The following is a 121,350-nucleotide window of genomic DNA, read 5'->3' as shown; positions in this document are numbered from 1 at the left end:
TCAGTTTCATGCAAAGAGCTTTTCTCCCAGACTAGAGAACACTCATCTTTGGTTTCATGATTATCGCAAAAAGAGCTTTTCCCCAGTTTTCTGGTGGAGAGGAGAAAAATCTCTTTGGATTATCGCAATCAAAAATTTTGCGCCCTCTGTTGGCAAAATATCGCACAGAGGGAAAAGGGACGCGTATTATGCATTGCATGCATGTGTACAGCACAGCTACACTGTTCGTGCATGCATATGTGCATAGATTGTGTGCAGTGGCAGCTGTTCGAGTCTTGATCATTTCGAATGCACGGACGCGATCACAGCCTTTAAAAGTAAATATTTCACCTTGTTATCGGGCGATTTCTCAAACATCTTGAGCGACTATACCTGCTTACTACGACACTATGACTCCAGCTCCAATTCTAGACGGTTTGAGGTCCATGGAGGTCCTATCGCAGCAGGAATTGAAGAGGTTGAAAGAGCACAAGTACAGCTCCGAGGGCAAGTCTATCATCGAGCCGGTGATGCAGGTTTTCTGGTGCTGGTTAGTGGAGCAAATTCCCCGAACTCTCGCCCCGAATACGATCACCATTATCGGTTTGGTAGCAAATATAGTATCTACACTTATTCTTGTCTACTACTGTCCATCGGCGACTGAGGAGGTAAATATAAAATGAAAATTTGACCTTGTGAAGGGTTGACCCTGAAAATAGCCATCTCGATCAGCTGCAGCAGCAGCGCAGCGGAGGCTGATGGCGTCGCGTGGGGCACGCCCCCGGCTCATCATCAGGCCTCTCTAGGCTATTAAGCCCTGACATTTGGGCTGGTCCCAGTGCTGTTTGCGTGGAGGAGCATGCGAGCGAGCAGCTCAGCGCTCTCAATGTAAGTTAGGAATCTGAAATGATTGACCAGGAATTCATTTTCTGGACAAGAATATAGAAACAAAATGCCCTTGATACTATTTAGTAGGGTTGGACCTACTACTCATCGACTGCCTAACGTGTTAATGTTTATTTGCTTGATAAGAATATTTAACACTGAAATTCATGTTAAAAACTCGACCTACGTGATTGAGAAAATCCAGCTCTATCAATTGCTGTTGTTCCCTTTTCGATTCGAAGTTTCAGTGCAAAAATATCGCCGACGAACTTGCGTGGCCTCGTTTCAGCTCCCCGCGGTAAATCGCGTTATTAGGATCGACCGCTGTTTTTGCATTGACAATGCACGCAAACCGAGTTGTATTGAACACCGTGTTGTACGAAGCTTTTTAGAAGCCTTTTAGAAACTTCCATAGACATTACATTGTGCTGTCATTACGATTCGGTGAAAATATTCATTCGAAATTTTGTCCTTGATTAAAACCATTAATGAACAGTGAATTATCGCGTTTTCCCACACCATCCTCATCTAGCATTCAAAGCCAATCCATTTTTATGTGCTTTGCACGCAGAGAAGTGCGTACTAAGTGTTCAGTGCGCGAATTATACGTGGTCAGTTTAAAAGAAGGTGGTCGATATGTAGTAGGGCTACCATATTACTAGAATCTACAATGTAATACTAGTGATACATGATCTGCAAATGAATTGGTTCCTCAAGTAACGTTAGTCCCTTGGGCCTTGGCTTTCTGTCCAAAATTATGTTTATTGCTAATTTGGTGAAGCTTGAAGCAGAATCTGTGAGAAAGACAAAGTTCTGTTCTTTTTTGATTGATTAGAAACCTGTGCGCATGCGCTGTTGTTGTTTTGTGTTTAGTGGCATTTTCCATTCTCTTCAGAATATTTACACCAAATTTACACTAGCTGTTAGCAGTGTAGCCTTTTGACAAGGCACTTGTTGCAAGACATTGTGTTGCGCCCGGTTGCTCTCTCTCTGCTGGGTGCATTTCACACGAAACCCATTTGCTCACCACAACACAGCGAAAGGGCCTTGTCCAAAGACTAAAAACATTGCGACTGCTCATGCATATATTCATATCGCCAATGCAATGTGCAGTGTGCCACGAAGAGGTTGTTTTGAAAAATGAAGGAAAGAATGGAAAAATGTCAATGCATGCAAAAGCGCTGCACTACTCATTAGGTTTCTGTGTACACGTAGCCTGCAGTCAAATTTTTACGACATTATGCGATGGTCAAATTATGGGCGACTTGCTTTAAATCTCAAATTCTACCAAACGAAATTGCATCAAAATCACGTACAGGATATGCTAGATAGCTTATTTCCAGTTTACTCATGTGAATTTGCTTTAAATCGGCTGTCGAAAAGCGTCAATATGAACGCTGACCTTCAAGTCATTGCTCAAAACAAGCTCACTCTTCACGGGAGATACTTGTTGTAGTGGCATACCCTGCCTGCCCAATCTAGAGCAGAAGTTAGCCATCTAATACCAGGTATTATGCCACTGGGACTTTAAAAAAGGGAGTGAAAAATCAAGATGCAATGATCATGGCAAGTTGAGAGAAATTGGTTATTGCGATGTGTGTATGTCTGTCTGTCTGTGGTCTTGTGCGATCTACAGTGTAGCTTCAGGACTGTATTTCTCATTTGACTTCCTTCAACTTGCCATTTGAAATCATTGTGTGCATTGATTTTCTGCTTATGGTTACCTGAGAAAGATTTGTTGCATATCATTAGACGGCTGTGTAAACTGTTTCAGATTGTGCAGGCAGCATTCGCAGCAATGGCTCGTGAAGAGCGGTGACATGAAAGTCAACAGCAATAACGACACTTTCCAATAACCAATTTGGTTCAAACTATACAGTTTCAAGTGAGTGAATGAAAATAGGCTATTTAGCATGTTCTGTGATTCTGGTGCAGTTGAGTCTTGTAGAATTGAAGATCTGGATATGAAAGTACATTAGTGTCCAGCATTTTACACCGAGAACTGGCATAGTGGAAAGTGTCCCAAGCAAGAGTTACACTGTTGCACAGTGGATGATACACAGTGTAATTACACCAAGCCACAGTGTCACATGAAAATGTCTGGTTTTACAGTATGTACCTCTTCCCAGTAAATTTTGATGACTCATGTACAATACACATAAAGAAAGATACATGTACCACAAATAGTACAAGTTAGTAATTTACTTGCCATTTTACTTGTCCAGTGAATGGCAATGGTGAATTTTACTTGCCCTGGACAGGCTGCCATACATTGTCTACTTTGGGTTACAGGGATTACAGCATCCCATCTGCACACAGTGAATGAAAAAAAGTTATGCATTTTGAATCTCTTCCACTTTCTAATCCCCCTTCAACCAATTTTTCGCTCCGATACCAGGCGCCAGCATGGAGCTTGATCTTCGCAGCACTGTGTCTCTTCATCTACCAGTCCCTGGATGCCATCGACGGCAAGCAGGCCAGGCGCACCAACTCCAGCACGCAGCTTGGCGAGCTCTTCGACCACGGCTGCGATGCAGTGTCAATAGGTAAAATTCAGCACGTCAGGAATTATATCAGACAAGAGCTCTGTTGCTGTGCTCATATTGGAGGGAAAAGATATTTCTAAAGCAAAACCCTTTTACAGTATAACCAGGTGAATTTGCAGGTCCCAGCTACATGTATTTATATTTCTGTGTTTTTTGAAACCTTGAAACCTGATTCTTAATCTTGGCTAGCTGCTGTACAACAATGATATGCACGCATAATCAGAGATTCTAACTCCACTTCTAAAGAAGTATATTTTTTTTAAAAAGTTAATGAGGCAACTCAAAAAGATACCAACAAGAACATGAAGCAAAAATTTTTGATATTTTCATCGGCATTTTGAAAGATAAACAATTTTAGCAAAAAAATTTAGGCGATACACTGTTGCTGTACCAAACTAAGATGTGCACGTGAATGAGAAAATACTTATTCTTTTTTTTTTCCTTGTTTTTTTACTTTGCCATCTTTTCTGATCACAGCTTACTTTTCTACATACTGCTTTGATCTGTAGAGATCAATTGCAATCAATATCAAATCTGGCGTATCACCTAACTTGTCTTCGTGACAAGTTTCATGTCTCATTGATATTTGTGTAGGGATTACTTGATAAGGAGGCGTGTTTTACTACATGTAAATGTAAAAACCTTGCTATGTTTTGAAATGACTAACTGCATGTGAATGAAACAATGAAAATATTTTGTTTTCCCCGTGTCTTTCGCTCCTTGCCCCGATGGATTAGTCTTTGTCACAGTCTCAGCATCGGTGGCCCTGCAGCTAGGCTTCAACCCCAGGCTTAACTTTGTGCTGGCGGCAATCTCAATGTTTCTCTACTACACAGCACATTGGCAGACCTATGTTTCTGGCACGCTCAAATTTGGAAGGTGAGTAAACATGAATACAGATTAATACACAAGACTTCTTGAAAACTTCCATATAAATCTGGCATGTCTAGATACAATTTTAAGATAATATAAAAATCATCCCTATTCGAAGAGTGATTAGCCCATTGAGAATCGGGTACTGTAGGCTATTTAGCAAGTATACATTTCCCTCATCCTCTTTAAAAATAAAGATGTAAAACTTTTGTTTTCAGAGACGATTTGATGGAAAGCGCCGTGAAACAACTATGTGACAAGAGCACTTTACAAATGTAGTTACTGTTTTGTTCTTTGGAATAAAAGTCTCTGATTTTGAGGGAAGAATTTTAGCTGCCCTGGTTAACAAAAAAATGTACATGTAGTACTGAACTTGAGATCATACACGTACTGTATAAGGTGTTATCTTTGTGAGGATTCAATTTTTTTGAATTTTGTGAAATTCAGTTTGGATCGCAAAATTATCTCCCTACACGAAAACATTGCCATGCGCTAGGGTAATAGTGCATAAAGATATTACAATGGCGTCAGTGTCATCGCAAAAATAACATCTTTGCAAATATATCTTTGAGCTCCTCATTTGAGTAAATATCTGTACGCAAAAATAACAGCTTATAAAATACAGTAACACATGTCAGACATTTAGTGGGCATAGTAACCCAAAAAATGCAGTACATACCTGTACATGCATTATTTAACTCATTGAGGATGAGTCCCGAGTATACTCGGGCAGGTGTTTATGGGAAATTTGTGTCATAGCAAAATCAAACCATCCTCAACGGGTTAAGATACTTTTGTATACAGTGTGTTTTATAACCATTTCCTTGTCTTACAGTCTGTTATATCAAAGCTGTGGAAAAGTTTCTTTGTGCACCTGACTGGGCATTGTATGTGTTAATATGATGCTTCCTGTTTACAAAGACTTGTAACACGCTTGTTGTTGGAAGAGTCGTGCAAGCCACATGATTGTCAAGTGTTCTGAGATGAAAGTTTTCAAACTGTGTGATGTTTTAGCTTGAGAGGCAACAGTTGATAGAAAGTAAAAAGTTCAAAAGAGAATGACCTTTAATATCGTATTTGATGAGATGTATGCGGATCAGTGATAAGTTGAGTGAATGTTAAAGGAATTGTACAGTGTTGGTTGAGACCTAATTTCAAGTTTCTATTATTTTTTGGTGAAATAATGAGAAACCTTTTATGAAATATGAAAGAGCATGTAATTCTATGAGGAATTTAATGTTTATTTGATGGAAATTGGTCTTGAAATGGCTGAGATATCCAAAAAATAGCGATTCTAATAAAGTGTGGAACCCACAATTTATTACGATCGCTTTGTTTTACTTTGTTGTTTGATGTTTCTGTCATTCCACACCCGATTTTTATCAAATAAACATTGAATTCCTCTTAAAATGGTATGCTCTGTACTATGTAAGTGTTTTTTGGTATCTCACAAAAAGTTAAAAGCCCAATGCTCATCTCCACCAATACTGCACCATCCCTTTAAGGTGGGAGGTGTGATGTGTGAGACTAAAATAGGCAAGAAGGATAGAAAACTTACTTCAAAAGAGGACTAGTGAATAGTAAGGATGAGAAAGATGCAGAAGAATGATCTAGATCCAATTGTGTACAGCTTTATCAGTGATCAATGTACACACACAGCCACAGAATCTCAATGAACGTACACTTCTGTGCACATAATAGGGAGCTTTAGATTTTAGACGCGCGGACGTTCAAAGGAAAAAAAAACATTCTAAGGAAAAAAAAACAGTTCGTAGCGCGCGTAAAGTCAATCTATTTTTAGCTTGCTTCGCCTGAGTTTTTCACTACGCGTACTGGGCTATTTTCATGTCCGCACAGTTTGCAACGTACAGAGCCTCCTCATGCACTGATCATATGGGGGCGTGATTTTATTTTTCATACGTTGCGTCCCAGCGTAATCTAAAGCTACAATGTACTTTTCCACACGACGCAGGGAGAGGAGAACGTCCAGCGCAAGCGTCGGCTCAAACGTCCGCGCGTCAAAATCTAAAGCTCCCTATTATTCATTGACCAGACAGTACACAACAGGGTTTTCTAATGTACAGTGCAGAGGGCAGTAAATGAATCAGGCCATCCCTGAAACCCTATGCTATTGCATCATCTATGCCAAATCTGAGTATGTATATATAGTGCACAATAAAACAGTACTTATTCTCTAGTAGTATACACAGAAATACTGCTACCAAGTTTGCTGGGCAAGTTCAGGTGGCATGAGAGGTTATGCTGTGGACAGGTGGCCGCTACTATATGTGCAAAGTCTTCAACATAATATCTTCTCGTTTGAAATGTATAATAGATAGAGGAGTTGGCAATGGGTGTATGAAACACAGGTTGCCCCTTCTACGGTAACAGGCAGTTCCAAAGACCAGCTTAATTACATCCCCCCCCCCCCCCCCCCCCCCCCGAAGACTCAAGGCAATGATTTAGGCTAGTTCAGAGTTACTTTGTGTGTGTGAGGAAATACATGTAGAGGCCACCTGGAGAAAAAAAAAACACACAGAGTTGCCATGAGCAATGTCATGGATATCATGTCAGTGATATATTGCAGTGAAAGAATATTTCTAATTGATATCAAGGGAGCTTGCTATAATATAGATTAAAGCAAGTTGGATTTATAAGTGGATGATATCTTGCTTTACAACTACAGTATTTCATATCAATTTTAACCGCAAACCGTCAAAGCCAGCAACATACCAACAACATGTTACAGTTCAAAGCATAGACAGTCATATGTACATTTGTAAGAAAGGACAATGGCACGGAACTGAGAACATGATATAACAAAGTGAAAACAAACCAACAAAATGTCTACTACTTCCAGTGCTGACTAATAACCATCTATCAATCTGACCACAGTCCATGACATTTCAGTTGTTTTATCTTTTCTTTTCTTGTCTGAGTTCCACCAAATGTGGGATCATGATTGTGCGTCACTGTGACATTTTGATATCTTAACTTTAAAGACACATATCTCAAATAGTAAAATGAAATGTTTCACTTATTGTCCAGGTAATGGCTTGAGAAACTTGACAAAAATAGTGATGAATTTATAGTTATTTTGTAATTCTCAAAGCTGTAAGATACAAGTATAGTGAAGAAGTTTTATACATCCTTTCTTCAATTGCTTCCTACCTGCAAAACTTGCCTGAAGTAAACAAATTATTTTTAGGATAGTAACAAAAATTAAACAGAATTTAAAAGTTTTAAAGAATTGTTGACAACAATACATTTATTTGATGAAAATCAGTTTTGAAATTGACAAGATATCTGTAAACAAATGAAACCAAAGAGACCGTAATAAAAAGTGGGTCTCATCTTTTATTAGAGTTGCTTTGTTATGGCTGTCTCAAACCAATTTTCATCAAATGAACTTTGAATTCCTCCAGGAGAGAATTATTGTCAACTCTTTCATATTTCATTTGAGGTTTCTTATCATCTTCAAAAAAACAAACAAAAAAAGTTGGAAACTTGAAGCCCAATCTCGACCAAAACTATACCTTCCCTTTAATATAGATCTGTTTGTTCTGCAAAATCAGTGATTCAGATTTGTGTTTTTTAATCCACTTATTCTGAATATCTACACTGTCTTCATACAAGTACCCTCACCCCAACACAAACACCAAAATATGGCAACTGTGGGTTAGATTTTATTCTTCAACAAATGACCATAAAGCAAAGTGGAATCCTTGTTCAAGGTTGCATCCCTTCAGTTGAGGTTTGGAAACAAAGAAAGCAGTCTCACCCACAGTAAAATGTCTTTGTGATCAAAATCAATGATATTTTGTATAGCCACGCAAGCTGTGATAAAGGGCAGATACTGTTGTAATAGGCTATAAATGTATTTTTGCCACTTGTCAGAAGACAAAACAAACACAAAGGAATTCTCACATCACAGGGTTGCTGAAATATGGAATGGATATTAGGCAGATTTTGGACAGATACAATGTACATACTATGTACGTTATCAATGAAGAGCAAGAAAGACATATGTGCAGTATGTATAGCAGAGATGCCAAGTTCAAAAAACTTTTGTGAGTGAGATTTTTATGACTCGGCGTCTCGGCGCTCGCGCGCATGCGCACACGAACGAGGAGGGTGTCCCCCTCCCATGGTAGGGAGCTTTTTCAAATTATTAGCTCTTAATGATGCGATCTGGTGCATACTTAAGTGACTATTTTTTACTAATTTTGAAAGGCAAAAGGGAAATATACCTTCAATTGCAACTATCACTTTAATCCTTTGAGCAATGCTCCTTATTTTTGGCCCAAATTGCAGACTTCACCAGATGCGTGAGATCGTGAGACAGACCCTAAATGCTTGAGTCTCACGCAGAATGCGTGAGACTTGGTAGCTCTGTAATGAGTCAGGACAAATATCCTTGGCTTGCAGAACAGAGCACTTTTATGAACACTGTTAAACTAACATTGAATTGTTCTAAAGTATCATTTTGGTATGATGCAGGAGTTACTGTATACGCCATATATATATATTTCACGAGTCTAAATATTCACGAATCGGGAATTCCCAACGATTTTTCACGAGTGATTAAATTCGCAGTTGTGGAGTCCTGTACTGAACGAAGAAGTGTACATGCGTAAGTCACATTCACATCGGGATCAGAGTCAATATTTTCGCGTGTCTTTAATTTCGCAAATAGCACCTGACTGGCGAAATTCGTGAAAAAAAAAAAAAAACACCTCGCGAAATATTTGACGTATGTACAGTACTCAGAAACAGATTGGAATTCTGCTTCTCTTGCTCACGATGATTGATAAATTGTGCATTGTAGACAGCTGACAGTTGGTGGATTAGTTAACCCTTTCTATGCCAGTAGGTCAAATGTGCACAAATCCCACACACAAATCCATGGACAGAAAATAAATGTAGCACTCAAGAATTAACATTTAAAAAAGACAAAAACATGCATGATACACCTGCACATATGAATGCATATTTTTGTTGGGAGCTGTATCATTTTAACAAGATTTTTTCCACTTGTATTTCATAAGCATGACACCAGAATAAAGGCTATCATTGTACTTTTTTTTTGCTATACCCTACACAAACACCTGTACACTCAGACACAGACACACAGAGTGTGTACAGGTCTATGAATTGTTAATACAAGTGTTGACATATGTAATATCACTTGGTCAAAAATTGCTATTTGTGTTGATATTAATAAATAGGTTTATTTTAATGTGGTTCAAATTGATGTCAGTATAAAGGGGTCATATTTTCAGACAGTGGTGCATACGGTGGCGTGAGTAAAATTGACAAAAGGCTGACCTTCCTGGGACATATCCATTTCTGCTTGTCTTTCAAGGAAGTGGAGCGGTTTGCCGCATAATTTTCTCTATGCCATACCTCCATACAATGGATCACTATTTTGTTTGTGTAGATGCCAACTTTGTGCAGGCCTGTCATTCAACACCATCATGCTTGTAGTAAGAGCATAAACTGGTCAAGGATAAACAATAAAGGGCTGCAAGTTGTGTGAGTTTCAAAGGTCCAGAGTGCTGTGATACTTCTCAAGTGTCAAGCAAAGACAAACAAAACACACCAAAACTATCAAAGATATTTCTATCACTTGGCTAAATGAACTGATCTCTGTACAAGGAACATCATAGTTGTTTTGAAAATAAAGAATCTTGAGGAAGAAATTAAAAAGAAGAAGAAAAAGAAGCTAGCAACATCTTTTATTATGATGGAGATGAAATGAAGTTTTGTAAATTGAAACATTAATTAAAAATTGGTGTACATTGTAAGTTTTGTGTGGTACTCGTAGGCCAATATCATGGTCCAGTAGTCATACAATATGAAAATTATTCTGCTGCTTAACTGTATGGACATTCAGACAAGAGAATATACAGTACATTTTAAGAAGCAAATGCTCATACATAGTAGTACTTGCCGAAAAGTGAGTTTTAGTTGCCCGGGGCTAGTGAATTTATAATAACTAGTCTTGTTGAAAATCTCACCCTCAAGTTTCGTTTGTTTTGGTGTTTATTTCTTTCATTCTCATAACACCTTGTCAGCGAGTACAATGTACAAAATGTACCTTCATGTTCATGCAATTATGCATTCATTTTGTTTGTTTGTTTGTTTTTGTTATCTATATTCAAGGGCAGAACTCTGGAAAAAAGTGTTACGTATGACTTCTAACAAGGCCACCCAGAGTAAAATATGATATCAATTGACAGAAAGAATTGATGTCACTTGACCAAAATGACTGAAGCCTTCATAAGAGGCAATGTTAGATTTTAAAAATACAATATCATAAGGATCTGCTGACACTCACACTACTCAGAAGCTCTCTTTTCCTTAAAAATAGTAACTGTAAAACGAGAAATGTTCACACACATTTTAACCCTTTGAGGATGGTCTGATTTTGCTACAACATGCATTTCCCATAGACACCTGCCTGAGTATACTCGGGACTCGTCCTGATTGGGTTAATTTTGTAAATTTTTTGAGAGCCAAGATTCGAGAAATTAAAATGCACAAAAAAGTTCTTGTAATATGCATTGAATGCCAATGACAATTCACAAAAAATAATGTCACGCTGCGAAAAAGGCCATTCGCACCAATTTGCAAAAATTTGTGGTTTTACAGTATTTTGCTTAAAATTCTTTTATCTACTGCCTTGATCTCACATTTGCACCAATGCCTCTATATCATAAGTTATATTTTCATTTTTTAGCCCGACATAAATTTATCTTTCAACAAAATTTTTCTGACTTTCCCTGATACAGAGTGGACGTCACTGAAGGTCAACTTGTATTCTGTACAGTCTACATCATTACTGCAATCCAAGGAGGAGATTTCTGGAAAATGCAGGTAAAATACTGTGTTCCCGTTTTGTGGCTGACCCCTTTTTATTGATAAAATGATATGTAGTTGTCAGGTGTTAAGATATAGAGCTTTTGTTTAAATCCATTTACTGAATATGAAATAATCTACTCACCTCCTAATTTGTACACATCTATTCATTTGTGTATTAATGTATTTTTATAGAGTAGTACCTGTGTAAAGTGTATTTATACTTTCATTTTTATGTATTACATTTGTTGCTAATTCATGTATTTATTCACTTGTTTATTCTTTATTCTTTGTTCTTATTTCAGGCATGAGATTTCTCCGCGGATCCGCGGATTTCCGCGGATTTTGAAATTCTGGTTAGAAAATACACAGTCGGGAAAATTTCCGTGATTTTCCTCTTTTTCTTTTTTTTTTTCTTTTTGCAGCCACCATATCTCGCCGTGTGTGAATGGTGATGAGTGCATTTTGTCAGTGGGCAGCTGTGCGATGTTGCATGTTTCATGCGTGAAATGGATGTGAAACGTGCGTGTCGATCAACTTGTAGCTACTATACTAGTGTAGCTTGCAGTGTGGTGTGATATGATGCACACGTGAGGCTGTAACTGCGTATTACGTGTATCATTACTATCAAGGAGCTTCGGCATGCATGCTGCCGCAGCATTCAGCGCGATGCGTTGACCGAAAGATCGGTCTGTATCTGTCCGTCGGGCGGGGAATGTTCCGCGGAGACTGCGTCTGGCTTCACGGATCTCCTCCGTATACGGAGGACAGCGTTATGGCAAAATATAAAAGAGTCCTCCGGACAGACGGATCTTTCTGTCTACGCGATGCGTAGACCTCCGTAGGGATCCGTGAAGCCAGACGCAGTCTCCGCGGAACATTCCCCGACGGACAGATACAGACCGATCTTTCGGTCAACACGATGCGCTGCTTTTGTATCCCGCTGATTACGTTGGCGTGACCTAACGTTACATTTGTCATCGTGATTTTGTGGACCGGTGAGAATATTTCTTTCTTCAACGAGAAAATGTTTATGGACTTAACCGGGTCTACAAATTTTTGTACCTCCTGTAAGGTATTATAGGCAGTCTAAGTTAGCTGTTGCATGGACGTAGAGACGGTCAACAGTGCTGAGCTGTATGTATGATTTATTTTCAGCTCTCTTACATACCATGGTACATGATTCTCTACTAGACTACATGGACCAAGTACAAGATCAGCAATACTTTGCCTGGTCTGCGCACTGTAAACTGTTAATGGACTGAGGTAAAGACAGCCAACAATGGCAATGCTAAGCTGTGATTTTTTTTTTGTACCCGTATGAACTGAATCCAGCAAGACGTCACCTGGGTGTACATTACTGTGATTTATTATGGCCTCACATTTGAGTAGGTCCTAGGTATTCAACAGTTAAGCATACTATTCCTTCCTTTAGATTTTGCAAGTGTCATTTATGAGTTCAATTATCACATTGTTTCTCTGTAAAATGTACCTCATAACAATAGTAAATTTCAGTTGTAAAATGCATTAAAATGAGTTTTTTCGTACCTTGAATTTCAAAAAGTCCTCACCGTGGCAGGGGGGACACCCCCCTCCCACACCCTCCCCCCGCTTGGTCGCTACGCTCCATCGCAGCTTGCTCGCTTCGCTCCCTCGCAAACTCTTCTCCTCTTTTTTCAACTTTTCTCTGTCTCATGCCTGTTATTTATCCATTTATTTTGCAATCATTCATGTATGTAATAACTAATTGATTAATTTACAGAGCTGTATTTGACTGACGAGTACACAGAGATATTAGGGTTCTGGGCACACACACTGTGACAGCGTTGAAGTACCTTCACAGCTAGACAGCTGGTGTTGATTGATGAGTGGTGTTCTTATCCCAAAAGCTGCTTGATGTGCTCGTGACTACAGTGTACCTGCATTTTAAAGTGATTTAGTGATTGTTTGCAGCAATGATATGAATGACTCGGGCGGTATCTAATTGGATGGGATGACTAACATGTGTATGGTGACTTGTGGTCTACTGTAAAAGTGGAAATTTTCACGGTGTTGAAATTTTCACGCATTTCGCGCAATGAGAAACTAGCGTGAAAATTGAAGCACGCAAATATTTTTGCTTGCCATATGTTCCCCTACTTACTAGGGTCTTGATTCCGCGAAATTAAAAACACGCGAAACTTTTCTTACCGGGCCAAGCGTGAAAAATTAATCGCGCGAAAATATCCACTTTTACAGTATGCGTGGTGGGAATTCAAAGGCATAATCTACCATTTGCAGATAAAACAAAACTCCAGCATTAGTGCTTCAAAATACTTCTAAAATGTGAGTTAGCGATAGAAACAGTGAATGTAAAAATTTGAACCAGTATAATTGATGTTAAGTATGGTTAAATATACGAAATGTGAACAATAGTTATAATAAGAATGTTTCCCAACTACTAAAGCAGTCTACAGTTACGATTTATTGAGAAAAACACTGATATCTCATTTTAGGCTTTATTGCAAAAATTTTATATCGTAGGATGTTCTGTGACACAACAGACCTACATGTACACTGCACACATGTTAATATGCATTAAGTGTGATATCTTGAAAATTTTTGAAATCACTGCTCCCAAAGGTAAACAGGACCTTTAATGTCTGAAACAAGATTGCATTGTGCTATCTTATTTTAGAATATCAATAAAAATGAAGAACCCAAATTTGTGTAAATTTGGGGACTGTTGGCCTGTGTGGATTCACATTTGAATTTATGAGTCATGATAGATGCTGGTCAAAACAAAATATAAATTTCTGGTCATGTTATTCTATATTGAAAATTATTGCCTTTTTGGGGTTTGATGTACACGTATGCATTGTGAATTTTCTTGACACAAGAGAATGAGATTGAGACGAGAAAGGCATTCATCCCAATAAATTTTGTAAGTGATTATGATGATAGTGAAGGTATAATGATTTTCTTTTTAATAATATATACTTGTAATTTATGATTTTATTAACAACAAGAGAAATGCAATGATAATGATGACAATTTTAACTAAAATGGCTGTTGTGTTACTTACAAACAAATTCCACATGCCTTATTTCAGGTACTTGAGAAATTTGTATTTGAAGTGCATGCAACTACCATTATAAACAAAGGTTTTAGTAGTACTAACTGGCAGTGATTTCACTAGATAGGACACACAATATTACTGCATAACATACATTTTCACTGTATAAAAGATAATTTGTCTTTGCACAGTGCAAGTTACAGGTAGCTGTTCATTCAACTAGGATGATATATGTGACCCGCTACAACAAAATGATCCTAAAGTCGGGAGAGGTCGATTATTTGAAAATTGCATGGTATAATCCCCTAATCTTTCTGCTTTAGATTGATATATAACATATTCTATAAAAATAATCGGCTGCGGAGATATCGATGTTTAAAAGAGAGCATGTCGAGACGTCTGGAAAATCACTGTTTCGAGAAAAGCGCCCTAAAAGTCTTCCTTTCGACGCAATCGCGATCAACACACGCAAGTCAGTTTTCACCTCTGGACAATAGAAGGTAAGCCCTAGCAACCCCCGAAGAGTTCATTCAAGCACATCAGCGTCGGCGGCCTCCTCACCAACCAATCAGTGACCAGGATGTGAGAAGCGGCTGAGCATAGCGCACCCCGCCCGCACGCACCAGTCGACTGGGCAGTGTGCGAGCTTCACGCTTCGGTTAGCAGCAAGCAGCAAACTGACCAATGAGATCACTCCGGTCGTTGTTAGGGGCGGAACCTATCTGTTGCGCTCAATCCAAATTTTCGAACCAGTTTCTGCTTCGTTGAAACGCCAAAAAACATGGCTCAGAAAAACGCTATTTTTTGGTCTTTCCTTTCACCATTTTGCTTCAAAATTTCGACAGATGATAGAAGACATGTAAGACTCCAATAATATATCAAAATCAGAAAATCGTAAGTTTTGACCAATTTTAATGCTCTGACTTCAAACTCGATTTTCACGGCTTCGACCGTGCGCGATTTTAGGACCTTTTTGTTGTAGCGGGTCACATATGGTCCCCTTGTCTGGAAGTGTGCATGGGATTGTGTGTGTGAGTGTATGGGTGTGCATGCATGCATACACTATGTGTCCAAACACAGATGGGAGTAGACTCAAGAGTTTCACAAGGCTCCAGTTACGATCTACAAGAAGAAAAAAAAAAAGTGATCTCTTTAATTCATAAATTTTGGGAAAATGAAATGCCTTCAAAGTCTCATTTGCCATTGAAGGTAACTCATGACTTCACCCTTTAATCTGGTTACCCAACCAGAATATAAATTTTCAAAGCTTTGTATGTCAACCCCTCCAAAAAACAAAACAAAACAAAACACACACACACACACACACACACACACACACACACACACACAAAACACAAGCAAAATTACACTCAAAACCTTCAAGTGACTTTCATATCTCATGAGAAAATATCTTCATAAATGCAAACAGAGACAAACAGACACATACAAAAACCAATAGATACAAATGAAGATAATTTCTTCATAGCATTCATACATATGATTATCCTTCCCTGTCCTTTTTTTCCACAAGTTTGTTAAAAGTTTCTTCATTGTTGTTTTTGCCTCTTTATTGCTCCTGAAGGCTTCTTTATTGTTTATTTTTTCACTTTTAAAGTAGTACGTTTTTGTAAAGTCGCTACATTTTGATTTGTAAATTTCTTCCTGGTCTTCTAAGTTTGTTTTGCTTAAACTTTGTCATCGTTTTGTTGGTTTTGTCCCTTTACAGGTGCCGGTGCTTGATATGGAGCTGAAAGTGGTGACATGCCTTTTTGGGTTATCAATCAGTCTCATGAGTATCTACAACTACGGCCGCATCATATTTGGCGGCGGCAAAGGTCGCAATGGCTCAACAGTTGCAGTAAGCCCCCTCCCTTTCCTAGATGAGAGAATTCCATCTAGGATAATGAATGAAGTTATAAATGAGTATCCTTCTATGAAAAAGAAAATGAATACAAAAACCCAAACAAACGTTTAATGCATTCTTAACCCATATCCGCCGATCTACGGGATTTCCCGTAGAAGCCGCGAACGCTGCAATCACCGAAGTATGGAAAATTCCGTAGTCGAGCTTGCCGCTGAAATGACGTCATTTTTAACGTCATTATTAACGTCATTTTGACGTCATTTTTGCATTTATAATTATGACATTTGTTTACATCTATTTGTGTGATATTTTGGTCACAAATTGATATTATTTCTTCTGAAGTGATATGCATTGATTGGGATGAATGTGGTATCTCATTTCAGAGAAGGTTGTAAAGAACAGTCTCTTTACATCAGTCAATGATATTTTTACATGGAAAATACCCATTTGTCATAAACAGAGCGATTGCATTATATTTTTACTTCTCCAGTTATTCCTATTTAAAAGATCACAATATGCATGTATCATATATCACTGTAAAGCTCTTGCTTTGAATATTTTGAAAATGATATTCAAATCTACATGCAAAGGAAGAAAATATTTACGATTTATGAATAAATATCAAATATATTTATTATTCATATTTTCATAAATCATGTCTGACTTCTGTCAACTGGTTATTTCTTCTGAGTGGTCAAAATGCATGGAACTTTATATCATAATAAAGGCAATTTTATGCTCTTTCTTTTGATACATAATTTGTCAACTTTCCTTTATTTTTTAGTGCCTTTGAAAGAGATGTGAAGTTGAAAATGCTATGAGAGCAAATATTTGTCTGTAGTGGCTCGGTACAAATGGCGTTTACAAAGTATAACGCAGTAGGCGGATATGGGTTAAGAATTTTCTATAAAGCATAAATTTCATCAAAGAGCAAGGTAAAAATAAAGCATCATAGAACAAAGTAGGAGGTGTGGTCTAAATTTTTTTTCGTTAAAAACCAAAATTTGTGGCCTCACAAACAAGAGCATGTGGTGCACATGACTCATGTGATTGCAAACTTGTATACACTGTGTTGTAGTGTAAACATATGGTGTAATCTCTTGTCATCAAGATATCAATACACAGTATAGCTCTCTTCTTTTTCTCCACTTTTATTGTCACTGTTACCACAGCGACTGTTCAAGAAAGCTTTCTCAAAATAGGCATAGTCATGTTCCTGAAATATGTGCTCCTAGGTGAAGTTGACATAAAAAAAGAGTGAAAAATAATGAATACAAGATGAGTAAGACCATTAGGAGCTTGATAGGTAGAAGTGATTTAGCATTGGGTTAGAGTTATGCAACATGATGTCACTTTGACCCCACTGTCATTTAAGGGTCAAAGGTCATCCAAAAATTGCAGTAACTTCTGGACACATGTCTGTATTATGGAATGGACATCTTGTGAAATTTATGGGGGGGAAAAAAATAATCCATTTCCTACGTATGATCCAGTTGGACTGAGGCACATTGCTACAGGTGGGTTCGCTGACTTTGCGCGTAGGTCAAGGTTGGACATGCAAATTGCTGAATGCTTATGAAATTCCTGGCAAATTAAGCAAGGTTGATTAAGGGAGTCAAGCGAGGGAGCTTGGGGGTCGGGAGAGATGCCTGAGAAGAATTGTTTGTCACAGAATCCAAAGATGAACAGGAAACTTGTTTTGTTTTTTCTCTTTCAGGACACCAGCGTCATCGCACCGTTCTTCCACATCGGATCCGTCATCCTCCTCGCCTTTGCCATCTGGCAGAAGTCCAAGACGGGAATCTTTGAGCGGCAACCCTGCATCTACATGATCGTCTTTGGCTTGGTTGCAGCTAAAATCACCATTAAGCTGGTGGTGAGTTTCAGCCAAACTCTTCGTAGCAGCCCGTGTGTGCAGTTACTTGTAGTGCTGGATGTACAATGTACTTGTATCTTTAATAGGAACTGGCTAAAGATGTGCTTTTGGATTGGTTAGGTACAAATGTATGCAGTAGACCATCCAAATCTCTTTTTAGTACCGGCAGTTGCAGCAGCAGTAGCAATAGTAGTAGTGGTAATGCAGGGGAAACTCGGTATAACGAACACTGCTATAACGAGATATCGGTTATTACGAGGAAACTTTCCTGGTCCCAAATTTCCTTCCACACAAATCTATGCAAAATGCTACTCTTTTAGCGAGATCGGCTATAACGAAATAACTGCTATAACGAGATAAATTTTGTGATTTCCAAACAAAGAAAAACATAGCCAATCAAACCTGTTATAGCGAGGTAAAGCAAAATGTCTTCTGGTAAAGCTTTACTTCGCCTGTGCTATCATGTTCCGAGATTGTAAAGCTCGATCGATGCACCAAAAACTGTGTCTTGTACACACATATTTCTTCAGTGCACTCCAGCTAGCACCGCATGTTGTACGTGTATGTGTGTGTGTGTGCGCACTGATACATGCAGAAAATGTGGTGGGACGGGCGTATGCATATACATGACATCATCATGACGTTTAGTAGGTGTAAGACAATCTGATGCTGTGATTGGCTTTCTATGTAGGGAATTCCCCATCTTCACACACGCAGTCATAATGTACATATTTTATACAGAATGTGTCACATACACACACACAGCATTGTGCAGAGACCATATTCAAGCTTTCAAAACACAACACACGCTTGCCATAACCACATACCAATCCACAGACCATCTTGACACAATCGCAAGCTATCCAAATTTACAAATTCAAACATATGCAATTAAGAAACACATTCTTTATATTGGATTTCATTGGCGAAAAACGTCTTCCTACCCATAAAGGTGAGTAATTCCCTCACACACATTACCAAGTTATCAGTATTGATTGAAAGATGATGGGTAGTCCCACATGTGCAAATTAATGTCTTTATGTTATGCTTTCTTTTATGCCTACTGATATAACGAGATATCAGCTATAACGAGGAAAACGACTCGGTCCCGACCATCTCGTTATATCGAGTTTCCACTGTATTAGTTATAGTAGTAACAGTGATAGAAGCTGTACTAGAAGTAGTACGAAGTGTAATAGCAGAAATAGTGGCTCTAGTGGTAGTAGTGATATATTGAACAAATGCTGATAATGATGATGTTGACTATGAATGCAGTAATATTGATGATTAGTATTGATTATTACTATCATCATAATCACCATATTCTCAATGAAGCAAAAACTATGTTAAGACATTTCAAAATGTACAATTTAGAAACCTTGTTATAATTTCATCATGTCAAGTAACATGTTTAAAAACTGAGAATTTGGTAGAACAAATCTTTTTTTCAAAATCCATGTTCCTTCTGTGTTGTTATTTTCCCAGATTGCACACATGACAAAAAGTGGGATGAACTTCTTAGACACTGCCTTCATCGCCCCAGGTCTTCTTTTCATCAACCAATACTTGGACACCTTCGTGTCAGAAGACCGAGTGCTCTGGCTTGCCCTGGTGAGTTTACAATGATCAATCCCCTTCTTGTACACTCTTATATCCTCCTCCTCCTTCAAATCCAAATCCAAATCCATATCGTGATTCCGACATGTATTTGATACCACGTATTCTTCTTGTTGTGTTTTTTATGCCTCCGCCACGAAGTGGTGCCGGAGGCATTATGTTTTCGGGTTGTCCGTCCGTCCGTACGTCCGTCCGCTTTCGTTTATGCGATAACTTGAGTGATATTGACTGGAATTTTACCAAACTTGGTCCAAGTATAAAGTATGATGAGGCAATTACTTGATTAGATTTTGGGTGAAATCTGCCAAAGGCCAAAGGTCAAGGTCAAATCATGAAATTGTATCCGTTTACATGATAATTCAAAACTGGATAGATCAAATTTCACCAAACTTGGTCCAAGGACGATGTATGATGGGGCAATTAGTTGAGTAGATTTTAGTGACATTGGCAAGAGGTCAAAGGTCAAAAGGTCAAGGTCAAATGCTAAAAATGTTGCTATTTCCCCCATATCTATGCAATGCCCGAAGGTATTTTCTTGAAACTTAGTGTAGACATTTACTACTGCGTAAAGATTCTCCAGAGAGAGTTTCATGTCATAAGGTCAAAGGTCAAAAGGTCAAAGGTTAGGTGAAAATGTTGCAATATCACTTTTCTCGCAAATGGTTCAATGTATCTCCATGGAACTTGGTACATACGCATGTACTGACTGGCAGGGGTTATCTAGGGAATTTAGGGGTCATGGGTCAATAGTCAGGGGGTCAAAGGTCAAGGTCAACTCCTCAAAATTTTACTATTTTCCTCATATATTAGTATATGCAGTGCTTGCATTGTTAGTTTTAAAACTTAAAGGACAAGTTCACCTTCATGGACATGTGGGTTGAGTGAATGCAGCAATATTAGTAGAACACATCAGTGAGAGTTTGAGCAAAATCGGACAATCCATAAAAAAGTTATGAATTTCTGAAGTTTCTGCTCAGTCATGGCCGGATGAAAAGACTACTATAGCTTGTGATGTCACATGAGTACAACGATATAAAGAAAAAATAAAGAAAATTCAACATTTTTCCATTTTTCTCGCATAACAAAAGAACACTTGACTTCTCTCTTTCAGAAGGCAGGGGGATATCATTACCCTTATAACATACGTCAGTAGTAAGTCGAAGAAATGTGTACTTTATTCAAAAAGTAAAGTTTTGTGAAATTCTCTTTTTATTTTCCTTATATAGTTGTACGCATGTGACATCATACACTGTAGTAGTCTTTTCTTCTAGCAGTGACTGGGCAGATACTTAAAATATTCGTAACTTTTGAACGGATTGTCCAATTTTCCTCAAACTTTCACTGATGTGTTCTACTAATATTGCTGCATTCTCTCAATCCTTACGTATATGAAGATGGACTTGTCCTTTAATATATACATGCATTACCTAATGGAGATTCTCTGGGAAATTTCCAGCCAGAAGGTCAAAGGTCAAAGGGTGAGGGTCAAAGGCCAGGTTTTAATGCCCCCCCCCCCCCCCCTCAAAAAAAAAAAAAAAAAATATATATATATATATATATACATTTGTATGTATATACATATTTTGTACAGTAATTACACTCTTTCTTCATACCTTGGAAATTACTCAATGCATAAATTTATAAAAGGGTCAGTCAGAAGTCAAGTAAAAATTCTCAATTCCCCAAATATGTGTACCTGCGCTCTTAGACAATTATAGCAAACCCAGTTCAAGGAAAGTGAACATTCAAGATATTTCTGACAAACCTGTCATTTCAATATTTTGCCAGTTATGTGAAACTGTCATCACACATTGTGAAGACTTTGTACTATACACCAATTGGGATAATCATGCATTATGGCGGAGGCATCAGTCGCCATTGCGACATTTCTAGTTTTTATTGCAACCTTTGTAAACCCAATGATGAAAGTGGAAATTACTGAAATGAAATGACATGAAATCCAAATTCAAATCCAAATCCAAAACCAGATACATACCTAAATCCAAATCCAAATCATGATTCCAACACGTTATTGATACCAGGTATTCTTGTTGTTTGTTTGTTTTTATTGCAACCTTTGTAAACTCAATGATGAAAGTGGAAATTACTGAAATGAAATGACATGAAATCCAAATCCAAGTCCAAATCCAAAACTAATATCAGATATGTACCCAAATCCAAATCATGAGTCTAACACTTACCGTATGTGATACCATGTATTCTTGTTTTTTGTTTATTTTTAATGCAACCTTTGTAAACCCAAATCCAAATCCAAATTCTAATCAAAATCCAAAGCTTTGACATCCATGTGCAGTAGAATTAGTTCACTTCTGATGTGATTGCAATCAAGAAATTTAATGTTACATATTGTTTATTTCCATTGTAGCAGTTAAAGGGATCGTATAGTTTTGGTTGAGACCTAATTTCAGGTTTCTAACATTTTTTGGTGAGATAATCAGAAACCTCTTGTGAAATATGAAAGAGCATGTAATTCTATAAGGAATTCAACATTTATTTGATGAAAATTGGTTTTGAAATGGCTGAGATATCAATAAAGAGCAATTCTCCTAAAGTGTGGGACCCACACTTTATCACGATTGCTTTGTTTTACTTTGTTTTTGGATGTTTCAGTCATTCCAAACCCGATTTTCATCAAATAAACTTTGAATTCCTCTTAAAATGGTATGCTCTGTACTATATAATAAGTGTTTTCTTGGTATCTCGCAAAAAGTTAAAAGCCCAATTCTCATCTCCACCAATACTGTACTATCCCTTTAAGTTATTTCAGGAAGGTGTGATTCCGTGTGAGCTTGTAGGAACAATCAAACAATGTTCCATTTGTCTGGATTTGGGGAAAAATGTTTTAATTAGAAATATGTCCCTGTTTCTTTTTTTCTCTCTATCTTAATTTTTAGGCGTGGAGCGTCTTTGACCTGTCCCGCTTCTGCATCGCCCTCTGTAGGCAAATCTCCCAGCATCTAGGAATCTACACATTCGACATCACGAGCAAGCCCGCCCCCTTGGATCAACGCGTCGGGGTCACGACACGTCGCCAGGCAAAGCTCGCCACACGATAAACGGACCGCGGTGTGGCAATTCGCAGTATTAAGAAAGCAATTCCAGACGCACATGCCAGTTCGTAGGGACGATCTCTTCTCGGGTTGTTTTTAACCTCCCCCTCTTTCCTCATTTCGTTTGTTTTTTGCTTTCTGTTCTTTTTAATGCTTGTTCTTCAGTGTAGCTGTGTGTGTGATGTAACCTGTTAAAATGCGCATGACATTGTGAGTCCCATGTACTCAAGTTTGTGTTGTTTACGGTCATTGTGATTTTGTTACTTGGGGTAGGGTACTTGCAAAAAATGTTCACAGGTTGTAGTATATCTTCTGACAGATTGTTGTTCTTGCTTATTTCCAGGGCCCGCAAGATGTACATCAAAGATAGAAAAGAGTGTAGAAAATGGCAGAACTTATTTAGTGTACTGAGCAACTAATATTTCCTCAAAGCGAGTAAAATGCACATGATATTTTTGAGAAAAATTCCTCTATAGATATACATGTTCAACCTTGTTCTATTCACATAAGGTATATGTGCAAGTCAGTGCTTCCTTGTGATATAATATATTGTACTGAAAATAGATAAGTGAGTTAAAATAAATGAAATAAATAAGTATGAACTATCAGGAAGTAACCAATTTCTCCTCCCTTTTCAGCATTGTTTATTTCATATAATGCATGCAAAAAGAGTTGGTGATTTATCAAACCTGATTTCAGAAAATGTTGCCAGTTTTTGTCATTCAATCCTCAATAAAAGTAGGTCTTGATAAAAGAACGCCCTAACATCATATTGATAAAATCTGATGTACCATAATACTTTTCTAGAAAAATCCAATAGCAATGCCTTTAGTCACTAATTTGGTTTCATTCTGTATGTCTGTTAATTGCACACTGTCTCCCATGAAATCGCTGCAGAAACTGTTTTTGTCTTTGTTGCATATGTTTTGTCCCTAAAATCAGTCATAAAGTTAGAATGTAGCCATCGAAGCATACTTCAGCAGAGAGTGTCGTGCACAGCTTTTTGTTCAGTCCCACACCGTCTGTTTTGTGTCAGTGTTCATGTGTATCTGCTTGACAATCTGTTGAGGGAATTGTGGAGACTGGTCTTTGAAATCCATGCTGCATGTTATTCTGTAATGTGACTATTAAGATAGCTTTTATCTGCCTGTATAATGAAAACGTGAATGGATTTTTGTAGAAGGAAGGTCTCGATAACAATGAAGAATATCGCATGTAAGAGTTTTAAAGTTGAAAGGTAGTTGACCCCGACAGAAAAAGGAGAATTCCTTTTTAGAGATGTAGTGTTATAGTTCAGCAGTCAGTGTGTCTTTGTCTGAGACATGTAAGGTAGGTGGTTCAAATCCCCAAAGGATCTTCCAATGACGGCGTTACATGTAAGCTTGTTTCAAGATTGGAAGATATGTTTCAAGATGAGATGTTCCCCATGTAGCCCTTAAACTGATGATGCCTTTCACTGGGTTTCAAACTCAATGATCAAAGAACACTTTCCACTTTGCTACCAGGGAGGGTCAGATGAAAGGTGGAGGTGTTGACAGTGTTGTGTCCTGTACTCGTATACAGTCAAACCTGCCTTAGCGGCCACCTGTCTATAGCGGCCACCTGTCCATAGCGGCCACTGAAAAATCCCCTCGAGAGAAAAGCCTTGTTAAAGACCCTGTGTATAGCAGCCACCTGTCTAACGCGGCCAGCGGCCACAAATTTTGTTTCCCGCGGTAGATTTTAACCTGTCTGTAGCGGCCACAGAGCTGGTAATTCAGCGTGTTTTTCTCATTTGTGGCCGTGCCAGTCATTCATGGGCAACGTTAAGTGATCGCCACTGCTGCATTCATCACTTATTCAGTCATAATAATGCGCTAGTGTTAAGCTTTCTTCACGACTGTACAACATGCTACTGTGCAACAATTTCATGAACACGGGCATTGTTCAATGCATGAAACACATGTTTGCATACGTACGCATGTACATGTACACTAAGTACTTATAGATGTATACAACGATGATACATGTACATATACATGTACATGTCTAGGCAGTTCACACATATAGCTGGATTACCTGTCTGTAGCGGCCACCTGTCTATAATGGCCACTTTTTTCGTTTCCCTTGGGTGACCGCTATAGACAGGTTTGACTGTATTTTATTAAACCAATGATGAAAGATGTCCATACACTGCTGAAATCAGACCAGATCTTACGTACATGCTCGTTTGCTTTTACCAGGGGAAAAAAAATACTGAGGTTTTATAGTCCAGTGGTATACATGTAAGCACTTGACCTGAGACCTAAAAGTTTGAAGGTTCAAGCCCCATCATCTATATGTATGTCCTTCGGCACAACATTGATTAACTCAATGTCCTGGCATAGCCAGGGTCCTGACAGTTAGTCGATATGTTCAAGTGTCGGTATAATGGTAGTTGGATAGGGATTTCTCCCCCCGCACAATGAGTAGAGATGGTGTGCATGAAATATATGAAGTCACCTTTCTTTTTTTTTCTCTTTCTTCATCTTTTTTTTTTATCATCAAATATTCTATTGTTGCTTAGCACTTCACCTTACATTGAATTATGTGTTTTCTATTGAATTCATCAACACTAAAGCTGTAAAATTGATAGATAACGTGTGAAAAATACCTCATGTTTGAATTCCATTATTCCCTTTTCAAAACACTCCGCATCCGTGTTGTATATTTGGTGCCGATTCCGAGATCTTTACTGCGATACAAGCAGAAGATGAGTAAGAAACAATCCACATGGTCCTGAAACAGGGTAGACTTGATGATGATGACAACTTTTGCTGATTTGCTGACATAATTTTGGCTGAAGAGCACAGGGAAAAGCATTGAAAGTTTTCAATGTTTCAATATATTTGCACTTGTACATGAACGTCTTGGGTATAGAGAGGTCATTTCAAACCTATGCACCTTATTTGAAATAGAAATACTGTAAAAGTGGTTTCTTTCGCGCACAGAAACTTTCGCAGTTTCCATCGGTGCCGACTTTTTCGCGTGTGTTTAAATTCGCGGTCGGTAATGATAGCGTTGTAAGAAGCGACGAGTTCAAAAATTTTTCGTGTGATGTTAAATTCGCGGTTCAACCTCAAAGCAGGAAAAGAGCGAAAATATAACCACCGCGAAAGAAACCACTTTTACAGTAATCTGCAGCAGCTGTCTGCTTACAGCTTTACAAAGGCTGATAGTTTGTGGTCTCTAAAATTGAAAATGTGATGGAAAGCATGTATCAAAATTGTCAAACCACTGCCAAGTTTTGTGCATAGACAGAGTGCGAAAGTATGACAATCTCACTTTGCAGTAGAATATCAAATTCCTCCATTCCTGGAGTAAAGAAATTTGTCTCAACATACGTTTAAGACCTGTTCTTTGCATGATGCTAAAAATCTTGCATTTGTTAATCAAAGGATAAAGCCTGTACCTGCCAGACGAGTGCTAATGCTTTACGTAGCTGCACCTAATCTCTTTGAGCAAAGTATTTGTAGATTGATAGCAAATCTTTCTTTGCAGTAGTTGCGTTCCTAATCAAGGACTGTAAACACACACATCTTATGACAGAACTCCAAGTAGATGAGGCAAACTTGAACTTACGTTGGAGTGAGTAGCAATCGTTCCGCATTTTAGGCATTTTCTTGTAGTGCTTTCTGTGATATATGCATATATGTGGATAATATACCTCAGCCGTGCGATGTGTTTTTGTATTAAAAGCAGAAATATCCATAAGAAGATATGGTATAAATGATGCATGATCTAGAACATAGGGCACTCCACGTGATTATGATATGGAGGACAAATGTATGAGAATCCCAAAATGCAGCTTTTCTTTCATCTGGATCAAATGGTCAGTTGAAATGGCATTGTATCTTGAATAGTGCATGGCACAGCATATTCTGTGTGATAGTAAATATGTGCATATTTGCACATTTGTTTCTCATGTGTATGAATGCATGGTTATAGTGCATGACTATGCTCTAAGAAATGAAATGACAATGAAAACAGTGATTGTCCCATTATGCCAATTAGCCAATTACAAGTCATGTTCCTATTAATACATTTATTCACTCTGTATGCCCATTACACGTCTGGCGCAGACTTCTCTATTTAGGAATCGAGTGAAATACATTGTAGAGGTTTCTGTCAAATCTTCCGATCAGTGACTGAAAAATGAAAAGTGGAGATGTGGTGCATATGTGACCCTGCATCACAAAACAAGCAGAAAGTCACCAGATATGAAATTTTAGTTAAAAGCATATCTGAAAGAGCAGACTTTAAGCTTTAAAATGATGTATAACTCAAACCAAATGGACTCTCTTAACATATCTGAATATTGGAAAGAAGGCACACACTCAGGAAAAGTGTGAACTGAGAAAAGAGGCTCTGAAGTACAGTGTCTATTCAAGCGCTTAATCTTTACCAAACCGTGCTGGTTGTGCGATGAATGGGACAAAAAAAGAAAAACAGGAAGTAAACCACCAGAGTAACAACAATGAAGGGATTATCAGATTAAACTGAAATTGAACATGCCTTAATTAATGCCAACTTTCAAAGCAGTAGCATCATCCTTTCAAAAGTTATAGGAGTTGAAAGTGAAGAGAGTGTACAAGGTTTTCACAAAATGAAAAGGGGACTCTAAAGACACACTTAATCATAATATTCTGCCAAAATATGTTCGAGATAAACTGCTGGAAAACACTCTTTCCTGCCCATTTTATGATCCCAAATTTTAGCATAGTGTAGAAGAAGACTTGCACTTTCAGAAAATATGAAAAAGTCCAGATTGGCTCGGTTGACCCATTTCACCTATTTTCAATCCTCACGCAAAATCGGTAGTGTGCGACTTTTTGTTCGTTTTGTGATGCACGGTCACATATGAGGGTATTTACAATGGTGTAACGTGCATGAGGCACAGCCGAGTGCGTGTTTCTTCATTGTGCAGCCACACACAGAACACACAGCTATTTACTGAGTATGCAGGTTTATTGTTGGGTAGTTGCTTTGCAGAGGATGGCTGATCCAGGTACAGGTATGCCTATTGCTCTGGCAAACAGTTGGAATCAGAGACTCCAACTCTCCTGTTTTCGACGGGAGATCTCCCGCCGAAAACCCATTTTTGCAAAATCTCCCGTTCTCCTGCTTGAGATTTAATTTCTCCTGCCCTGGCTCTGTGTCTCCCGTTGGAAAGGATTTCTTACTTATTGCTATTGTATGTTGAAAAAATAAGCCTTAGATAGCACCAGAGAGCATCTAGAACCCTAGGAACTTGGCGCTTCGCACACATCAACTTGGAGTCTCCCGTTGCTAATGGTTTCAGGCGGGAGAATCTCCAGCTCAGAAGGTGCTTTGGGTTGGAGTCTCTGTGGAATATTCATTGCACTGTGAACCAAGAGTTGAAACATCACAATTTTTAATGTCAGATATTTTTGCAATGGCAATTGGCCTGTCATCACTTGTGTTTCCTTTTAGCTTGCAGTCATTAAAGGGAAGTATCAGATTGTTGTTGTATTTTAACCTGTTGAGGACGGTTTGATTTTGCTACAACACGCATTTCCCATAGACACTTGCCCGAGTATACTTGGGACTCGTCCTCAACGGGTTAATCAAAAGTGAGTGAAATAAACAAGTATTGATCATGAAGAAAAATCAGTGCGGATGGACTAAAGTGCATTGTAAGGTTGCCACGGTAACAGTGGAACATCCAGTCTGTTTTTACATCCCTCTGATGCATAAATTCACAGTCAAACGTAATCTTTTCATTTTAGTGTGTTTCTGCATGAAGTTTTGGTGGCATTATGTTCAATGTCAGCACATTGTAGTTAACATGAAACTTTGCTTCGTTACTCCACATGCACAGCACAAATGATTTGAAGTTTTATTAGTCAAGGATGATGTTGTGTTGTGAGCTAATCTCTCACTGAGCCTTTCTGGCAACTTCATGTATTCCTGCCATGGCAGAGCTTTATATATGCTTAGACTACAGATCAAATGTATTGCAGCTGTTTTTAGATATGCTACGTGCCGAACGAGATATGTGGAATGCATCACAACCCAAGTACCTCATTTGCTGTGTATGGTAGTGTAGCTGCTCAGGATCATCGCCAATCTTGCATGTTGTGTTTGGTCCAGTCGCTGTGTCCTGTCGGATGTTGACTGTAATCCACCTGGGTGCAATCGACCGATCAGGAGATGTCACTGTTACAGAGCAGGCACAGATCCAGCAGTTCCGTGTAGGAGGACACAAAGCAAGGCGGCATAATGACTGGGCCCGAGTGAGCAAAGCAAGCCAGTGGGGGGGCTTGGTCTGAGAGGGGGGTGTGTGTCCCCCCCCCCCCCTCGCATGGTAGGGAGATCTTATTATGTTGGTTGTCGCGCGATTTATGCATACTTTTGGTATTTAAAAAAAAATACATTGAAGTGCGCCCCCCTCGATACACTTAATACAAGGAAAGAATATTCTTACAATCGTTCGACAAAGATTACAAATTGTGAAGTTTTGGTGGAGTATGGAGAAGTCTGAAATATAAGAGAAAAAAAAAAATGAGGTTGAGTCAATTCATACCTGCATAATCATGTTCCAATGAGCAACTACAACTACAACAATTGGTGAATTATGCTGATTGAAATATTGCAGCAGCTGTTGCATTTGCTTTTGCTTTTGTGTTTCTGCCATGTTACAACTTCAGGGAGTTTCTTTACGGAGCGATACGAGTGACCGCATCTAAAATAGTTTCACTATTAAACTGGTATTTATCTATCAGGTGGACTATATATACTCCAGAAATGTGTAGGTTGATATATTTTGCATCACATATAGGTCACTTTTATCTTATGCTAATTTGTCTGCCTTTCTCATCACAAAAAAAGTGCATCCATATTATTTCATATCTGATTTGTACTCCTTATAACTTTTATATTGCCATGGCTATTATCTCCCCTGATCCACTGTACAGCATGCTGTAAAATGCTGGAAATATTCTATACACGATGTCACTTCTTGGTTGACTTTTCCTGCCCACATTCACTCTCCATCTTCACCCTATAAAGAGGATGGTGAGATCATGTTAGATTATGATTCCAGGATTTTAACCCTATTCCAACTGGCGGGGGGTGGAGGGGGCGGGGGGGGGGTGGGGAGGGGGGGGTCAAATTGACCCCCCCTCGACATTTCGCACCAGGATTCCGCAAACGCACAAAAGATTTTGCCGCGTTGTTTCATGACTTTTTTCATTGAAGTCTCCCGCGTATTTTGAGACCAAATTTGCGACGTCCGGGTATAAGCATTCTGAAGTTACATAATGTTTTGCATATGCATGTCAACCCGAAAATGGCTCAAATTCAATGATATCGTGTGCAAATCCAATGCAAATTGTGTTTTTTTGTTAAATTGATATAAATTAGATTATTTCAACTTTTAACCACTGAAATTAATCAATTCTAATGTATGATAAAACTTGAAAAAGTGCCTGCATCAAATTTTGCAAAAAATAATAGAAAAACAAAAGGTGTCGAAAAAAAACACTAAAATACATAAGAAATTAAACAAAACAATTAAAAAACAAAAGAAATTGATTTTGATTATGCTACTTTTTTACAAGAAAATTGTTTGATGTGTCTTGAGAAAGTCTGACACAAGAATTTAGCAATCCTTCAGTCTTTTTTAATGCAGTTATAGGTGAAAATATGATTTCATGCGTAAATTTGCATAATTAATTTACTAAAAATAGAAAACCAATATTTTTTTATTGTATGACCTATGCAGTCTTGTAGTTGACATCTGGCTCTATCTTCAGGCAAAATTTTGGCGGGGTCGTGATCGCCGGCCGAGATCTGAAGGCGGAGTGGGGGCGGGGGGGTGGTCAATTTCTGCGTATTTGGAATCACAGATATTTCTGGTTGAAGATGTAGAAATATGCAACTTTGTTCTCTTATTGATTAGTGAGCCTGAGGAGGTAATTGTTGAGAGTCAAGTTTGAAAATGGTGGGAGATTCTTGTCAACAACAACAACAACAGCAAAATGTGAGGGCTGACTATGGCATGATATGTAATCACATTCTGTGCTTGTACATCCTTAAATGTACTTTATATGGATAAGCAGGCACTGTAGTTTATGAAGTGTAAGGTAGATTCATTGCTGTCTTGATAACCAGTAAACCCAATAAAAAGGGCAGTCGCCCTTTTACCAGTACGTATTGTGACTCCTGAATTAAACCAAGAATTTTTTTGTGGCATGACATCTTCGCGAATCAGAGTCGGCAGCCATTTTTCAAGGCATGAAATTTTCACGAGTTGCCACTGGCATTTGATGCATTTAGCGTATAGACAAGAACTTTCGCTTGCATTTCATTTTCGCGAATACTTGGCTCTAGGAAAATTCATGAAATCAAAAATGTGAACATTTCTGGTTTTACAATATTGGCTGTAACCCCAAAACATTAGAAGATCAGATCATGTTTTCCACAAAGGACTCATAACTCAGACCTACCAAGTCTCAAATGCCAAGTGTGAGAAGCACACCTTAAAGGACAAGTTCACCTTCATAAACATAAGGATTGAGAGAATGCAGCAATAATAGTAGAACACATCAGTGAAAGTTTGAGGGAAATTAGACAATCACTGCAAAAGTTATGAATTTTTTAAATTTTTGTGTTGGAACCGCTGGATGAGGAGACTACTAAGGCTCGTGATGTCATATGAGTACAACAGTATAAAGAAAATGTAAAGGAAATTCAACATATTTTCACCTTTTTTTTCGCATAATAAAAGAGCACTTGACTTGTCTCTTTCTAAAGGCAATGAAAATAATATTAACCATAACATATGTCAGTAACGAGTCCAGAGAATGTGTACTTTTTCAAAAGATGAAATTTTGTGAAATTCTCTTTTATGATTGTCCTTATATTGTTGTACGCATGTGACATCATACACTGCAGTAGTCTTCTCATCCAGCGGTGACTGCTCAAAATCTTCAAAAATTCATAACTTTTGAACGGATTGTCCGATTTTCCTCAAACTTTCAATGATGTGTTCTACTAATATTGCTACATTCTCTCAATCCTTATGTTAATGAAGGTGAACTTGTCCTTTAAGGGTCTTTCTGATACTCACACACCTGATAAGTTTTTTGTTTTTTTTTCCTCAAGCAGTACGAAAAAATGCCTACCCACCCCACCCACCTCCCCCCCCCCCTCCAAAAAAAAAAGAAAGAAAAAAGAATAATGATAATACAGGGGCGGATCCAGGGAGGACCGCAACCGGCACACGCCCCCCCCCCCCCTTTATTTTTTGTTGAAACAAAGGAAATAAAAAGAAAAAAATGGGGGAGGGGTGCGTGCGCCCCCCTTTAATATTGTAAATGCGCCCCCTCTTTACGGAATTCCTGGATCCGCCCCTGTAATAATACAATTGTATTTCTAACCTTCAAAGCAGTCACAGCTTGGGGCAATCTTTGTTTATCAGAATGAATGAAAATGTATTTAGTATGCACCAGATCGCACAATTCATAGCTTTAAAGAAAGGCTAAAGCCCCTCACCATAAAGGGGGAGGGGGAGGAGGACATACAATGTACCCCCTCTGCACCCCCTTTGCTTTGCTCCCTTGGGTATCACTTTCAAATGCAAATTGTCATGCCTGTAGCTCTCAGACCTTGACCTCTCTGAAAACTTGATGATTTTATTGCCGTTACAAGCCTTGATTCGATGATAAACTAGTGAATATTTGGGAATTTGATTTTTGACAAACCTTGGGATAGGGGACATTGCTGCTGTACATTTAGGCAGAGACAATAATATGCATGAATAGAGTTTGGGATATCTTGTGAAGAAGGACAGCTTGATATTCCGTTTTTCAAGATTTTCCAAGGTATCAATACATATATCAGTGAAAGGCTTAGCAATTTTAAATAATACGTACAGTAGTAATATGATTATGATGTTGATATGGCTAAGTACTGCTGTATTTAGTTGTTGGGTTTATTACTGGTATTGTTTTTGTAATACCAGCATCAACATTATATGTGACCCTGCACCTCAAAACAAACAAAAAGTCGCCAGACATGAATTTTTAGTTAAGACCACATTCTGAAAGAGCAGACTTTAAGCTTTAAAATGATGTATAACTCAAATCAAATGGACTCTCCTAACCTATCTAAACATTGGAAAGAAAGCACAAACTCAGGAAAAGTGTGAAATGAGAAAAGAGGCTCTGAAGTACAGTGTCTATTCAAGCGCTTAGTCTTTACCAAGCCGTGCTGGCTGTGCGATAAATGTTACAAAAAACAGGAAGTAAACCACCAGAGTGACAACAATGAAGGGATTATCAAATTACACTGAAATTAAGCATGCCTCATTAACACATTCTGTCCATAATTAATGCCAACTTTCAAAGCAGTAGCACTACCCTTTCAAAAGTTATTAGAGTTGAAAGTGAAGAGTGTGGACAATGTTTTTCAGAAATGAAAGAGGGATTCTAAAGACACACCTAATCACACTATTCTAACAAAAATGTTCGAGATAAACTGCTAAAAAACACACTTTCCCGCCCATTTTATGATACCAAATTTAAGCATAATGTAAAAGAAGACCCGCTCTTTAAGAAAATATGAAAAAGTCAAGATCGGCTAGGTTGACCCATTTCACTTATTTTCAGTCCTCACGCAAAATCAGTGTGTGCGACTTTATGTTCGTTTTGAGGTGCACGGTCACATATGGAGTGGCTTAGTGTTTTTTTAAAGGAATTATGTAACTAATTCTTTTTCTGGAGGAGAGTTTAATGACTGATTGTTTCTTTTAACCTGGTCTTGTAAATAATCTTGAACATTGATGAAATAAAGTGCATGTACTGCTATGTCAAATACAATTATTGCTACTTGATATGTGACATGATGTGATGTTTCTCTGTCTTTGTTCTGTAATAGAATCCTCTGAAAAAAAAAAAAAGAATCTGGTCATCTTACAGTGTAGCTGTAATAAAGCTTGTTTTTGTGAAAAGCATTGTTTAGATTGAATCATGTTTTCCTTTCTTGCGACTGCTGAAATAATTTATGATATGACAATACGAACGATTGCATAAACTGTCAAACATTTATTATACTTGGGCGAAGAACTATTTACCGTAATATTTCCAGTTTGAAAGTTCCATTGGTACTTGTATTTGTGATTTCAAAAATCTTGCAGCCTTTAATATACCAATTTTACCTGTCGATTATTGTTTACAAAACAGTCCTGGTATGTTTTGATAGTATAATGTATACTGTATAGTACATCATCTTTAATGCACTACACTAGATGATATGCACACCAAATACAATATCTGTAATTAGCCAAAGTGCTTTTTTATTTCACCATGTGCATGATGAATTCATGGGATAACCTATTACACTTTCTGCTTCCGTGCGTAAATGAAGAGTTTTATCGCAAAATTCAGGTAAGCACCTTTTTTTAAAACATTTCAAAGTAAGTCCATGATCAGATAGAGCAAAACAAAACCTCTCCAGTAATAGGCTTACCTCACTTGTAACATAACAAGGAATATTTTAAAAGTTATGATTAAAAGCATCCCTTATTTTCTTACAATTTTTCTTGTTTATTTGGCAGCTTTAATCACAATTATCTCAATTTAACAAGAATGGAGTGAGCTCGTTTTGCGATAAAACTCTTCTAGCAGTGAAAGGAAAGGAGAAGTAGATGGCACAAAAGACTAAAGATACCAGGGTACATAGTAGAGCTTGAAAAAGAAAATTTGGCATAATTTTAGAGGAATTCGGTGAAAAGAGGGAGAGGGAGAGGGAGAGAGAGAGAGAGAGAAGAAAAAGAGGAAATAAATTAGAAGAGCAAAAAAAAAAAAAAAACGTTGAGAGAGAAGACAAACAATAGTGTGGGTTGTGTGAGAAGCAGGGAGGTTGGATTTGCATAGAAAAGTGGAAGAAGAATAATATAAAAGAAAATTTAAGAGAGAGGGTGCAGAAGATGTGTAAGTAGGGGAAAAAAGTATAAGTGATCAGCATAAAAGGAAGGAAAAAGGGGAAGAGGATAATATCATAGAATTAAGAGAGAGAAAAAAAAAAACAGATGGGCTGAAGATGTTCTGAAGAGATGAAAGTAGAGAGCTCGCAGTACGGCAATCAGAAAATGGAGACTCATGATTAATTTCATTCCCCCCCCCCCCCCCTCAGTAAAATACCACAATAAATTATCACATTTTTCTTCAGCTTGGTGCGCAGGTATAATTGTCTTTAGTACCACGACACCTTGTTAAAAAGACAAAAACAAAAACATATTTCTTCGTGCCGCAGAAGGCCATCCGGACACGAGATAGAAAAACGTCCCTGGATACAGCTGATTTAGGACACTGTGCTAGGTACATAACTTGTGCATTATCTTCAGCGCAGCTCTATGGCGCATGAGCGCCACCTGCTGCTGAAATGAAGAACATTCAATTCACATCACACAACAACAGCAACAAGACAAGCGTGGTGCACCGAACTGGCGTGGTGCGGTGTACGTGCGTGCTTTCAATAGCCAGCATTGCTGCCGCACTACTCACTCTCGATCGCATAGCTAGAACAGTGAGTGCTCGTCGCTCATGAGAGTGTAAAAATGGCGGACGGCGTGGACATAGATTTGTACGCAGACGATGTTGACCAAGAGTTCAGTCAGGTTTGACAGCTCCTTGCATCTTATTTGCTCAATTATTTCAGTGAATCTTTTGTCATGCAATTGTACTGTTTCTCTAGGTACATGTTACATGAAGTGAAGAATTTTGAATAACGCGAATTAACTGAGTTACTGACTAATGTGACATGGGTACGATCGACGAAATGCCACTCGCTCGCGCTCAGAAACTGTGTAACCTGTGTGAGAACGTACCCTGTGTTATAAATGCGACTGTGTGCAGTGCAGTGACACAGAGTGCACGAGTGGCAGTGCAGTGTGATCGCAAACAAAAACCTTGTTCTAACGTTAAAGATTTCTATAGACTGTTTACTGTAGGTGGTTACACTCAATCTTTCTGTACTGTTCTGTGGGAGCGGTGTGCTTGTGCCAGTACGGTGTTGTGCTTTTGTAATAATCATATTCAATGTTTGGGGCGAAACTATAAATACAAATGTGACCCGCGACAACGGTTTCAGGCAAAAGTCGCAAGAGCAAATTCCCTCCTAGGCGGGGTACAAAGATTTTGACCATTATTTTTGTCGATTTAGGTTTTTTGCAGAAATCGAATCTTTGATATGTTTTCTACATCTACACTAAATTTCATAGCATAAGACTAAGTTTTTCCTATCAAAAATGGAATTTTAAGCACCCTATGTTGGATCGCACTCGTCAGTTTCGAGCTTCTTTCGAACGCCGCGCCAATATCCCCAGTGTTGCTACGGCGCACGGTCTCGCATGCGATTGGCTGGTGTGTCGCATACATTTACATAATTCGGCTTTCGGAGACACCAGTTGCAGCGTGTGGGGAATGCTTTGTCCACGCGTGCACGATTACATGCTCCGTTGTTCTTGCACGCTCGCTCTGTAGAAACTAGTGTGTGCTCTTCGTGTGGCTTTCTGTCCAAACTATTCTACCGCAATGTTGGACAATGGAAGTGAAACAAAAATCGTGTAGCATGACATAATCGTGTGAAAAGAAAACTAAATATTCTCAAATGTGTCTACTTGTACATGTAGTAAAGATTATGACAGCAGACTGACTCAATGGAAGGCAGATAAGAGGAAAGGAGCAGTCACATGTGACCAGTTATATTCAAATACTACACGTCAAAATCGCACCAAACTAACGAGTCGTGTTTTTTTTATTTTTTTATTTAAGCATGACCCTTGCCAGCACTAGCAATTCTGCTTTCAAAGGGGTCGCCAATGATAAAGACTAATCAACACTATGAAAACGCGATTTGTAAGTATGTGTGGATTCGCCACCGCTCCTGTTACATATGCACACAATCATGGCGTGTAGATGCCATTACGTAATACGTGCACCATACACGTCATGTACATGTACACCATACGTGCAATTATCGTATTCGCCATCTTGAAAGACATACTGGTAAACAAACCCGAGCGAAACGCATTGTTTTTTCGGCTCCATACGCTAACCTCCAAGGAAGGTGCCCGGGAAATTTGACTCTCTCAGTGAGCCAATCAGAAGGCGATGTGGTTGCTAGAGGCGGGGCTTAACATCGATTGGCACCATCGTACGGATGGGTGATTCTCCCCTCGCATCGCCGCTCGGACATTGTCTTTGAGAAAGAGGTGAATCTTCAAAGCCTGTTTTCTCGCAATTTTGTCAGGCTAACAACTTAAAAAGTGCATTTTATTTCTCTTTCTATGCCCACTTATGGTGCCGAAGAATACAAGTGTTTTATATCAATGCAAAGCTTAGGAAATAGGCAATGTGATTCAGTGAAAAAATCAATTTTCAAAATTCCCGACTTTTGCCTGAAACCGTTGTCGCCGGTCACAAATGTTTGTATTGTAATTGTATGCCAGGTCAGTGACTGTCAGCTCAGTGGTGTACTGGTGGATCCATCCACCAGAGTGCATTGGGGGGACGGGGGGGGTAGTTTGCAGGCACAAACCCTTGTTGGTCGTATAGGAGTCTGCATGCGCCAAGACTAATACACGCACCACTACACTGCAGCCTCTCCCAGAGAAGCTTCAACACAGGGCCTATGGGACAGTGCCAAAGTGGTGCATGTAGTAGTCTTGGCGCAGACTCCTTTACGACCAACAAGGGTTTGTGCCTGCAAACTAACGGGGGGGGGGGGGGGGGGGGGGGGGGGGTGCACTACCACTACCACTGGGCGTGTGCCCCCTCTTTTTGCATTGCATTGATTGCATGTTTGTTTGTTTTTAGGTGTTGGTTGTTTTTTTTTGCTTGTTAGCTGATTAAACCTGGAAGTGGCACCAGAAATTTTTATTTTTTTTTTGTACCCCGATTGTGTAAAATAATGGAACAGAACATAAGCATAGATTTTCCGGTTTTTTTTCTAATTCTGAACTCCCCAATAAAAATCCTAGTGTAGAATGTATTCCTAGTTATAAAGGACAAGTCCACCTTCATATACAGTAATACATGTGGATTGAGTGAATGCAGCAGTGTTATTGGAACACATTAGTGAAACTTTGGGGAAAATCGGACAATGCGTTCAAAAGTTATGAATTTTTAAAGTATCAGAACAGTCACTGCTGGATGAGAAGACACATGCATACAACGATAACAAGAAAAATAAAGAGAATTTTACAAAATTGTACTTTTTGAAAAAAGTGCACATTTCCTCGACTCGTCATTGACGTACGTTAGGGTAATATTGTTCCCCGTGCCTTCTGAAAGAGGGAAGTCAAGTGTTCTTTTATTATGCGAGAAAAGTGAAAATATCTTGAATTGTCCTTATATTTTCTTTATATTGTTGTACTCATGTGACATCACAAGCTGTAGTAGTCTTCTCATCCAGCAGTGACTTAGCAGAAACTTAAAAAATTCATAACTTTTAAATGTATTGTCTGATTTTCCTCAAACTCTTGCTGATGTGTTCTATTAATATTGCTGCATTCTCTCAATCCACATGTCTGTGTACAGTTGTAGGTGAACTTGTCCTTAAAGGACAAGTTCACCTTCATAGACATGTGGATTGAGAGAATGCAGCAATATTAGTAGAACACATCAGTGAGAGTTTGAGCAAAATTGGACAATCCATTAAAAAGTTATGAATTTTTGAAGTTTCTGCTAAGTCACGGCTGAATGAAAAGACTACCATAGCTTGTGATGTCACATGAGTACAACGATATAAAGATAGAATAAAGAAAATTCAACATACAAGTGTATTTCCATTTTTCTCGCAAAACAAAAGAACACTCGACTTCTCTCTTTCAGAAGGCAGGGGGAGTAATATTACCCCTAACATACGTCAATAGCAAGTCAGAGAAATGTGCACTTTATTCAAAAAGTAAAGTTTTGTGAAATTTTCTTTTTATTTTCCTTATGTACGCATGTGACATCATACACTCTAGTAGTCTTCTCTTCCAGCAGTGACTACGCAAATACTTAAAATATCTTTAAACTTTTGAACGGATTGTCCAATTTTCCTCAAACTTTCACTGATGTGTTCTACTAATATTGCTGCATTCTCTCAATCCTTATGTATATAAAGGTCGACTTGTCCTTTAAACGTTACAGGCCTGAGTTTTGACTTCAGCTCAAAATTATTCCAATTGATATTTTGGGTTAATACAGAACTACATGTAGACCCTATATTCTCACATCACACATGCATTTACAGGTAGTCTACCACTGGCAGATTTACAAACTGTACATGTAGATTTCTAGTAAAGGCAAGCAAGACACCCATAATTCAACCATAATGCTGTCCAAAGTTCGACCGCTGGCTGCCTCTACACTTTTGTGTGTGGTCGAATCTTGGTGCAGGTTTTTTACATGTGGGTCAATCCACGTCAAATCATTCAATTTTCAGAAAAGTTGTCACCCGACCCCCTCCGATTTTCTTTAAAATCGCACCAAATGTTCCTCAAAGTGTCTGATGGAAAATCTTAAAATATTTTGCCCCAAGGTCAATTGGTTGCTAAGATACAGCCTCACATAGCAACCGATGCGCAATCCAAAATATTAGTTAAAAGAAAATTATGCATTTTTGATTGATTGTGGTAGCATGGATATTTATGCAAAAGTGTTCATTATCTGGAAATTGGAAGAACTTTATCGTATTTGCAAGAAAAAGTGACTGTGACGCGAAATTGACTTTTCGTTAACGTGCACGAGGTCACCGAAAATGGTGTTAAATGTTAATTTCGAAAATTTTAATGCATATTTAGAGGCTAATATCTTCCACATTTCATCACCTTAGGTTCTAAAATATTATGCTGTTGAAGGCTTTGACTTGCTCAGTAATTTTGAAAAAAATCAGCGGATTCGTGCCCACCGTTTTTACGGAGAGCGCCCTCAAAGTTGACAAAAATGAAAAATGTGCCAAATTCAAGGTCACGGATCACCCTTCGTCCCACCTAGGAATGGCATTAATTTTTTTGTATTGATAGACATTTACCTATATTATCTTGGGTTACCAAAGAAATTTTGCTACCGAAATGTTCAATGGTAAATTTACCCCACTGAAAATGGTCGTAAACGGCCAAATTCCCATGTAATATCACATATTGGGTTTAGAGGATATTTCAAATGTCCATGCTTTCAAGATGAAAAGCCATAGCCCCGTGATATTTGCAGTAGGGGTAGTCTGCTATACATATTTTAGTAATATATACCACAAAACACTTTTATTACATATTAATGACCTTGAAATTTAATCCAAAATTTGACAAAAACAATAAGTCGCTCCATTTTCCGCATTGCACTGCACGTAATATGTGTTTTGAAAGACTTTTCACAGAGCAATATTTCAAGAATTATGAAAGCTGACAGCCTAACATATTAAGGTTCTAAACTATTTGTGCTCTTCTTTCAGATTTAGTGTCAATTTGATCATGAATGTTATACCCTTGACCTTGAAGTGCTTCTAAAAAAAGCTCTAAATTTGTTAACTACAAATTACACACACAACAGGTGTTTTATGGCATAACATACTAGTGATTCTTTCACAAGCACAAAAGTTTTTATGGTGTAAATGTTATATACTGGAATAAATCTATAGGTTCTTCCAAGATATGTTTCAATTAATTATTTCGTTTTGACATTGACCCTGAATTTATCACCTTCAAAATCAGGAGAAATGCCTATTCCTGCCCATACAAAAAGTACATGATAAATAGTTGATTATGGACATTGCGCCCAACATAAAAATGATTCTTATTCTAGCCTGTGAAACGCACATTAAAAGCACTGAGAGTCATCTTTTTGGGGGGATTTGTTCTGTAACTTATGAAAATTCCATAATCATTTCAATTCTTATGTATTTTCTTGTTTTGGGAATATTTGTTATGTATTTCCTTGTTTTTTATTTTCTACAGCATTTGTGGGTTTTTTTAATTGGAAATTGTCACAGCCCACTTTTTCTACCATAATTTGAGTAGAATTAATCAATCAAAGTGATAAAATAGTAAAAATAGTCAAGTTTTTATGAGTTTCACCACAAAAGCACTGTTTTCCATAGGAAATGCACACAAAATCACAAAATATTACTGTCCCCTTTTGTGATTGAAATTGAGGGTCATTGTCAGAACAAAGTAATTAATTGTAACATATCTTGCAAGCACGTATAGATTAATTCCAGTATATAACATTCACACTATAAAAAGCTTTTGTGTTTGTGAAAGAATCACAAGTATATCATGCCATAAAACACCTGTCTGTATGTAATTTGTAGTTAACAAATTTACAGCTATTTTTAGAAGCACTTCAAGGTCAAGGGTACAGTATAACATTCATGATCAAATTGACACTAAATCTGAAAGAAGAGCACAAATAGTTTAGAACCTTAATATGTTAGGCTGTCAGCTTTCATAATTCTTGAGATATTGCTCTGTGAAAAGTCTTTCGAAACACATATTATGTGCAGTGCAATGAGGAAAATGGAGCGACTTATTGTTTTTGTCAAATTTTGGATTAAATTTCAAGGTCATTAATATGTAATAAAAGTGTTTTGTGGTATATATTACTAAAATATGTATAGCAGACTACCCCTACTGCAAATATCACGGGGCTATGGCTTTTCATCTTGAAAGCATGGACATTTGAAATATCCTCTAAACCCAATATGTGATATTACATGGGAATTTGGCCGTTTACGACCATTTTCAGTGGGGTAAATTTACCATTGAACATTTCGGTAGCAAAATTTCTTTGGTAACCCAAGATAGTATAGGTCAATGTCTATCAATACAAAAAAATTGATGCCATTCCTAGGTGGGACGAAGGGTGATCCGTGACCTTGAATTTGGCACATTTTTCATTTTTGTCAACTTTGAGGGCGCTCTCCGTAAAAATGGTGGGCACGAATCCGCTGATTTTTTTCAAAATTACTGAGCAAGTCAAAGCCTTCAACAGCATAATATTTTAGAACCTAAGGTGATGAAATGTGGAAGATATTAGCCTCTAAATATGCATTGAATTTTTCGAAATTAACATTTAACATCATTTTCGGTGACCTCGTGCACGTAAACGAAAAGTCAATTTCGCGTCATAGTCACTTTTTCTTGCAGAGACTATAAAGTTCTTCCAATTTCCAGATAATGAACGCTTTTGCATAAATATCCATGCTACCACAATCAATCAAAAATGCATAATTTTCTTTTAACTAATATTTTGGATTGCGCATCGGTTGCTATGTGAGGCTGTATCTTAGCAACCAATTGACCTTGGGGCAAAATATTTTGGGATTTTCCGTCAGACACTTTGGGGAACATTTGGTGCGATTTTAAAGAAAATCGGAGGGGGTCGGGTGACAAGCACTGGATGATTTGACATGGATTGACCCATGTAGATTGTACATAACACAGCTAATTATGTGTACAAGTAAGTTATAATTCTTTGTGTGCCAAATGAAAACCCTGTGTGCTGCGTACATATATCTGAGACCACACCACATAAAGGGCTTTGGGAATACATTCTGTTTTAATGAAAGTGTATATGGCCTTTTTTACGATCAGTGGTGTAACTTTTGTACTCAGAGGGTCAAAATTTCAAACAAGATATTTTTTCATTATTCTGTTTGATTCCTGTTGGAAAGTATTCAAATTTTTGAAAAAATAACATTTCAGACCTTAAAGCTGAAGAGTTATTGGTGTAATTTAAGGAAAACCCTGGCACCTGAAGTAAATTTAAGCAAAATTTTGTTTTCATGAATTGCACCATAATGACAAAACTCTGTAGTCAAACTTCACCATGCAAAGTTTATATGGTTAACAACAATATATAGTTTGTGAATCAAAACTATTTGGGGGTTGAATATAAAGTGATTTCAAAAAAAAATACATGAGATTTATAAATTTTTGGTAAAAATACCAATTGACATGCAATTTTTAAGATTTTAACTATTTATTGGAGGGCAAGCCAGGTCAAACTCTATACTATAACAAGTCTTTAAGAAGGGCTACCTTCCTATGTAGGTTAAATGAAATTCCAATCATTTCTTTAAATCTTGGATTTTTCACACATGGATGTTTCGGAGGTGACAGTTAACATAATAGAATGTTTCGGAGGTGACATTAATATTAACGCTCAGTTTTTTTGAGAATAAGTGACAATAACACAAAAACTTCTTCTTTTTATCAATGCTTTTAATAATTATAACTCGAGAACAAGAAATTAACTCCTGTTTCAAGCAGATAAACCACACAGAACAAGTGTTTTTTTACACTTCATTAATTAGCATGGGTACCGGTAGTTTGCCTTCCATTTGGACGAAGGTTTTAAGCTAAATATTGTAATCTGAAGAAACATGGCATTCCATTTTCTACCTTAAATTGAGATGAGGGTGTGAGATCATTTTAGTAATGTTTCTTTGCTCTCAGAACGTTTTATTCCACAACACCAGGGAAGAATCACTTCGTTTCGGAGGTGACATTCAATGTTAACATTGTGTTGAAATATTCATTTACAGTAAGAATATGACGGACATAAGCTAGATATTGTAACCTGAAGAAACATGGCTTTCCATTTTCTACCTTAGATTGAAATGAGGGTGTAAGATCATTTTAGTAATGTTTCTTTGCTCTCAGAACATTTTATTCCACAACACCAGGGAAGAATAACTTTGTTTCAGAGGTGACATTCAATGTTAACATTGTGTTCAAGTATTCATATAGTGTATGCCCCCCCCCCCCCCCCCCCCAATTTACAATTAGACTTTGGCATTGATAGCACCCAACATGATTAAATCAGCTAAAATCTACTTTGGGGTCTTAAATTATAACATCTTAGCTCTATTTTGCAGAAAGCCCCAGTCAATTTGGTTAAGTGGTCTCAAAGAAATGTGGATTGTTATAAAGGATGTCAGGAGTCTGATTCTTCCAAGTTTAGCACTTGGATGCTCTTGGAACTGCATATTAATGTGTAAACACAATATACAGAACTTGGAGGGAAGGGATTCCTGACATGCTCTACAAAAATTCTCATTTCTCTTTGACCTCTGAAGCAAATTGAATGGGGTTTTCTGCAATGTGTGGGCAATGAGTTATATTTTCAATCCCTCAAATTGTATTTTAGATTGATTCACTATCTTTAAAGTTATCGTTGTGGAGGGTACCATTGTAATTTTTTGGTGGGGACATAGGTTATGAATGCCAACAGCAAAAATTCTTATTTGACTTGTATTATGTTTTTGTTTGCACATAGTATTATAAATAGATTAATTCAAGGATGTTCATGAATTCTTCATCATTCTTGATAGCCACCATACAAATGTCATAATACTGGTGAAAGGTATTTTGTTCATCTGGGATAAATTTTCTATAATACCAGATGCATTTAAACTATTGACATTACTAAAATGTATTTTATGTATCTTTCTGAATTGCTTGAAAATTACCAGCAAATCATATATATTAGTCACTTTTGAGAGTAAAAAGTATAAGATAAGAAAAAATCATTTTATTGTTTTGGAGGTGACACAACACAGAGACAACCCAACTTCTCAGGTGTTAACTAATATATTGTGAACATTCATGTCTTTCCTCATGGCTTTAATTTTCAAATATAAGCTCTTTCTTTCAGTTCTTACTTGTTATTTTGTTTAGTTATTCTCTTTCATGATAGTGGATACCAGCTCATATTTTGTTTTAGATTGTAATTCATACTAATCTTTAGCAAGTTTTTACAGTTTGGTTAAGACAACAGTTTGTGTTTCCCAGCTGAAGAGAGCAGCATAATGCTTTTGTGTGAACTTATGGGGATTTTTTTTTTTTTTAAAGTTATTTTACCCATCAACTTCTCAGAAGGTCCCGGACACAAACTGGTCTCAAATAACCCTATAAGGGACCGAAAAAGGACAAGTTCACCTCAATAGACACGAGGGTTGAGTAAATACAGCAATATTAGTAAAACACATCAGTGAGAGTTTGAGGAAAATAAGGCAATCTGTTCCAGAGTTATGAATTTTTGAAGTTTCTGCTCAGTCAAAGCTGAATGAGAAGACTTCTATAGCTTGTGATGTCACACGTGTATAAGGATATAGAGAAAGTATCAAGAAAATTCAACATATTTTCACTTTCTTGCATACATGTAACAAAAGAACACTTGACTTCCCTCTTTTGGAAGGCATTGTGAATAATATTGCCCTAACATACATCAGCAGCAAGTTGAAGAAATGTGCACTTTTTTTCAAAAAGTAAAGTTTTGTGAAATTCATTTATATTTTCTTTATATCGTTGTATGCATGTGACATCATACACTGTCGTAGTCGTCTCATCCAGCAGTGATTGCATAGATACTTAAAAAAAACATAACTTTTGAATGGATTGTCCAATTTCCCAAACTTTCAATGATGTGTTCTACTAATGTTGTTGCAGTCACTCAATCCACATAATGTATGTATATGAAGGTGGACTTGTCCTTTAAGAAACCATTTTCTTTTCCTTGAAATTCCAGTACTTAAAGCCAAATTCTAAGATAAAACATAATAACAAAACAAGGTAAACACGTCATCAAAATTATATTGAGATAGAACTACAAATCTTTTTTTTTTTTTTTTTGATCTTTCCCTTTCCATTCCTGGGGACTTGTTCCTCTGTTCACTTTAGTTGTCAGATAACTTCAATAATCTTAAAAAATACAATGTCATAAACAGTTGGTTCAACTTGGAAAATGTAATAATTATTGTCATATTTAAAAAAAAAATCACATAATTTTGTTTATAATTACCACGTTGTACATGGAAAAACAACAACTAAGAATTCAAGAACAAGTTGTGCACCAGCTATAGGCATGTGGCCTTTTTGTGGAGTTTGATTATTTTATGATTTTTTTAAGATTGTGGACTAGGGCATGCATGAACTGCCACATGTATCACTTTGGTATCAAGGGAATTCTGGTGAGCTAGGTATATCTACAAAAGTCACTTCTACTGTGAAGATTTTGTAGATATTAAATGTATTTGAAAATGTTAATAGATAGTGAAAAGGAACTGAAGTCTTGCCTTTCACTATCACATAACAATATGGTGTTAACAAACAATGTCGCCTCCGAAACACAAGAAAAAGCAACCTACATGGAAAGCTGTGATTGGTAAATCTTCACAACTAAATTGCTTAAATTGGAAATCAAGCTTCTAAGATGAAAGCATCTATACAGTATATACCAAAAGAAACTTTGCGTTAATCAACATTAACGTTTCATTAACGCAAGCGGTTTCACCTGAATCGTTAGTAACGCAAAGTAACGATCGGGAAAATTAACGTTTGTAGTAACGATGAGTAACGATGAGTAACGATGAGTAACGATCCCTCACGCAAATTAACGATGTTTCGTTAAAATTAACGATAGGTAACGCAAGAACTCACACGAGATTTTGGTTTTGTAACGAGACCTGGTGAAAGGACGACGTAGCCCCTGCCGAGTGTAGCGATTTAGCGGAGTCTTTTCGCGAATCGAATCACGATTTCGCGAATGGTTTATTTGCGACCGGCGTCACCAAAAACGCACGCCGGGCCACCAAAAAAAGCCGGATGTTTGCCTTCAGTTTTGAAAATGAACAGCGGTAACTATCGGCTTCGTAAGCTCAGGCCTCGAATTAACCGACGGCCACCGACGGCCATGGCCGTCGGTGCCCCTCTCGTTGGCCGCAATGCCTTTTGTTTTTTGATCAAAGTTACGGCCAAAAAAAAAAAAATGTGCCCTTTTTCTTGAGGCCGTGGTGCCCTTTTAGAATGAAAGTTATTATTCATGACGTATGATATGCCCTTTCTCAAAGTCTCTTTAATAAGCTTGAACAACTTTCCTGATCTCAAATATCATACCTTCAGTTCACTCGCGTCCCGATGTATCTGATTCAAACTCAAAGTATTTTTCCGAGATGTACGAGACGACGTGTACGTACACGTACATGTACGCCCGACCGGCTTTTACCGTCCCGACTGCCTCCGCAGCGCAGCGGCCGCGAGTACGAGTATGTACTAGCTAGGCAGCGCATATTCAGATAGAGTAGAGTGAACTCCAAGTTCACCAAGAAAAAAGAAAAATCCCACGATGCCAAGGGGTGCCAGACTGGGGAATGGGGAGGGATGGAGAGAGAGAGAGAGAGAGAGAGACCAATCAACAGAAGAAACCGCGCGTACTGGCGCATTCTTGGAGGTCATGAACTGTCTGTCACAGACTACTAGTAATCATAGCAATCTACACGCGCACGCAAATTCCTTTGCCTTGTGGTTTTGCCAGCCAGCTGTCGGAATGTGCTTTGAAGTTTCATGGCAGCCTGGCCTGGCTGGCCTGAAAGGGTGTCGAGTTTCAATCAATACCTACTGTTGTTTTATTCCTGTTTTAAAAAATGTTGTTTCACCTGATAGAAACGCGGAGATCGGGAATGTGTTACAGCTGTAGGGAAGAGGTTTTTGTTGTGTGTTGCACTTTGTGTGTGTGTGTGTGTGTGTGTTTGTTTTTCTCGGTTTGTTTTTCTTCTTTCTTTTTTCATAAACACCAAACATGCCCTTTCCAATGTGGCCTTGGTGCCCCTCTGACTGGCCTCTTGGAAAAAGTGCCCTTTTCTAAATGGCCTTGCCCCTCCAAAATCCTATTTCGAGGCCTGTAAAGCTGCTAGATTAAATGTCAGATGTTTGCTCTTAATTTTGGAAATGAATAACGGTAATATTCGACTCCGTATTATACAAAAATAAATGTCGGATGTTTGCTCATACTTTTGGAAATGAATAATGGTAAGATTCAGCTCCGTACGGTGCTGAAATTAATGTCAGATATTTGATTTTGCGTTCGGAAATGAATAGGGATAAAATACGGCTCCGGAAGATGCTGAAATAAATGTCGAATGTTTGCTTTGACGGTCGGATATAAATGAAAATGAATTTCAACTCCGTATACGATGATAAAATAAATGCCGGAAGTTTACTTTTACGTTCGAAAGTAAATAATAATAATATTTAGCTCTGGAATATGCTAAAGTAAATGTCGAATTATCCCTTTGGCGTTCGGAAATGAATAACAATAATAATAAACTTCGTACAACGATGAGATAAATGTTGGATGTTTGCTTTTACTTTCGAAAGTGAATAGCAATAACATTCGGCTCCAGAAGATGCTGAAATAAATGTCAGATGATTGTTTTTACGTTCGGAAGTGAATAACAGTAATATTTTGCTCCATACGATGCTAAATAACTGTCGGATGTTTGCTTTTAAATTTCGAAATGAATAACAGTAACATTTAAATGCGTTTGATGGTGAAGTTAATGTTTGCTTTGACGTTCGGAAATGAATAACAATAGTATTCAACTCCGTCCGATGATAAATAAATGTCTGATGTTTACTTTTATGTTCGAAAGTAAATAGCAATAACAATCAGCTCCGGAAGATGCTAAAATAAATGTTGAATGTTTGCTTTGGCGTTCGGAAATGAATAACAATAGTATTCAACTCAGTACGATGATGAAATAATTGCTGGATCTTCGCTTTTACGTTCAAAAGTAAATGGCAATAACATTCAGCTCCGGAAGATACTAAAATATATGTCGAATGATCCCTTTGACGTTCGGAAATGAATAACAGTGATATTCAGCTCCGTACGACGATGAAATGCCGAATGTTCGCTTTTACGTTCGAAAGTAAATAGTGCTCAATAACATTCGGCTTCGGAAGATGCCAAAATAAATGTCAGATGATTGCTTGAACGTTCGGAAGTGACAAGCAGTAACATTCTGCTCCATAATTAAGATGCTAAAATAAATATCAGACATTTGCTATAGATTTAACATTTCGAAATGAATAACAATAACATTCAGTTGCGTTTGATGGTAAATGTAATGTCGGATGACGTTTGAATGTGAAAAACAGTATAACATTCGGCTCCGTACGATGCTGAAATATGTCAGATGATTCATTTCACTTTCGGAAGTGGACAGCAGTAACATTCGGCTCCTTCGATCATAAAGTAAATGTCGGGTGTTTGCTTTTGAATTTGGAGATGAATAACGGTAATATTCTGCTCCGTACGATGCTAAAATAAGTAACAGATTGTTGCTTGTACATTATGGAAATTATAAACGGTATCAATCGGCTCAGTTAGATGATAAAATAAAGAGCGGATGTTTGCTTTCACGTTCGGAAATGAATAAGGATGATATTCAGGTCCGTAAGATGATAGAATGAATGTCGGTTGCTTGGTTTTACATTCCGGAAGGTGTTAAAATACTTATAAATGTTGAATATTTGCTTGAATTTCCACCAGAAATAAATAACGGTAATTTTTTGGCTCTTTACGATGCTAAAACAAATGTCAGATGTTTACAATGTCTGCAAATGCTCCCACTTTCTCATTTCAAACGTAAATTTTGACCAATTTAATAGGCATCAACTTTCATAATAATCTATAAGCCTATTTGCGAAATCTTAGAACTCAGAATAACGGTATAAGATGATTAAATTTTCTCCTTATTTTAGACGTGGGTACCTGTATCACTTCAGTAATACTTGATATTTATTTTTCTATGTTTAGTAGGACCGATAGTTTTGCTTGTTTTTTTTTTCTTTTCGGGCCACCAAAAAATAAAAATCAATCATTTTGGTGGCCCGATCGGGCCACCGAAATAAAAGTTAGTGTGGAGCCCTGGCCTTTTGTGGATAAAGTGTCTTGCTTAAAGGCAAATATCGGGCTTCGAGGGGATTGAAACCGCAAACCCGTACCATGGCTAATTGATTCAGATTTTACTTAAGTACATGTACTTGAAGGTCAACTTTAGATAGACTTTTTTTTTTTTGCGATACAGCTGGGGCTCCATGCGCATTCATTTACAACAACAGTATAATCGGAAGACGAGCAGAAAGAATGTCAGCACCAGGAGTAATCGCACCGGGCCGAAAGGGGAAAAGGAAAAGTATATCCTGAATCTTACCCCCCCCCCCCCCCCACATCGACAAGAAGACAAATGAAAAAAAAAAGAAAAGAAAATGAATGGAACCACATGACGCATAATTTTGGTAAATCTGCGGGATATTCGTTATTTCATTTTGCTGTGTTCAAACTATACACCAGTATAGCTTTTCGAGTGTGATCTTAATGCGTATGAATGTTCTATGGACTTTAAGTTTATAATGCGAAAGAGGGTAACTATATAACAATCAACGACATTGATAACGCCAAACAATAGGAAATTTCAGAGTGCAAGAAAAATAAGACGTCCCGGAAGTACGCCAGACATCATAATTGCTTTTTTTGTTCCTTTCTAGCTCCACAGCATCACCTAGGAAATCGACTTTGACCAAGAACAAAAGCGCGTCCCTCTTTTCTTCCTGGGCAATTACCCCGGACCCTTCCCCTGGCCCTAATCCTAACCATAACCCAAACTCCTCACCCTAAACCTAACCCTAATCTTTACTCTAACCTTACCATTAACCAGTATTTAGCGGGGGAGGGGGGGGGGTAATTGCCCTCTGGGGTTAATTGCCCGGATTAGGTTGCAACACACAACAAAAACCTCTTCCCTGGCCCTACACCTTCCCGATCTCCGTGTGTTGTCAGGTGAAACGACATGTTCAAATACAAGAATAAAACAACAGTAGGTATTGATTGAAACTCGACACCCATTCATGCCAGCCAGGCCAGGCTGAAATGTAACTTTAAAGCACATTCCGACAGCTGGCTGGCAAAACCACATGGCAAAGGAATTTGCGCGCGCGTGTGGATTGCTCAATAAAATTGGAGGGCCTGGGAGCGGGAAAACAAGGGTGATTACTGAGTAGTCTGTGAGTTATCAAAAGCAGACCTTTCGAACAATTGCAAACGTCATGATACTATTTTGTCTTCCTTTTGGACTGAAGAAAAAAATCACAAAGACGAGTTGAGTACACGTTGTATCACAATTTTTTACATAGCCATGCAAAACGATTACTACACTCATGTTATGACAAGAAGAATCAATATTCCAAGACAATATTTATACAAAGCAGCCTCGGGTACTGACGGTGACAAGAAACGCCACGCATTCACAATGCACGTTGGGGAGCAACAGGGAGGTGGGAAGAGACTCGTCCCGCCTCCCTGGGAGCAACATGGAGTTGGCAGGGAGGGGTGATCCTGGAGTTTGTGAGAACTTCCCGATACTCCGTGACAACAGGGAGGTGGAAGAGACACTCCACCTCCCTGGTGACAACACGATTGTGACGATCTCAAAGCATGGACCCTACCACGCCCAGCAAATCTGCGTGCTACTTCTCAAAAATTTGAAGGAACTTTGTCTCTGATCTGTTGAGTTGTTTTTGCTGAATATCAGGAGCTTTTCATGCCTGACGTTCAAATGGATGGTTGCCAAAAATTTCATAATCTATAAATCTCTCAGTAATTTATTTTAGGCTGTTGATGCTGCCGTAAAAACATTAGAAATTTCATAGGAACTAGTCAGGATAAAGACAAAAAAATCTCCGCACAAAACAAATACAAGTATCTTTTATTGTCATTGGTAGTCAAATTTGTGTTATACAGATACATTGTATGATTAAAGCAATAGGCATAGTATTAACTATTGTATTACACGTAGTAACACTTTCATGGTAAGTTTGACGTTTAAAAAATCGCAGGAGAGTTTTTTTTTTTTTTTTTTTTAAGGAGTGCAACCATTTCTAAACGTGAAGGCATGATAAATGAAAGGAGAAAAAAAAAGAATCAACGTTTGTAATCCTGGGTCTTCGACTTGAGCTATCTTTAATTAAACATTCCTTCTCTGTTCATCTCCAAGACCCCAGACTGTTCATGACCTCCGAGAATGCGCCAGTACGCGCGGTTTCTTCTGTTGATTGGTATCTCTCTCTCTCCACCCCTCCCCATTCCCCACTCTGGCACCTTGGCATCGTGGGATTTTTCATGTTTCTGGGTAAACTTTCATGTGAAGCGTGCCTATCAAGTCACCACTTGACTCACCTGCTGGCAGTGTAATAATGCGAGCAGAAAGTGGTAGACATTTTCTTCTGCTGCAGCTACTTTTACTGCCGAAATACTCGGCTTTGTCACCACACACTACCACCAGTTATTCGGCGAGACACACGTTGTGTATTGGAATATAAATGGACTTTTGCACCTTCCTGAATTGAGTAAGTGTCTGACCGTTGTTGAAATCGTGACATCGCTAACGTTAGACAGTCGGCGTTAGTTTTAGGCTTGCGTATGCGTGATTTCATGGGTTCAATGTCCGATGGAATATGTTGGCTGTGGGGAAAAATGTGGCTTCGAAATTTTTGCTTGCCCGATTCCATTGACTGCGCCCATGAGTACAAATTTGACGACCATGACAATACGACATTGCCAGGGGAGTTCTGCTCAACTACAAAATCTTTTCGGTATTTGATATCGCTATTTAAATGCCTTCCGCCGGCAGGAAATTGTCCGTAGTAAATATTACGAACGACAGTTACTTAACCGAGGCATCTCCGAGTCTCGCAATTTCCGAGATTTCTTGCCAGTCCACATGACAAGTCCGCTAACGCAAGATCTAAAAATTAACGCACAGTAACGATCTGTAACGCACAGTAACGATCTGTAACGATCTGTAACGATCATTCACGCACGGTGATCGTTAATTTTGTAACGCAGAAAGATTAACGCAGTACCGATCGGCGCTTGCGTTACACGTAAATTTAACGCAAAGTTTATTTTGGTATATACTGTATGTTTACTTAACTAAAGCAGGAGAATTGATCTTGATTACAATATCATATATACAACAGATGGGTGTATTTTGTGCATTCTCTTTGTTAAAAAAGTGAAAAAATGTAAATTTGCCCTAAAACGTACAGTATAGTAATAAAAATAAGAGTGAGAGTGTGTTAGTTGATTTCTCCACTTTGAGACTTATGTTACTAAAATAGATGAAACCATTGGTGTACATGATATGGTTTCTCTTCAATAGAAATGAGCAAAAACTCTTGTTAACAGTGTTTTGTCACCTCCGAAACAGTAATTCTTAGTTTTTATTAGATCTTTTATTAATCTCTAGAAAATTCTCACTTCCTGTTGCCATATTACTATTTTCATCCAAAAGAGATTCCTGTCAATTGGACAGAATCAAACAAAATTGCTTTGTCTTCGAGAAATTATCAAATATAATACACTTGTTGTTTCGGAGGTGACGATTGTTTCGGAGGTGACAAGTGTTAACGGAAAATTGTAAATTGCTCCGAAATGAAAACAACAGGCTATATTTCTACTACCTTCCTTCAGAGATAATGTGAGGGGATATGTTACATTTTTGTAAATGTAATGTATAACTGATGTCAAGAATAAAAAAATCAAATACATAAATCTGTTGTCTCGGAGGTGACAGAAAAGTTAACGGAAAAGTTGCATAAATTTATAAACACTCACCAAAAAATAATAAGCTATTTGAATCAAATAATCTTTGGATTGAAGTTAAGTCAGATTGATTACTATTCTGTTTTGATGGAAATTAGCAAAGTTGAATTTTATAATTGTGAGCAAGAGCTAACTCAAAAGAGGGGTTAATTGTTAACGGAAAATGTCACCTCCGAAACATAAAGTTTGGACAATTTCAGTCTTTAAAGAAGACAAAGCAGAACCTGGTAAACATAATAGCTCTTAATGTTGGATACCTGTCTATCACCACAACAACAAAAATAATGAAAAGGAATAAACAATTTGATATGCTAGGTCTGACAAAAAAACCATGTCAGAGTGCATACACCAAAAGTGTTGGATTTCAAGCATGTAAGTGCATGCCACATCTGAAAGAAAAAGAGAGGAAAGTTCATTAAGGTACCCAAGGCAGACATTGTGGGTGGTAAGTTTATGAGAAAAAATAATGCATATCTGTCAGTGTATAAGAAAGTTATACACCAATTAGTGCCAAAACCGTGTTTTACACCACTGATTGTAAAAATGGCCATATTGCACTTGGGGGTCACAAATCTGCTGTAAAGCAAGAAATGTTTGTGGCATGAAATTTTTACAAATTGGAGCAGACAGCCTTTTTGCAACATGAAATTTTTTGCGATTTGCCACATGGCATTTAATGCATAAAAAATCTTGTAGACGAGAACTTTTTATGCGCATTTTAATTTTTGGCTCGCGCAAAATTAAAATGCAAAATAACATTTCTGGTTTTGCAGTTTTGCAATACTTTATTTGTATTGTTTGTTCCTTGTCTTGACCCTATGACCATAGGAGGCTGAACAGTACAACTCAAGCTCAGGTGGTGTTGATTTGTATGATGATGTGATCACTGCTCCCTCAGATGGAGGCAAATCATCCCAGAGTGTAAGTTTGCAGAGATTTCTCCGAATTGTTTAATTTGATTTTTTTTTACCTTTTTTTTTTGGGGGGGGGGGGGAGATAATATGCACGGCATGGCACCATGATATGCAGACCTCCCAACCATCTTGAATTGGAGGAAAGAATCTTGGAATTTGGAGGAAAGAATCTGAATTTTGCCCATTTCTAGCTCTTGTTTCAATGACAGCTCCCTATTTTTCTTGATGATTTTACTTCACACTCCTCTAAGGGAGCTGCTCTTTCTTTCCTACTTTTGAGCCAAATCATCCCTATTTTTCAATCAGAAAGGTTGGAAGGTCTGCATATTGGTATTGGCAGAAGCTTGTAAGCAGGTTTGATACCACTGATGTTGCCCCTTACTGCATAAGGGGCAACAATAGATTACTTTTGTGAGCTGTAGCTCATGTGTTGCATGTACATCTGTACATGCATTACATTTTCTTAAACCGTATACCTCTACATGTAATTTACATCTGTCTTTGTAATGTTTTATTGGACTGAATAATTATGATAATGATGATAATAATAACCAAAGTTGATATTGTTAATTGTACAAGTATTGTACATGAACATGTATGAAATTGATATTGACGTACAAGTATTGTATATATGTAATATTTCACCCTACTTACACCACACAACAGATCTCTGGTGGGGGCGACGCCTCCAAGGGTAGGCGGTCATCCTCGGACCATCACCATTCTGGACATCAGGGCGGCTACTCTGGCAAGAGAGTTTCCCTGTATGTGGGCAATCTAACTTGGGTAAGGCCACCCTCCACTGAACATAGTTGATGCACATGGCAATTTGTCTCTTGAATGACAAGGTGTAACTTTTTATCTGAATTTCATGTTGTATGAGGATTGATGTATGCATATTGATGTTAATCAAGGGAAAGTGTATTGATACCTTCATACTTGTCATTACACTTCGTCTTTTGACCACATACTCTCCTCATTGTTGTTTTGTCTGAATGACCGATGGGAAGCTGATTGTGATATTTCGTGTGTTAAAGGGATGGCACACTATTGGTGGAGATGAGAATTGGGCTTTTAACTTTTTGCGAGATACCAAAAAAAAACACTTATGAAATAGTACAGAGTATACCATTTTAAGAGGAATCCAAAGTTTATTTGATGAAAATCGGGTTTATAATGACTGAAACATCCAAAAGCAAAGTAAAACAAAGCGATCGTATTAAAAGGTGGGTCCCACACTTTATTGGAATCACTCTGGTTTGGATATCTCAGCCATTTCAAAGCCAATTTTCATCAAATAAATGTTGAATTCCTCATGGAATTACATGCTCTTTTATAATTCATAGGAGGTTTCTCATTATCTCACCAAAAATGTTAGAAACTTCAAATTAGGTCTCAACCAAAACTATACAATCCCTTTAAGCTTGTCTTGGTATACAATACCATGACCATGTAGTCCTGAATAAAAATGACCAGTATTATTCTTTTAGCAGTAGCGTTAATTATGAAATCTATACTGTAGCCCAGATTACCACAGTGTTCACTTTATTCTTTCATCCAACTTTCTTTATTCTTTGTTCATTTTTCAGTAGTGAATATTGTTCAATCAATTTTGACACTGTGGTTTTCTTTAGTGGACCACTGACAGAGATCTCACTCAAGCCATCAATGAACTTGGGGTCAACGACCTCCAGGACATCAAATTCTTCGAGAACAGAGCCAACGGTCAATCCAAGGGCTTTGCTGCGGTGCACGTTAGCTCCGAGACCTCCTATCGTCTCCTGATGAACAACCTTGGCAAGAAGTGAGTAGTGTGCCCTCCTCTCAGATAAACTGACTGACTTTTGATCCAAATGCATTATTGTTGCATTACAGTACCAAAATGTGATGTCAAAGCTTTTTGTTGCCATGGAAACTGGTTCTAAACAACCTCTCCTGGGCCCATATCATAAAAGTTAAAATGATAGCAACTCTAGCTAGAATAGCAACTTCCGGTAGCAACAGCCAACTAGGAACCTTGATTCTTGTTGTTACCATGACAATTGCCATTCCAGCAAGAGTTGCCATTATAGCAAGTTTTTTATGAGATGGGGCCCTGGTCTAAGTGTTTATGGGCACACCTGGTTCCCATTTCAGCTAAGAGATTGTGACATCATCACTTCAGTACTCTATTGCAGGGCATTTGCATGACAGTCGTTGGACAAATTGTGGACCACTTGTTGGGTACAGTAGTTGCAGGACATTTTCAGATGTCTGGCCTCTGCCCACAAAAAAAAAACCCCACCAAAAACAATAGAATTCTTCCTCTAGTTTGTGGGATTATGAAGAATGCAGAATCTTTACACTTAACATAATGACACACCTGCTTTGAGCGGGATAGGAGGGCTGTGTAATTGATTTCTATTTTCTTATACTGTACGAGCTGAAATTTTCACGTACAGATATTTTCGCGAGTTTCTACTTTGAGGACATTTTCGCGTGTTGTTAATTTGGCGGTTGCGGGGGTCTTACTGAACTTACTTATTCGCGTGTTGTTATTTTCATGGTTCAAAGGCGATTCGCGAAATTCGCGAAAATAAAACCACTGCAAAAATTTCAGCTCGTACAGTATGGCATGGTATGAAAATACCCGAATTATGCAAAGAAAAATTGATATAAGAGGCTGTTGGCAAAATTGATGCCAAAGTTAGAACCCAAGAAGAATGAAAATTGATTATTTCCCACAATTGACTGTTCTCAGAGCAAAAGTGTTGGACTGAGACAGGGAAAGTGAAGAAAATGCGTAGAGTACGAGAAGAGTTCAGTTATTTATTACTACAACCCAAGCTCATACATATTTTGAACATGAGGTAGTTCAATATTTGGATTGTGTCTCAGTGTAGTAATACTAAGGAAAAACAGGATTGACAAGGTGTAAACATACTTCTGATTAGCAGAAAACTTTGATCACTTTAATAAAGAGTCACATGTTTACTCCTTCTTTAGCTTCACAGCTTCGCCAAACTTTCTTGTTTGGCTGGCTGGCTTTTCTTGACTCAGCTGGATGAAGCTGAATTACTTTTTTCATGCAACAACGAGCTACTGGATGCTGAGAGGTCCTTTGGAATGGACAAAAGCTAGTCAGTCAAATTTTCACATTGTCTGAAGCTCATAAACCAACGTTTACTGTAACTTACTGTGAACTTCTGCTCTTACATTTTGTTTGTCCAACCAGAGAGCTACATGGCCAGATGCCTGTGGTCACTCCTTACAGCAAGCAGAACTTTGGACAGTTTGACCAAGCTTCCAAGAAAGGTAATGAAATCTGCGTAGCTTTGTGTCCTAAAGCAAAGCAGCTCTAAGAGTCTTAACAAGGATTTGCTAATCATTGTGTTAGTTTTAGTGTATCACTTGACACTTAGTTTTTTTGTAGGCCATGGCACCAAAGCAAAGCCTCACATTCTAGGGAACCTTTAATTTTCGTGCTTGAATGATTACTGAAAGTATTGATGTTGCATGTAAGGTGAATGACTGTATTACTATTGGTATCAGAAAGAAATGTCTTATTGCTAAGTGTGTGTAAAGTGTTTTTTGAAAGTTTCATCAAGTTGCTGTTTGATGAAGGGAGAAATTATTTGAAATACAGCAGCAATATTTTACTGTTACCTTACAAAGCAGAGTTCCTTAATATGATATCACTTTGTTGTGCTGACAGTAGTTACTCTAAATTCAGTGCAACCAAAGAGTTATAGACCAGCAAAGCTGATGAATAGCAACTTTGAAGACTTGGCTGATCGTAGATGAGTAGTATAAGTCCTGTATTCTTGTCATAGGTATTGATAAAATGTTTTTGTAGTCATACCTGCCAGTCAGACAGTTTGTGTGTCAAAGGGATTGTGTTGTTTTGTTTAAGATGGGGCTTCAGGTTTCTGATATTTTTTTGTGAGATAATGAAAAACCTGTCATGAAATATGAAAGAGCGTACAACTCTAAGAGAAATTCAAAGTTCATTTGATGAAAATTGTTTTTAAAATTGCTGAGATGTCCAAAACAAATGGGTCATAAATGGTGGTATCCCCCTTTTAGCACCATTTTGGTTTACTCTGTTTGTTATATCTCAGTCATTTCAAACCTGATTTTCATCAAATAAACTTTGAATTCCTCTTAGAATTTACACTTTTTGATATTTCAATGGTGGTTTTTAATTATCTTGCAAAAATTTGATATCTGAATATCCTCCCATCTCAGCCAAAACTATGCCATCTCTTATAAGAGTTGATCTTCAAAATATCTTCATGTTGTCTGTATTTTGCAATACTGTGTTTGCAAAGAGGATCGGTCAGTGAGATCTGAGGGAGCTGAATGCCAGCCAGACCATTGCCAATTGAGGTCAGAGGATGAAACTCCCAGCAAGCACTGTTAAAATTTGAAAACATGTTTGTTTCCTGTAACTCTTACGCTTTCCCCCATTTACTCTTCATCAGTGCATGATGGACGTGACTCTCGGGAACACCATAACAACCGGGATGAGCGCTACGGGAACTGGAGAGGTGGGGGTGGTCAGTATTCAACGACACACAATTTTTGCAAACTTCTTTGAGGGAATCTATCTCTCACCTTTCTTTGTGCTGCAATATAAAGTCCATCCACATTGTGTAAGCCAAAGACTTAATTGGAGAGGACTGCAGAGTTCTTAGGCCAAGATGATACTGTTACTGAATATTAGCTTTACTTGTAGCTTGTAAATAGAAGCTGGTTATTGCTCCAGCAGATACACTTACCTTGTAGCTTGTAGTAAGCATTGAATCATGTGAGATATAGGAATGATGCAAGGAGTTACCTGCACAAAGGATGGGCTGAGTGATAGAACTCCTTTTTCATGTCGAGAGGGTAGAAATGATGGCACTGCCATGCTCTAATCTTCAATGTCTTTGTCCTTTTTTTTCCCCAGCTCAAGGTGGCCAGGGAGATGGGCGGGACAACCGAGATTACCGCAACCGTGATGACCGTTACCAGGACAGGAGAGGTGGCGGTGGAGGAGGGAATCAATATGGTGGCCCTCCCCAAAACAACCAGGGACCGCCCCCACCCAGATTCCAGAATCAGGGCCCGCCCCCAATGCACCCTGGGCCACCTCCGCCAATGAACCAGGGACCTCCGCCAATGAACCAGGGACCACCCCCGATTCATCAAGGACCACCCCCTCCCATGAACCAAGGACCGCCCCCTGGTCCCCAAGGACCACCGCCAATGAATCAAGGCCCTCCCCCAATGAATCAAGGACCACCACCAATGAATCAGGGCCCTCCCCAAATGAATCAAGGACCGCCTCCTATGAATCAAGGCCCACCCCCTCAGGTAAGTACTGTATAAGCTGATATTTTCGCAAGGGTTTTATTTTCATGCATTTCGCGAATAACAATTTAACAATACGCAGAAATATTGCAATGCGCTAGGGTAATAGCGCATTTACAATAGCCTTGTCAATTCGCGGGAAGTACATCTCACGAAAATGTATATGACGTCCCCATTTGTGAAAATATCTGTACGCGAAAATAACAGCTTATACAGTAGATGAAGTAACTAATCAGGGTAAAGTGTCTTGACCCAGCCCTAGGAATTTTGCTGCAGAAGATATCATCTCTAACTCATTAGATTGGCAACTCTGACTTTCACCGTATATCCCAACTCTTATATGAATGTAATAGAATTGGCTGATTTTCTTTAGTCTGCATAAAATGCGGGATCAAAGAAGACCCAGAAAATTTTGCCAGTTTGAGACAAGTTAGAAATCTATCGTCAATTTAAGGGTGAGATGTAAGATTAGCGATGCGGAAATGTTGTTTCTTTGACTTGATTGGTCAACCTGACCATCAATAGATGTGTTTTTCAACTCACTTCTGCTGCAGAATTAAGGTTTACAAACAACTTACAGGGAAATCTGGGTAAGCTGCTGTGATTATGGGATTAGAAATGCCTATAGGAAATGAAAAAAAAATACAACTGCTAATGCTTTTGAGCCAGAAACATGTTTCTGTGGAAATGATAAATGCAAAGTCGTATGAAACGGGTTAACCATATCTTGTATTTATGTGTTGTACTCTCATACCCCGGAATGGGGTCGGAAGAGTCGAATAAAATCTAAATCTAAATCTAAATCTAAATCTAGGATCTCCTCGTGCCAACTACTCCAGTTCACAATCCTCACTTCTCAAGTTAAATTGCACAGTGGAGCTGCGCATTGTCAAGGCCTCGCTTTTGACTCACGATAGAGATGATCAACACAGCCAAAACTTCTATGAGCACATTTTGAAATTTAAAAGTAAGGCCTCAATCAGATAGAGGAGAATAAATCTTTTCCAGTGATACTGTAAAACATGATATATTCGCGGCATGAATTTTTCGCGAATTGGAGCCGACAGCCTTTTTCGTGGCATGAAATTTTCGCGAAGTGCCACTGGCGTTCAATGCATATAGTGTAAACAAAGACTTTCGCGTGCATTTTAATTTCGCGAATCTTGGCGCTCACGAAATTGAAGTGCACGCGAAAATTCCTTGTTTTACAGTAACTCCCCTGTAACATCACAAGAATTTTTATTGAAGTTATGATTAAAATATCATGTATTTCTTATTATTTTCTTTGTTTTTAGCAGCTTTGATTGCAAATATCTCAAATTAACAAGAATGGAGTTAGCTTGTTTTGCAATAAAACTCTTTCACTTAGTGCTGGACAGAGTGTAGTGTTTGTACACATATGTGGCATGGGGTGTCTTGTTTATACCGTTCTCATTCTGTTTCTTTGCACCAAACAGGGCCATCCCCAGGGACCACCGCCCCCAAGACCCCCTCCACCAGGTAAGGTTTCTTCATTGATGAGAGATTAATGGAGAAGAGATAAACCAAACCTTCAATGGTTGGGTTGGCCCATCTTTTCACTTTCCCCATCTCCTTTTCTGTCCACATCCCTTTTCTTGATTTCCGTCATCACAAGCCTCTCCCTTTGTTAATCTCACCACCGTGCAAATCTTCAAAAATCAGAAGACAAATTCCTATGGACATGTTAGCTGAAAGATTAGTATACCTGCATATTCAAATCATATGCCTCTAATCTAGTAGAATGAAGCTCGTTCGAAACCAACAGTCAAGGCTTGCCTGACCTAGCAGCACCTGATGCATGCAAACTTAATTGCAAACATTTGAATGCATCAAGTATGTATCAAGAATGGAACAGTTCGTTACCAAGATCTCGATGGAAAATATTAATCAACCAGCTTATACCCCTGCATACATGGAGTGTTTAAAGGGGGTATATAGGAATTATTACTGATAGCTGTGCAATGCTGGATTGTGGACAGCTACTGACTTGATCACATTAGGCCCTTTGCTGCTTTATGGTTATTAGAATTATATATCAGTCTTCTGATCTTTATCTCCAACAGGCTCCAACCAAAAAAAAAAAAAGAAAACATGTTATTCATGTCAGACATTGGGCCACAAACTGCAGTAAATCAGATCACGTTATTAAAGGTACAGACATAGTTTCCTCCACTCATCTTTCTCGTGAACTTCTGATCTGATCTTCTCAGGAATGCCGCCAAGGAACATGCCACCGCCAGGTCAGGGCCCTCCCCCTTCCCAGGGAGCCCCGCCTCCAAGGCCCGGAGGCCCACCCATGCAGGGTCCCCCACCCCATGGACCTCCTCCTCCAAGACCAGGGGTAAGAAAACCCAAACAGAGATGAGACACTGTATACATAGAATATTGCGCAGCGTGTTTATTTTCATGAATTTTGTGAGTTCTGGTGCTATTAGCAAATTTAACAGCACACGAAAACATTAACTGAGATCCCGACATGAGTGCAACGTGTACGCATACATTTCTCCATTCTGTACTTTACTCCACAATCGCGCAATTGTCACTTTCTGATTTGCGAGAAATAGACTCACTCTAGATGTATAAGACGTATACTGTCCATTCCCAATTGTATTACAACACAAGAATCCTCACACAACTTTACTTGTTCTTGCTATTTTGTGAGGAAAGAACAGATTTACTAAACCTTGAGTTCTCACTTCTGTCAATGTCTGTAGTGTAGTAGTGCCATGGCTCTCTTTGTGGGGAGTGATATAGCAAAGTGAATTGTTGAGGAAAATGGAGGCGTATGTGAAGGGTTTGGATTTTGTTGTTTGAATGTTTGAACATTTTTTTTTTGTTCTTTGTGTTTATGTCACCCTTACATTCAGTATTGGAATAAAAAAAGAATACCATCGTCCCTCACCTGTTAACTTTTTATTAATGGAACCTTCATTACAAATGTCGAGTGTATTTTTTTGTTATTATTTTTTGTGTACTCTCCAAATTGAGTCCTCAGCAATGCGAAGTTTCAAGTTTCTCAGGTGTAGTCTGTTATGTAATCTCCATCAATACTTTCTTTATCCACCCAGATGCCCCCACCACCAGGAATGCAGGGTCCCCCTCGTGGGCCCCCGCCCCCATCAGGAATGCGAGGTCCACCCCCTCCCATGGGCATGAGAGGACCTCCTCCGCCAAACATGGACAAAGGCCCACCCAACCAGGGGGTGAGTGACACATGTAATAGCTGTCTTTTCTCATTGATAGTCTTAATCTGGATGCAGTAAACCCACGTGACTGTCTACCTTGGGCAACCAAAATGGAAAGATTTGGGCAAGTAGCAATGGTGAACACTTGGCCAGCTTGATGAATGGGCTAAGTGGGAATGAGCCGGACGTGAGTGTATATCAGTCCCCTACTTAAAGCCAGTACATTTCTCACTCATACCTTGTCAAAGAGAACTGTATTTGCCAGTGTATGACCCACACCCCAATGTTCCAGGTAGTTTACAAGAAAAATTCAAAACTCTCTTGCCTTTCAAATAGCGAGACTATTCCAATGCTGCCAGTGACACAGTTAGTCTTGATCTTTACATCAGCATGTTCAATTCAGAATTGAGTGAAGACAGAAATGTATGGGTTAGAAGAAAGCTGAACGTATTTTACGATTATTTTTTTTTCTTTTTTCCAGCCACATGGTGGAATGCCGCCGCCTCGCATGCAGGGACCCCCTCCTCCAAATTCTGGGCCCCCAGGCCAGGGACCGCCCCCGGGACCAAGACCAGGTTAGTAGTACCTGTCACTTTCTACGGCAGCTCCAGCTATGAATGTAACACTGGTACTGTAAAAGTTGTTATTTTAGCATACAGATATATTGAGAATTAGGAGATCACGCACAGTTTTGCAAGATGTTGTGTTTTCGATTTGACACCATCTGTCTGTTTATTCTACTACACGATACTTCAGGCGATGAAGCTCAAGTGTTGATATTTTTTGCTTTTTGGTAAATCGGTGGCCCATCAGTGAATCGCCAAATTTGCGAAAACAACAGCGTTTGCATTAGTACAATTTGATAGGAAGCCTAGAAATGAGGAAACAATTATTTACATAACATGAGAGTGGTGAGAGATCAAGGGGCAAGTGCAAAGGTCACATTATTTTTTTTTTTTTTAAATTTCCAGTCATTCATGAATTTTATGGGGTGATGTAATTTTGAGTACAGGGTAGAAATGAATTTGCATGAATTTGATAGTGAGCAAAAGGTCACTTTTGACTGTACTGTGATAAATGTCATTCAGCATCCATAATTTTAGGGGGGAATGTCCAGTAGTGACATTACTCAGTGGCAAAGATAGAGATGGATAAATAGTTAGGTACATATGAGGACAAGGGTGAAAGGTGAAGGTGAACGGTCTCCAAAATTTTGCCAGAACTGTCACATTTCTAGCTGTAACTTCCACACCGAAAGTCCAGTGATATTTTTTTTATAGTGAAATGATAGTTCAAGAGATTGGGAAATGTTTTGCTGTGTTTACAGAGAATTAAAAGTCAATCCTAAAGGTCAGTGGTCAAGATCACTAAACTCCTAAAAGTGTAAAGGAGGTCCAGTTACTCAAGCCAGAATGTAGTGAATAAGTGAAGAGGGCGATGAGCGATTCTTCCATTTGGACTTGTATGTTGTGTGCAGTTCTGGTCGAGGTGAGGATTTAGCTTTTAACATTTTGCGAGATATTCAGAAACCACTCTATGAGATGTCAAAGAGCATGCAATTCTAAGGGGTATCAAAAGTTTATTTGATGAAAATCGGTTTTGAAGTGGCCGAGATATCCAAAAACAAGGTGAAACAAAGAGATCCTAATAAATTTGTGGCATGTAGTCTTTTATTATCATCACTTTTTTGGATATCTTAGCCATTTGAAAAACAATTTTCATCAAATAAACATTGAATTCTTCTTAAAATTACATGCTCTTTCATATTTCATAAGAGGTTTCTCATTATCTCACTTAGGAATGTAAAAAACATGAATGCCCACCTTAACCAGTACTGTACAGCCCCTTTAATGTGTTTAGTTGCATTACTTTTGTCTTCCTCTTTGACAGAGCTCTCTTTCTCCTATCACTTCTGTATATTTACAGTGATTCCCTTTTTGTTGTTTATTATGATGTACAGGTGGACCGCCTCCCCAAATGGGCGGACCCCCTAACAGAGGCCCACCCCCTCCAATGCAGGGCCCGCCCCCAAATCAGGTAAGAGATCTGGTGATATAGACTCAGCAGCCTAATGGGGCAGTTTTATGTCTTCATCAGATATTTACATTACTTGATGTCTTTCCTTGCTTCTTTGGAGAATGGTTGAGTATGATGAAGGGATGTTTTTAAAGATTCACGGTTTACGCTTGTTGTGATGGAAAAATGTCAATTTCTTGTGATTAAAGATGTGATGGCTATCTTCGCAAAATAGAATGGACATTTCTTTACATACAGAAGCCTGTGAGAAGTCTCTGGTCGCTGGTACTATTGCATGCTATGACTTTCTTAGGGTAATGAAAATCTGAACTTGTGTAATCCATGTCCTACAATAGTATGTCAGTGTAATTCACAGGCAAGTTTGTTTTTCTCATTTAAAGATGCAGGGGCCTCCAAGGGGCCCACCTCCCCCCCAGTCTGGCCCTCCTCAACTCCGCCCTCCTCAGTCGGCACCAATGCCACCTGTTTCTGGCCCCCCGCCAAACATGGGAGGACCTCCACCGCCTCATATGAACAGGCCGCCACCACCCAACATGAGCGGTCCCCCGCCTAACATGGGAGCACCACCACCCAACATGGGGGCACCGCCTCCAAACATGGGTGCTCCGCCCTCCAACATGAACGCGCCGCCCCCGAATATGAGTGGGCCCCCGAATATGAGTGGGCCCCCGAATATGAGCGGGCCCCCGAATATGAGCGGGCCACCGAATATGAGCGGGCCGCCACCCAACATGAGCGGTCCCCCACCCAACGTGGGTGCCCCTCCCCCCAACATGAACGCGCCGCCGCCAAATATGGGCGGTCCCCATCCGCCGAACATGAGCGGTCCGCCTCCGCCCAACATGCAGGGACCACCTCCACACCACACTGGGCTCCCCCCACAGCAGCACAATGCTCCGCCTCCCGCCCAGCACCCTAACCAGCACCCTAACCAACATCCCAGTCAGCACCACTCGGCGCCGCCCATGCCCCAGCAGTCCAGTGTACCGCAGCAGCAGAATCTCCCTCAAGTCAGCACTGCGCCGCCGGCGCCTCATGTGAACCCTGCGTTCTTCCCCAACCAGAGCCAGGTGCCGCCTACACAAACGCCGCCACAGCAGGAGAGACCTGTAAGTATCCCCGTTTAATTTGTAGTACAGTATGTCCCCCAAAAAATTACAATTGGATTTTTGCATTGATAACTTCCATTATGATTAAGCTGTCTGAATGCTATCTCAGGGTCTAAAAATATAACATCTTACCTATATTTTGCAGAAACCTATTCACTTTGTTCAAATGGTCACAGAGAAATGTGAATCGTTGTGAAGCACGTCATGGATGTGATTCTTTCAAGTTTAGCACTTGGATGCTCTTGGAACTGCATCTTAAAGGGATCGTACAGTTTTGGTTGAGACATAATTTCAGGTTTCTAACATTTTTTGGTGAGATAATGAGAAACCTCTTATGAATTATAAAAGAGCATGTAATTCTATGAGGAATTCAACGTTTATTTGATGAAAATTGTTTTTGAAAATGGCTGAGATATCCAAAAAAGAGCGATTCTAATAAAGTGTGGGATCCACACTTTATTACGATCGCTTTGTTTTACTTTGTTTTTGGATGTGTCATTTATTCCATACCAGATTTTCATCAAATAAATTTTGAATTCCTTTTAAAATGGTATGCTCTGTACTATATCATAAGTGTTTTCTTGGTATCTCGCAAAAAGTTAAAAGCCCAATTCTCATCTTCACCAATACTGTACTATCCCTTTAATGTGTAAACACAATGGACAGAACTTGGAGGGAAGGGATTCCTGACATACTCTACAAATATCCTCATTGACCACTGAAGCATAATCGGATGGAGTTTTCTGCAAGATGTGGGTAATAAGTTATAGTTCCATACCTTGAAATTGTATTTGGATTGATTCACTATTTTTAAAGTTATCATTACCGAAGGTCCCATTGTACTTTTTTTTTTGACATATGGTACAGTGCACTCCCGTTATGAGGAACATGGTTATTATGAAATTGTGTTTACAACAAAGTAAAAATTCAGGCCAGAATATTATCTGCTCTCTGTTTTGTTTTGTTTTGTTTTGTTTTGTTTTGTTTTGTTTTTTAAATTGTTTAATGGTTTGGTTATAACGAAATTTAGATATATCAATAGAAAAGTGCCGGTCCAGAGGACTTTGTTATAACGGGAGTCCACTGTACCTCGTTTAATTTGTATTCCAGCTTTTCTGTTTTGTGTGTGTATCCTCGTATTATTAATCCCAGGTCAAAGTTTTATTGAAATGAAGAAAATTGCAAAATCATTGTTTTATTGTGGCTGTGTTTGAAACATAGTGTTTGCTTGAGGATTCTGCTTGAGGCTGCTTGAATAGTTTGATTTCACTTCATGTCTTGACGTTAGAATATTGTAGCCTCCCTGCTTTCGAAATTGTTTTGTCTGATTTTATTATCAAAATTGATCAATATTTTTGCCTACTCATGCTTCTCCCTGTTGACTTTGGAATCTCCCTGATATCAAAATGTGAATGCTACTAGCCATGAAGTGGGCAGATCTCGATTAGAAACTTAAATTTAGGGAATATTTTGTTGCTGGGGCAATATTTGCAGTCATGATTATGATTTATTTCTCATCATTGCTTGTGACATTTCATTTACAGCCATATGACCAGTCCAGGCAGAACTATAACCAACAAGATTCATACAGGCCCCCGGAGCAAGAGAGGTCAGTAGAAACAGACCTGTTTGACTCTTCTGTGGTGCACGCTGTCATCTCCCGGATGACTCTTCTGATCCTTTTTTACTCTTCTCTGACTCATTCCCGACTCTTCCATTGCTCTTTGACACTTTTGTTACTCTTTCCTGGTGTGTGACCAATTAATATTTCATGGATTTAACCATCTTTCTCATTTTGATTTTATGTCTTTTCCATTATTGTTCATCCCATTTTTATGCCTCCGCCACGAAGTGGTGCCGGAGGCATTATGTTTTCGGGTTGTCCGTCCGTCCGTCCTTCCGTCCGTCCGTCCGTCCTTCCGTCCGTCCTTCCGTCCGTCCTTCCGTCCGTCCTTCCGTCCGTCCGTAATGAATTTTGTGGACAGGGTAACTATCAAAACCTTTTGAGGTATCCTAATGAAACTTGGCATGTATGTGTATTAGGGGGTGAAGTTGTGCCTATCAACTTTTGGCTGCACATGCTCAAGGTCAAAGGTCAAAAGGTCAAGGTCAAATGCTTAAAATTTCACCATTTCCCCCATATCTATGCAATGCCTGAAGATATTTTCTTGAAACTTAGTGTATACATGCATTACGCAATTAAGATTCTCTGGTGAAAGTTTGGGGTCATGAGGTCAATAGGTCAAAGGTCAAAAGGTCAAGTAAAATGTTAAAATTTCACTTTTTTCTCTGTATCTTGGAAATTGTTCAAGGTATCTTTATGGAACAAAGTATATACATGTATGCATGTACTGACTGGCAGTGGTTATCTAGGGAATTTGGGGTTCATGGGGTCAAAGGTCAGGGGTCAAAGGTCAAGGGCAATACTTCAAAATGTTACTATTTTCCTTATATTTATGCAATGCCAGCAGGATTATTTTTTTAAAACTTGATGTATGCATGTATAACCCACTAGAGATTCTCAGGGATTTTTTTTTTTTGCCAAGATGGTCAAAGGTCAAAAGGTCAAAGATCAAGTGAAAGTGCTGAACTTACTTTTTTTCCATATCTCGGAAGTGGCTCAAGTTATCTTTAAACTTAACATATATTTATGTGTGTTCTGCCTGACAGTGATTCTCTTATGAATCAAAGGCCAGATGAAAATGATAACAATTTACTGTTCAATGCAGAAATTGCCCTTTTTCTCCATACCTTGAAAATTACTCAAGTGTGTAAACTTATGAAAGGGTCAAAGTCGAAGTTAAAGTTCTTAAATCCCCAAATACATGCTCTCCTATTCATCCAATTAAACATAGGTCAAGGAAGGTGAACATTCGATACATTTGTGACAAATATGTCATTTTAATATTTTGCCAATTTTGTGAAAATGTAATCACACAATGTCCACATGTACTATTAGTGCAGTCGGAAAGGGGGGTTCCCATGCACCCCAAACATATATTTTTTTAATCTACTTCATCTAGACCAATTTTTTGCGTAGATTTCAAAAATGCAATGTTAACAGGTCAAAGCGTGTCCCATAGTGATCAAAAATCTGTTTCCATGGTAACGCATGGTGAAAATGTCAGTATCTCATAAAAATACATGTAACCTTTGATAAAATTGTTCAATTATCACGGCTTTGGTATCAAATTAAAGAAAATTAAATTATCTATATGATGATACCAATTATGTAGGGGGTTATACCAATCTTTATATTAATTTTGAGGCCAGAATTCAATTTTTTCACATTTTTTTGCAAAAATGCATTTTTACCATAATACTAATCTATCTCTAAATCATACCAAAACAAACTCAATTTGTTTGAATATTCTTCAAAATTATACCAAATATGTATGTAATAAAATGTGAAAATTTCGTAGATATTGCTCAAATAACAAGAAAGTTATGGCCATCCAAAGTTGACATTGACACCTGTCAAGAATTGGTCAAGAATTTCCAGATGGATGATGATGCGCGCCCTCTATTGTGGAGAAATAAGCAAGCTTACTTGTGATAGGACAAAAGTTTTTGTGAGAAGCTTTATTGTTTGGATCAGACCGGGACCAGTCAAAGAAATCTGCCACAAATCAAACCTCTGACCCTTGTATCTGATTGCATGTTGTGTCATATTATTGTTTTTAAAGCCATTCTGCAACATACATTTATTTTTGCCTAAAAGCAAAGTACCAAAAAAACTTCATCTATTGAAGCTTTTCCACTACAAGTTTATGTTCTTCAAATTCATGAAAATTCTTCCGTCGAGATATTTTCATTGCAACTGATTGACAAATTGCCCTACATCGACATAAATAAGCACTGAATTGATCAGTGTTTTAGTAGTAGCCATGATAAAAAATCATGGGCGTACATACTCGAGCAGGATTCGAACCTACGACCTCCTGATCACCGGACAGGCGTCATCTCCACTAGACCACCGAGCTTTCGCCCGACAGCAAGTGTTGGTTCTAATCCTTATAGCATGCAGCGGGTACTGCTTTGTTATTCAAATTCATGAAAATTCTTCCGTCGGTGATCAGGAGGTCGTAGGTTCGAATCCTGCTCGAGTATGTACGCCCATGATTTTTTATCATGGCTACTACTAAAACACTGATCAATTCAGTGCTTATTTATGTCGATGTAGGGCAATTTGTCAATCAGTTGCAATGAAAACATCTCGACGGAAGAATTTTCATGAATTTGAATAACAAAGCAGTACCCGCTGCATGCTATAAGGATTAGAACCAACACTTGCTGTCGGGCGAAAGCTCGGTGGTCTAGTGGAGATGACGCCTGTCCGGTGATCAGGAGGTCGTAGGTTCGAATCCTGCTCGAGTATGTACGCCCATGATTTTTTATCATGGCTACTACTAAAACACTGATCAATTCAGTGCTTATTTATGTCGATGTAGGGCAATTTGTCAATCAGTTGCAATGAAAACATCTCGACGGAAGAATTTTCATGAATTTGAATAACAAAGCAGTACCCGCTGCATGCTATAAGGATTAGAACCAACACTTGCTGTCGGGCGAAAGCTCGGTGGTCTAGTGGAGATGACGCCTGTCCGGTGATCAGGAGGTCGTAGGTTCGAATCCTGCTCGAGTACGTACGCCCATGATTTTTTATCATGGCTACTACTAAAACACTGATCAATTCAGTGCTTATTTATGTCGATGTAGGGCAATTTGTCAATCAGTTGCAAGTTTATGTTCAGTGAACTTCAGTCTCACATGTTTAAAAATGTGTTAGGATTTAGGTGTGACATGAAATCAGAACTTGTTCATGTGCTGTGTTGAATTGAGTTGAATTTACTGATATTTAAAGAGAACATCTATGAATAGATTGTTATTTGTATAGTTACTTTGCTGAGTGTGAAAGTAACATATTACAAGATTAGTTTGATGGAATGATACTGTCTGTAACATAATACTAGTTTTGGTGTAGACCTTAGTTCTGTAGACTCCACATAATTTTGTATTCATTATGATAGATCTGTAATGTTAGAGTCTAGTTCTATGTAATTAATTGATGGTGAAAACTAAAAGTAAACAGAAGCACCAAAATGTTATCTAAATTTGCAATATTTCATGAGGTATATTTTCATGCCTCTGCACTGAAGGTGGCGGATCCGGGGGGAGGGGGGGGGGGGGGCATTGGGGCACATCCAACAGGATTGGCATTTACTGTACATCCTCTCACTAAATAGATATTTTGAAGCAATGCTTCTCCTATCATTTCCACGACATTTATTGATATAAAAGTGTGTAGCTGTATTGCTGGAACTACTTCTAAAACCATGCACGAAAGAACGTCGGTGTTTGCGTTCATAGTATCCGTGTGATGTAATTACGGGGCTTGAGCGGCGGTGTTTATTTTGGACACTTCCCAGGGGATTGCTTTTGAATGTTGACCTTTTTAACAATATAGTTAATGTAGAGCATTTTTTCTTTTTGTAATTATATTGCATTTCATACAAACAAAAGGGCAATCGCTGTACAACCGTAACGACAATGTGAAGGCATGGTAAATTGAAACATATTTGTGCTATATGCTGGTGCATTGCCCTGGGGGTTGGATGGTTTTGAACAAATCCCACTCGGTTGCCTTTGAATGTGTACCCCTTTGACTATGGTGATTGTAAAGCAGTGTCTCTATACCATTTAAAAATCATGAAAAGTAGAGTGTCTATATTTACAACTCGGCAACGACTTTACATGCATGTACAAGTGAGTTTACTGTGGCATATAATGTATGTTTTGTTAATCTGTTTTGGGACCACGACGGTCAGGGCAGGGGTGATCTGGGCACTTCCTAAGGGCTTGACAAAATAGATATTTTAAAGCAACGTCTCCTATATCACCTTAATTGCATTTTACGAAAATAAAAGCGTATGTGCTACACAGGCGGAAGAGCTTTTCAGAGGCATGTAACCATGGAACATTTTTCGCGGTTGTACAGTGTATACTGCATGTTTTTCACTGCCTTTAGGATTAGTTTGAGCACCTCCCACAAGGTGGTCTCTACATGTGAACCCTTTGGACTGCATAGATATTGTGGATCAATGTTGTTATTTTATCTCTCCCCCGGCAATTTTTATAGAAAAAAAGTGTCTTGATGTGGCAGGAATCCAATTCAATAGAAATCAATTCAATTTCTATTTCATTTTTCGACAAGAACAGATCGACATCACTTTCTTTGTAACAGAAAATGAGGTGCGTAAAATTATGTCGAATGAGAAGAATGTACAATGATTGCACCATTCGATGATTATACATAATCACAAAACTCAAGTGATAGTCCTAAAACTCAAGGAACGACCCCTTTTTTTTGAGACATGCACTTTTGGAACGAATGTATATGGGCATTTCCGTGAGTTGTGCGACATGACCACCAAAATTTTACCCGCATATTTCAGGACAACTGATAATCTTACTTTGTTAGCCATAGTTTGAAGTGTGTGAAACCAACTTTACCTTTAAGAAAAGTTCCCTTTTGTGCATTTTTACACCTTTTGAAGCCAGAAAGCATTTTTTGACCTAAAAATCCCTAAAAATGCATTTTTGTTGCTCTTTGTGATTATTTTTTATATTTGAGGCTCAAATCAAACTTTGTTTGGTTTTACAAATCAAAAATATATTAATCTAGCAGAAAACAAAGTGGAGACCTCGATATAAGATATGTACTTCGGACACCAGCGTGCTCTTACATAGCTCGAGAAGCTGTTGTAACGTGAGTTACCGAAACATGAACTTTTTAACCTAGCAATTTTACTATGCCCAACTGAGACATGGTATTTTGGATTATCAAATAACTATGCAGCACACATCCAAGAAATATGATGGGACCTATAGTCTTTGCTTCAAATTCTCATAACAGAGGTCTTAAAATTGTAACGTGAGTTACCATGTAACGTGAGTTACCACAATGTAACGTGAGTTACCGACATGATTTTTCTTTAATACCAAGAAATTATATGAAGGTTGTGATTGTAAGTAACCAATGAGTACATGATTGCTGAACTCTTGTATTAAGATTCTATTTCCAGTATATTGTTATTCTCTTGGTCTCTCTCTATCACCAAACCAACTGGTCTACATGTACAATGTATTAATTACACATGTTCATCACATGTTAACTTCTGAAAGAAACTGTTCCATATTTACTATTTAATATTACAGTGCATGTATACTGATCTGTTACGAAAGGGTTTTAGTTGTTGAAAGACATTTCTTCTAAAGCTGCATGGACCTTGTTCCAGCAAATTATCAAAATTTTGTGATGACTATTAATAGCCTCCTGATTGGGATAATCACTGTATGATTACTCTTGAAAAGTTCTTGTTTTTGTAATTCAAGTGATTACTATTTGACATTTCATAGTTTATACCTACCTGTATAGACCAAAGCCATTGTTTATGAGGCTGAAACATTTACATGTATGAACAATTTTAAGATTGGAGCTCGCTTCCTGCTGTTTTTCTGAGATTTTTGAGAACTGAACATTGTGAATTTGACACGCTTATGTGTTTTATACTATTCTACTCTGAGGTTTTAGCTATATTGTTGCAAAATCCTACAATGAAACTTTTCCATGTTTACTATAATTTACTTTACATGCTGATCTATTACCAAAAACTTGTTGAATGTGAACCTCATTATCAGACATTTTCTTTAAGAGCTGGACAGTCATGTACACGTACCTTAAAGCAAAATATGAACATTTTGTGATATTAATAGTTAGCCTCCTGATCACAAAATATTTACTATTCATGTTTTTCACTGGGATTTACTGCTTCAGTCTGCTTGATTACTCTAGAAAATACTGGTATATACTTTTTACATGTATGTACAATTTAAATAATGGCTACTTGACATTTCATAGACCAAAGCCATTGTTTTTTAAGGCTAAAACATTTTATGAACATGTTTTATTAAACTGATCAATACTGGTAGCAGATAACTAAAATTTATCTGCAGTTTCTGTATTTCAAGTCTAATTTCTGTACCAGTTTCGTATAAGAATTTGTAAACAAATCAAACGTACAAACAATTGATTATTGAGTAATTCAAACAATTATTAAATGATTGGAATATGAATTGCATTGTTTAAAAGTTAAAAGATTTATTGAAATATTTCATTTCTGAACCTTTAAACTCTCCACAGACTACTTAAATGTACAGGTCTCTAGTCTCGTGACTCAGTGTATTGAATGGAATAGTTTATGGATGACTTGTTTTATCTTGATAGCCTGAAATCCATTTAAATCTAGTAAAATAAAAAAACAATCAAATCAAATTCTCAATTAAATCCTCAATTTCTGATGTATTTGTTAACTGGAAAAGAGGGTAATTTAATGAAATAGACTCTGTTTCATATCATTTTGTTGAATACAATTTTTGTCTCAGTACAAATGAAAGCTTGGAAAACGACTCAATTAAAAATGAAATTTATCTTCAAGTTGGTATTCTAAATGTAAAGTTTCCTGCCTTTTGGTAATCTCACGGATAAAATGGGATTGATTACTGTCAGATCAATGTTCAAATCAATTTAGATTCTTCATTCATGGAGTTTGTTTGTGAAAAAAAGTTGTCTCGGTAAGTTTTCTTTGGATTATCAAGACAAAAAATCGTCTTGTGATCATGTGGACAAACTGTAACGTGAGTTACCGTAACGTGAGTTACCGCTTCACATGACGATACCTGGAGAATATAAGACAATTTGAATTTTTACCATACTCGGTGATGTATGTTGTTAGTCCATGACTTTGACACAATAGACTTTAAAGTCTCTCTGTTTCTTGTTTGAGGAAACTTTTGAATATAAGACATGCCAAATTTTTGCATGTCCAAATTATGTAACGTGAGTTACCGACATTTGTAGTGTTTTTTCTCATAGTTCTCATAAGAGTCTGTGGATGTAATGTTGCTGTGAGGTAGGATGGAGGTGCATGATACTCATTCACATATAGTAACTCATATCACTTATTAGGTTTTAAGGATATTGATCTCAACAACCTAATTTTGAGTTCAAAACGTAACGTGAGTTACCGTGGAAATGCCCATATAGCGTTGATATTTGCGTTACAAAGGTCATGTATAGAGGCAATTAATGTGTGCACTTCCCATATAGTAGGCTCCCTTCGAATGATAACCACTTTAGCTATGTCAGTGTAAGTTAAAATTACAGAGCAATACATCGTATGTTGACTCCATTGAATTTCATTAAATACAAGTTTCTGGCCTAGAGGACCAGAAGGACTGTTTAAAGGCATGTATTCATAGAACATATTCATGTATTTGCGCTGGTACATGATTATTGCATGTCTTAGACTATCTTTGGGTGGGGTAATTTTGGGCACCCTCCATGTGGTTGTCTTCGTATGTGAACCATTTTCCCCTTATACTAAGATATTGTAGAACAACAATTCTTCGAGAACTTCCACTGAATTTTAATGGAAATGAAATGAATAGGACGTTATGTACAGAGTTTTTTTTTTCCGCTTCAAACAGCTGTATTCATGTGTGTATATGTTTTGTACCGGGCCGTGAGGGTATAGGGATAAATTCGGGTACCTCCCTGCATGCGAGCCACTTTGACTGTGCACCACTTTTTAAAGATGTACACATTGTAGAAAAATGTCTCTCCTGTCAATGCCAAATGTATTTCATGGAAATAACAAAGTCTTTGCTAGACGGTGAAACGACTTTAGAATAAAGTCTTGTACGCTTATGTATAGAACAACGGAAATCGTGTTGGTTGATGCATGTTTTGTAAATTAATGGTCGTGGGGATAATATGCTCGACTGGGGTAACTTTTGGGCACTACCCACAGGGTTTCCTTTGACTGTGCCATCTTCAATATCTCAAAACCCTCAAGGATGCAAGAGCTTAATCATCGAGATTCGAACAAACCACCCTCCAAATAGAGTTCATTCATTACAAAATTACCGTAGACAAATTATAGATGTTGACACTTGTTTAATTTCGTACTTTGATTCTACGTAATATTAATGGATAAGCTATCATTATCTGTCTGATAACAAACTCTAATCTTATAATAATAATTAATGCTAGTTTACTAATGCTGTAAAGTTTGTTTTTGGTGAAGAGAAACTGAAATATCATATTTGAACACTCTTGATATGCTCATATCGAGCACTTTGATGCATCAGAATATTCCCTTGGCTCGGAACCCTTTGCATATCATGCAAATGAGGCCCAGACTATGTACATGGTGAAATGTTTGCATCGCACTAGTGACATTGTAAACATAGGTTTCAACACTTTCGGTGTTCCAATCTGAAAACTAGAAGCCCAGTTTTCATGGAAACACTGTATTTTTATCATAATGGGAGCTAATTTGCATATTATGGAAATTTAGCCACTTTGCCCCACTGGATTTCTTGGGACTTTTTGTATATGGTGTTTAGGAGCCCATAACAAGTATAGCACTGCAGTGGAATTCCTACTGGTGCCATTAGTGTTGGGTGAAACCCTATTTGACTGGACTAATGTGATCTATGACAAAATGTGTATCCAGTGTCTGTTAACAGTGCTTCATTTCTTTCAGAAGTACAGTATTTGTTGTAGTAGTCCATCGAGTATAATGAGCTTGCTCTGGTATCGTACAGAAGTTCATGCAGGACCCGTTTCACCAACATTGATTTCAGTGAGATCAGTGCCACTTAGTGTTTTCAGTTTCACTTAGCAAGTCCTCATGACTGAAACATACCAATCAGAAAAGTGAGATAGCGAGACTGAAACCAGTGAAGTGAAACTGAAACCAATGAAAAGTTTGTTGAAACACCCTACAGGACTGCAAGAAAGGAAAAGGCATGAACTAACCATTTTTATTGCATGGGATTGGGGGCGGAGGTAGAGGAGGGTCTCATTTTATGAGAAATTGACTTAATCTATGTTCTGTGCCAAATTGACTTGAACGAAATGTCAGCTTGTCCCAAATGCGAAACAAAAAACAAAAAATCCTGCAACTGGGATGGAATATATAATATATATAATACACCACTAAAAATGAAAATTGTGATTTCTGGACAGCTGTGTTATAATGGCTACAGGCAAGTTTGAGTGTAACCATGGTAGCTATGGTCTCTAACAGGTTAGGTCTCAACTCCAGTCAATTAGATAGCTATGAATTTGCATACTTATGTAAATTTAAAATGGTGTTTAACGTTCAGAAGGTGTTGCATTTTTTTTGTTTGAGAAAAACATTGTTTTTAGCATAAAATTGCCATAGAAATGACCTAATTTGGGCTCAGATTTTTTGAAAAAGAGTTCAATTTTGTGCCCAATTTTGTTTAAAGAAAGGCAGGAAATAAGAAATACATATACTAGAAACTAATCTCATGATTAAAGGGACTGTACAGTACTGTTTGAGGTAGGGATTCATGTTTTGAACATTCCTAAGTGAGGTAATGAAAAGCCTCTTATGAAATATAAAAGAGCATGTAATTTTAAGGATTCAACGTTTATTTGATGAAAATTGGTTTTAAAATGGCTGAGATATCCAAAAAAGTTCTAATAATAAAAGGCGACATGCCACAACTTTATTAGGATCTCTTTGTTTAACCTTGTCTTTGGATATCTCAGCCATTTCAAAACCAATTTTCATCGAATAAACTTTTGATACCCCTTAGACTGCATGCTCTTTGACATCTTATAGAATGGTTTCTGAATATCTCGCAAAACGTTAAAAGCTAAATCTTCACCTCGACCAGAACTGTACACACCCTTTAAAATGTCAGTTGTACAATGAACACTTGAGGTATCCTAAAATTCCCATTCATTTATCTGGTTTGTGGGGTGGCCTGCTGATGATGTCATTTCGGCGTGTTCCGAAGCAGAACTTCTTGGTAAATTTTACTGGTAAGTTGTTAAGACATATACTTTCAAATACAAAATTTGTTTGTTATACGATAGTTGCCAGTTGACCCCAAAATTCAGCCTCAGTTCCCTGGCCTATAGACTTACAGTTGAAATCAACCACTAGTATATAATCAATTTTAAACAGGGCCCCGGTATTACGAAATCCTATTGTTCGATTCCAGCTATTCGCATGCCCTCGATCGAAAACGTGCACCGTATACCCGAATAGTATACTAGTACTGTACTGTACTACTATGTGAACCAATGATTTTTTTTTTGACTACTCGCCCCCCCCCCCCCCCCCCCAGCAGCGCGCTGCAAAAACTACTACCCTGACCTCAAAATTGATATGAAGATTAGTATAAATTCCGTGTGATGATTGGTATATCATTCAAAGAATTTAATACTCTTCATTTGAATTTGACATTTAAATCATGATAAGTGAACAATTGTATAAAAAAAATATTACATACATTTTAAGGAAATTCTGACATCTCCATCATGCGTTGCCTTGGTAACAGATTTTTTTTTTTTGCCACCATGGGACACTCTTTGACCTGTTAATGCATTTCTTTTAATTCTACCCACAAAACTGGTCTAGATGACCCACTTTATCACATCCAACTTCATTCTCATGCTTTTGGAACCAAATTATGATGACTGAAATGTTTAAATGAGATTATTCAACAATAGAGGGCGTACATCACACTCCCACCTGCACATTCTTGACATGCTTGAATGTCAACTTTGGATGGCCGTAACTTTCTTATTATTTGAGCAATATCTATGAAATTTTCACATTGTATTGCATACATATTGAGTATAATTTTGAAGAATATTCAAACAAATTGAATATGTTTTGGTATGATTTAGAGATAGATACGTTTTATGGTAAAATTGCATTTTTGCTAAAAAATGTGAAAAAATTGTATTCTGGCCTCAAAATTAAGATGAAGGTTGGTATAACACCCTACACAATTGGTATCATCATATAGATAATTTAATTTTCTTTAATTTGATACCAAAGCCATGATAATTGAACAATTTTATCAAAGGTTACATGTATTTTTATGAGATACTGACATTTTCACCATGCGTTACCATGGAAACGGATTTTTGACCACTATGGGACACGCTTTGACTTGTTAACATTGCATTTTTGAAATCTACGCACAAAACTGGTCTAGATGATGTAGATTAAAAAAATATATGTTTGGGGTGCATGGGAACCCCTTTCTCCTACTAGACTATATAGACCTGTTAGGAGAATCATGCATTATGGCGGAGGCATACCAGTCGCCATAGCGACATTTCTAGTTTTTTTCTACTTTCTGTAGAGCATATCACATTTCCTGACTACATGAGTGAAGCTTGTAGAGGGGGCTTTTCCTCCCACACTTCAATTTTCATTGTGTATGACATTTGATCTCTTAACTGGTGGAATGGTAGTACACACATTTCATATCTTTTTCTTCAGTAGATATCTGTATGCAGCACCTACTGTAAACGTGGAAATTTTCGCGATACATTAATTTTCGCGGATTTCGCGCTACGTTCGGCTAGCGCGAATTCAAAAATGCGCGAATATATCTTCGCAATTTTCTATGCACATTTTGAACGGACTGAATTGTGTGCGATTTGTCGATAATACTGCTACGAAGTACAGACATGTTTACGCATATAGCAGTATCATCGCACGCACCGCACGCACCACGAGCCCATGGCCGATTGGTGTGCTACATTCCCGCGACTACAGTACTAGTACTACAGTACATAAATACACATGTACTCCGTAGTTGAGCGCTTGTACTCACACTCGTGCCGCTCGCTACGTCGCTTATCGTACGCTGGCATCGCTGGATGAAAACAGAGACTGTGTATTAACCCGCTGCGGAGCGCGAATATGTTTTCGAGCCGCTCAGCGCGAAAAATTAATCGCGCGAAAATATTGACGTTTACAGTATTTGGAATGTAGCTCTCTGATTGGTCGATTGCCCATCATGTGACATTTAGTAAAAAGTTCCATTGCACGTTCTGGTTGTCAGCTGTGCAACTTTATTTGAGCAAAATGTTCCATTGCACGGCTCTGATGTCACAACAAACAAACATGTGCCGCGCGCACTCAACAATTACAAGCGCGTTCACAAGTGCGTACTTTTGTCACTCATTTTTGTAAACAACTTCATTTCGCATACGTACGTACACGGTGATTGTGACTGTGAGGCTACTCATTCGTCTTTAACGGAAAATGGTTGCCATTTCTGTGCTAAATTCAAGAATCTGTGAGTACCAAATCTGTTGATGTTCGAGGTGTTGTATAAAACAAATAGTGTATGGTCTTTACTCGTGCAATGGAACCAGATTTCGCATTGGGTGAAAGATGAGGCGCACTATTCAACTCGGCTTCGCCTCGAATAGAGCGCCTGTATATTTCGCCTCGTTGAATAGAGTGCCTCTATCTTTCACCTCGTGCGAAATCTTGTACCATCGCACTCTTGACCATTCTCTATTTGTATACTGTTGAACTTCTCCGAGGATGACTGCCTAGTGCAGCAGAAAAGTGGTCACTAGAGCAGGTTCAGTAGATAGAGCTTTTCTAAAGGAGACTGCTTAGTGCAGCAGAATATGTAAGGAAAATGTCAGTGTTGTAATATGTTCCTTTATGCATTGCTCAATGTATTTTAAGAAGATATTTGATGTTTTATTGTTTATCTTTCTCTGTAGACAACCATCCCCTGCTCCTCAGCTCAGCGAAGCAGAATTTGAGGAGATTATGAACAGGAATCGAAACGTTTCGTCCAGTGCCATTGCCAGAGCAGTCAATGATGCCTCGTCAGGTGAGTTTCCTGAGAAAAGCTCAAAAAACCTGAGTGAATTGATTGCTATAATATACCAATATGTGCAGACATGACCTAATCAAACACAAATTGCATATTTTTACTATTAACCTTAACCAGGCCGGGCTTTTTTGGGTGTTCTGTGGCCAGGGGAAAAGTCCTGAAAAATGTCGAGGGGGGGGGGGGGGTTGAATCAACCCTCCCGGCCTTTTTAGGGTTAAGTTTCATAAGTACTGTCATCCGTCAGCATCACTTATGAGACAGGTGTACAATGAATGATGCCCTAAACAGCACAAACAGACATTTGATAAGTGTTTGTGCCTTCTTGTGCCGATTCCAGGATCCTACGCCAGTGCCATAGAGACACTCGTCACGGCCATCTCCTTGATTAAGAGGTCAAAGGTCGCCAACGATGACCGTTGTAAGCTCCTCATCAGCTCCCTGCAAGATTGCCTGCATGGCATTGAGACCAAGTCCTATGGCTCAGGATCGAGGTGAGACACTGTTCTAGTATGCTGTGTGTTCCCATTTTGAGATCCTTCGTGCTTTATTTTTCTTTCCCCAAAGCCTGATTGGTGTTACGGTGGTGAATAGGGGCTGTGCAGATGGACAGAGCTACAGAATTTTTAGCCGAAGGAGTAGGTAGAAGGAAAAAATAAACAGCTTTATAGTTGCTCCTTGTTAGTTTTTAAAACCAGGCTACACAAAGAGTGATGATGGATGGCAGTGAAGATGATGATGATGATGATAATGATAATGACGATCATGTTGATGATGATGACGATCATGTTGATGATGATAAGGATAATGACGATCATGTTGATGATGATGATCATGTCAATAATGATAGTGATAATGATGATCATGATGATGATAATGATGACGATCATGTTGATGATGATAATGATAATGACGATCATGTTGATGATGATGATGATAATGGTAATGATGATCATGTTGATGATAATGATAATGACGATCATGTTGATGATGATGATCATGTTGATGATAATGATAATAACGATCATGTTGATGATGATGATAATGATGATCATGTTGATGATAATGATAATGACAAACATGTTGATGATGATCATCAGGGGTCGCACTTAACTTTTTTTTTAACTAGCCAGGCGGACTACTTAGAATCAATTTTGACACTGAAGCAATATTTTGGCTAGCCAGACGGACTAGTAACTTCAGAATTTTATGATTTTTAGCTAGTCCGACGTGATTTTGGGTGGCCAATAGCCAGCGGACCATCGCCAATTTCGAACCCTGATCATGATGATGATGATAATGATAATGACGATCATGTTGATGATCATGTTGATGATGATGACAATGATGATAAGTATGATGATGACAATTATTATTTGGCTGTGTGTGTACTTTGCATCATGATCAGCGATCTGTCCTCGACAATTCGTTCTGGGGATGCAGTAATAAATCTGAGCGAACCAACCTTTGAACTCCATGGTATCCCCACACTACCAGGGGCTCGTTTCGTAAAACTTGTCATCAGTGACAACTGCCACATCCTATGACAAATTTGCTCTCAGCCAATCAGCTTCAAGGATTTCAGTAGCTTGTCAAATCTATGACAACTTGTCACTGATGACAAGTTTTATGAAACAGGCCCCAGGTTTTTTATCCATGAGACGACATCACTTTTATTAGCAAGCTAATGTGTTCAAAGCTGGTTCATGTGTGAGTGAAAAGAGAGCTTCGAGATCTCCCTTATTCTGCAGGGGGCTCCATAAAAAACGGAGCATAAATCTTGTATTGTCCTGACCAGAAAATATAAGACATTCTCTGATTTGGGAACTCCATTTGCCTATTAAAGGGATGGTTATAGTATTGGTTGGGATGAGGATTGAGCTTTCAACTCTCCACAAGACACTGAGAACCACTTATGAAATGTTATAGAGCACATCCTCTTTATAGAGCGCATCATTCTCAGAGGAATTCAAAGTTTATTTTCTGAAAATTGTTTTTGAAATGGCCGAGATATCCAGAAACAAAGTAAAACAAAGCAATCCTGATAAAAGGTTGGTCCCACCTTTTATTAGCATTGCTTGTTTGGGATATCTCAGCCTTTTCAAAACCGATTTTCATCAAATAAACATTGAATTCCACTCAAAAGTACATGCTCTTTCATATTTCAGAAGAGGTTTCCAGTATATCACCAAAAAGTTTGAAACATGCCAGGTCTCAAACAAAAGTATACCATCCCTTTAGCATGCATGTAACAAGCAAATATCTTCATGAGTGCTTGTTGGAAGAACCTCCCTTGCTACTATTTTGATCGGGGTTAGTAGCGATGTCCAAGTGAAATAACTGATTTTCTAGTTGTTCATGGCTGTGAAGGATAGAGAGGATTATGTGAATATCAAATTTTTGTAATGTTTTTTCCTTTTTCAAGGCGCAAGGACCGTGGATCCCGCGAAAGAGATTCTGAAGGGCGGCACAGATCGCGTGAGTCTCGCAGCTCGCGCCACAAGCGTGACCGTTCGAGGAGCCGTGAGCGGGAATACCGTGAGAGGAGCCGAGAGAGGGAGGACCGCGGAGAGCGTCATCGTGAGCGGGACCGAGATCGTGACCGAGAGTACCGCCGTCGCTAGAAGAGTCCCAACACGACGACGCCACCTGCTACATAGTAAGTGCCGAGTATTCATTGCAGCTGATATCAAGAAACGTGTTCTTGTGTCTGGGATTTTCAACAATTTGACCACTTTTTACACTGTTACACCCTCCACCCATCTTTTCCAGATGAAGAATATCTATTCTAAGGGTCGTTTGTGGACGTGCCAGAATTTTCAGCTGCAATCTAAAAATTATAGTGTGAAAGGGGAAAGAAACAGGAGGGGGAAAAAAAAAGTCTCAAATGGAAAATTGTGACATGCCCAAATTGTTGAATTACCTGAACATAAGCGCATGCCCAGCAGTACTAATACACTACATCTTTCTCTATGTATTAATGTGCTTTTTCTTTACTTGAGCAGGTTGTAGGTAAGTATGGACGAATTTAATTGTAACCAAACTGTAGCATGTGATATTTATTAGAGAACGCTTCTCTCTGCTCCCAAAGTGTTTTGCCTCTATCTAGCTAGTTACGCCAACTGGAGATGAGTTTGTGTATCAGTAATATCTTTGGCTGATAAAGGATGTGAACAACATGGAGATATTTTGGAGGTAAGTTATTCAGGTGAGTGTTTCTTGAATAAAAGATTTAGCACAAACATTACCACCACCAATAATACACATTTATTTATTAATTTATTTGTTTATTTAATTATTTACTTATATAATTCTATTTATTTAAATGTATTTATTTACTTATATATTTTTATTTGTATTTTCTCTATTAATGGTTTCATTCATCAGAATGATAAATCTATGTGCTCTCTGTCCCTCACAGGGTAACTTTGTTATTTCATCATTTTGAAATGGCCATTATTACTTCATGTGCAGTAAAGGTATTGTTTTGAAAAGATGTCATGGTAATTGAAAACTGTAATGTACAAATAGCACCAGACTCTGGAAATTTTTTTTGAGAGAGAGGTTCTCATGTAAGTAAAATCGCTTCTTCCTGTCTGTGGAGTAAATCTCATTGTAAATTGGATTCCTCCACTTGTCCTGTGCTTTCTTTAGGTCATGAATTCATTTTTGTTCTGTCTTTGCTCAAACTGACTCTCAAAGTTTACTTAATTGATTCTAATTTGTTATATACAAATCATTCCTGTAGTAACAAAAATGATAATAATGAAATCAAATAAATAATGCATTCATGTGGTCTGTATTGTGTATTGTCTATTTATATGAGCTGAAAATGTTAGCAAAGCAAAACTTTTATAAGCTGAATAATTTCAGTGCAGAGATCTTATAAATAGATATGAGCTAGAACAACTATTTATCAATCTTTGTGGACTGTGTGATAAGGAAAGCATGTGTTTAGGTTATGATGGTGTGTTGTGTGATCTTCAGGAAAAAAAAAAAAAAAACATAACAAAATCACTATTCTATATTTAGTAGAAATGATGCTTGTCAGCTCTGTTAAAAGTATTCTATCAAAACTTGCCTAGAGAAAAAGTGAGTGTCATTCCAAGGGTAGTTCAGAGACTACAATGTAGTGAGTTGATGCTCAATGACTAGTGTGGCAGGGATGTACAATAAACTTGAAATACTTCAAGTTTGTAATACTTGATACTAATCCATGAAAGTCAACACCCATGATTTCTACCTAAGTTTTAATTTCCGATAATTATGTTACAGCATGACTGACTTTGTCCAACTACAGTTTCTATGCCTAGCTATCTGTACCTTACGGATTCGATTCTTTGTAATTAAGATGTGGATATTGGTGGTCCTCCCTTTAAGTGTTGTGTTGAGTTATAGTGATCTTAAAATGTCTAGTGAAAGAGAGATCATATTCTAAGTAAATAACTGATGGTTTGGAGCAACAAATAGGTTTCATGGAACGTACATTTGATAAATGCAAGTGAAAAACATATTCATACCACATGAATTCAGATTCCCTGTAACAAAGTTTTTTACCTAGTTTGTTATCATACCATAATAAAACAGTGGCTGCACTTTTTGTGTTTGTGAGCCTGTGAGAATCCATTATATGTTCGGCAACACATGGTTTTAAAATTGCTGGCATATTTTCATAAAACTTTATGTATTAAATTTGAGGGAAAAAAAAAAAAACAAACATTTTGTATAATAACAGTTCTTAATTTTTTGTTATGAATTTGTGTTTGAGCTGTATGCCAGCTGTATAAGCCTTGCAAATTAAAATTAATTTCCAATTGAAATTTGTTTAAATTGTATAGACAATTGTATAGAGATGAAGTATGAATTTCTCATTGTATTATAGAGTTCATTATATACAAATCATACTTAAAGACAGTAAAAGTTAATGTAATACATGTTATATTAGACTTTGCATCAAACTATGATATCAGTCACTTCTTTTCAATTATTTTTTTCAATTTGTTGTTTTGGTCTCAGATTTTCGTGAAGTTTGGATTTATTACATCCATTTACTTAACACACTGGTATTTTCCAGCCAAATGTTATTGAGTATTATTTCATTATTTTCTAATTATTGTAGTGATTGTCCTGTTTGCATGAAACATTTGGTTCATGTGTTATTTACTTGTTGACTTTTTCCCTTCTTTTATTGATTGTCAATGATGCATTTCTTATAGTCAGTTTTGTTTGAAGTTGAATAGTTTTCCTGTTTATACTAGTATACTTTGTTCCGTGTTTGATTACAAAATGATTTTTTTTTTCCTGTGCCCAGAATTGTGGCAAAGACAGTAGTAGGCTTCTTATTTTAATATTCTTGATGATCCATAACACTTAGGAATGAGTGACATGTGCAAATTAATTGACATCTAGCAGAGGGATTCTTTCTTTTTTTTTTAAGGGGATGATGTTGCTTTCTTGTATCAGTTCGTTTGTAGAGTTCGATGAATTGCCAATTGTTAAGTAAGCTATGATGCCAAATTTTTGTCTCTTTTGCTTTAAATTCACTAATAGAATCTCAGCGAGGAATTCAATATTTGAATTTTGCATATTTTAGTTCTTTATTATGTGATATGTCCATACACAGCCAAAAACTATGACACAGACATTGTGCCTTTTCACTTTGAGCTTTTAGACATGAATCTGTGTTGCGGCTGATGTATAGGTGCTAATTTTGTCTTGGTAGTGGTACGCTCAGGTATTCAACTTGTGATAGAATCAAATAATCCCAATGTTGAAAAAACAAAAAATAGGATTTTTATTCTACTCAAGATATATACTTGCTGTTATGCCCTAATTGTGATAATTGTATAAACAATGTCATAAAATTTTGTATGATTCAGTCATGATACGTTGTGAGGGAAGTGTGTTTCAGGTCAATGACAAAAAACAGGGAACCAAAGGGCATACAGTTTTGTTTTTTTCTTTCTTTCTTTTGATAGAGGTAATATTTCCGTTCAGATAAGGCATTTATGGTGTAGTAGAGTACATTTAAGAGCTTAACCCTTATCATTCAAGAGTGGTAATCTTTTCATAGTCTACATATAGTTCACTGTAATCTCATATCATTGCAATACTTCAAACCGGCATATACGTGTATGCACTGTCATAGGCAGCCATGGAAGCACTCAGTATACTATTGTATCACATACTATATTGTTACAGCCTCCCAATCATCATGCCAAATGCCAACATGAAAGATAGTATTGAAGACCCAACACTTGAAAATTAACTTATCCTCATTCAAATTGATAAAAAGAACTGAAAGTCATCCGTGTATGTACGAATTCAACATGAAATGTTTATGATAACTTGGGATCATATATGGGTCTGTTTAGGCAGGCAGTGATATATATGCAGCGTGCTGATGTTTTGTGTAGGTTGAAACGCTACAAATGGTTTCCATTGGTGGAATTGGCAGTATATGTACAGTACATTTTCATTTTCCTCTAATGGCCTGAATTTATTTTCTCTTTAATGTATGGTGTACTGTTCTTTACATTGATTTGGGTAGACTTTTGCTAGTGCTAAGATCTAGTTTGAACTTGACATTGACAAAATATATATTCCTATATATATTTTTAAATGATATCTCATGAGTATCAGTGGGAATTCTTCTGGAGTCCTTTTCCTTGAATTTTTTGTTATTCTTTCTTTATTGTCTGGGCTCTATTTCTCTGTGTCTGTCCTGAAATGAAGTGTATATGTACAACTAGTGCTGAAATATAAATTCAGTGATAACAATGCTTGGAAATAAAAGGATGAATAATATCCAAACCCTGAAGGGGAATTCCCTAACAGTTACATAAAATGGTTTGTATTACATCCGGCACTATTAACTTGTGGCTCATAAAAGGAAAAAAAAAATGTTCAGTAGCAATATCTTTGTGTGAATACAGAAGCAGAGTGCTCTGACAGTAAGGTTATAGAAGTTTCAAGTCTTCTATTCAAATCAAGCGCAACCTATTACCGTAAGCGTCGATATTTTCGCATGATTGATTTTTTGCGCTGAGTGGCTCAAAAACATATTCCTGAGTTCTTGAATCCGCAGTGTGCAATTGTCAGCCCATTCAAAATGTGCATAAAAAATTGTGAAGACATTTTCACAGGTTTTAGTAGAATTTGCGCCAGCCAGAAGTAATGCAAAATACACGAAAATTAATGGTAAAGGTACACAAGATATGTATGCCTTAGGATACTTTCATTCCACATCATTTACAAGCCAGTTGTAGTTGATTAGTGGTTTCTATCAATTAAATACTATTTTGCTGTTACCGTGAATTTGATGTTATTGCAAACCGAAGTCGTACAGTTAGATGTCAAGTTTGAAATACATTCAATGTTTCATTTATCTAGTGTATTAAATACTTTTTTTTCTTTCAAATTAATTATGCAATGTAGATTTAATGCATATTACATAAATTATGTTGTAAGAAGTTACCATTCCCAAGAGCAAGTAGATATTTGCTTAGTCTTTGGTAAATTGTTAAGTTTTTGTCCTGTATAGGACAAAATTGTGTTTGTAGAGAGGGATTTGCCTTTTGAAATGATTTTTTTTTTCAGTTATATTTTTGCCAGTGCACAGGGTGACACTAAAGGAAAAGCTGTAAGAGTTATGTTTGTAACTGTAAACATGCCCTCCAGTTTACATCAATCATGTTAAAAAAGAACAAAAATCTTATGCATAGCTTAGATTATTTTACTGCAGCACACTTACAATATGAAACATGTGGTTTAAATCTCACCTTTTGTTAAACCATCTAACCTCAAGTCAAATGCAAACTGTATTCAATATTTAAGTCCCAATGTAAATTAAAGGTATCCATACCAGTGCCCGAAACCAAAACTTTAATTGACTTTAGTATTTCTACTGAAAAGAGGTGTGCTCATGAAATCTAGAATTTATCCATTTCCAATTCTTACCTATGTTATGTCTGACAATTGTACCACTCTTAACACCTGTATTCAGGCAAAAGATTTAATCTTAAACATTTTAAATATTTAAACATGTACACCTAAATGAAAGGATAGGATCTATTATAACACATAACTGATAGGGGAAGAATAAGAATAACTTATCTTAATGAAAAGTAGAATACCAATTCATGTACATACATGTTGTTATGGGACTTATTTTGATACAATGTTTTGAATATCTGTGTGTGGATAAAGTACTGGTTTTTATCTGTGCCTCACCCCAACATCCTGAAAAATTGTAGGCTGTCGTTTGATTTGATAAAATTAGCACTTTCTTGAAATAATTCATTTCAGCATGTGCTAAGCACACAAGCTGGTACTGTGTGTGGTCAAAAGTGCTTCACTATATTGAGATTAGCTCAGTTCTGGTCTGTTGGTAGTATTTGAAAAGTTGTTTTACACCTCAGTTGAAGATCTTTACAAATTATAACAATTTTTAATCTATTCCTGTACTTCTCTGATTCATGTAGAAAATACCATTATGGAAATCTTTGCGACCCATTTATAGGTAACGACTTTGCAAGTGCCATAAACTAAACACATAAATGTATTAGATTTGAAGTCAGAAATGAAGATTATGTTTTCTATCAACTCAAGCCAAAGCACTTTACCCTTGCCTTGCAAAAGTAACAAAAATATGTGCTTCTGCAATAGTTTTTCTGTAAACATATCCAGGTTTGCTTGTTTGTTTGTTTGTTTTTGTGTTGTTATTTTTCACTTACTTCATCAGAATGTTCCAAGTAGTAGTTTTAGAAGCATCTTTATTATCAAAAGATTTCTTGTCACCAAATCGGCAACTATAGAAATCTGTAGATATCTTAAGTTGGCCAGGGTAGTAGATATGACTGACATTTTCGCCCATGTCTTTAACCAATGTAATGCATAGTATCACACTTCAGTGTTATCATAATGCAAAGGGCTTCAGATATCCGCTGAGTATGCACTTTTGTATTGATTTGTTGACAGACCTTATCAAGTTCATAGCGAAGACCTTGATCCGTCACAAAATTAGATCTGTAAACAGTTATTGAATGATTTGCCAGGGATGGTTCTTTGACGCACCACTTGAATCTGGTTTTATCTGGCAAGGATCACTTGTTGTGATTGGTATGTAAGTTCTGGCTGAAGGCAGCATGTGTGTGTGTGTGTGTGTGTGTGTATGTGAGTGGGGGCCTAGTGTTGGCATGTTTGTGTCATTAGTGCTGCTTTTACAACCAGTCAATCAAGCGTGTTTGCTCATTAAAGGGATGGTACAGTTTCGGTTGCGATGGAGCTTGAGGTTTCCATGTTTTTGTTTTGTTTTGTTTTTTTATGATGATTTTTTGAGATAATAAGAAACCCCTTTTGAAATATGAAGTATATAATTCTAGGAGGAATTCAAAGTTTATTTGATAAAAATTGGTTTTGAAATGGCTGAGATATCAAAAACAAAGCATTCCTAATGCTACAAGGTGGGACCAACTTCTTATTAGAATTGCTTTGTTTTACTTTGTTTTTAGATATCTCAGCCACTTCAGAACCAATTTTTGTCAAATAAACTTTGACTACTTTTTAGAGTTGTATGCTTTTCAACATGTCATGAAGTGGTTTCGAAGTATCTCGCAAAAGTTAAAAGCTGAATTCTTATCTTGACCAACACTGTACCACCTTTTTAAACCAAGTTAATGGCTATGCTTCTAAAGGGCAGTGAGGAACACATGGTTTACTCAGTATTCCTTTTTTATTGTAGTTTTAAATGTGTGTATTTTGGCTTGATGAGATACTTGAAAATGATACACCCATGAGATTAGATACTCGGGAGAGCCACTTTCCTGAGATAAGGAAGGGGAAAAAAGAGGGTACTAGTCAAAGAGATACACGCTGGTACATACAGTGTAAATATTTTATTGCAGGCAGCTACATAATGTTTGATTTTCACTTTATTTGTAATTACATTAAGTCTTTCTTTTTTTTTGTACTGTGCAGATGAACTTCCTTTTTGCTGTTGTGCAAAAAACAAATAACAAAGAGTTTTTCTGCATTTGCAAACAACCAGTTTCTTCTCATTTTGTATATGTTAAGTTGTTTTGTAATATAGAAAAATGAAGCGTATTTTACATTATATACATTGAATTTTGGTTGATAAATTCCCACCAGTTGTTTTGAATTACATAGTAGATTGAAAGTTCGGGACTCACTCTAACCAAAGAGGCTGTTCAAGTAGCCATTCCATTCTGAAATGAGTTAAAAACAGTTTATTGAAACACGTATGCATGTACATTGGTTGTGGGTCGAGTTCACAAACTTATATTTTCAAAACACAGCTGATTGGCTGTACAGATAATGCCTGAAGTGAATTCTTGAATATAAATAATTGCAATGGTACCATTGTACATTTTGTGTCCTTTTTGCATGACTTTCTACATCCAAATTTTGGTTCCCTGGCCAAGCAGTTCATCCAATAATTTGATAGTAATTGAAATGTTGTAATTTTGTGACATTTTGTGAGAGAAGGTGAATCTTTCATATACATGTAGTCAAGAAATTTGCTGTAAAGGCAGGCAATGCTGCATTTCAGCAATTTCCCTTTACAATGTATGTTTAAAAAATTGATTTATTAATTTTGTTACCTTTTTTATGGAAGGAAATATGCTACCCTTTTTTTTTTTTTTTTTTTGTAGTGTGGAGTTGAGTGAGATCCTGATGTGGATATACATGTCGTTACTTATTTATTTACTGGTTAATAGAGATGATTCTGAAACAAATACTTTGTCTCTGTGAAAGAATTATCCCATTTAAAATTGGGCAGAAATTTATGTGGTTTCGTAGTGGGCAGAAGTAGGAGCAAGGCTAGAGTGTAGAGTCTGCACTTGACCAGCAATACACGAATTTTCTTTAATATACCTTCACACCTGTATTTAATGTGACGACCAAAAGTTGTTCCTTTTTAGACCAATTCTTCAGTAATATACACCTGTACATTCATTGAATTATCTTCTTTCAGTGAGATAAAGTTTGTGTTTACTGTCATGTTTTATGCACATAAGGAAAATGTTATCCATTTTTAGTAAGTAGCGGCCATTCTATGTATTTCAACAGGAAAATGGCAGAACTCAATGGAAATATTGTCATGGTATAGTTGCATTCAAGAGGTGTTTCAAATTTTCTGAATCCAAGTCCTGATGAAATGCTGGCAACTTGTTGTATTTGTCTGTGAGAAGAAAAAAAACCCCCCACAAAAACAAAGACGTTCCAGAATTGAAGTATGTGAAAATGATAAATATGGGCGTAAGGTGTGGCTTGCATGGTACTGTTGAAGTTGTTCAATTTATCATAGTGAAGTATTGAAAAGTTTGCCACTATATTAACTGATGTTTCAGTGTTCTGTATTCTTTTTCTCCACAGGTTGCAGAAATATATTTCTCTGTGTCTCTATTCCTTTGCTCTGTAATCTTCATTGTCTTTGTGCAGTTACAAATAATGCTCCTACTCTAACCACTTGTGTTTTGTGAGCTGTGTACAAATTTGTGCTAAATGTTCCATTTAGTGTATTAATTCACAGGCAAATCCTGCTAGCAAAAGCACACATGTTGTTAATGCAGAGAAATCATTTTGACTTGGAAATTCTGTTTATTATACTGGATATCCCATTATGATCGGAAAAAAAAACAAAAACAAAAACAAAAAACCAAATTTGATTTGTTTTAATGTGTCATGTCCAGTATTAAATCAGATCTTCTTACACTAAGTTTTAATTTTTGTTCCAATGTTTGTTTGTATTTGGAACGTAGATATTGACTTTATGATAATGTATCACGTTTTGATTGTTTCCAATGTGCTGATATTTACTAAAAACTTGTATTATTTTCAACACCAGTAAGAAAAATTAGAAATTTCATTGGTAATTTTCTTTTGTTTGTCTGTTTCATTGAATACTCAAAAACTTTAAAATATCTTGTCCTTTTCTTATTATGAATGATAATATTTTGGCTAGACAAGATCTGGGTGCAGGAATATCAGGTTGTAGAGTGAAGTGATGCATCTATAGAGGTGATTCTTGAGGAATTTAGAAAAGTGTACAATCTTCATGTTTGCATTTGAACTTCAAGATTCAGTCGCTTTATACAACCACCTTTTTATGATGAACATTAATATTCAGATATTAAAACTATCTGCTAAATATTGGTTCAAAATGATTTTTATGTCAACATTATTAGCATATGTGAGCTTGATCTGGCATGAGCAAAGCTCTGTGAGTGGCAAGGTGTATGTTTTCACTCTGAGGTGTAGCCAGAAAGGATTTGTTTGAATTCAGAGTTCAGATGTTTCATTTACTTCAAATACATACAATTGTAGATCTGAAATAAGAAGGGTTTATATGAACATGTGTTTTAGCTGAATTTGTGGAATATTGAAGCTTTGATTTACAGTTTTTGTGTTGAATGCATCCACTAAGCAAACTGACAAATAATACAGTGCCATCCACTTTAATATAGACCATGAATATATTCATACACTGTTTTATGTCATACATGTACTCCTTTGTGGCAGTTTTATGTTATTCTGAGTATTATAACAAAACTTAAATAATCTTGATTTCAAGAGTGATTTAGATATTTGGCAACTCCAAGGCTATCTTCAAGCTCGATTTGTTAAAAATGTGAAATTCTAAGGAAACAGGTGTACTAAGTTTTGATTTTGCTTGCATTGGTTGCTCATCGGTGGAATTATCAAATTCCATGTATGCCAAATAATTGGGTTGTGTGACTGGCTGTGCCATGTTGACATTAAGTGCAGTAACTTTTGGGCAAATGTGACTACATGTATGATATTGAAATGAATGTATCTAGGTACAAAACTTGAACTTCTTTCATCATGAAAACTCTGTTTTTTTGTTGCAATGTAAATCTGCTTCCAAAAAGGAAATGGCACTAACGACAGTTCACACGGCATTGTGTATACTCTAACGTTTACTCTCTCCCTCTTCTCCCACTGTCTACCAATTCTGTTTTTTTGTATCATAGGTGTACATAGGTCATCCAAGTTCATGCCATCAGTTTTAGCAGACAGAGATGAAAAGAAGCTTTCCTAAGCCTGTGTTGATCAGCTGTACAAATGCTTGGCTGTTAGAGAGAGCTTGCGAACAGTTTTTGAACGTTTCTCCTTTTTTTTTCTTTTTTTTTGTGTAAAGGAGCATGTACAGTAAAATCTTGGGGTAAACTTTGTCGAAACATGGTGTCAGTTTGTGGCACCAGTTGTCGATGAACATGATGTGAATAAACCGTGTAGTATTCTCTTAGTTTGTTTAAATGGGATGGCTTTAAGGATGTGAATTAAAAAAATGAGCGTGTCCGACCAGCTGTGGTCAGTTTTAGAGGAGGCACATACCAGGATCGCACTTGTACAAATTGGAATTTCAACACCACTACATCAGCCTCCACGTCAACCAACGCATAGTGCCAAGAAATTCACTCATCAATCACTCATCGTGGGACATATCAAGGAAGGGCACCTCTGCTCTTCTCTGCAAATGGACGGCCATCACATCATCCACCAGACGAGATTCAGCGACACCGATTCATCGATGTTAGAGCCATTCGATTTTGCCAGCATCGAGGGACAAAAAGTAGCGGAGGAAAATGCAGCGCCGTCACACAGCATCTGAGCAGAACGCCTTCAAGCGCGTGGGACAGCACTTGTACTAAGCCCAGTAATTGCAGGCACTTCATCGATGATGAGTTTTGCCAGTGTAAATGGTGCACCTGCACCTTCAGGAAAACCCGGAGTGTTGCAGCTTCCAACTGGATTTATTAATTGCTGACAAGGCAAGTTGTGCTATCAATGTCTTTTGTTTGTTGCAATTTTATCTGTTGCCATTTTGTCTGTGTGTAAAATATCTCGTTATATACTGCACTTTAGACCTAATTATAGCAGGCAGACAAGCCCAGTGCATGCTGTTTTCTTCAAGAACAAAGAAAAGACACAATCAGCGCTTTTAAGAGCATTTTTCTGGCAGTATTCCAAATTATTGGCTTGTGAATTACTGTAGATATGTGATAAAGTTTTGTTTACATTGACTCCAACCTATTCTTTCCCCCCTCAGTTCAGATCTAACAAAAGTCTGGACTAAATCATGTCAAAACCTGAATTCTTGCTTGGATCGAAATGTGACCAGTTCATCTACAAAATACTCAAAAAAATGTAACCACTGTATTCATATTCTAGCACTTTTTAGACAAAATTAAGATATTCAAAATAATTTCACTTACTTTTATGTGAGGATGATGTGAATTGGTAAAAATTGGTAAGAATGTGGAAGTAACTAAATATATGTTTCATTACACCCCATCTTCTGGAAAACACACACACACACACACACACACACACACAGCATGAACAGGGGTTTACTGATAAGCGTAACTGACTGGAAGAAATTGCTTATGTATTAACTCTTTAGGAATGATAGTGCCTGTGAGTTAATGGGTTAAGAGTAAACTTGCTTCATCAGGTCAATCTTATCTGAAATGGGAGCATAGAAAAAAAAGGGGTGAGGAGAGAAATTCTAGCCTTTCCACACATGTAACAACTCCAGATTATATTACCTGCAATTAACCTGTTGGTGATACAAATTTGTGGATGTGTCTGATCGGTATAGTATTGGGAGTTATTATGCTTTCCTTCCCTTTTGGTTTCTACAGCTTGACCCGATGAATGCATTACGTGTTGCTAGGTTGGGCTGCGTTTGGCACATCCCACAACAGCTGAAAGTTGTTATTTGATACTGAAAACACAAAACTGTCATTTTTAGTGGGGAGAATGTCTGTTCTGGAGATGTTCAAAATGTGAATATTATAAATGTTGAATTGACGGATTTCTAGCCATTTTATAGGTCAAAGTATTCCACCTTGTGCTGTCATACATGATTGGAATGCCCCTTTTTTACAATACAATGCTGTACATATATCTCTTCAGTATACAAGTGTATCTATCTCTTTAAAAAAGTCACTCTCTTAATCTCTGCAATGCATGTATTGCAACTGGATGTTACTGAGGAATCATAAACTGCAAAGTATGTGCTGACCACAGAATGCTCAGAAAATGTAATACACTTGGTAAAATGAAAGAAATGTAGTTTTTGTTTGATTTATTTCCAATCGTCACATGACACCTAATTCCTTTGAATCATATTACAGATACAGCATACTTTTCTTTGAATTTAAAGGAAGCATAATGGAACAATTCCATGCAAAATGCAACAAAAAAAAAATGTATTTTTGTTTTTTAATTGAAGTAGATTTCCTCCTATTCAGATATCTATTTGTCATATGTTTCAGTAATAGGAAAAGTATTTAGATGTTTAAATGTATTTAATGCTAACTTTCATGTCTCTCTTCTTTTTTTCTCTCTCTTGAACAGCAGAGGTACAGGAACAGAATACCAAGCCAAATACATGTGCATATCTTCTCTCCATCTTAAATGTTTTGTTCTGTTGGTTTCTTTTTCAGTGAAGTCTGAAAAGGCAGTTACTGACTTCTTGCTCTAAACAGACAATTATTATGCTCTACCTTAACATTTATCAGCCTGCTGTATGCAATTCAGACAAGCCCAAAACTCTCCTTAAAAAAAAAGTTGAATCTCTTTTTCACAAGTGCATATGATTGGCTACAGACTCCTTGAAGTCTACCTCAGGCAATCTTTGGCCTCTTTAGTCTTGCCGTTAGAGATAAGCAATCCAGTGAAAAGAAGTCGATATCTTTTTGTTGGTTGTTGGCACAGAGCCATTCAAAAAGTCATTTGTCATTCTGCATTATCAGCAACTTCAATTTTATTTGTCTACACTTGTGCAGATTAATATGTCTTATCTTATCCCTCTCCACCTCCCCCTGCACTTCTCAAGTGAGTGTATCAATTAAAAAGCAATTTTTGATCGTGTTAAGTTAACTTGATTACTGAAACCTCACTTGCCAAGTTTTCTTTCGCCCAGACCACAATTGCTCAGCCTTTGATTTCTTAAGTGCAAAACTGAAATTGCCCCAGATCCTAGAGCAAGACAGATAACGTCTAAAAAGTTTTTGTCTGATTGCAGCAAATTTGTATGCATTTTCATTTCATCTGTTATTTAGTCACAATGCCATTACTTCAATAAAGTGTTCAGTGTTTTACCCCAAATCACCAAGTATTCAAGTTTTCACTTTTGAGTTTGTACCAAAAGAACTGATCAGTCTTTCTGTACAGAGTTTTTGTGTGTATGTGGAGTGGACACCCATTGAAATGAAATCCACTGCATGTTTAAAATTGATTTTGTAAATAGAATGAAATCAGTCAAAAAGAGAGAAGAGGTTATAAAGAAATCAGCTCTATGTTGTGACGAATCCCTTTTTAAAGTTTCTCATTTACATGTTTTCATGAGACAGTTACTAGTAATACAGATCAATGTATTGTGCTCTTATGCAGATCAGATTGTAAATTATGCCCTCCCATGGGTCATTTCTTAGCTTTTCACCAAATTCCAAATTTGAAAAAGCTTTAAACAATCTATCGCATCCTGTGCGAACAATGATCACTTCCAAATGGGGAAGTTTGATACTAAATTACCGGTATTGACCAACAGTATGATTTCTCTGATTTTTCTCATACGAGCCATTAGGAGAGGTGTTAAGACTTCTGAGATATTTAAGTCTATTACACTGGGTTCTTATATGAATTTGCTCTATACATAGGAATCAAATTTAACATGCAGTGGCTTGATAAATAGGGGAAAAAAGGTGAAAATGTGTGTGTATCAGTATGTTACAAAGTCAAGAAAAATATGGTAACACGCAATGCATTTGTGCAATCAAGTTTCCATTTTATTGCCGAATTTTGATGACACCCCCAAGAAGGGGAGGTCCCAAAAATTTGGCAATAAAAGTACAGTGACTTCATTGGCAAGAAGTGCATCAACTGTATTTTTCTTGACCTGTATTGTGTTAATACCAATACAGTGTTCATGGATAAATCGGCTGTTATATAAGTATACATTATTGTACAGTATATAAAAGATGACAATGTAGGGTAGTAAGTAATGCATTTCAGTCCAACAGTGCTGTTTATTCAGACCAAATTTTCAACGCATACATATGTCTTCCTCAGGGTCAACATGAACAATTATTAAAATAAACAAGATGACTCTATTTTTTATTGTGTATATAGAGAATAGAGTCACCTTGTTTATTTTCATAATTGTTCATCTCAACCCTAAGGAAAATGTATGCATCAAAAAGTAGCACTGTTGGACTGAAATACATTACTACCCTACTTCGTCATCTTTTCTGTACTGGCACCAACCCGCGGACCAAAAACATTTCCCACTTTTGATGCTTAATAATTCGAAAACTATATATCAGGTAAAACTGTCATTGATAAGAATAATAGCTGAATGTTGTACAATTTAGTTGAAGGTGATTTGAATATGAAAACCTGTATCAGTTTCATGAAATCCATGATTAATTTCAAAGTTAGGTCCAAGATGTTGGTCAAATTTTAACCCTCTGTACAAAACCTAACTTTACTCAGGAACTAATGATGTTTATGTGAGTGTGTACTTACAATGACACTGAACAATGGACCTGGATTCCACCTGCTCAGAGCTCTTCTCCAAGGCACATGAATGCTTTATTAGTGTATTCACGATGTATTGCCCTGGGCACTCCACTAGTCTGAATTCATGGCAAAGGGTAAAATGCATGCACATGAAAAAAGTAAGCACATGTTTCCATGTGCTTGCATACACAACATTTCAGAATGAATGAAGACTACCTGTGATTGTGGAATTCCTCATGAATAAATAATGAACACTCCCGTTCATACCAATTGACTTCTGTGCAAAGTTAAAGTTTTGTACAGAGGGTTGAAAATAGAGCAAAATCTGAAACCTAACTGAAAAATAAATGTTTAATTCAACGAAACTGAATTATGCTGTCATTGTTAAATTGCCTCCAACAAAATTTTACACTATCCAGCTATTGCTCATCTGTATCAATGTCAGTATTATTTGATATTCATGTATAATTTTTGAACTAATAAGGATTAAAAGTGGAATGTTTTTGTAACACCTAGTATGTATGTATATATATATATATATATATATATACATATTTGTATATATATATATATGTATTTATATTTATTTATATGTATGTATATATACATGTATATATATAATGCATTGTATATATACATATATATATATATATATATATATCACATACATACAGTATACAGTGTAATCGGTTATACCATGCAGACGCATTATAGAGTTACACACACACACACACACAAAACCCTTTCAATACGTGTATTACGTATGAGTCTATGATATTTCATTTATTTGGTTTCCACACAAATCATACAGAGTTGTTTACAACATCTATCAATGACAATGTAAAGTAACACATTACAGTATAAGATAAGTTCAGTATATTATATGCAAATATCATTTACATGGCACAAAGTCGATTCATCAAAATGCACATTTTTTTTTTTTTTTTTTGAAGTACACATAAATACATGTATTTCATATTTTGAACACCGGCGAGATAACCTTGTACACAGGGATTTTTTAATTTTTTTATTATTTATATATTATTTTTAATTTTTTTTTTAGTGCGGCAAAAATTAGTCGTGAATAAATTAATTTGTGATCCGTTTTGCATGAGAGATAGGCCCAGTATCCCACGTGTATAGTGTATACACATGTACCAGCATACGATTTAGGCGTCCAATTGAAACGCATGTAAGCATAATACTGAAAATCGTAGTGAATGTACATTATTTGCGGCAAAATCGAGATCTTGGTTTCTATTAAATTCGTTTAAAAGCAATATACAAATGTACACTTGTAATTTCAAGTTTCGAGTTTCTTTATTTCACCAAAGCAAGGAACCTACATGTATTAAAAACAAATACACTGTACGTCAATATTCGGATACGATTACAAACATATTAAGACACTGTAAGACACTGAAAAGAAAAAAAAAATGCAAAAGTATATTGACAATTATACGTTACAAGGCTGCCAACATTGGAAACTAGTTGAGATTGAGACTCCCATAGGCCAATGCTATAATTTAGGAGTCAAAATAAGTGAGATCAATAGAAATGCATGCAAATGAAATAAAGTTATAGAGTGAGAAAGGACCAAAATGAGTGAGAGTTAGTAGGTAGCAGCCAGAAAGGAGATGTCCCTGATTTTTAGCTGACCTAAAATTATTCAATTTCAATTATCTATAATGTGTTCAAATGGAAGTAAAACGTAAGAACAGGACAAAACAAAGCACAATGACAATAACAAAATACAGTGATGTCTCGAAACATAAGGGATAAAAGATTATACATATACTCTCGACCTCGATGAGTTTGTAATTAGAGAGAACTTTTTATTTTTGTAACCAGATTTAAATGTATTCAAAGAGGTCGCATGACGAATTGCACAGGGGAGAGAATTCCACAGGGTAGGATCAATGTAAAAGATAGATCGTTGATAAAAGTACGAGATAGAGGTAGGTGAAAATCATTCGCGTGCTATAATTATGAATTTGATTATACAAAGTGAACAGATCTTAGAAGATTTAAATACAGTAACTAAGATGAAATAATTACAGTGTAGTTTTACAAGAGATGGTCACCACCTGCTCAATAAGAAATATCAAAATGTACGCATATGATTATGTAGGCCAACACAAATTCTTTAGCAGCGTACAATTTACTTGTCAAATTAATTTGCAGCAGGCATGACACTAAAAGTGCATTTGATTGCAAGAGCGGAACATTTCAGACATTTGGAACATTTTGAAATGGGTGATAATGACAATGAAATCTTGTACGACGAAACGTGGAAGAATGAACATTCAAAAAATAAATATCGGAGACGAAGGGATGTATTGTACAATGTTTATATGAGTGGGCCTATACTTCTATGGGAATTGCGTGGAGGAAAAACGCTGACGAATCTATATATATATATATATTTAAAAAAAGGTAAATTCAGGTTGTATGCAGCCCTTGTCAAACTCCTCGTATACTACAGGTGGGGACGGACTTTCCCCTGTTGATAAGAATTATCTTGGCTTGATTTGATTCGTACGTGGTTTTTTAAGTGGTGGACATGATGTTCGAAGATAATATTCGTGACACATGTGTTATACAGTACATCTGGTGCCACAATTCTGTGCTCACACGGTTAGGCCTATACCGAAATTTCGGATGAAGTACAAATGTATAAGCCTACAGTGTAGCTCCCATAATGATGATCTAAACGCGATACACAGTACGTGTGGATTGAGTGAATGCAGCGATATTATTGGAACACATCAATGAAAAACTGAGGAAAATCAAACAATCCGTTCAGAAGTAATGCATTTTTGGAATTTTGTGACGAGACCGTCGGATCAGAAAACTTCTGATCATGACATCGATACACTATAAAAAGATACAATATATAAAGAAAATTCCACAAAATATATTATTTCATATGAAAAATACACATTCTGAGGTGTAACTTACATAGGTCCTGTATGTTAAGGGTAATCCCCCCTGCTTACTGAAAGAAGTAAGTCTAGTGATCTTTCATTAATTATACTAGAAAATTGAAAATATGTAGAGTTTCATTATATTGTCTTTATATCGTAGTGCATAATTATGTGATGTCGTGATCCCTTAGTCTTTTGATCCAGCAGTCTCATCGCCAAAACTTGAGAAACTCATGACTTTTCAACGGATTGTCCGACTTTCCTCAAACTTTCACTGATGTAGGCCTATTCTGCTGCATTCACTCAATTAACATGCCAAAGTCAACAATTACAGTAGACTCCAGTTATAACGAAGTCCTTGGGACCAACATTTTTCTTTCGTTATACCGAAATTTCGCTTTAACCGAACAAATAAACGATAAAAAACAAAACAGGAAAACGGGGTGAGTTTTTATTTTGGTTTAACCGGAATTTCATTATAACGAGAGTGCACTGTATAGGCTCCATTTGTTTTGAGTCTCTGACAGAAACTGATGGAAGTAGCGCGTGCCTAAGCGCATGCAATTATTAAAAGTGCACGTAGGCTAAGACTACTGTTTATATCTTGGAAAGGGGTCCCCGACATTTCACCTCTTTTTCATTATATTCAGCTTATTTGACAAAATTTAAATAGATACAAATCCTGACATGTAATGTATAGGCCATCCGCTGCAGGACTCCTGACAAGTAGTCCTATATGAAAGCATGAAATTATAGCTCTGATTTTCAAATACATTTCACATTATTGTGACATATCGAGATATGCAACCACTACACACACCCACAAAAAGCCCAATCAGAAAAAGATAGACATAATGAAATACATACAACACCGTTTACAAGAGCATTTACCAATAGGTAGAGGTAGGGCCTACATAATTTTGTACCTGCATTATGTGGAGGCCACATGATTTACACACAAAGTCAAGTGGAATTTCCTTCCCTCTTTTCAACATATTAGGCCTACAGTATAAACAAGACTTGATCGATAGCTGCCTAATGTGAAGCTGCTCAGCAAGCCTAATTAATCAGCGTTATGCTGTATATGACTTTATAGGCCTATACATGAAATTGATTACACGTGTAGGCCTATATAGGAGCCTACATGTAAGGCGAACAACGCGACATTCGATGTGATACACAAATGTGATTGTATTCTTGCAGTTATACCTAGTGGTTGAATACTCACGCCTGATCCCGCCACGCCTTAGAAGTAAAACATAAGAGTGGAAGACCCTAGATAATTTTCACAAGCTTCCAGTATATAAAAAGACAAATTGCAAAGAGACATACAGGACTCCCTTTATAACGAAGTCCCCGGGACCGGCAGTCTTCTTTTGTGATATCGAAATTTCGTTATAAGCGAACAAATAATAATAATAATAATAATAATGATAATAATAATAATAATAATGATAATAATGATAATAATAATAGTAATAATAAAAATAATAATTATAATTATAATAAAAGCAGCGGACATTTATATGTTGCGGCCTGAATTCTTACTTCGTTGTAACCGGCATTTCATTATAATCGTGTTCGTTATAATGGGAGTGCACTGTAAATTGGTAGTAGTGCTCGATCCCATGAGAAATAGTTTTTTTGTTGAGATGGGGCTTCAGGTTTCCAACATTCTTGTGAGATAATGAGAAACCACTTCGGAAATATGAAAAACAATACAAAATATTATTATTCTCAGAGAAATTCAAAGATTTTTTTGGATGAAATTGATTAAATTGCTGAGATATCCAAAAGAAAGCTGGAACCCACCTTTTACCAGGATCGGTTTGGTTTACCTTTGTATAGATATCTCGGCAATTTCCAAACTGATTTTAATCAAGGGAACTTTGAATTCCTCGTAGGATTGTATAATTATGGTGTTTAATATTTCATGAGGCCTATCTCACAAAAAGTTATTGCAGCTCAGTCCTTTCTCAACAGAAACTTGGCCATCCTTGACTGAAATAGACAAAGTGCAGAAAAAATAGCACTTTTTAGATCAGATACAAAAGGTGTTTAGATCACACCCCGCTTACGGGAATATTCACCGGACTTAAACATCGGACATGTCGAAGATTCCAGGGCCTTGTAGTGATTTTTTTTTTTTTTTTTTGCATCATGTGTATGTAATGCTTTATACCTAATTGTTGGCATGCTGTACGTGGCAATCTCGATAACATAAACACCTCAATACCCATTCAATATGTGCCAGCCCACTCTTTATTTAGATTTGCCCTAAAATCGTTTTATAAAACTCAGACTGGCAATGAATTAGGATCTGTTTATGGTGTTTGAAAGTGCGTGTTTTCAAAGCTGTTAGAAATCAAATATTTTTACATGACATAGAGTAATAATTAGAGTAATAATAGAGTAATGATAATTCAGATTATATTCCAAAAATATGACTCTAAATTTGTTTCACTTCTTTTTTTTTTGGGGGGGGGGGGGTTGGGGAGACACAAGCCAGTATTTGCGAAGTGATGTCCCTCGGATAGGACATAAAATAGAGGTCCCGTGTATGAGAGAGTCACAGCTCATGCACGTAAAAGATCCCGCTTCATTCATTCATCGCAAAGAGCAGGGTGTTTAACCCGGTGAAGTGGTCCCACCTCACATCCAACTGGACCCCATGGAAGACCAGCTTAGCATAGATGAATATGGGCTATCCAGCCATCTTCTCAGATGGAAATGAACAAACAAACAAACAAAATGACAACGTTTAATCTCATTCGCATTATGATGAGTTATACCACCAGCACGTGTATCAATTTATGTTCTGTGAAAACACACAAAACTGTTAAGCCAAATGTTTAATCTCGAATGGAACTTCCATCAATCTTTTTCATTTTACGTACTCTACTGTGTCAGGGTGAACACTGACAATTGCACTTTAATCCCAACTAAGAATAACGATGTACATGTTTTACGCTAACCGCATCACTCGGGTTATGATTGACAACTCGTAAAGAGAGAGAGAGAGAGAGAGATAGAGAGAGAGCAGGTTTATGCCCCTCCTTACTGCCACTTCAGAAACCTGCTCAAACCGCTCCCGGCGATTGGTTAGATACAAAGCCCTATAAAAGACCTAATTTTTGTCTGCGGGCGAATCACAAGTTGATTTAGCTTATCCCAGTGGAGACTCCCCTTCAGTTGCGTATAATTACTTTTATCTTAGCCCCAAAACACACCCAGGTAAGAGTAAGTACTTTTTGTGCTGTGTGATTCGCTGCAAAATTGTTTTGGTACATGTATTTATTTTCATCAGGCATTTGATCGAATGGAAGTTACCTTAAACTAAAGTTGGTTTCACCAGAAAGGATTAATCTTACTGGTTATTTAAGGAAATCTCTCTTATAATCAAGAAAAGTCAAGAAGTGTTCAAGTCAATCGCTGATGATTTAATAGCTTACTTTGTTGATCCCTCCCATAATAATTCTGTTTCATCTGGAAATTTAAGATTTTTTTTTTTTAGGGTAGGATTATAAGATTGGTATCGAGAATATAACGACAGTGTTCGATTTCTACGCCGGGAGTTTGGTAACGTCAACTGGAACAATAATTGAACATGTATAAGGTGCTTGTATATCACAAGGGCAATTGTTACTGCAGTGATTTCGCAATAGATAATTATGTCGGGCTATTGATGATAATGATCTGTTATTGCAGAGAGTGATTTCTATACGAGATGTCAATATTGGCTGTCTTTTTTCCTTGTTATGTAGGCCACGTCAATCTTATTTATTTTGTTCCTAGATATATATCAACCCATGTTTACTTCTAGACGGTATAGGCGGCGAAATATGCCTAAACCGAATATTTTATTAACCGTTGATTCGAATAACAAATTGATAAGAAAATAGTAAATGTCTAATCAAAATATTTGATCGGACCCAAATTAAGAAAACTAAATAGGGCCTACACTTCTAATTACAAGTACTGTATAAGATTTGCGATGATCATGGTTTTCTAGATATAGCAATCACTTTTGTTTTCCTGATTGTTGAATGAGGTGATAAGTGATTCCATAAACGCTAATTGATCGATCCACAAAGAAATATTTGTTAGATTCTCCTTTTTGTATGGAAATTATAATCTTTGCAATTATCTCTGGCATATTGGTAGCTTATATGCCAGTGATGCCAGTGATCTCCTATTCATAATTTTGTTATCGCCTCGAAGGAAACGATTTCGAATGTATCTTACTTCAGACCAAATCATTACAGTAGTATAAACTGAATTATGAACCGAATACTGGCAAAAATGACTAGATTCATGGTTTATTGTTCTTTCTTATGTCTTTCGCTTATTAAGGCCTAATCTCTTCAAGACAAAAGCTTCAATGGACTTGATTTTCTGAAGTTTTTACTTCCTAACGGCATGCACTAAAGCGTCTTTACAAAAGCGGGTATACACTTTCAAAGCGTAGCACGGAAGGTAACATAGAAAACCTTTTTTTTTTTGGCCATGCCTGTCAACGTTTGCACTTTTTTTTTGGTAGTGCATGTGCAATGAACGACACACATAATGTAGACTGATGAGAGAGTAGTTGAGTTTATGTATTTGTGACGTCATCTTCCTTTCACACTTCCACACTCCAGCATGTCGGTACGCACGGCAATTCTCCGTACGTCGTCTTTGAAAGCACCGCTGTCAAATTCTGTCTGCACCCGCGTCACGTCGCCATTGGCAACCAGTCAGCTGGTCCGCACTTCCTGCACAGGGACCGCGTCGTATTTTCTTCAGAACAGGTGCGTATTAAATCTTAAATATTGTTGTCTTTTCTTAATCTGTTGTTAGTATCTACATAACTCATAGCCTTAGTTTTTAACCAGTGCAAGGAACCAGTGGTATGGCCTAATTATTATCGCAGCCATTGGCTCTTCAAAATAATGAATGCAAAGGATTACTGATAAGCATAACAATTTGCTAATAGTGATAAAAGAAATGACACGCGTGCCTGTTTTGTTTCTATATCGTTGATTAGGATAGAAATTAATGAAAATCATTACTATTATCATCTGTCCAGCGAGCACTTTTATACAGTAGACTCTCATTATAACAAAGTCCTCGGGGACAGGCAGTTTTTCTTTCTCGTTATACAGTTAAGTATCCAAATTTAGTTATAACCGAAACAACATAAACATAAAAAACTAGAGCGGAAAATGTTGTCGGTCTGAATTTTTGCTTCGTTGTACCGAAATTCGTCATAACCGTGTTTGTTATAACGGGAGTGCACTGAACTTTATCAGTAATATGTGACTTTCTAATGATGCTGCCTATCCAATGAAGTGTTCAAAGGAAGGAAAATGAGAAAAAAAGAAAAAAAAAACGTAGAGAAACAAAAAGTCGTTATAGGCCTGTGCGAGATATATAAGGTATGGTCTTAGCTTAACTTTTAAATATATATCAATATTATGAGTTCCCCCGAACGTTCTGTGGTAATTTATTTCAAAGTAGTGGACCTGTATCAGCAAAAGCAACGATTTTTCCATTTTGGGCTGAACGTATACGAAATGGTGTTATATCAACGTACACAGTTTCCTAACTGGGGCATATTGCTGAAATAAAAAGAAGTTTTAAAAGTCTACTGAATATGTTACTTATATGTATTGTGAAGTTTTCAAAAAAAAGTGCAATTGAAAGACTAAAAAGTCTACAGAATATTATGTTACTTATATGTATTCTGAAGTTTTTCAGAATAAAAAAGTGCGAGTGAAAGAATAAAAGTCGATCTACAGAATATGTTACTTTGACATCGTGAACTTGCGCTCTCCAACATGATTCTGATGTCGGAAGTGGTAGAAGGCCTATATAGCTGGTTTCACAAAACACCCCAAACGTGTAAGGTTCTGGGCCAGGGGACAAGTAATGTCATATGCGAACAGAATTTCGTCAGTGCGAAACTTTCCGTAACCTTAAGAATTTTGCGAGATGGCTGTTTTGTATTTAGTGGCTCCGGACCTGAGGAGAGGCTTTGTAATGACCTCGCAGAATGCCTCTGATGCACCATGTGATGGCGCTATTCATGGCTTGTGTCTGCTTGTGTTCGTGACTCACCTCTGACTGTCAAATACTGTAGGCTCCTACTATTGCGGCAGTAATTGAATACAGTTCGACCTCGATTATCCGGCCTCCTTTTATCCGGAAATCTTTATTATCCGGTACGCGTGCAGTGAAGGACTTTTTTTTTTTCATCCAAAAATTGAGAAAAAACAGTGACTTTAACTCAATTAAAATTTCCACAAAACTTACATGATTTACCTACAATATTCCCTACAGAACTAACATAAATTCACACCAGTATCATCGTAAAAGTAAGCAGTCATGATCTATAAATTCACCATAAGAACATGGATGACAACTTGTCAGTAAATCACGGCGCAGTTTTGCATGGTACGCTACCTGCCTATCTGCCAGTGCACTGGGACGGTAGCTTGGACGGCAGCTATACATTAACATTGTGTCTCCCATATCCGGCCAAATCGCTTTAATATCCGGATGAGCGCCGGTCCCGACATGGCCGGATAATCGAGGTCGAACTGTATGGGACTTGAGAGGGCGAGTCAAGTACACATGGAGCTTCTGACAGGAAAGATATGATATAAGCCGAGTTATATACACTGCGATTGTTGTTCAACAATACCTCATGTAAGAAAATTCATATCGTCTTGATTTTGTGGTTTATAGGCATAGTGATGGAATTTGTCGGAGTTATAGGCCTATTTCTTCTATTTGGAAGATTATCAAAATAAACAGAAAGGAATGGTCTATTATATAGTCTCTACTACGAGACTAGTGTAGAGAAAAAGCTATTTAATATGCCCATAACGAATTTAATAGACGTACACTTTAATTTCATTACTTCCACCTAAGGAACTTCAACTCTGTTAAAGGGACAAAGGCGTCATGGCCTAGCAGAACTAATAGCGCCATCACACAGCAGCTTAGCAGACATGCCTCGACGGAGGCAAAGCCAAAAGCCGATACGAAACAGATCGTGTCTGCCGCCGCCAACGACAAGCGCAAGTGGGTGGAAGTGATGTGGTCAGATTACCTGGGACGATACCCGTACGTGTGGATGAGAGACAACTGTCGCTGTGACGAGTGCTACTATCCGAGCTGCCACTCGAGATCGATGCTGATGGCGAACCTCGACCTCGACGTCCATCCGAAGTCAGTGGAGGTCAAAGAAGACGGACATCTAGTGGAGGTCTGTATGACCTTTGACACCATGTTATGGAATGGATGTTTCTGATACTAAAGTCCATTCTCACCCAATTTATGATTTTGCATCTTTAAGGAATCGTACAGTATTGGTTTCAAAATATAATGAGGGTTGAAATTGTCTGTTGCGAGACACTAGGAAACCACTAATGAAATATTATAGAGCATACAATTCTAAGAAGATTTCAAATTTGATTTGATGAAAATTGGTTTTGAAATGGCTTAGATATACAAAAACTAACTTGAAAATATTAAGAGGAAAATTTTCATGACCTGATGGTTGGTTAATAATATTACATGTCCAAATACAGTCAAACCACCCTTGGCAGTCACCTGTCTATAGTGGACAACTTACAGCCGCTAAAAAGAAAACAAGAAAATTGATCAAACTTGAGAGAAAAGCTATGTAAAAAAAGAAAATAAAAAAAACAAATCTATCATGGCTATCTGTCTATGTTACAGTAAATTTTAGTCTCTCTTGGGTAACCGCTCTAAAGATCGAGGTTTGACTGTAACACAACAATATGATTACATTTTTAGACTGGAAGAAAAATGATTTAGACTCCCTTTCCTTGCAAGGGGAAAGCAGAAGCTACAAGGAATTAGAAAAAAAAAAACCTAATGACGGAAAACAGTAGGTTTCCTATATTCTTTCCTCAATCACTCTTATAATTCAACGAATTCCATCATAGACCGTGCCACGTTATTACCAATGCATTGCATATATTATGAATAAAAATGCATATATTATTATTACTATGCATGTCCCAAACTCTGGAATAACCTTCCCGATGACATCGATTAAAACGCTTATGACATGCTACTCCCGCTTAACAAAAAACACTTCTTTGGGTTTTTTTTGTCTTAATTTTTGCTCTTTATTAATTTAATGTTCCTTGAGCATTCTACATAGTGGATTTGCTGCAATGTAAGCTATCAGTATTACTGTTATTTATTATTATCATGATATCATGATTATCGTTATTATTATTATTATTATTGTTATCACTATTATTATTATTATTATTGTTATTATTATCATCATCTTCATCATCATCAGGATTGCAAAAGTCCGATTATCACTGCTAGCACCAGTCTCATGTTAATAGCTATAATAATGTTTGCTTGTTTCATATTTCTCATAGTGGCGCTTTGTTCTGGATCCTGTGTCACATTGTTTTTACAAATTGTCCCTCTATCGCCAGATTGTTTGGTCGGACGGTCACATCAGTCCGTACCCGTCGGACTGGTTGAAGCTACAGCGATTCGACAAGACCGATTACGATCCGACTAAGAAACTGTCCAAAATCTCGTGGGGGTCGGAGTTCGTCAACGAGATCCCAACGTTTTCTTTTGATGACGTCATGACAAAAAACAATGCCCTGCAAGAATGGTTGAAGGGATTGGTGGAGTACGGTCTCGTGAAGATCACGGGCGCCCCCTTGGAGCTTGGTGTGTTGAACAAACTTTGCCGGAAAGTTGCCTTCGAGAGATTGACGTGTTACGGGTGAGTGATGATTCTGTCATTTAACAATGTATGCTTATAATATGAATTTGATCGCAGATTGAAATTCATTTATTTCAATTCAGGTGATATAATTGTGATAAGAGATATGTTCATGAAATTAAAGTATTGCAGTGGTATAAATTATAGTGAAGCAAAGACAGATAATTCTTAAAAACATATTATCCGAGGGTGAAATGAAAAACGTTATAATATAGAAAAGGGATGATGTTCGTTATTTCGAAAGTTTGTTGATCCCGAAAATGAAATGAGGTTCGTTATTCGAAAATGTCGTTATTCCGAAGGTTCATGTTAATTAATCCGTTTACGAAAAAAAAGTATGTAGTATATAGGTTTGTGACAAACTTGCTGTATGGTTGATGACAAAATCACCTCATTATTTGCATAATAATTAATTGCTATCAATATCATTGTTTCCTAAAAAAAGATATAAACACAAATTAGAATATCACAAATATCTTGCCTTATACATAGGCCCCACTGTGAAAAGGGACTATAGTGTGCAATGCAAGTATTCGTCGACTTGAATTGATTCATAATACCCTGATCATCACTTATTATTATGTGGCGACGAGAATATCAAAATATGATATATTATAGATTATACAATATTTGTTTTTACTATTTTTCTTGAGATTACTTTGATACGGGAATAAAAAAACCCAAAAACTTCCACATCACGATTCTGCCTGTGACATCATATTATGTCGATCACTGCCAAAGTAAACTGCCATGCTTGGCAAAAGACATCGGAATCCATCTTCCACTCGACAAGACCGGGCATTGTGACTTGCACGTTTCTATTGCAAGGAAACATGCAAGTTATGCCCAATGTAGGAGAAGGTGCATTCCATTGTTTGTATGTTTGTTTTTATCATGTGAGTACTTTAAATACCAATGACTGACAGATGGTGCGACTGTCAGAATCTTTGTTTGAAAAATATTTGCAGGCATATCCAAGTAATCATTACAAAAATGTAGATAACTTACTATTACAAACACACACACGCACACACACGCACACACACACACACAAGAGCTGTTATACATATAGTGATATTTTCGCTAAACATGCATTATTAGTGACTAATATCGCTACAAATCCTGTTTCTTCCTACAGCCATGATTTCCGAGTGGAGAGCCTGTTCAACGCCAGCAGTCTGGCCTACACGTCGAAAGCCCTAGGTCTTCACGTCGACCTGCCTTTCTACGGCTATCGCCCAGGGGTTAGTTCCAATTCAATCATTCCTGCTTTGTCGTCGAGTCAAATTGAAAAGAAAATGTAAAATAACTTCTAAGCATCCGAATCCCTAAGGAACATTATGCTTGAGTATGAAGTTGGCCTATAGATTTGTTCGGATTGAGTATTATTCTTTTTTTTTTTTCCGGCGGGTATTTCAGCCATAACAATTAATGGGGCTTCGGATCAGTTACTAGTACGCCGAAGAATATCGGTGTGTGCACTGGCATACCGGAGTGTACCCGGTGTACATGCCTGACCCATTGGCTCATCTTTTTATATTTTGGAAGCTACCACACCCGTACCCACGTTATCGGTGATAATCTAGAACTTCGAAGATAATGTGCTCTATGGGACGCCAAGAGTCGCATGATCGATTTCGTTAGGAAATCGACCGTGCGACACTTGGCGCCCCATATACCTTATCCTTAAATTAGCTTATACGGGATGTTAGCTTGTCCTCGAAGTTAATAATCACCGTCTGAACATAACTAGTCTTTTATGTGTTCTTTTAATAGTTTTTTTTTGTTTCTTTGTTGTTGTTTTCTTATCGGACAGGTCTATAATAAAGTATACTATCTACTTCACTTTGCCATTGATCAAAATGATGAGTACCACTTGGCACAGAAAGCCCCGTAACCTCGCGCACACTATCCACATTCCCTGGTACAGAATGGTTAGCGTTATGAGCAATACTGAATATCTCAAGTATAGAAAAAAAAAGTCATCATCGACGATTGACAGTGTTTGAAACGTATGAAATGTTTCGATGAAAGGTTTGGAACATTCTGACGGGAGGAATCGCAAATCCGAGACTAAGTCTTGATATATTTCTTTAACTTGTATAACATGTAGTTTGTCTGTCACAACCAAAATTTCGAAAAGGAAGACTGTTCGTTTGAATAGGCCGGGGGATTACTAATAGTGTGATTTCTGAACCTGCATGGTTTGGAAACGAAAATATGAAATGCCAACATTTTCAGGACGACAAAGTATGGCTTACCGTCCTGTGTAGTTGTTTATTTTTTAATACTTTTGATTAGTTTTCGACAAAAAAAAAAATGATTAATTACACTATCCTTGATCATAGTACCTCTAGTCACCGATGTAAATTGAAAATACATTACATGTATCAGGTAAAATGGTTGTTGATATTGAAGATTGCTTAACCTTTATGCCAAGAAATATAAGATTATCACTTTCTTTTACTTGCTTTCCGGCGCGCGCATGGACTTCACGTGAAAAGCATGAATTCACGCTCCCGGGAGATGACGTCACAATGGGAAGATCGGTGGCTTACTGGATCACGTCTAGTTCTAAGAATCCAGTCCTTTCCACCTGACCCTTTGTCCTTTTTTTTTTCCACGATCGTTTGACATCCCGTAGGTCCAGATGCTGCACTGCATCAAGCAGGTGGAGTCGAAGGGAGGCGAGAACCAGTTCGCCGACGGGAAACGCGCCGCGGAACGGGTCCTGCGCGAACATCCGGAACTCTTCGACATCATGACAAAGGTCAAGATCGACTTCCGGCTCATAGCAACGGACTACATCGACGTCCACTTGCAGGAAGCGCAAACCATGATTGAGTGAGCTAAACATTCGATGATTTCATTGCATGCTTATATGTTTTCTTTATCCTTACGTTTCGCCGGAGCACTTGGAGCGGTTCTTGATCGATCAGTCTGCCTGCCATAGACGTCTAGCCCTGCTTCTAGGCCTAAACGGAGCCATGGACGTCTACGTTTTCCCTATTTAACGTCATATAAAATTGAAAAACAAATGAGCTTATAAAACTCTGTGATGCTCATTCATTTGAGTTGTACACTTTGATGTATTCTGTGTTGTGACTGGTTTTGTTTATGCCAGACTTGATGAAAACGGAGAGTTCAAATCCCTGGCCAAGAACGACCAAGTGAGGGCGCCGTACATGAACATACCAGTGGAAGACGTGGCCAAGGTGTACAAGGCTATGAAAGTTCTTCATGACGCAATTTATGACGAAAGAAACATGATTGACGTCAAGCTCCAGAAAGGTTTGTGATATTCATGTTTGTTAACAATATATTTTTCGACGACTTTGATTTTTTTTTTTTTACTCATATCATCTGCTAGGGTTTATTAACCCATCGCCCTTGAGTCATTTTCTAGCCATACCAATTTTCACTGAAAGACGTTAGACGATTGCAGCAAATTCTTTTTCGTTTCTTAGTTTACCTCCCCCTACTAGCTGAGTGGCAAGAAATTGCTATTATAATGACCAATACTCCATGAATCGAATGCACATGTCAATTACAATATGCTCCATCACCGCTTTATACTAAGTAAGATGCGATAGAGTTAACTTGAGAAAAAATAACGCAGTGAAGCTTCAGTGAAGGTTACTTGAAGTGATCTTTCATCTTTGTGTTTGGATTCGTATTAACGAATAAACAATTTTATTTCACTTGATTGTGAAGTTTTTAAAGACGCATGTCTGTAATGTTCATAGTCTTCATTGTAGGGACTCACTTTCCACAGTCTTGTAAAGCGCAAATTCATGTCCATGATGAACAACAAAACGTGCGGATGTAGCACGATTTTGCGTTGAGACATGTCCAGTTTCTCTTTCTACGAAAAACAATGGAAACAACAAACGCGTGTTCCGTCTACTACGTCACCCTCACCCCAATGACCGGCCTATTCTTAACCCTTGACCTTCAACCCCTTTGTTTATTCAGGAGAAATCATGGCCTTTGACAACAACCGCGTATTGCATGGACGCAGCGGTTACACTGTGTCAATGGAAGGAGGAGAAGATTCCAAGTCCCGTCTTCTTGAGGGCGTCTTTTTAGACTGGGATGAGATCTATTCGCGAATGCGCCTCATCGACGAAGAGCTGCGCGGAACGGCAAGGCTGTGAGTTCTGAGCACAACTTAATTTCGACCTGATCACGCTGCCTTCTTACCACAGCCAGCCCTTATAAGGTAAGGGCTGGCTGAGGGAACTGTTCTTTTTGAATGACCTTGGTCTGTTGCAAGATAAGAAAAGCTGTACTGTATATCACTCTGTAATCAAATCCTAATGACTGTGATAAGGTTATTCTCGCCTTTCCTAGCCAGGTAAACCGATGAAAAGCTTCATGGTATTCTAACCAATCTAAAAGCCTGGAGCCAGAAGAACTATGATTCGCGATCACTTTGAACCTTTCACAAAGTTCATCTTTTAATTTGTAACATTATCGTGCAAGAGATAAAGTGAGTTAGCGTCCTTGGTTTTTGTGTGTGTGTTTGTTTTTTTTTTATAGTGACATAATATTAACACAGAGGGGAACTGAACAATAGTAATTCATAACGAAGTAGCAAACATCGATGAATGCCGATTCTCCAAAAATCGCTCCATTACCTTACCGCTTCCATTCACTGACTCCTGCTATCAATGGTGAAGCAAGAATGATAGTTGCTTAAAGGGATGGTACAGTATTGGTGGGGATGCGAATTGGGCTTTTAACTTTTTGCGAGATACGAAGAAAATACTTATGAAATAGTACAGAGCATAGCATTTTGAGAGGAATTCAAAGTTTATTTGATGAAAATCGGGTTTGGAATGACTGAAACAGCCAAAAATAAAGTAAAACAAAGCGATCGTACTAAAGTGTGGGTCCCACACTTATTAGAATCGCTCTGTTTTGGATATCTCAGCCATTTTAAAACCAATTTTCATCAAATAAACGTTGAATTCCTTATGGAATTACATGCTCTTTCATATTTCATAAGAGCTTTCTCATTATCTCACCAAAAAATGTTAGAAACCTGAAATCAGGTCTCAACCAAAATTATACGACCCCTTTAGTTATCAGTCCTTGCATAAAAGGAAGCTCACCTTTCATTGTTCAAGGAGTACGAATGTTGGTTATACGAAACTGAAAGACTCGTTCATGAGACGAACTATAAAGGTAATAATATATATGTTTTTTAAATGTAATAGCTCGACACGAGTTCAAAAGGCAATCGAAGTTATCGAAATTACATCATAGGGGAATCGACTGGCTCTAAAAACTTCTTTTTTCAGTTAGTAAAGTATAATCGCCGTAATTATGCAATCTTTGTAGAAAATTTAGATTCATGCCATATTCTTGATTCAATTATGTTACGAATTAGTTTGAACTATAATGAAAATCGAAAAGCGCGGTTGCCTCAATAATGTCGCAATTCCGATTAGCCATAATTTGTCAAGTGAGTTCATGATTACGTCTGTCTAATCTTTAGTTAATTGACCACTTTCTAGAAACCAACATTTCAGTCTTGTTGGTAGATAACTCTTTATTCATCATGATGGTCAAATTGTTTTTGAGTGATAAGAAGAATCAACAGCAAGAAACATAAAATCATGTATCATCGCGCGAGTTTCAAACATTTAGTGTCAAATTTTCAAATGACGAATTTATCACACTGTATAAATTGCACGACAACAGACTGCTTTACTATTTCGTTATCAAATGTTACATGAAGAGCAACTGTAAAGAAAATAAAGAAAAAGAGTCAAAGTTTACGAACTTAATAAAAACATTACGAAATGCAGGTGTTCATGACTTTGTAAATATGAGATTACAAGCGGTCTTGCATGCAGTTGTATGAAATTATTGCTTCATTTACATGGTATTTCTATTATGTATCCGTTCTTTTACATTGATGTCCCCTTCCCTATTTGAGGAACGTTAATGTCGTGTTTTCCCTGAAGATATATTCGTTAGGAAACGCTGTTTATAAATTTCTAGGACCTACCTAAAAACAACAAGAACAACAACAACGACAAACGCCTACTTCGATAGATTATGTATTCATAAGTGGATAATGATTGTGATAAGGATTTATTCTCGGCTTTCCTAGCAAGGTTAAACAATAAAAAAGCTTCATGGTACACTGTATATCCTAACCAATACCCTTTAAGAGCTTGGAGCCAAGAGAACTTTAATTCCCGATTATGTAACCTTTCATAAAGTAACATTTTTAAATTAGTAACGATAGCATGCAGGAGAGTCCAGTTCGGGCGGAACCGATGGGGGTGGGGCTCAGTCCTTTTTTTTTTTTTTGGTTTTGCATAATGCCTGGTAATGCATAGGGTCTTACCACTTGCTCTCCCCCCCCCCCCTTTTCTCTTTTTTTAACCCTGGAATTGGCTCCACTTTTTTTTTGGGGGGGGGGGGAGGGGGGAGGGGGGGGGGGGTCTTTTGCCAGCCGATGAACCCTGGAAGTTGTATAAGAAGTGCGGGGCGGGTATAGCGTTTATTTGTTTTTAGTTTTTGTTTTGTTCTGTTGGTTTTTTTTTTTCGCTTGAGAGCTGAAGAAGCCCGGAAGTGGCACCAGAAAGGTGCGCTGATAGCATTTTGTTGTTGTTGTTGTTGTTGTTGTTGATGCTTAATGTATTGTCAGCTGATGAAACCGTTTGTATGTGTGTGTTGCACCAGAAATGATAAACTGCCCCACCCCACTTTGTTCTTTGTTTATGTCAAAAAAAATTTAACTCAACTGGTGCGACTCATTTTGACAGAGCGTCACACAATATGTCGGTTTTACGTAAATTAACTCACTTTCTGTTTTCAGTACATTTGTATTATAGTTTGTCGTTTCAGAGGCCGTGTTATTTTGTCAGCAATGATTTTCTTTCTGTTTGTTTGTCTTTTTTTTTCTCGATGTAAATATTTCACACATGTATCAAAAAGTTGTTTGGTTTGTCACAAATAAAATAATGCCATATACATGCATTTTTGGGCAAGTCAAAAACCCTCGCCGTCAGTGACGTGTTCTTTTCTAACAGCTAACGGTTGTGGAACATCATTGATCCGTGATCTACTGCATGTTGGATAGCACGATGCACTATGCTTGTCGCCGTGTTACTCTGGTGGGAGCGTGGAAAGTGCATTCAGTGTTGAAAGTGCGTCGAGGTGAAAAGGAAGTATTGATTGTTGAGTTTGAAATGTATGTTGAATGTGGAAAGACAATAAATGTGACCGTGCATCACATAACCAACATAAAAGTCGCACCCTATCATTTTGTGTGGGGACTCGAAATACAGGTGAAATGGGTCAACCTGATCAATCTTGAGGTTTTTCATACTTTCTGAAAGAGCGGTTGTTCGTCAACATCATTCAAAAGTTGTGGATCATAAAACGAAGAGGAATTTGTATTTTTAAATTTATCAGTATTTCTGCAACACTGTTTTTTTTTGTAGAATACTGTAGTTATAGTTTCCCCTTTTCATTTCTTAAATAAAAAACCTACTACACTCTTCACTCTCTAACAACTGTTGATAAAATGATGCAACTACTTTAAAAGTAGGGTAGAATGTGCTCATAGAGCTTGATAAACTTCAGCTTAGTCTGATAATCCCTTCTATGTTGTTGCTATGAAGTTTTTCATCCTTTTTTATTTTGTCTAATTGTCTTATTCATTGCACGGAGCAGGGTCGGTAAGATCAATTGCTTGAATAGACCCTATACTTCAGAGTTTCTATTCTCAATGTACTCTTTTCTAGAGTGTTTGTTTTCTTTCAGATATCAAGATGGATTTGGAAAGTACAGTTGAATTGAATTATACACGATTGTAAAGCTTAGATACATTGCATTGCTCTTTCCAAATCTGCTCTATTCATTCATTCATTTCATTTATTTCATTTCCAACAACATTTTCATACACAAAATAACACAACATCAATACAATGTCGTAACAAAGATAAATACGTGAAGTTAACAACACTACGCATGAAAAAAAGCAAGAGAATATTGAATCAAAACTAAAGTTGCAGGAAATGGAGGAGACATGCTAAAAAGCTAAGCTTGTATTTTGCAGTCTCCTAGTGGACAAAAAGACTAAATAACATCGAAAGGCAATTTGCTGGACATAAACGGTGCACAACACATACAGTCCTATACAAATAAATAAACAAACAAACAAACAAACAGACGGACAAACAAACACAAGCAACCTCTCTTGTAAAGAGAAAGATAGAGAGAGAAAAACAAAACACAGTGAAGGAAAAGGAGGAAAAGAGGAAATTATTTTGAAGGAAGAAACAGAAAGAGACAAGAGGACAGGAAAAGGCGAGAAAGGAGAAGAGGTGAAGGGTCTATACCAGCACACGCGAGGCACATGGTGCGATGGATCACCGAGGTATTATGTACATAATGTAGGAAGGAATAGATTAAAGAAAAGAATAAGTATAACGAATAAAAAAGGAAGCTCAAAATTAAGGGTAACTAAAATACAACTCATTCAACTATGTAGGAATTCATGAACAACTTCTTCAATTTGAATGTAAATGTATTTAAACTTAGAACTTGTTTCATGCTATTATCGAGAGAGTTCCAGAATTTGGGGCCAGTAAAAGAAAATATAGATTTAGCAAACATAGTCCTTGTTAATGGCAAATGAAATGAGTTGGATTGCCGGGTAGGATACAGATGAACAGTTCTATTTTTAGTGAAAATGGACTCAAACACAAATGGGAGAGAATTATTGATAAGTTTGTACATGAATTGTCCGAGGTGTAGAAAATACAAATCCTTTACCTTTAAGATTTTGTTTTCTTGAAATAACACATCATATAACATCTTTAACTAATAATCCCTGAGTGGGGACTTCTTTTTTTTGCTGGTTTTTTTTTTTGTGATGCAGGGTTTAAGTTTTTAAGCATTAAATACTTGAAAAGTATTCTAAAACTGATCAATATGATTCTGTTCAATGATGAATTGATAATTATGAGGTTAGCACGACAGGGATGTGATTGTTTTGGATGATGACGTCTTGTAGTGTAAATGCTTTGTGTTAGTGTGTGTGTGTGTGTGTGTGTGTGTGTGTGTGTGTGTGTGTATGTGTGTGTGTATGTGTGTGTGTGCCAATACATATCAATTATAGCTTATAGAACGAAATGACAAAACACTATACTTACTTTCCTGTGATTACTTTTAAACTAAAGCCCATTACGTATCACTAATGAGCCTTTCGATGAATAACTGTGTTTTGTCTGTGACATTGTCATGTCATATTTATTCATATTCATCCTTTCCTACTTGTTACACATTCCAATAATTTTACATTTTAATGTATGCATGTCATTTTCATGAAATGAAAATGAATGAATGAATGATTTAATTAATTAATTAATGGAAGTGAAGCCTGCGAAGTGTGTCGAAAATATGCGATGGATGTGAAATTACGGTTACAGCTCGTTATTCCGAAGGTTTGTTATTCCGAAGGCTCTTTATTCCTAAGATTCGTTATTCCGAAGGTTCATTGTTCCGAATTTCATTTTCGGATGAACCAATCTTCGAAATAACGAATCTTCGGAATAACGACACAAATTTTCGGATTAACGAACCCTATTTCATTTTCGGATTAACGACCATTCGGAATAATGAACCTTCGGAATAGCGAACCTTCGGAATAACGAACTGCACCCGAAATTACGTTCGGCATTCCAAAGGTTCGTTAATCCGAAAATGCAAAGAAGGTGAGAGGTAGCGAAATTTCCGATGACAAAATTTATTTCATTTTCGGATTAACGAAAATGTGGGATAACGAATCTTAAAATTCATTTTCGGATTAAGCAAACCTTCGGTTTATCGAATATCGAAAACAAATACCTATACCTGCACAGACATGTTACATAAACAGACATAAAACACACACGATACACATGCACACAATGTATATTAACGAATTGAAACACAATGCGGCAGAAATCTTTAATTGTGTTATTGAAGAAAAAAAAACTCTTCCCAATCCGTATGCCACCCTCCCCCTCTTATACATCATCATCACGATGACCTGAGCATGACATAGAAACATGTTTATCTTGAGGCCTCTAAAAGGGAAAAACAAACAAGCAAACATGCGTCTATCATCTCTATACTGCTTATCCACTTTGAACGGATTCTACATGTGTGCTCCCATGTGTATGATAGATCGGGTGCACGTCACGAGACCGACACCCATGAGTCATACAGCCTACGAGTTATGCAGCCCACGAGTCATACAGCCCATGAGTTCGACACTAAGCAAACAAAGCCCACGAGACCAACAAAGTAAACCTCGTGTTGTATCTGTCGAACCCGTGGGCTGTTTTTACCTAGTGTCGGTCTCATGGGCTTTATTGCCTAATGTCGAACTCGTGGGCTGTATGACTCGTGGGCTGTATGACTCATGGGTGTCGGTCTTGTGGGATGACCCCGATAGATCCCCCACTTCACCACATATTCATTTTCATCTTTGTTTTATTTTCGGATTGACGAACGTTATTTCTTTCTGAATAACGAGCTTACGGAATAATGAACCTTAATCCGTTTTCGGATCAACGAACCTTTGGAATAACGAACCATACTTCATTAGTGGATTAACCAACCTTCGCAATAAGTGCTTTTTCTGATGAACAAACATTCGAAATAACGAACTCTATATTCAGTTTTGGGGTTAAAGAACCTCTAGGTATATTTTCGGAATAACGAACATCCCCAACGTGCCTAAAATCGGATGAGGGGATAACCAGATGCGGGACATCATGTGTAGTAGGCTTCTTTCTTTTAGCCATTCAAGCCATTTTCAAACCACTTTATCAGCTGACAAGATAGATATTGTCCCGCTGTCTTCTCCTCAAACGGAAGGAATAATAGACTGTTTTCACAAGTGCTACATGAAAACATACTATATCAGTTTGTTTGTCTGTTTTTTTATGAACATCTCAAAAATTGGATGGCCTATAGTTGCCCAATAGTTGCAACTGATTGACAAAATAATGACCTACATCGACGTAAATAAGCTGTGAATTGGTCAATGTGGTCTAGCGGAGATGGTGCCTCTCGGGAGACCAGGAGGGCCGTAGGTTCGAATCCTTGCCCTTGATTTCTTTTGGGCCATTCTCCCAAAAAGTGTGCAAAAATGCGATTTTCGTGTCGCCAGCATGTTCATACAGTTTAAATCGATATTTTGTCCCTCAGAAATCATTTTTTTTAGTTAAATTCATCCGAGAGGTTAGACCCGTAAAATGTATATCAATAAAGCTATTGGAACATCCGGGATTATATCAGAAATACGATCCGAAGTTTGATGTAACCCTAAAAACCCCATGTCGCCCGGACAGGAAGTGTTCATACAACAAGTTGTTACTCGTTAACGTATCATTCAAATCAAATCTTTTGTACCTCATTCCATTGCCCCTCGAGTGCCTGAATGAAAAATGATATTACATAACAATATGAGGTTTTGATATTTTTCTAAGAGATCCCTTATATCATGTTGCCAAATCGCAGTAAGATACATTACCCTTTTTCAGACTCTTGAGAGAAGATCACAGAAATGCCGCATGGCAGGGTAATTTCATGTTT

At 37.5% G+C, this 121,350-nt stretch overlaps 3 protein-coding genes across 3 annotated transcripts; all 3 read left to right on the top strand.

Moving 5' to 3' along the window:
• The first annotated feature begins 284 nt into the window (after nucleotides 1-284).
• LOC139708094 (cholinephosphotransferase 1-like) lies at nucleotides 285-23,370 on the top strand. Its single transcript, XM_071620073.1, has 8 exons — nucleotides 285-647; nucleotides 3,263-3,410; nucleotides 4,148-4,289; nucleotides 11,078-11,162; nucleotides 15,926-16,057; nucleotides 17,781-17,939; nucleotides 19,425-19,550; nucleotides 22,472-23,370. The coding sequence occupies exons 1-8, from the start codon at nucleotides 390-392 to the stop codon at nucleotides 22,631-22,633; spliced, it is 1,212 nt and encodes a 403-aa protein (XP_071476174.1). The 5' UTR covers nucleotides 285-389; the 3' UTR covers nucleotides 22,634-23,370.
• An 11,850-nt stretch (nucleotides 23,371-35,220) lies between these two features.
• Nucleotides 35,221-93,764, top strand: LOC139708103 (uncharacterized). The gene is made up of 17 exons (XM_071620080.1): nucleotides 35,221-35,288; nucleotides 53,932-54,024; nucleotides 54,684-54,803; nucleotides 55,652-55,821; nucleotides 57,232-57,311; nucleotides 58,948-59,354; nucleotides 60,809-60,851; nucleotides 61,583-61,713; nucleotides 62,441-62,575; nucleotides 63,039-63,132; nucleotides 64,518-64,594; nucleotides 64,975-65,703; nucleotides 67,248-67,312; nucleotides 80,351-80,463; nucleotides 80,804-80,957; nucleotides 82,889-83,122; nucleotides 93,480-93,764. Exons 1-16 carry the CDS (start codon nucleotides 35,229-35,231, stop codon nucleotides 83,085-83,087), a joined length of 2,670 nt encoding a protein of 889 aa, XP_071476181.1. The 5' UTR covers nucleotides 35,221-35,228; the 3' UTR covers nucleotides 83,088-83,122; nucleotides 93,480-93,764.
• Nucleotides 93,765-109,588: 15,824 nt separating this feature from the next.
• Nucleotides 109,589-113,894, top strand: LOC139708095 (gamma-butyrobetaine dioxygenase-like). The gene is made up of 5 exons (XM_071620074.1): nucleotides 109,589-109,737; nucleotides 110,876-110,981; nucleotides 112,382-112,581; nucleotides 112,862-113,028; nucleotides 113,713-113,894. The coding sequence occupies exons 1-5, from the start codon at nucleotides 109,595-109,597 to the stop codon at nucleotides 113,892-113,894; spliced, it is 798 nt and encodes a 265-aa protein (XP_071476175.1). The 5' UTR covers nucleotides 109,589-109,594.
• The last annotated feature ends 7,456 nt before the right edge of the window (nucleotides 113,895-121,350 follow it).

This window comes from Diadema antillarum, unplaced genomic scaffold, assembly GCF_040938485.1.
Source record: "Diadema antillarum isolate AM-2024a unplaced genomic scaffold, OU_Dant_1.0 seq00001300_RagTag, whole genome shotgun sequence".
NCBI classification, from domain to species: domain Eukaryota; kingdom Metazoa; phylum Echinodermata; class Echinoidea; order Diadematoida; family Diadematidae; genus Diadema; species Diadema antillarum.
Note: the sequence above shows the minus strand (reverse complement) of the source record. Positions and strands in the feature narration are given on the sequence as shown.

Bases quoted from the DNA above. Each gene is read 5' to 3' on its own strand.
- LOC139708094 (XM_071620073.1), top strand. From the start codon at position 390: ATGACTCCAGCTCCAATTCTAGACGGTTTGAGGTCCATGGAGGTCCTA. The intron at 3,411-4,147 runs GTAAAATTCAGC...CCGATGGATTAG, and splicing joins CTGCGATGCAGTGTCAATAG to TCTTTGTCACAGTCTCAGCA. The intron at 19,551-22,471 runs GTGAGTTTACAA...CTTAATTTTTAG, and splicing joins GAGTGCTCTGGCTTGCCCTG to GCGTGGAGCGTCTTTGACCT.
- LOC139708103 (XM_071620080.1), top strand. From the start codon at position 35,229: ATGGCGGACGGCGTGGACATAGATTTGTACGCAGACGATGTTGACCAA. The intron at 54,804-55,651 runs GTAAGGCCACCC...GGTTTTCTTTAG, and splicing joins ATGTGGGCAATCTAACTTGG to TGGACCACTGACAGAGATCT. The intron at 64,595-64,974 runs GTAAGAGATCTG...TCTCATTTAAAG, and splicing joins AGGGCCCGCCCCCAAATCAG to ATGCAGGGGCCTCCAAGGGG.
- LOC139708095 (XM_071620074.1), top strand. From the start codon at position 109,595: ATGACAAAAAACAATGCCCTGCAAGAATGGTTGAAGGGATTGGTGGAG. The intron at 110,982-112,381 runs GTTAGTTCCAAT...GACATCCCGTAG, and splicing joins TCTACGGCTATCGCCCAGGG to GTCCAGATGCTGCACTGCAT. The intron at 112,582-112,861 runs GTGAGCTAAACA...TGTTTATGCCAG, and splicing joins GAAGCGCAAACCATGATTGA to ACTTGATGAAAACGGAGAGT.